This window comes from Papio anubis, unplaced genomic scaffold, assembly GCF_008728515.1.
Source record: "Papio anubis isolate 15944 unplaced genomic scaffold, Panubis1.0 scaffold194, whole genome shotgun sequence".
Taxonomy (NCBI): domain Eukaryota; kingdom Metazoa; phylum Chordata; class Mammalia; order Primates; family Cercopithecidae; genus Papio; species Papio anubis.
The window spans coordinates 37,108-163,246 of record NW_022161955.1 but is presented as its reverse complement, the minus strand read 5'-3'; the positions used below and the strand labels follow the sequence as shown (position 1 = coordinate 163,246).

Here is a 126,139-nt window from a genome sequence, read left to right as displayed (position 1 = left end):
AAAAAACCCGTGCCTCAAAAAAAAAAAAAAAAAAAAAAAATCAAACAAAGAAATACGTGTACTTAGTTTATAAAACCAAACATGCTTATACTGATGTTTCTTCATCTTTCACTGTTAGACATTATCTAGTCACTTGCTACTAAGGAAGGTGAGGATTTAGTTCTCCAACACGCCTCAACATACCTCTGCCACAAACACTTCCCCCCTTAGCTTCTCAATAGAGTGACTTAGCGATCTTTGATTAAACCAACATACATTTACATTATGACTGTTGTTCACAGCTGAGTCAAGTATGATTGAACACATTTCTTTTAACTCTTAGCATTAAGCATTGCCTTTTTTGGGCTATTAGTTTTTTATGCACATACCACTAGTTCATCTATAAACTTTCTGACAGAACTATAACTCCTCTCGCTAACATCAAACATATCAGACAATCTGTTGCTGTTTCTTTCTGCCATTTGCCTGGGAGTGACCTCCCTATAGTGCTCTACTTCTTGGTTTTATTTTATTTTATTTTTTATTTTTTGGGGGACCGAGTCTCACCCTGTCGCCCAGGCTGGAGTGCAGTGGTGTGATCTCGGCTCACTGCAGCCTCCGCCTCCTGGGTTCAAGCGATTCTCCTACTTCAGCCTCCTGAGCAACTGGGATTATAGGTGCATGCCATCAAGCCCAGCTAAGTTTTGTATTTTAGTAGAGACAGGGTTTCTCCACATTGGCTATGCTGACCTTAAACTCCTGACCTCAAGTGATTTGCTTGTCTCAGCCTCCCAAAGTGCTGGGATTATAGGCGTGAGCCATCATGCCTGGCCTCTTTTAGCTATTTTTAAATGTGCAATTAAATTATTATTGACTTGTTGATAGCAAAAGTTACCCTTTTGTGCTATCAAATACTAGGTCTTATTTATTCTTTCTGTTTTTTTATACTCATTAACCGTCCACTGTGCCCCCACAGCCCCCGGTCTCCTTCCCGGCATCTGGTAACTGCCATTCTACCCTCTATCTCCATGAGTCCTTTTTTTTTGTAATTTTTAGCTCCCACACATGAGTGAGAACATGCAAAGTTTATCTATCTGTGCCTGGTTTATTTTACTTAACATAATGACCTGCAGTTCCATCCATGTTGTTGTAAATGACAGGATCTCATTCTTTTTTATGGCTAAATAGTATTCTGTTGTGTATAGATACCATATTTTCTTTATCCATTCATCTGTTGACATACACTTAGGTTGCTTCCAAATTTTTGTTATTGTGAATAGTGCTGTAATAAACATAGGAGTGCAGCTATCTCTTCGATACACTCATTTCCTTTGTTTTGGGTATCTATCTGGCAGTGAAATTGCTGGGTCATATAATAGCTCTATTTTTAGTTTTTTGAAGAACTTCCAAACTGTTTTCCATAGTGGCTGTGCTAATTTACATTTCCACCAACAGTGTACAAGGATTCCCTCTTCTCCACATCTTTGGTAGCATTTGTTATTGCCTATCTTTTGGATAAAAGCCATTTTAACTGGGGTGAGATGATGTCTCACTGTAGTTTTGATTTGCATTTCTCTGATGATCAGTGATGTTGAATACCTTTTCATGCACCTGTTTGCCATTTGCGTATCTTCTTTTGAGAAATGTCTATTGAGATCTTTTGCCCATTTTAAATCGGATTATTAGATACTTTTCCTGTAGAGTTGGTTGCATTCCTTATATATTGTGATTATTAATTCCTTGTCAGATGAGTGTTCTGCTTCATCCAGTCTGCAGTGATTGCTCTCCGTCAGACCTGCTGGACATCACTCTTGGGACTTTCTTTTGTCATAGTCCTGAGAATTCTCTTTGCCATTATTATTATTATTATTATTATTATTATTATTATTATTGAGACAGAGTCTTACTAGGTTGCCCAGGCTGGTCTCGAATTCCTGGGCTCAAGTGATCCTCTGGCCTCAGCCTCCCCAGTAGCTGGGATTATAGGCACCTGCCATGGTTCCTTTGATATTACCTTGGGATGCATCTTCTACTACCTAGAGCCATGTCTACTCCTTTTTTTTTTTTTTTTTTTTTTTTGACATAGTCTTACTCTGTCACCCAGGGTAGAGTGCAGTGGTACAATCTTGGCTCACTGCAACTTCCGTCTCCCAAGTCCAAGCTATTCTCATGCCTCAACCGCCCAACTAGCTGGAATTAGAGGTGCAGGCCACCATGCCCAGCTACATTTTGTATTTTTAGTAGAGATGGGATTTCGCCATGTTAGCCAGGCTGATCTCGAACTCCTGAGCTCATGTGATCTGCCTGCCTCCGCCTTTCAAAGTGCTGGGATTACAGGTGTGAGCCACCACACCCCTCCCATCTACTCCTTTTTTATCTCCTTTCTCATACCTAGAAAATATTTCTCAGTGGATTCCTGAGAAAACAGTGCATATGAGGTACATTGTTGTGAACTGAAGTACATGAAAATATTTTATTCTGCTCTCAGTCTTGATGGATGGTTTAACTGGGTGTAGAATTCTGGAATGGAAATAAGTTTCTCTCAGGATTTTAAAGGTACTCTTCTTTCTTCAACTGCTAATATTGGGAAGACTGATGCTATTTGGATTCCTAATTCTTTATATGTAATGTTTACTGTCTGGAAATTTTTGGATTTTGTTTTTATCTTTGTGTTCTGAAATTTCAAAGTCAGTTTTCTTTGTATGAATCTTTTTTTCATTTACTTTGCCAGGTTTCTGGTAGTTCTGTTCAATCTAGAAACTCATGTCCTTCCATTATAAGAAAATTTCTTCTACAACTTGTGCAACTTTAGGGGTTTTACTCTGAGCACCCTTACTGGTCATCCTGTCCTTCAGTATTGCCTATAAAAAATACCTGTGTTAAATAATTTTTTAAAGCTTTACTTAGAATTGTTCTTCTCTAAACTTAATAAAAGGAAAGCTGATATCTCCTGTGGAAATGTTCCTACATATACCATTATTATCTCCCCTTAGAAAAAGGGTTGACTCTTGCTTGGAAAAACAAGAGTTAAATTGATTATGTTAAAGTTGGTATTAGGCATATTTGGGCTTTAAACTTACAATGAATTAGCAATAACTTTGCATATATCACTGATTGTATTTTAAAAAGTTTTGACTTCTAAGTACTGTAATTAGAAAAATTTTGTCTCCTTGTGTAAAATAAAGTAGTTGAATCAGGATTAATTAGACTTTCACTTTTCTCATTGGATTTGGGATAAAATAAGCCAGGGAAATTTAAGCCCTAATTTCTGATGTAAGAGATGTAGGCAGAAGTCCTAGTTAGGAATAGGTGCTCTCCTGATGCTGAGAACAGGGCAGGCAGGTGGAGAAGAGTCTTAGAGGGTTGAGTCCAGGCCAGGTAGTAGGATTAGGGAGGTACCAGTCTTCTTTGTTCTGGGGATGCTTTGTAATTTTACTTTATCACTGAGAATAAACCAAAACAATAAAAAATAAAAATAAACCCAACAGCTGAAAGAATGGGCCAAATAATTGTCTGGTGGTGGTGATCACGGACTCCTCAGCCGTTGCCAGCCACATTTATCCTCAGAGATTTTCACTGGGAGAAAGAATGACTTCAATCAGCAGGGGGATGGGGAGGATGGGACAGTGATGTCACTTCCACCCTTCCTGTGGCACCAAATACATAGACCTATTTCCCTTTTTTTTTTTGAGACGGAGTCTTGCTCTGTCACCCAGGCTGGAGTGCAGTGGCACAATCTCAGCTCACTGCAACCTCCGCCTCCTGGGTTCAAGCAATTCTCCTGCCTTGGGGTCCTGAGTAGCTGGGATTATAGGCACGTGTCACCACACCTGGCTAATTTTTGTATTTTTAGTAGAGTTGGGGTTTCACTGTATTGGTCAGGCTGGTCTCGAACTCCTGACCTCATGATCCGCCCACCTTGTCCTCCCAAAGTACTGGGATTACAGGCATGAGCCACTGCACCCAGCCTTTTTTTTTTTTTTTTTTTTTTTTGAGACGGAGTCATGTTCTCTCACCCAGGCTGGAGTGCAGTGGCCGGATCTCAGATCACTGCAAGCTCCACCTCCCGGGTTTACGACATTCTCTTGCCTCAGCCTTCCGAGTAGCTGGGACTACAGGCGTCCGCCACCTCGCCCGGCTAGTTTTTTGTATTTTTTAGTAGAGATGGGGTTTCACCGTGTTAGCCAGGATGGTCTCGATCTCCTGACCTCGTGATCCGCCCGTCTCAGCCTCCCAAAGTGCTGTGATTACAGGCTTGAGCCACCGCAACCGGCGTATTTTTTTTTTTTTTTTTTTTTTTTTTTTGAGACAGAGTCTTACTATGTTGCCCAGGCTGGTCTCGAATTCCTGGGCTTAAGTGATCCTCTGGCTTCAACCTCCCCAGTAGCTGGGATTATAGGCACCTGCCATGGTTCCTTTGATATTACCTTGGGGTGCATCTTCCCCAAGGAAACTCAAAGAGAGCTTAAATAACTTGCCCAAGCACGTACAGATAGTTTCCAGCACCTTTAAAGCATGAATTCCCCTTAAGGGAAGAAAGAAAATGTCAATTTTATTATTTGTGTTTTCAGGGGAAGAAAATGTTATTTCCTGAGTCTACAGTGATGAAAACCTACTACATGACTATGTGAATTTCCAGTGCCTGGTAGAGAATCCTGCAACCCATTCACATTGCCTTGGGAAACCTGTTTATGTGCGTGAAAATGATTTAGGTGTATTCAAATATGGGAGGGAAAACAAAGACAATTATACGTATTTATCTCTTAAAAAGCAACGGCATAATATTAGTTTGCTTTACTTTGTTATTTTTCTTTTTTCTTTAATTTTATTTTACTTTAAGTACAGGATGTGTATTGTCTATTAATTAAAATTTTTAAACACTGCATCACTCTGTATGCCTTTTCCTAGCAGGCATGTACTCATAAAGCACTTGCTTCAGTTTCATTAATTAAGAAGATGCTCAAATCCCAAAACATGTTTGGCTCTGTATATTTTAAACTAACAATTGTTTGATTGGATTTATCCGGGTAAGTACACAAACCTTCACTTCCTTTGCTAGTGCAGACCTGAGATGAAGGTGTAAGAAATCAGAGATAATGTTAAAATTAATTTGCTCCTCAAAATAATTTTTATAAGTTACTATTCACATTCTTTGACATGTGCTGGCCTTGGGGAAGACAGGGGAATGAAAACATTTATTTAGTTTTCACTGTGCCATGCACTTTACCTACTGAAGTTTGTAAGGCATTTTTCCTCTTCAGTCTCATTTGGTTTTTATGTGGCAATTTTGCACCTGGTACAAAGCACAGCTATGATATCAGAGGGGCCCAAGTTCAAATTCTAGCTCTAGAACTTAATAGCTTTGGGGCCTCTGACAAGTTACATAATATCTTTAAGCCTAAGTTTATTCATAAGCTGTTACAAGGAAAAAATAAAATACTATAAGTAAGCATTTAGCACAAGGCCTGACATAAACATTGCCTATATGATTGCACCAGGGCCAGGGCCAAGGGGAGGTGAGTGAGGCAAAATTTAAGGTGCAACATTTAAAGCAAACTCAATTATCAAGATAAATAGTATTTTAATGCAATATTTAGAAAATCAAAATTGGACCAGGCGCAGTGACTTACGCCTGTAATCCCAGCACTTTGGAGGCCAAGGTGGGTGGATCATGAGGTCAGGCGTTCAAAACCAGCCTGATCAACATGGTGAAACCCTGACTCTACTAAAAAATGCAAAAATTAGCCGGGCGTGGTGGCACACACCTGTAATCCCAGCTACTCGGGAGGCTAAGGCAGGAGAATTTCTTGAACCCGGGAGGCGGTGGTTGCAGTGAGCCAAGATCGCACCATTGCACTCCAGACTGGGCGACAAGAGCAAAACTCCATCTAAAAAAAAAAAAAAAATCGAAATTGATGCAAAATATCCATGATTAATAAAAAATGAAAATTTTCAATAAGGACAGGGTCGATATTCCTATTTTTCTTTGCCTGGCTTCAATATGACTTGCTATGGCACTGTATACCACAACCTTATGTGAGGGGTATTGTCATTTCTTTTTTGTTGTTGAACAGAAGCTCAAGTTGTTTTTTGTTTTTTGTTTTTTTTTTTTGAGACGGAGTCTTGCTTTTGTTGCCTAGGCTGGGGTAGTGCAATAGCACGATCTCAGCTCACTGCAACCTCCGCCTCCCAAGCAATTCTCCTGCCTCAGCCTACCGAATAGCTGGGATTACAGGCTACCCCCACCACACCTGGCTAATTTTGCATTTTTGGTAGAGATGGGGTTTCTCCGCATTGGTCAGGCTGGTCTTGAACTCCCGACCTCAGGTGCTCTGCCCACCTCGGCCTCCCAAAGTGCTGGGATTATAGGCGTGAGCCACCATGCCTGGCCCAAGTTGTCTTTTAATTCTACCTATGAGAATAACTGTCCAATAATATACTACGTGGCAAAGAAGCCAAAACAAGAGTGTCGGTTTATGTGAAGTTTCGTTGTCTAAACTGTGGTGTCATGACTAGCTAATATAAGATAGCCCATGAATGTTTGCTGAACTAGATTGAACTGAACCAAAGTGGTAAAGACTATCTATGTATGTGTATATATATATTGGCCTATTTCCTAAGAATCGTTAGAAAGAAAAATTGTTTCAAAATCAATGTGCAATAGAATTTTCTATAATGCGTTTCCTGCCTCTGAATTGGGTTTTGGATAAATCAGTTTTATTATGAAGCTATTTTAGGATTTCTGGCCACAAACTGTTTGTAGAGAGACTTCTTTCAGACTTCACTCTTGAAAGTGTTACGTTGAGGGCTCAGCTGTATGCTATATAAATGTACCGAGGCTGAACTTGCCCTGTTATGTACAACCGCAGTTATCTAAGTTAAGACGTAAACATTATTCAAAGGATCTTCTCAATATTTTGTGCTTTCTCTGCTGCTTGTACCTTAGTTGTAGCTACTTTAAAAAAATTATTGTGAAATGGATTAGCCACCAATTAATTCATAAGCAAAACATAGTATTTGAGAGAATGAGCCTATACATGAAAAAAAAGTATTACCAAAAACAACAAAGCCAATTGTAGTTTATTCAAAACATATGAAAAATCTATAATTTCTATAAATAAAAAAGGAAAAAAGGGATTTTCTTCTTTTTTTTTTTTTTGAGACGGAGTCTCGCTCTGTCGCCGAGGCTGGAGTGCAGTGGCCAGATCTCAGCTCACTGCAAGCTCCGCCTCCCGGGTTTACGCCATTCTCCTGCCTCAGTCTCCCGAGTAGCTGGGACTACAGGCGCCCGCCACCTCGCCCGGCTAGTTTTTGTATTTTTTTTTTTAGTAGAGACGGGGTTTCACCGTGTTAGCCAGGATGGTCTCGATCTCCTGACCTCGTGGAAAAAAAGGAATTTTCTTAATTCTATATTACTATTGGCAACAAAAACAGTCATAAAGAATAACATATTGTGTTTATTGGCTATTAACCCAAGTTTTTCGTTGGTTATTCACAGAATAGTGTCCCAAGGTCTGCACCCCACCTTTGTTCAATGTAAGATTTCTCTTATTTGATGAAACATTTTATTTTATTTTTGAGACAGAGTCTTGCTCTGTCGCCCAGGCTGGAGTGCAGTGGCGCGATCTCGGCTCACTGCAACCTCTGCCTCCCAGGTTTGAGCAATGTTCGCGTCTCAGTCTCCTGAGTAGCTGAGATTACAGGTACCTGTCACCACGGCCGGCTAGCTTTTGCATTTTTAGTAGAGACAGGTTTCGCCATGTTGGCCAGGCTGGTCTCGAATTCCTATCCTCAAGCTATCCACCCATCTAGGCCTCCGGAAGTGCTGGGATTACAGGTGTGAGGCACCGTAACCGGCCCGATGAAACATTTTTAAAAAGGAAAATGGATATGGTGATAATGAAAGGAATGGTAAAATTTAGATTGAGTTACTCATTGCAAAACAATCCCTTGTGCTCTCCTTGTCTGCAGACCTACAACTGTATATAAATATGCAGACACTATTTTCCCTTATCTTAAAAACGTCCACTAGGCACTACAGATCTCTTCCCACCTTCTTTACATTGCCGAACTTCTCTAAAGAGTGACCTACACCTTTCTTGCATTTCTACAGCATCCAGTCTTTTCTTTTTTCTTTTCTTTTTTTTTTTTTTTTTTTGAGACAGAGTCTCACTCTGTCACCCAGGCTGGAGTGCAGTGGCGTGATCTTGGCTCGCTGCAAGCTCCGCCTCCCGGGGGTCACGCCATTCTCCTGCCTCAGTCTCCGGAGCAGCTGGGACTATAGGCGCCCACCCCCACGCCCGCCTAAGTTTTTGTATTTTTAGTAGAGATGTGGTTTCACCGTGTTAGCCAGGATGGTCTCGATCTCCTGACCTCATGAGCATCCAGTCCTTTCTTAACCCACAGCAATCTGATAGCTAAAAAACACTCCTGAGGGTCACCAATGACTTTCTATTCACTAAATTTTCTTGGCTTTCTGCAGGGCTTGTCCCCTGGAAACTTTCTGCCCTTGAGCCTTCTCACCTGTGTCTTCTCTGACATTGTCCTCACCCTTACATCTCTGGGTCTTCCTCATTGCTCCCGGTGGGAACCTTCTTCCTCCTCCTGGTCCCTACATATGACTATTCCTCGTGGTCCAATTCTTCAGCATTCTAGTATTGAGAATGAACAATGTGTAACACACCTCCCAGTGGATCTCAACAAACCATGGTTGAGAATTGCTGAGGACTAAACAAAGTGTTAACTCTTTGTCTATCCCAAACTCACCACGGCCTTGGCCTAACTGCTTTCTAGCCTTCTTACAAACACCACGTTGACCTACACAAGCCCTTGACCTCTACCTACCTAGAGGAGCCTGCTTACTAGCCTTACAAATGTCGTGTGTATCTCATGTTCATGACTAATGGCAGTGCAGAAACACAAGTAGAACCAGAGCCCCGCCATGGAATAAATCACTTAAACAATTCCAGCCGGGCGCGGTGACTCATGCCTGTAATCCCAGCACTTTGGGTGTCTGAGGCGGGTGGATCATGAGGTTAAGAGATGGAGACCATCCTGGCCAACATGACAAGACCTCATCTCTACTAAAAATACAAAAATTAGCTGGGCGTGGTGGCGCTCGTGCCTATAGTCCCAGCTGCTCTGGAGGCTGAGGCGGGAGAATCGCTTGAACCCGGGAGGTGGAGGTTGCAGTGAGCCGAGATCACGCCACTACACTCCAGCCTGGCTACAGAGCAAGACTCCGTCTCAAACAAACAAACAAACAAACAGCAACAACAAAAAATAAATAAATAAATTCCCACCCAGTTGGGCTGAGTGTGGCGGCTCACTCCTGTAATCCTAGCACCTGGGGATGACGAGGTGGGCGGATCACCTGAGGTCAGGAGGTCAAGACCAACCTGGCCAACATGGCAAACCCCCTCTCTGCTAAAAATAAAAAAAGTTAGTCGGGCATGGTGGTACATGTCTGTAGTACCAGCTACTCGGGAGGCTGACACAGGAGAATCACCTGAACCTGGGAGGCAGAGGTTGCAGTGAGCCAAGATCGAGCCATTGCACTCCAGCCTGGGTGACAGAGTGAGACAGTGAGACTCTGTCTCAAAAGAAAGAAAAAGAAAAACAAATTTCCATTGTGTCTAGCATAATATACTGCACAAATTATTTGTATTTAAATGACTGCTTTCTAAATAGTATTACAGCCATCGAGTTTATAGAGTTGTTCTCTTTGGTAATTTTTTTGGTAACCTTTGCAGCATAAAATAATTTGTGATAAATCATGGCTTTTTAATTGAAGTAATGCAAGAAAAACTCCATCTCCTGTAATGAGTTACAATCAAAGTGATTCTGGAAAAAATGGATATTTCATTGCAATTTAGCCTACAGAAATAGGGAAAGAGTTGGAAAGAAACTAGTGTAGGCTTAATCATTGTACATTAAAGTTTGTCCCCTTGGGATTCAAAACAAATCACTTGGAAAGAAAAAAGATAGATAAGAAGTGGGAAGTCGTGGGCCTGATTCAAGACCACATTGAAAGCCGTGTTCTTAGGAGAAATTCATGTTTTGAAATAATTATTAATACAATTATTTGTCTTATTTGCTAATTGGTATGATTTTTATAAAGGAAATGAAAGTCAGCCTAAATAGAAGGTACCGACATATGGCAAGAGCCCCTCACCTTCCAGGTCCTCTCCTTCCCTACCTTTGAGAGTGAGGGAGTCTTGCAGCAAATGAAAAATCAAAGTTTGGTTTTGATGACCAGAAGTAAGAAGGCACTTCCTCTGTTTTATAGGTAATCCTTTCTGAGGAATATTAGGATCTACTACCACTCTCCTAGGAAGCCAGGAATGGGTGCCTTGAGGCTCTGGCACCTCCAGTAGTAGAGGGGGTAGGGTCGGTATTGGGGTGGGCGGGGAAAGGGGACAATAATAAGAAGAGGAGGAAACAAGACAGAGGGGATGTCATGTGTCCATCTGAGATGCTCTCCATATGCACTGACAGGCACCCCCATGGAGACAGGCAAGAAACATTTTGAACCTTTTTCTAGACTCTTGGTGATGGACTCTAGGTTTGAATGGGTACTTTCTGCTAACCCATGCACACCTTTCCAGATGTTGTGGCAAGTTACAGCCAGAAAGTCACTGGGACACTGAATGACAGTGTCATCACCACGACATAGGATCCAATTCAATATGTATTTACCTAGTATGCACCATGCACCAGGCAGTGAGAATCTAACCCAGAGAGGAAAGAATAATCATTGAGCTTTTGCAGCACTAAAGAGATGCTGTTAGATCAGATCTACACATCACAAGACTCAAGGCCATTACTCTCCTGGTCACAACGGCAGTGTTACATGTGTCTGTGATTATTTGGTGAATGCTTGTCAGGCTGTAAGCTCTGTTCGAGCAGAAAGTGATGTCTCTTTTTTTCATCTTCACCATTGTGTCTCAGGGCTAAGCATAGTTTCTAGCACTTGGCAGGCATCCAATAGATACTGTTGTCTGAATGAATGTTACAGATGCATTAGCGCTTTGTGAAGGGTATTAGCCCGTTTTACTGGTGAGGAAACAGTCGCAGAATACCCAAGATCACACACAAATAACAGTCTTTAATACTAACAGCCCCTAAACAATAATCCTGTGGGAGCGAGGATTCCAAAAACGCTCAGTTGATTCCACAGTTCGGGCTCTTCTACCATGTCGGGCTCCTTCCCCTGGGTTGGAAGGGCTCAGGCTCGGGGGAGACAGACAGGAGCCCCTGTGCTGGGTAAGCACCAGTGTCTGCGGAGGAGGCACGAACCAGATGAGGCGAGGCGGGCAAAGGTCGTGTACCCCTCAACTCCGCTGAAATCCCGCCCACCGAGAGGAAGAATAATTATGAGTGAATGGGTTTGCGCGTCCTGATGAGAATCCAAAATCGAGAGGAAGGTGGAAAGAGCCAGGACGCGCTGGGAGGGGATGAAGCTGATAGGAGAAGAAAGGACTGGGAAGAGGAGGGGTGTTCGCGGTTCTTTCTTGCGTCGTGTCTGCTGCGATGAGACACGATCCTGGGTCCTAACTGCAGGTGTCAAGGAGATTCAGTAAATGACACTTGGCAGCCCCGGAGGGTTCGTTCACCTGCACAGGTGGGGCGTCACCGTGGCCTAATCAAATAACTTCTCCCCAATTTGAGGTGAGGCGGGGGAGATAACTATTTTTGTGGGAAAGCGGTTTAGTAAATAAGGTATATTGGGGCTCTGGAGAGAATTGCAATGCCACCACCGTGGCTATGATCTCCATCAGGCACCATTTCAACACGTCTCCAAATCAACCATCCCTACAACAGGATTTATTTTCCAATGAGCGAAATCCCCGCCCGCCAACTCCAAGGCTCTTGGATGCGAGCTCTGTGGGAAACAGCAGCGACGAGCAGAGGCTATTTTGGGTGTGGGAACGAGGAGGGAGGAGGGGCGGCGCCGCCAGGCTGGGCGCGGGTGCGCGGGGAAAGCCTCCAGCTCGGGCTGCCACGGCAACCGCGTCCAGGCAACGCGCCCGGAAGCGGCTCGGGCGGGCGCGCGCCGCCCCGGCCCCCCCGGGAGCCGCGAACCCTGCCGGGCCGCGCGCCGGGCCAGGCGGCAGGCGCGCGCTGATTGGACGGCGCTCCCCGCGGCGCGGGCCCGCAGCCGGGCGCCCTGCTCAGCCAGCGCCAGCGGCCGCCGCACCCAACCGCGCCGGTGAGGATATGGGCAGCCGTGGCGCGCCCGCCCCGCGCGCCGGTGAGTGCCGCGCCCCGGGAACCCCGAGCGGGCGGCCTCCGGGGCTGGGCTGCGGGAGCTCCCTGGGACGGCCGGTGACCTTGGGGCAGCCGCTCAGGAGATAGGCGTAGGGGAGAGAGAGCTGCGCGTGGCCCATGTGACATGCCGCGGGCGAGAGGGTTAACTGCATGTGACGCGAAGGGCTGAAGTTGGGCACAGAGCGCAACTGGCGTTGCATTTTCGCGGGGGCTGCATGCTAGCGAACCAACCGACGCCCGAGGGACTGTTTGGGGGAGCTGGGGTGGTGCACGGATTGCCAGGGGTAAAGGCGAGTCAGCCGAGCCACGACTCAGAGTGAGTGACCTTGGGCAGGTTAACCATCTGCTCTTCCGCCTCTTCGCTTTTTCTCGTCTTTCAAAGGAGGGGCTAGGGGGTCTTTGCAGTTCCAGAATGCTGTTGTGCCATCCTACTGCGAGCTGAGAAAGAGCCCTAAAGTACGGTTCTGCAGGTACCGGAGATGCAAAGCTTGACCATGTTTATTCTAGGAGGGGTTTCCATTAATTGGCTCCTAAAGTGGCAAGAAATGTTATCGTTGTCTGGAAGATTATGGAGCAAGCAGTCGGTGGTCCGGAGAACGGCTTCTTAAGATGCACAGGTTAAAACCTCTTAGGTGCCCTAAAGACATGAACAAAATCAGGATTAATGCTCCTAAGTTCTTCTTTCCTGTAGTTAATCTAATAGGAAACTTTGTATTTGAACAGGTAAAATCAAAACCCAATCGTGGCAGGCAGCAGCAAATTAAGTGAGTCATTTCTTCAATGTGCACGAGGTTTATGTGTGTGTGTGCGCGCGTGTGTGTGTGTGCGTGTGTGCGCGTGCGCTCTCGTCCTCAGCTTGAAGTCTGTGTACGGCAGTGTTAGAAATTATTTCATAGGAGTAGCCAGAAATAACGCTAGAATGATTCGAATCCACAAAAGTGCAGCTCTCTCAGAAGCAGGGGCAAACATTTGCAACTTGCTTTTAAAATAAGAGTTAGGTTTGTAGAGAATAAATATTGAGAACCATCCCCAGGTTTGCACACTGTATGTGTCTTGTGTGCCCTGTCACTGAACGTGGGTGTGTGTGTGTTGGGGGGCGGGGGGGATTCCGTGGCACTTATCCTATTTTTAGCATTGACTGGTACTAAAAAAGACACTTAGGCCCCCTTCCATATCCACTGTCTATAAAGTTCCCTCTTCCACGGAGGGGAAGGGAGGAAGTACCCTCTCAGACGTATCCCTGGTTGCCCCTTCTGACTTTCTACTTAGAGGCTGCCCTTGATTTTCATTCGAATCTGATTTCATCTGTATAAGAATGTGGGTTGGGAAGACACAGTTTCCAATGTTAATGAATAAGCTTCTGCAAGCTTGTTTACCTGAGGGCTTAATAACCTTTAATGTGTTACATGTTAGAAATCTGATAGCATATGGACGGAACAATCCTGAGTGCCCAGGGATTCAGCCACGAAGCCCTACCAACCCTTTAATGAACCACACCACAGGGTGCTTGGAACCCTCCTTAGTGCATTATTCAGCCTCCTCTCTCTGCAGGCCACTGGGCTGTGTCACTCCGACCTGGCTTTCAATGTCTTGTTTCTTGTATCCTGCAGCCACACTCTTGCATTTTCATTTTTTCTGTAGCTGAGCCCACCTTCTCTCCTGAGCGCCAGAGCCTGAGTGAACAACTTCCCACAGAAGAGCCTTCTCTAGTGTCCTCTGCCTCTCACCAGAGTAGGGAGGCTCTTCCACTTGCTCCTTAGTGCTGCCTGCAAACCAATGCACCATCACCAACCAAGTCTCTCGGAAGGTAGTGCTGTCTGCTTATGCCCCTACCCTCCTTCTTATCTTCTGGTCCCGACCTCAGGGCTCCTCAGAATCACCTGGGACATTTTGAAAAACTTGGTCTTTGGACTCCCTCAGATATACCAAATTAGAATCATTGGGGGCTGGGGTAGGGTGGGGGAGTAAGACCTAAAAATCCCTATTTTAAAAACAAACAGCAGGAGGAACAGCAGGAGAGGATGAAGAGAAGACAGAACTCTCTGGGCAGTTCTGATGTACACCCAGGTACAGTGGGGATCTCTTCACTTAATGCTACAAAAAAGTGATAAACAAACAAAAAACGTGAGCAGCCAGCTTCATTCTCTTCTCTGCTTTGTCTTTTGCCAGGGACTTTGGGGTTTGTGTTGAAGCTCTCTTAATTCTTTGACCTTGAAGTTCCTCAACATCTATTCCTAGAGCCTCAGTGTCCACTTTGCTTCAGCTAACATCTTGGACTTGTTCAGTCTTGAGCAAGACGGAACCTTCGAGATCTTGAACTTGGACTTCAGCCTATTTAGCTGATACTACCCACATACTGCTCTGGATTTTAACCATCGCCGAGGACCCTGATCCCTTAAGCAGTTGCTGTTCCAATCCTTCAGCCCATCTGTGACTCTGTTTCTCCACTTGGGGCATGTAGGTTGCTAGCCATTTCTGTTCTGTCTGGGATCCCAGAATCCTTTGTTTCAATGTGTTGGGCTTCTCATATTCCAGTCCTCAATCCAAAATCACCCCCCTTACTTGCTTATTCTTCTCCCAGCCTGCCACATTATCCAGGAGGAAGTCACAAAGACTTTTGGACAGGTTCCATTGAAAATTTACGCTGCCTCTAATTTCACCAGATAAATTCCCACTTTACCTTCCTCAAGACCCCCAAGTGTCTTTCTCTTCCTCTCTTTGTCCTTCTTTATTTCCTCTTTCTCAAAGGAAGAAAATGTCTACAAGTCCCTTCCCCAAGATTAATCCACATGCACTCCACACTCTTCATTCTCTGGTCTTGATTCCTTCCTTCTCACCTCTTTTGGGAACTGGCTGCATTAGTTGTTCCTCTTCTCCAGTGTCTTTGGTCCTTCCCTACTCCGCCCCAGCCCTTACTCCACCATATGGGTCATCCTCCCCATAAGAAACTATGGTAGGGTCCTCGCTCTGTCCAATAGAATTTTCTGTGGTAAGAAAAATATTTTATATCTGCACTGTCTCATAGGGTGGTCACTATCCACATGTGGTTCTTCAGCACACGAAATGTGGCTAGTGTGACTGAGAACCAAGTTTTCCGTTTAGTAAATTCTAAACTAATTTAAATCCAATTGACGTAGTCAGATAGGGCCAATGGCTCTTGTATGGGGCAGCAGTGTTCTTGATCCTGCTACTCTGTTGAACTGTCCTCAGGTTGTCTTCTTTGTCCGCTAACCTATTCTGGTTTCACCCTCATCTTTCTGTTGAAACTGCTTCCTTGGAGGGCTCTGGCATAGGTGTCCTGGCTGCAGATCTGAGGCCTTTGCCCTGTCCTTCTTCTCCTTGGTCCCTGCCCTGCGTCTCCTGGCAGCGGTCAGCCCTTTGTGCCTCTCTCTCTCCCTGTCTCCATGACACTGGTTGTCCAGGCCTACTCGAACCTCATTTGTTTCCTTTTTTCTTCCTGGCCTGTAGACACAGGGATGCTGTGAGATCCTGTCCTTGGTCTTTCTTTTCCTTTTCCTCTTCCCTTCTCCCTGCCCCAGCCTCCCCTCTGAGCCCGCAGTAGTATTTAAAGAGCACTGGGCGCTTTCCCCGCGCCTCACTGGGCGCCCTCGCCCACTTGTACTACTTCCTCTAATCCTTACTCCAACTCTGTGAGGGAGAGACTCTGATTACTCCCGTTATGTAGGTGCAGAAATTGAAGTCGAGGGAGATTTGAATAACTTAAAGAAAACACTGCTTTCAAGGAGCAGATCTGGGAAAGAGACTCCACCAGTCTGACCTTAGAGCCGCACTTTTAACCCTGTTTACTCAGGGCCCCCAGGTACCTTCAAATCTATATTTTGGGCGCTGAGCTGTCTCCCACATTTCACTCAGAATGTAATACTCAGAAGCCTGGCTGCTTTGTCCCTACCTTGTCATCCTGGCTTCTGTAATAATTTTTCCCCTTTTTAAACCTTTTACTTTGAATAATTCAAATTTATAGAAAAGTTACAATAATTGGCCAGGTACAGTGGCTCACGCCTGTAATCCCAGCACTTTGGGACGTCAAGGTGGGTGGATCACCTGAGGTCAGGAGTTCCAGACCAGCCTGGCTAACATATAGTGAAACCCCGTCTCTACTGAAAAAATACAAAAATTAGTTGGGCATGGTAGCGAGTGCCTGTAATCCCAGCTACTCAGGAGGCTGAGGCAGGAGAATTGCTTGAACCCAGGAGGTGGAGGTTGCAGTGAGCTGAGATCGTGCCACTGCACTCCAGCCTGGGCGACAGAGCAAGACTCCGTCTCTAAAAAAAAGAAAGAAAGAAAAGTCGTAATAATTAAAATAATTCCCAACATACCTTTCAACCAAATTCTCTAAATGTTAATTTTTAACACGCTTGCTTTACCTTTCTCACTCTGTCATATTCTCTCATTCTCTGTCTCTGTGTCTGTGTGTCTATGTGTTTATGCACACACATATGTATACACACACACACACACACACACACATATGTTGTCATTTTCCCTGAACCATTTTAGAGTAAGTTGTAGACATGGTACACCTTTGTCCTCCTAAATACTTAAGTGTATATTTCCTTTTAAAAAGGACATTTTCTTGTATAAGTGCCAAAATCGGAAAATTAGCATTAAGAGCTATTATCTAATCAACAGGCCTTATTCATGTGTCATCTATTGACCTAATAGTGTCCTTCATAGCAAAAGAGGAGAAAAAAAAGATCTTTATTGTTTTATTTTGTTTTTGAGACAGAGTCTTGCTTGGTTGCCCAGGCTGGAGCGTAATGGCACGATCTCGGCTCACTGCAGCCTCCACCTGCCTGGTTCAAGCAATTCTCCTGCCTCAGCCTCCCGAGTAGCTGGGATTACAGGCACCTGCCATCATGCCTGGCTAACTTTTGTAATTTTGTAGAGATAGGGTTTCACCATGTTGGTCCAGGACCAATCCAGGATCTGTGTTACATTCGTTGTCATGCCTCTTTCATTTCCTCTAATCTGGGACAATTTCCCAGTGATTCTGTCTCTCGTGAACCTTGACACGTTTGAAGTGTGCAGTCCAGTTACGTAGTAGAATGCCCTGTAGCTTGGCCTTGTCTGATGTTTCTCATGAGTAGTGGAGTGTGTCCTTCTCAGTGCATTCCTTGATGACATTAGTGCCATCATCCTCTTCTGTGTAACCAGAGCTTGAACACCTGGGGTTATTCTGACTTTCTGTTCCTTACACTCCCACATCCAGCCGGTCATTGGGTCAAGTTGAGGTGTTCCCTGCACAGTCTCCCTCCAGTCGTGCCTTCCTTTCTTCTCCTACTGTCTCTCTCCTGTTTGGGGCAGTTGTGGAGTGAAGGCCTGTGCACACTGGCCTCAATCGACTGTTCCAGCCTAATGAGCTACTGCTTAGCAACAGGAACCCAAGGGTCCCATAGTCCTCAGCAATCGGTATTTCCTCTGCTTTGCCCCCTCTCCACCCCTTCTCATGCTGCTCTGAATTCACATCATTTACCCCTTTGAATATCAGACTCAAATGCCTGTTCCTCAAATGCTTTTCCTGATGGCCCAGTTCAAACTGATCCTGCCTTCTGCCCAGTGGCACTGGCCAGCCCCTCCGTTCTTGCACAGTGGCTTGCTAATGTTATTTCCCTGCAGAATGGAAGTTCCTGCAGTGCGGGGGCTGTGTCTTGTTCAGCACTGTAGAGGCTCAATGAATATTTGTTGACTGGACTAAATTATTTGATGAAATCATTAAGCAAGTACACAGAACCACCATGGAGCTGTCTGCTAGCACATGGTATGCGATGGTGGATGTGAGACCCATGCCTTACCCGAAGAGTCAGGTGGGTGTTGGCTCAAAATAGGATCTTTTTAGTAAAACGGTGGATAATTTGAGAAGGCATTTTCATGTTGTAAGTGGGAAAAATGATTCTTCCCTGATGACATCTTAACGTCGTGTGTATGTGTCAAGACAAAGAAAGAGCATATTTGATTTTTTTAAAAAAGAGTAGAGAAACTAACGTAGCATATTAAAAATGGCCCATCTAGTTCTTCACACGCCAAATGAGCAGCTGAATGTGAGAGGAGTAGTTTCTCCAGCTCCCTTCCTCCCTGGGAGCCCTGGAGCCACCTGCCTCCTCTGGCTGTCTGGCCTCCTGTGTCTCCTCTGCTGTCCTTCAGCACTGCCTCCCCACCTTACTCACTGTTTCTCTCCTCCCATGTTTCACTCTTTCTGTCTGTTCCTCTCTCTTAATTCTTCTACTGTTCTCCCTCTCCCTATTGACTGTTTTATTTTATTTTTTGACTTATTGGATGTGGTTTTATGTTCCATGAGTTTTTCCATATAAAAGCAGGTGATTTTTGCAAAAAGAGAAAACCCAATTGGTTTTTATGCCTTGGTGGTCTTTTGTTGACTCCCTTCCATGCTCAGTGGTTCTCGTTATTTAAAAAATGTAGTTATCAGTGATAATAAAATGGTTTATCGGAAGGAACATAATTACCTCTTTCTGGTACACCAGGAAAATTACTAGGAATGTGCTGGTTGATAAATATCAAGAAGCCTAAAATTTTCAGTTGCTGCCAAGGGAACATTGGTACTTGAGGTTGAAAATCAGATTTCAGTGTGGTGAAAACTCAGATTTCCGGGTGGCGAGCTGCTGAGCTTACTGGGAACTTCAGTCTTCCTCCTTGAAGGTGTCTGCACTTGCTGACTGGCGGTCACCCCCTGCCCCACTTCAGAACGCGTTTGTGGAGATGACATTCTCTCTGGATGAAGCAACTACAGAAGTGCAGGCAAGAGATTCTGCTGCCGTCGCTGAGTGTGGCTTAAATAAAAAGCATGTTTATGTGGGAGAGAATGTGTGGGGGTTGCTTTCGCATTATGGAATTCTTAAAATTGTTGAACCGGGAAGATGTTATTCAGAAACCCCTGGTGCCTTCAGCTTGTTTTTTTGTTTATTTCAGGTTTCTTTTTTCCCCCATTTTTAATTATCTCTGGAAAAACTCAAGAGTCCTCCCCTGCTCCTAAAATAGTTATAAAATTAATGTGCTGTACTCAGGTCGTTACTCCACGTAAAAGAGTAGAAGACTCCCATGTTAAGCAGAGAAGTCCAGCCTCCTCTCTCCGAGTGTGAGAAAAAGGGCATAGACTGGAGACTGGATCTTTCTTCTGAGCCTAAATTCTTAGCTTTTCAGCCAGCAATTCATAGAGGGTAGAACCAAAAGTCACCACTGGCATTCTGTCTGTACAAGGGTACACAGAATCATGCCTTCCCCTCCTAGTTTAGTAGGTAGAGAGTTTACATGGGCTTTTAATAATATTTTTTCTCTTCTAGCTGTTGCACTTGGCAGATTTCTTTTTTAACATTTGGTTATGTGTCTTTTCTAATGCTAGAAGAAAAGTTGCCAAATATTGCTGTTGATTATAATAAAACAACCTAAAGTAATGACTTCTTTTGGTGTGAGTGTCCAGGCATGCTGCGGGGTGTTATCAGCCTCCCGCCAGAGCTCTGGCCGTGTAGGAGGAGTGTCAGGCACACTGCAGGTGACCTCCAGCCTCCCGACTCTGGCGTGGTGTCCCAGCGGCACACTACCAGGCTGACCTCCAGCCTCCGCCAGGAAGCTCACAGCGTAGTGTCCGGGCACACTGCAAAGGTGACCTCCGGCCTCCGCCGAGCTCACGCGTGGGGTGTAATCGGGGCACACTGGAGGTGACCTCCAGCCTCCCGCCGAACTCTAGCAGCAGTGTCCGGGCACACTGCAAAGTGACCTCCAGCCTCCATAAACTTACAGCTGGAAGGGCACCTTCAGTCAGCAGTCGATATGTCATTTGGGTGAAACAAGCTCAATAGTAATGAAAACAGTGGATCTTCCCAAATTAGAAAAACAAGAAGCGAATGGTGAATATGTATGAGTGTCCCGCGTGAAAAAGGCGGCTGTGCTAGGCTTTGGAGAATTACTAGGTTCTTGTGGGATGTGGTTTCGCTGCCTCACTTAGCTCACCTGGGGAGACATAATCGTGAAAGAGTTCAAATAACAATAGAATTTAAATAGCATTTCAAAATAGCTGTTATTAATAGAGGAGAACAAAAACCAATCTGTTTTTGCACGGTTTCTCCTAAAAATGTTAACATCATTCTAAGCTGTGGAGAGTGGATTGAAGCGACATCAGTGACCAGTCATTGGGTTCTAGGGGTCTGTCTGTAAATCTGTCTGGACCTGCCAGAGGCCGTGTGTGCATTGCAGATTGACCGCCTCCCTTCAATTATGCAGAAATACCTGCACTGGCTGGAAGAGCACTGTCAATGGTTTAAGCATTCTAAAGTTCACCTTTGTGGGTCCGAAACACATCACCCCTCTCCCTTCTACCTCCAACAGAATTCCCTTTATGAATGTGATAGAATGGAAGGGAAAGAGTGCAAGTCTTGCTAAGTGGACTGAAGGTCATTTTCATAAAGGGCATTGAAAGTATCTGCTCTGGGACCCCGTGGAGGGACTTGCACTTTTCCTGGAGCCTCAAGTTTTTGGAATACTGTGCTGGCGTCACTCCAGAACCACTGGACCTGTACAACATGCTGATTCCCTGATGCACAGGCGATCCAGGCTTCAGTCCCAGCTTTGATGAGAGCACCAGCCTCAAGCCTTGTTCTGTGCCCACAAGGAAACGAAAGTAAAAATTGATAGCAAACTTACTTTAACTAAACCCAGAATCAGGGTTGTTTCTGGGCTTTTGCAGCCCAGAATCAGGCTTGTTTCTTGGTTTTGATTGCTGTAAATGAACGATTTATGCTTTTTATTGTTATTGTCGTTCACTGGTTCATTCTTTTCTTCAAGAAGGTTTTATTTACATTTGTGTCATTGTGAAAATAGCGCACTTGTTGAAGTATTTTGAAAATTAGGAAAAGCAGAATAAAAATGTACCCAGTGCCACTATTTACATTTCGATTTATTTCTTTCCACTGTTTTACAAGATATGACTATACTAATACTTCTAGTGCTAGAATCCTTGCCTCACCCTCTCCAAGATGGTTGTAGGATTTCTGGATTGCTGAGATGATGTACAGTTGCAAAAATGTCAAGATGTGTCAGGTAAGCTACATCTGCTGTTGGCCTAAGGACAGATGTTTTGGTGTGAGGATGCCCAGTGTCTTAGAGACCATGTAAGTCCTTGATGACGTACCCAAATTTCCCTAGATCGGCCTCACAGCCATAATGCCATGTGCATTCCTCAATATGCTAGCCCAATATATTTCTCCCAAGGACGGCTCAGCTATTCTAAAAAATTCTGATCAGGAGTGGGGAGAGGTGAGCTGCCTATGAAGAAGACAGAGTGTGCTTATTTGCACTGTTTTCATTTCCTTTGCACATAATTTGGAGGCACTTCCCCAACTGGGACAGTGTGGTTAATTTGTGGAAAGCTCCGGCTACTAGCACTGGTCCTTCCTTTGGCCTTGTCAATCTAGATACATTGGCTTGGGAAATTAGGCATCCTGACCTCAGTTGCACAGCCCTCTTCCTCCTTTTACCAAAGCACATGATTTAGCCAGATACCAACTATCCACACCACAGAGATCATTCCAGCAATTTGGCATGGGGAAAGTTGGTAGGAGGATGAGTGAAGGGAGGGGAGGGAGAAACAGCGTTAAAGGTAGCCTCAAGACCATGGAGGCATCTAGGCATGGAGGGAGGAGGCCTCAGATACAGGAGAGAAGGCAGGCAGATAATTGGTGGCCTGGGCACTCAGCAGGGCAGTGGTTACCTTGTCCTTGACTTTGAGTCTCCTACCTCATCCATCTTTGCTGGCCCATGGTCAAGCAGTCTTCTCACTGTGGGGAGAAAGTGAAGGGGGAGGAGCAAGAGGAGCAGGATATGGTAGTGGTGGCAGTGGTAGTGGAGGTGGATAACTTCAACATTTGCAGGGTTGGCTGGGTGTGGTGGCTCAGGCCTGTAATCCCAGCACTTTGGGAGTCCTAGATGAGTGGATCATGTGAGGTCAGGCGTTTGAGACCAGCATGGACTACATGGTGAAATCCCGTCTCTACTAAAAATACAAAAATTAACTGGGTGTAGTGGTGGGCACCTGTAATCCCAGGTACTCGGGAGGCTGAGGCACAAGAATCACTTGAACCCGGGAGGTGGATGTTGCAGTGGGCGGAGATTGCGCCACTGCACTCCAGCCTGGGCCACAGAGCAAGACTCTGCCTGAAAGAAAAAAAAAAAAATTACAGCGTCCTTTAAACTCATGAGTCAAAATGTTTGCACCATCTAAATTGTGGTGCCTTGGAGCAAAGCTCTGGTTCCCAGGCCCTGGTTATAGTTCTAAATAATGGGTACTATTGTGCATTGTAGGATGTTTTTAGTAAGATAGAGAGAGAGAGAGAGAGAGAGAGAGAGGACTATAAATCCACCTTGGTGGGTTTTGTTTTTTTTCTTTTTTACCTTAGCATTATAGCAAGGACATAAATACATAAATATATTCTTAGCGTTTTTTTGTTTTTTAGTTTTTTTAGAGACAATATCTAGCTAGCTCTGTTACCCAAGCTGGAGTGCAGTGTCACGCAGCCTTGAACTCCTGGGCTCAAGCAATCCTCTTGCCTTAGGCTCCTGAGTATCTTGGACTACAGGTGTTCACCACCATGCCTGGCTAATTTATTTTTTATTGTTGTTTTCTTGTAGAGACAAGGCATTGCTATGTTGCACAGGCTGGTCTTGAACTCCTGGCCTGAAGCCATCATCCTACTTCAGCCTCTCAAAATGTTGGATTACAGGCATGTAATCCACATTCCTGGCCAGCTATTGATATTCTTTTGAGTGGATGTGCTGTGTTCTAACCGCTCTTCTATTGTTGGGCATTTAACCAATAGCCATTTATAGAAATATTATCATCTAGTCAAGATCACATAGTATTAGGTATGGTTAAAATGCTTTAAGAGTAGAGATTTCATGGGGATTAGTTACTTTGCCATGGAATTCCAATTTCATGGTCCTAGAATGTATAGGGCAAGAGTGAGTTCTGTACATCCCCTGGAGTGTCCAACAATTTAACTCCCCTTTGAACTCTTGGTTTACATATTTTTTTAAGTGGGGGCAGGAAGAAGTAATTTCTTTCTTTTAAATTGACACAGTGAAAAATTAAGAAGTAAAAGATACATTTAGTCAAAGCTCCCAGTGTTCTATCTGTTCCTGTCTATTTTTCACTTAGAGAGAAATATGACCCTGACTTGGTATTTGTCATTTCCACATTCATCTTTAGATGTTACAGATTTGGCATATTACTTGGCATAATTTAAACCTTTATAAAATGACATTGTGTAGTGTTCATATCCTTCTTCAGCTTACTTTTTTCACTTAATATATTTGTGAGATTCATTCACATTGGGGCTTGTAATTATAATTCATCGTTTTCTCTTTCTTTCTTTTATTTATTTATTTTTTTGAGACAAAATCTCACTCTGTTGCTCAGGCTGGAATGCAGTGGCGAGATCACTGCTCACTGCAGCCTTGACCTCCCCAATCTCAGGTGATCCTCCCACTTCAGCCCCTTAGTAGCTGGGACAATAGGTGTGTGCCACCACACCCAGCTGATTTTTTTTTTTTTAATGGAGATGGGGTTGCCATGTTGCCCAGGCCCACTCCTGGGCTCAAGCCATCTGCTGCCTCGGCCTCCCAAAGGGCTGAGATTACAGGCCTGAGCCACTGCACCTAGCTGCTAATTCATTTATTTTCAATCCTATTTGTTCTTTCATTGCATGAATATGTCACAGTTTATTTCTCCATTTGCCTAATGATGGGCGTTCATTCCCACCTCCTCATTTTTTTGCTATTAGAAACAATGCTACCTTGAGTATTCTTGCAAATGTCTCCTTAAGAGCACATTTGGAAAGTTTTTTGAGGATTCGTTAGTAGTAGAATTATTAGGTCATTAGGTTTGTGCATCTTCAGCTTTACTAGATATTGAACACTGCTTTCTAAAGTGGTAGTATCAGTTCACACTCCCATCTGGTGTTCCTGTTGTTCCATATGTATTCTTGTCAATACTTGATCTTATCAGACTTGATTTTTTGGCAGGCTGATGTGATGAAATGGTATCTCTGGGGGATTTTATCTCTTATGGCAAATTAGATTTATTTTATAGTTTGCTTCCGTTGGCCAGAACAGAACCAAAGTTACATACATTAAAAACAACAACAACAACAAAACTTGTTCAAGTGCTTATCCTTCAATATTCTTTTAAGATTTGCCAAGCAAGACAGCCATTTGGAAATCTATTTAGACTTAAAACTTAGATTATAAAATAAATATTCTATTTCCAGTGAACAGAATTATACCCTGTGTAATTTGGTATTAGAACCTCAGCTGACTCCAACTGCCCACTGAGTACAGGTGACTGTCAGTTGGCTGGTCTCTGGATGCTGTATTCTCTTGGTTAGAAGCAAGTCACAGGTCCCGCCCACACTCAAAGGGAGAGGACCATGCAAGGTGTGAACACCAAGAGACAAGGATGGTGTTGGTGGGGGGCGCACCTTATGAGTCTGTCCACCACAGCAGGGACCCTTTTTGATCATCATGTTTCAGCATCATGGGTTCCGGTGTCGTGGGTTTAGATCAGCATTGTTAGGGTGATCAGAGACTATCCGGAGGCTGACTTACCCAGCCTGGTTCCCACTGGAAGTGAAATTCCAACATATTAATTCACATCGAGAAAAGTAGCTGGCAGATAGACTTAGGCTTGTGTTTGCCAATTCCTGTGTACTCTTCTTTTATGCACAGCTATACGGAAAGCTAAAAGATGTGGTTGGTGAGTATGGACTCAGGGCAAGGAGTGAATAGGATTATCTTTACGCTAATATCATTGGACCATGAGAGCCTAATGCATCCCCCTGTATTATAGAACTTTTCCTGCTGCCCTGGATTCTTAGGTCCTTGGAAACACCAATAATTTTTTTTTTTTTTTTTTTTTTTTTGTTTCAGTCTCACTCTATCCAGACCAGGCTAGAAGGCAATGGTGTGATCTGGGCTTACTGCAACCTCTGTCTCCTGGATTCAAGTGATTCTTCTGCCTGAGCCTCCCGAGTAGCTGGGATAACAGGTGTGGACCATCATGCTCTGCTAATTTTTGTATTTTCAGTAGAGATACGGTTTCATCCTGTTGGCCAGGCTGGTCTTGAACTCCTGACCTCAAATGATCCATCCACCTCGGCCTCCCAAAGTGCTGGGATTACAGACATGAGCCACCACGTCTGGTCACCAATACATTTTGTCTCTTCAAACTCTGCTTTTAGTAGACATGCTGTGTATACCATCCTCCTTTCTGGTTGCACATTCATTCTTGAGCCAGAATATAATTCAATTGATTATATTCAACAGCATGAAATTAATTCAATTCAGTTATCTCTCCTGGACATTCACACACCCAGCAAACATTTACTGATCAGCTCTGATGTGCCAGGTGCTTGGGATATAGCTGTGGACAATACAGCTCCTCGTGGAGCATGCAGCATAAAGCCAAAGATGGATATTGAACTAGTATGATGAGTGCTTGCTGATTTCAGTAGTGAGTGTCAGCAGTGTCTTGGATCGTTTTTATAAATCAGCTGTTCCCATCTCTTTCTGATTCTTCAGATTTCATTGTCAGAGTCCCATCTTAACTTGGATTTTGCAGTCTTCCCCATTGACTTTCTACACTACCTGCATCATTTTGTAGAGCAAAGGAAAGGAAAATAAGATACCAAAAAGCTGAACTGATCCATGATTATAAATGCTATTTCAGTGAAAATGTCCATCATTAAGAGACTAGCTAACAATTACGGTAGATCCATTCAGTGGACTATCATGCAGGCATTAAAGACGGTGATGTAGGCTGAGCATAGTGGCTCACATCTGTAATTCCAGCACTTTGGGAGGCCAAGGTGGGAGGATTACTTGAGGCTGGGAGTTTGAGGCCAGCCTGGGCAATATAGTAAGACCTCATCTCTGTAAAAAAATTGAAAAATTAGCCAGATATGGTGTTACGGGCCTGTGGTCCCAGCTACCCTGGAGGCTGAGGCAGGAGGATTGCTTGAGCCTAGGAGTTGGAGGCTGCAGTGAGCTATGACCAAGCCACTGTACTCCAGCCTGGGTGACAGAATGAGACCCTGTCTCACAAAAATAAATTTAATGGTGATGTATATCTTTATATATTGACATGGAATCATGCTTATGATGTAGTGTCAATTCGTAAATGCAGCATACACATAGTCTATGAAGTATTATATTATATTATATTATATATTTATTTATTTTGAAACCGGGTCTCACTGTGGCACCCGAGCTGGAGTGCAGTGGCATGATCTCAGGTCACTGCAGCTTCCAACTTACCAGGCTCAGGTGGTCCTCCTACCTTAGCCTCCTAAGTAGCTGGGACCGCAGGCATACACCAACATGCCTGCCTAATTTTTGCATTTTTTATAGAGATAGGGTTTTGCCATGTTGCCCAGGCTAGTCTTGAACTCCTGGGCTCAAGTGATCCTCTTCCCTTGGCCTCCCAAAGTGCTGGGATCATAGGCATGAGCCACCGCTCCTGGCTGAGAGTTTTATTTTAAAAATCATATAGGTATTCTATCAGATGTGCATAAAGGGACATTAGCCAGGGAAGGGAAAGGAACCAACCCTTACTGGAAGCTTATCCAGTGCCCTAAGGCCAGACACTGTTTTGGATACTCCATAGCCTTCTGTGGCTAATGCCTGGTGATGCAGAGGCTGAGGTCCTAGGTTCAAATCTCTGCTCTACTTCTCCTTAGACACGTGATGTTGGGCCAGTTGCTGAACATTTCATAGTCTCAGTTTCCTTTGGTTCAATGTTGATAATAAGAGTAATCCTTTACAAACAATTGTGATGATGAATTAAACTAATGCACATAAATGTGCTTCGTGAGTACCTGACCTTCACGAGTAAGCAGTTACTCCTTACATTATGTGTGAGCAGCTGTTAGTTATGTGACCCCCAACCCAGCCAACTCAGGTGGACCCGCTGAGATTGTACAGATAGTGGGGAAGCCAGGATTCAAGCAAGAGCCTTTCTGATCCTACCAGCATGTTTTCTGTGAGAGAAAATTATGTTGGACTGTAGTTATATAAAGGGAGAGTGAGAGAAAGAGGGATGAGAGAGACAGTAGAAGAAGGAAAACAGGCAGGAAAAATGGGAAGTGAAGAGAAAGGGCAAAGGAAAATGAAGAGGAATCAATGGCAGGGAAAGCAAAAAAAAAAAAAAAAAAAATTGTAAGAGAGGAGGCAGGGAGAAGGTAAGGGAGAAGAGCTGGAAGAGGGTAGGGAGGGAGGCAAGAGGAGAGAGAGGAATGAGAAGCCCTAGGTGAATCTGCATGCCTTTCCTGCTACTCCAGCCAGATCCCATCTCTGGGCTGCCTGAATTCCCAGTCTAGTCACCAGGGCCTTGGGCCTGCATGCACCACTGTGCCTCCCCATCTCCTCCGACTCCTGCTTGCCTGGGAGGCCCTTGCCTTCCACCATCCCACACAATTTCCTATCACTCCTCAGGGCCTGCCGATCAAGTCCAGAGGCCTGAGGGTGCTGTTGGAGGTGAGTTAGAGAACGACTCCCAGCTGTCTTTCCAGACAAACCTTCCACTGTTCCCGTGCTCTATCCTTTCACTCTGTTTTTAGCTATAAGGAAATAGGGTTTTCTTTCACCATCATGTTACAACCGCTTTATTCATAAATGCTTTGCCTATTTTCTATTCCGATGGTTGGGCCTAATGTATCAATCCTATATTTTAATAGTGAAATGAAAAATTAACTGTTTTTACATGATTGATATTCAACTCATTAGTAAAAATTGTTGTTTTAATTTATTAAATTCATTTACCATTTTACATTAAAATGGTATGGCAGGTTTTTCTACTCAGTGTCACGTTACTTATAAAACCATAATAATTGGCATTAATGTCTTCTTTTTCATTAAAATATTAAAATACTCATCTCTATGTATATCTACTTCCTTTTTTGTTTCTCCCTTTATAGAATCCTCATAATCACAAATAATGATTTTGATTTAGATAATAGCAGTTCACTTTAGTCTTCTGTGAACTCCTGAATTCTATTTATATATTGCATATTTGGGGCATTTGGATTGTTTTTCTTTTTTCCTTTTTTGAGACAAGGTCTTACTGTGTCACCCAGGCTAGAGTGCAGTGGTGCATTCGTGGCTCACTGCAGCCTTGATCTCCCAGGCTCAGGTGATTTTCCCACGTTAGCCTCTCAGGTAGCTGGGACTACAGGTGCATAACACCACGCCCAGCTAATTTTTTTTTTTTTTTTTTTTTTTTTTTTTTGTAGAGACGGGGTTTTGCTATGTTGCCCAGGCTGGTCTCAAACTCCTGGGCTCAAGAAATCCTCCAACCTTAGCCTCCCAGGTGGGACTACAGGTGTGTGCCACCATACCTGGCTTATTTTTTTTTTTTTTTTGTAGAGATGGGATTTTGCCATGTTACCCAGGCTGGTCCCAAACTCCTGGGCTCACCCTAGCCTCCCAGGTAGCTGGGACTACGGGTGTGTGCCACCACACCTGGCTAACTTTTTTTTTTTTTTTTGTAGAGACGGTGTTTCACCATGTTGCCCAGGCTGGTCTCAAACTCCTGAGCTCAAGCGATCCACCCACCTTAACCTCCCAAAGTGCTGGGATTACAGGCCACAGTGCCTGGCCCCGGATTTTATTTTTTGTTATTTTTTCCCATTCTTTTCTTCTTGCTTTACCTACCTGTCCCTTCCCCCAACTTCTCCCAATTTTAAAACCGTGTAAAGTGGAGATTGTTTAATATAGTGGAATCACAGCACAATCAAAACAGCATGAAACCCAGACCCGTGTGATAAGGTTGTAGACAGACCTGTGGTATCAGTGATCAGATTTACAAACGTACAGGAGATGATAACCTCAGGCAGGTAAGCCAGAATTAACAACGGGAAGATCTGCAAACGATGCTTGGGAGGTTATTTAATCCTGTGACTTATTCATTATCAATCTTTATTCATCTGCAATATAGATCCCACGTTCTGGCAAAGATTCGTGATGCTAACAAACCAAGCGACCTGCCAGATATGCAGATCCTCACCAGATTCATAAAGGGCACCCATTCTGAATAATGTGTCTTGTGAGCTCATACCTTATGAAATTTCTTGTCATAGAGCTGCATAGCACTTAGGAGGGTTTGCTTCTGAAAAGCCATCTCCGATAATCAGTGGTGTGGCTTGACTTTTGTGGCTCTGTTCAGGTAGATGAGATGACCTTCAGAGAAGGGGATGCCAAAGTCTCCATTCTTTCAGATACTTATTGAGTGTGTAATATTTGGGATTCAGTCTTGGTAAATAATTATACTTTTTAACTAAACTGTATTGTCTTATATCTTTATTGCTGCAATTTCTGATCTGGAGAAGTGCTGGTCATTCACTCAGTCATTAACAAACACTTATGGATACTTCTAGGTCAGCCCTGTGTCTATTAAGATTTGAAACATGCCCATAAATAGCGTGTTGTTTAGTAGGGGAGCTTGACTATTAAACAACTAAAAAGAATAGAGCATAATAAATAGTATATAAACAGATCAAGAGCTGGAGAAATGCAAAAGAGAGAACCATTTTATAGACTGGAGGGGCTGGTGAGGCCTTAAAGAGTGCATGAGTTTTCTAGGCTGGCAGGGGCGGGAAGGGCATTTCCCATAGAGCGCATGCAGAGGCGTGATGGCAGGAGAGTGCAGGACATATCCAAGGACGGTGGTGGATGGGTGGCAGGGGGAGGGTTCTGGGTGACTGGAGCAGGTGATTGTGGTAAGGAGTGGCCAAATATGAGGCTGGAAGAACAGGTTAGGCAGGCCAGAGCATGTTCAGAAGAAAGGAAGTAGAGGTTGGAGTGTTGGAGAGAAGGTGTGGAACAATCTCTCCATCCCCTATTTTGGGAAAGCCGACTCATTCTCATCAGTTCTTCCTGACCTAGCTGCTACCCAGGAAAAATCGACCTCTCTCCTGTTTTCCCTCCCCATGTGTTTTTGTTCATAGGGTTAGCCACTTAACCCATTGTTTTTGTTTGTTTGTATTTGAGACAGAGTCTCCTCTGTTGCCCAGGCTGGAGTGCAGTGGCGCTATCATGGCTCACTGTAGCCTCAACCTCCCTGGGCTCAGGTGATCCTCCTGAGTAGCCTCCAGAGTAGCTGGGACTACAGGTGTGCATCAGTATGCCTGGCTAATTTTTGTATTTTTTGTAGAGATAGGGTTTCGCCATGTTGCCCAGCTGGCCTCGAACTCCTGGGCTTGAACTCCTGGGCTCAAGCAATCCTCCCACTTCGGTCTCCCAAAGTGCTGGGATTACAGGCATGAGCCACGACCCATTGTTTTCTGGTTGGTTTAGATGACTTCTCCTGAGGGAAGGGATTTTTGTTTTTCCTAGTTAGGTTCCTTAATTAGCTAATAGATGCCAAATACATGTTTCTTAAGTTAGGCTACTCTGTAGATTAATATCTCAACTGAGATGTCTTACAACTTTAAAACTGTAAAGATTCTGTGATCCTAAATAACAGCATTTCCCACACTGGCCTAATTTTATTTATGGTAGTCCCCCCTTATCAATGGTTTCACTTTCCACATTATCCAAGGCCAACCATCGTCAAAAATGTTAAATAAAAAATTCTAGAAGTAAACAATTCATAAGTTTTAAATTGTGTGCTGTTCTGAATAGTGTGATGAAATCTTGTGTGATCCTGCTCCCTCCTGCCCAGAACAGGAAGCATCCTCTTGTCCAGCATGTCCACACCATGTATACCCGGCCCTGTGAGTCACTTAATAGCCTTCTCTGTTATCAGATTGATGGTTGGGGTATTGCAGTGCTTGTGACCAAGTAACCCTTATTTTACTTCATAATGGCCCCAAAGTGCAAGAGTACTGTGCCTAATTTATGCATTAAACTTAATCATGGGTATGTATGTGTAGGAAAAAGTAGTAAATATAGGCTTCGGTTTCAGGCATCCTCTGGGGGTCTTGGAATGTATCCCCTGCAGATAAGGGAGGGCTACTGTAGTCTATATGGCAGAAATTCTTCTCTTTGACACTGAAGAACTCTTTGGGCACCATAGCTTGTTTGGCATGAATGACTTTTTTTTCCTTAAATGTAATTTGTTTCAAGTTCTTTGTCTAAGAAAGTGAAATGTTCACATTTTGAAACTCCAAAAATAAAACACTAGAGAGATGATGCCAAAACAGTGATTTCAATCAGAAATGCTTTCTGAATCCAGCATCTAAATGAGAATTAATTATGGAATCTGATCATGGTTAGTAGGCACTCATTGTTTTAAGGCAATTGATGGCAGTATTGAGGAACCTAAAAAAGTATTTTAAACGTTCTCTAGTGTTTTTCATATTTCTAATGAGTTGCGATGGCCAAATGTTGCTTATATGCAAGATGAAATATGAATGATTGTATCTTATTATAACGTTTTCAAGTTCTAATGAAGAATATCATTCTCGTTCCCTTGGTAGATAGATATCTTCCCACAAATCAGATCACATTGATCATGTGCTATTTTATTTGAGATTAATTTAGAAATAAGTGCTCTTCATTTACGATGGAACAAGTAGTAAAAATTTTCTGAGATCAAATTTACTGAGGTAGTTTCCTGCAAATTTCTACAGAGAAGTATGATTGAATAAGCCTATTAAAGATACTCTAGTTTCTGTTAAAGTGGTTTCTCAAGCTTGAGATGCAGATTTGAAGTGAGGAAACTTCAGGAAACTCCATTGCACAGTCCCTGTTGATCTGTCTTGCAAGGCTTAGCTGTATTAATTTCAGAAGAGCTTTGATTTTGCTTGATTGCTTTTCTTCTTATTTGGAAACATATGCTGTTTATTTCATGTATATGATACAAAGCATTTAATAATATAACTGATCAGTGTTTCAACATAATTTATGATCCACTTAGCAGCTTAATAATAAGCTTTTGAGGTTAAGTTCTAGATATAAACTGTTAAATAATTTAGTGCTTATTTTTTCAACAGATGTGAATTATTAAAAAGAAAATGGCCCAACGGAGCACTGTACTTCCTTCTCGTGTCACCAAGGAAAGGTATAATTTATGGAAAATATGCATCTAAGGTATACTTTTCCTTTCCACTCATCCCATGGGGGCTGCTAGTGGGTGTGATAGTTATAAATGAAAGCTTGGGCTGTCACATTATCCAAGAATGGTTTTGTTCAAGGGCAAGAGAAACACTGTTGTGTCCTCTAGCTTTCAATTTATAGGATACTGTGGACCACTCAGTGACCCCAAGAAATAGAGATTTCACAGTAGTCCTGCAGTAGGTAGTCCTGTCTCGACAGTAGTCCTGTCGAGAGTGAAATATAACTCTGGGGACTTGAGGCTAACATCCCTGTTAAGCTTTTTAAATCAGAAGTTGCAGATTAGGGGCCTATCGGCCAAAATTGGCTCACGAAGTACATTGCTTGGCCTGCATGCTCTTGAATACGCTTTTTGGAGACAGAGTCTCACTCTGTTGCCCAGGCTAGAGTGCAGTAGCACAGTCACAGCTCACAGCAGCCTGGACCTCCTGGGCTTAGGTGATCTCCCACCTAGCCTTCTGAGTAGCTGGGACTATAGGTATGTGCCACCATGCCCAGCTAATTTTTAAATAGTTTTTTATAGAGATAGGGTCTCCTTGTGTTGCCCAGGCTGATCTTGAACTCCTGGGCTCAAGCAATCCTGCCACCTCAGCCACCCAAAGTGTTGCAATTACAGGTGTGAGCCACTGCGCTGGCCTTAAATACTTTTAAAATGAATCGTTAACATTTTAAAATCAAGTGATTTCACAATCAAGTCTGAATTTGCTAGCTCTTCTTGAAATATCAGATGATCTGGAAAAAGGGACCTGAAGTCCCTGATGGTTACTGATGGGTGCAGCAGAACCGTGGCTCCCTTTAGCTGGGAAATACCCTTTCCAGTTCTCCAAAGTCCCTAACACTCCCTATTGCCTCATATGTAGTATGCTTCACTAATTTATGTCACCTGCCTGACCCATGTAGGCATTGAGTTTGTAACCACTGTTTCAGAAAGGGAGGAGGAGGAGAGCATGTTAGGAGACTTTGTTTGAACTTGATCTTGATAACATAGATTATATTGGGGAGACATCTCGGTGTACCAAAGTCTGCCAGCCTCTTGCTCTTGGAAGCCATGGAGACCACTTCTAGCACACTTAAATCTGTGGGCATGATTATTTAAAGATCTTTCCCGGCTCATGAAGAAAACTCTTTTAGGCAGAAATCCTGCCTCAAACCCTATTTAGCATGTGGTTATAGATAATTTGTATTTCCAAACCTCTCTGGGAAGTTTTGAATCTGGCTTTAAAAATTCTCTTTTCCCAATGAACAGCCCTCATGATTCCCTTCTGCAGGCGAGTGAGAACCATGCCCCGACACAGCCAGTCCCTGACCATGGCACCGTACTCATCTGTAAGCCTCGTGGAGCAACTGGAAGACAGGATCCTCTGCCACGAGAAAACCACCGCCGCCCTTGTAGAGCACGCCTTTCGGATTAAAGATGACATTGTCAACAGTTTGCAGAAAATGCAAAACAAAGGGGGAGGTGACCGCTTGGCCAGGCTTTTCTTGGAGGAGCATATCAGAAACATAACTGCCATAGTGAAGCAACTTAATCGGGATATCGAGGTAAGGTTTGTGAAAGTCAGGTGGCCTATGTCCCTTGCCACAGAATTGCCCCATGTCAGGAGGTCACCCAAGTCTAATTCCTACCTCCCAGGCAGTAATGCATTTAGAACAAAGCTGTCTGTCTTGTCTATTCTTAATTATCGCCAAGGAGACAGCTTGTGGAAATATCCTAATTAAATTTATTCCAGTATTTGATAACAGTGACTGTCAGTGTTATCTTTAATCTAAATTTACCTTGCTGATTATTAAATGACTTTATTTTGTTTGACTCTTAATGAAGAGAGGGAAGAACTAGTCAAATAGTTTCTCTCTGTAATCTTTCACATCTTTGAAGACAGCTATTAAGTCAGTTACTAAGGTCGGACTTTGTTGCTTCAGGTTAAATGTTTCTAGTTCATAATGATTATATGTAATACAGTTTATAACTCAAACAATTTAGGCATTCGAATTGCTCCTCAGACTCCCCTTTTTATTGCTGTAGTTTTCTTTGGAGTGAGACCAATAAAAGGCCAATATTGTCTATTTTTAGAATTGGTAGATTTACTGCTATTTATTGAACAATCACAGGGACCACACAGTTTAGTTCAGAAAGCTTCAGATCATTTAGGGCTTGGGTTTCCCTCACTACTCAATGTTCATATCTTTCACATGTAATGATTGAATATATGAATAATAGATATATGGCTAGATTAAGGAAAACTTTTGTTTCCTATGATGGAGATTATATCTGAATTATGCTTCCTAAAATTAAACCTCATTTCTTTTTTTTTCATTGTCAGATTTGTATTTATTTATTTATTTTAATGGCTTTATTGAGATATAATATAAATGTCACAAAAAGTATAAAATTAAATGATTTTTAGTAAATTTATAAAATTGTGCAACCTCAACACAATTCAATTTTAGGACACTACCATCATCTTCCCAAAATTCGCATAAGCCTGTTTGCAGTCAAGTCCTACTTCTACCCCAGTCCCAGGCAACCACTCATCTACTTTCTGTCTCTAGAAATTGGTCTTTTCCAGACAGTTCATATAAATGGAAACCTTACAATATGAGGTCTTTCGCTTCTGGCTTCTTTCTTTCCTTTTCTTTCTTTCTTTTTTTTATTTGTTTGTTTTGTTTGTTTGTTTGTTTTTGTTTTGAATGCAGTCGTGCAATCGTGGCTCACTGAAGCCTTGACCTCCCAGGCTCAACCAATCCTCCTATGTCGGCCTCCCAAGTAGCTGGGACTACAGGTGTGCACTATCACGCTCAGCTAATTTTTGTATTTTTAATATTACAAGGTCCATCCATAATATAGTATTTTTTTTAGAGACATAGTCTCACTGTGTTGCCCAGGCAGGGCTTGAACTCCTGGGCTCAAGTGATCTGTCTGCCTCAGCCTCCCAAAGTGCTGGGATTACACATGTGAGCCACTGTACAGCCTGTCCTCTCTCATTTAGCATAATCTTTCTGCGGTTCAGACATATCCTAGCATGTATCATATTCCTTTTTATGTCTGAGTAATTTCTATTTTCTGGATATACCACATTGTATTTATCTATTCAAGAACTGATGGACATTTGGATTGTTTCCAGTTCTTAGCTTTTATGAGTAAAGCTGCTATGAACACTTGTGACAGGTCTTTGATGTAAAAATATGTCTTTATTTCTCTTGAGTAAATTACTAGGAGTAGAATTTCTGGGTCTTATAGTAAGCTTATGTTTAACTTTTTAAAACATAGTCAAATAATTTTCCAAAGTGGCTATAACATTTTACAATCCCACAAGCAATATATGAAGGTTCCAGTTTCTCTAGCCCTCAGCAATACTTGGCATTTTCTTTTTTTATTGTAGTCATTCTAATGGATGTGTAGTGGTATCTCATTATGGTTTAAATTTGTATTTTCCTAGTAACTAATGATCTTGAACGCCTTTTTGTATGCTTATTGATCATTTGTATGTCTTTGTTGGTGAAATGTCTAAGTCTTCTACCCATTTTTTAAAATTTAAGATTTTCTTCATTGTGGGAAAAAAGCTACCATTTTAACCATTTTAAGTGTACAATCTAATGACATTAAGTACATTCACAATGTTGGGCAATCATTATTACTGTCTATTTCCAAAAGGTTTCCATCATCCCAAACTGAGACTTTGTTCCCATTAAAAAGTAACCCCCCACTCCACTTTCCCCTCAGCCCCTGGTGACATCTATTCTATTTTCTGTTCTTATGAATTTACTTATTCTAGCTACTTCATATAAGTGGAATCAGACAATAATTTGTCCTTTTGTGTCTGACTTTTCTCACTTAGCATAATGATTTCAAGGTCCATCCATAATGTAACAGGTATCAGAATTCATTTTTACATTGGGTTATTTGTCATATTATTGATAACTTATGCAAGTTTTTATGTAGTTTGGATACAATTCCCTTATCAGATATGTGATTTACAAATATTTTCTCCCATTCTGTGGCTTATATTTTCATTTTTGTAATAGTGTGTCTTTTGAAGTATGAGCATTTTTAGTTTTAATGAAGTCTAATATCAATTTTTTTCTTTAATGGTTTATTCTTTTGGTGTTGTGTCTTTACAACTATTTGCTTATTAACTCAAGGTCACAAAGATTTTCTCCTATGTTTAATTCAAGATTCTTAGTTTATGCACTTAGGTCTGTGAACTATTTTGAGGTAATTTTTGTATATGGTGTGAGGTAAGGGTCTAAGTTAATTTTTTTTCATCTTGCTATCCTAGGAAAATCTATACTTCTCCCATTTGTCCTTTTGTTGAAAATCAATTGACCAAAAAATATAAGGGTTTATTTCTGGATTCCACTGATCTGTATGATTTTCTTAATGTCAATACCACATTGTCTTGATTTCTAGTTTTAGAGTATATTTTTGAAATAAGGTAATATAAGTTATCCAACTATGTTCTTTTTAAAAGGTATTTTTGGGCTAGTCTATGTCCTTTGCATTTTCAATTAAATTTTAGGATTAGCTTATCAGTTTATATTAAAAAGGTGACTTTCATAGACATTGCTTTGCATGTATAGATTTTAAAAAGGCTGGGTGCAGTGGATCACACTTGTAATCCCAGCACTTTGGGAGAGAGAAGTAGGAGAATCACTTGATCCCAGGAATTTGAGACCAGCCTGAGCAACATAGTGAGACCCTATCTTTCTCTAAAATAATAATAACAATAATAATAAAAACAAATAATGTATAGATCCATTTGGGGAGAGTTGCCATCTTAATACTGTGCCTGATTGTTCAAGGAACCAACTTTTGGTTTTATTAATTTTGTCAGATTTTTTTGTTTTTGTTACTAATTTTAAAATTTTAAAATTGACAGACAATAATTATATATATTATTGGGGTACATAGTGATGTTTCAATACATCTAATATGCAGTGACCAGATCAAGGTAATTTTGTGTCCTTTAACAAATTGCTGTATCTCCTTCCCTTCCCCCTACCCATCCCATCCTCTAGTATTCTCCATTCTAATTTTTACTTCTTTGAGATCAACTTTTTTTAGCTTTCACATATGAGTAAGAACATGCAGTGTTTAACTTTCTGTTCCTGGCTTATTTCACATAACATAATGTCCTGCTGTTCTATCTGTGTTGCTGCAAAAGACAGAATTTTGTTCTTTTTTATGGCTGATAGTATTCCATTGTGTATATATATATACTACATTGTCTTTATCCATTCATCCATTGTTGGACACCTAGGTTTGACTCCATATCTTGGCTATTACGAATAGTGCTGCAATAAACATGGGGGTGCAGATGTCTCTTCAATATACTGATTTCCTTTCCTTTGGATAAATTCCCAGTAGTGGGATTGCTGGATCATATGGTAGTTCTATTTGTAGTTTTTTGAGGAACCTCCATACTTTTCTCCATAGTGGCTGTACTAGTTTACATTCCCGCCAACAGTGTATAAGAGCTCCCTTTTCTCTGCATACTTGCCAGCATGTGTTACTTTTTGTGTTTTGGTAATAGCCGTTATAACTGGAGTGAGATGATACTTCATTGTGATTTTGATTTGTATTTCCCTGATAGTGATATTGGGCCTTTTTCCATATATTTGTTTGCCATTTGTATGTCTTCTTTTGATAAATATTTGTTGAAATCATTTACTCATTTAAAAAATTGGATATTTTTTGCTGTTGAGATGTTTGAGTTCCTTCTGTATTCTGGATACTAATCTTATTGGATGAATAGTTTGCAGGTATTTTTCTCCCATCCTGTAGGTTGTATTTTCACTGTGTTGATTGTTTCCTTTACTGTGCAGAAGCGTTTTTGTTTGATATAATCCATTTGTTTATTTTTACTCTTGTTGCCTGTGCTTTTGAGGTCTTCTTAATAAAATCTTCTCCTAGACCAGTGTCCTGAAGTGTTTCCCCTATGTTTTCTTCTATTAGTTTTATCATGTCGGGCCTTACATTTAGGTCTTTTGCCCATTTGGAGTTTGTTTTTGTCCAGGGTGGGTGGGGGGGCCCTAGTTTAATTCTTCTGCATATGGATGTCCAGTTTTCCAAGCACCGTTTGTTGAAGATTTGTCTTTTCCTCAATGAGTGTTTTTGGCACCTTTGTCCAAAATCAGATGGCTGTAGATACGTGGATTAATTTCTAGGTTCTCTTTTCTGTTCTATTGTTCTATGTGTCTGTTTTTATGCCAGTACAATGCTGTTTTGGTTACTACAACTATGTAGTGTATTTTGAGGTCTGGTAGTGTGATGCTTCTGGCTTTGTTCTTATTTATTTATTTATTTATTTATTTATTTATTTAATTATTGAGATAGAGTCTCACTCTTTTGCCCAGGCTAGAGTGCAGTGGCATGATATTGGCTCACTGCAACCTCAGCCTCCCAGGTTCAAGTGTTTCTCCTGCCTCAGCTTCCCAAGTAGTTGAGATTATAGGCACATGTCATCACGCCAGGCTAATTGTCATATTTTTAGTAGAGACAGGGTTTCATCATGTTGACTAGGCTGGTCTCCAACTCCTGACCTCAGGTGATCCACCCATCTTGGCCTCCCAAAGTGCTGGGATTACAGGTGTGAGCCACTGCGCCCAGCCCTAGCTTTGTTCTTTTTGTTCAGGGTTGCTTTGGCTATTTGGGGTCTTTTGTGGTTCCATAGAAATTTTAGGGGTTATGGTTGGGCGCAGAGAACATCGTTTTTTTTTCCTTTTCTTTTTTTTTTTAAAATTATACTTTAAGTTCTAGGGTACATGTGCACAATATGCAGGTTTGATACACAGGTATACATGTGCCATGTTGGTTTGATGCACCCATCAACTCATCATTTACATTAGGTATTTCTCCTAATGCTATTCCTCCCACAGCCCTCCACCCACTGACAGACCCCGGCGTGTGATGTTCCCCTCCCTGTGTCCAAGTGATCTCATTGTTCAGTTCCCACCTATGATTGAGAACATGCAGTGTTTGATTTTCTGCCCTTGTGATAGTTTGCTGAGAATGATGGTTTCCAGTCTCATCCATGTCCCTGCAAAGGACATGAACTCATCCTTTTTTATGGCTGCATAGTGCCCCATGGTGTATATGTGCCACATTTTCTTAATCCAGTTTATCATTGATGGGACATTTGGGTTGGTTCCAAGTCTTTGCTCTTGTGAATAGTGCTGCAATAAACATATATGTGCATGATTTATCGTAGCATGATTTGTAATTCTTTGGGTATATACCCAGTAATGGGATTGCTGGGTCAAATGGTAATTCTAGTCCTAGATCCTTGAGGAATCGCCACACTGTCTTCCACAATGGTTGAACTAATTTACACTCCCACCAACAGTGTAAAAGTGTTCCTATTTCTCCACATCCTTACCAGCATCTGTTGTTTCCTGACTTTTTAATGATTGCCATTCTAACTGGTGTGAGATGGTATCTCATTGTGGTTTTGATTTGCATTTTTCTGATGACCAGTGATGATAAGCATTTTTTCATGTGTCTGTTGGCTGCATAAATGTCTTCTTTTGAGAAGTGTCTGTTCATTTCCTTTGCCCACTTTTTGATGGGGTTGTTTTTTTCTTGTAAATTTGTTTGAGTTCTTTGTAGATTCTGGATATTAGCCCTTTGTCAGATGGGTAGATTACAAAAATTTTCTCCTATTCTGTAGGTTGCCTCTCCACTCTGATGGTAGTTTCTTTTGCCGTGCAGAAGCTCTTTAGTTTAATTAGATCCCATTTGTCTATTTTGGCTTTTGTTGCCATTGCTTTTGGTGTTTTAGTCATGAAGTCCTTGCCCATGCCTATGTCCTGAATGGTATTGCCTAGGTTTTCTTCTAGGGTTTTTAGGGTTTTAGGTCTAACATTTAAGTCTTTAATCCATCTTGAATTAATTTTTGTATAAGGTGTAAGGAAGGGATCCAGTTTCAGCTTTCTACATATGGCTAGCCAGTTTTCCCAGCACCATTTATTAAATAGGGAATCCTTTCCCTGTTTCTTGTTTTTGTCAGGTTTGTCAAAGATCAGATGGTTGTAGATGTGTGGTGTTATTTCTGAGGCCTCTGTTGTGTTCTATTGGTCTATATCTCTGTTTTGGTACCAGTACCATGCCGTTTTGGTTACTGAAGCCTTGTAGTATAGTTTGAAGTCGGGTAGCGTGATGCCCCCAGCTTCGTTCTTTTTGCTTAGGATTATCTTGGCAATGCAGGCTGTTTTTTGGTTCCATATGAACTTTAAAGTAGTTTTTTCCAGTTCTGTGAAGAAAGCCATTGGTAGCTTGATGGGGATGGCATTGAATCTGTAAATTACCTTGGGCAGTATGGCCATTTTCATGATATTGATTCTTTCTATCCATGAGCATGGAATATTCTTCCATTTGTTTGTATCCTCTTTTATTTCATTGAGCAGTGGTTGTAGTTCTTCCTTGAAGAGGTCCTTCACATCCCTTGTAAGTTGGATTCCTAGGTATTTTATTCTCTTTGTAGCAATTGTGAATGGGAGTTCACTCATGATTTGGCTCTCTGTTTGTCTGTTAATAGTGTATAGGAATGCTTGTGATTTTTGCACATTGATTTTGTATCCTGAGACTTTGCTGAAGTTGTTTATCAGCTTAAGGAGATTTTGGGCTGAGACAATGGGGTTTTCTAAATATACAATCATGTCATCTGCAAACAGGGACAATTTGACTTCCTCATTTCCTAACTGAACACCCTTTCTTTCTTTCTTTTGCCTGATTGCCCTAGCCAGAACTTCCAACACTATGTTGAATAGGAGTGGTAAGAGAGGGCATCCTTGTCTTGTGCCAGTTTTCAAAGGAAATGCTTCCAGTTTTTGCTCATTCAGTATGATATTGGCTGTGGGTTTGTCATAAATAGCTCTAATTATTTTGAGATACATTCCATCAGTACCTAGTTTATTGAGAGTTTTTAGCATGATGGGCTGTTGAATTTTGTCAAAGGCCTTTTCTGCGTCTATTGTGATAATCAGGTGGGTTTTTGTCATTGGTTCTGTTTGTGTGATGGATTAAGTTTATTGATTTGCGTATGTTGAACCAGCCTTGCATGAACCAGCCTTGCATCCTAGGGATGAAGCCAAGTTGATCGTAGTGGATAAGCTTTTTGATGTGCTGCTGGATTCAGTTTGCCAGTATTTTATTGAGGATTTTCACACTGATGTTCATCAGGGATATTGGCCTAAAATTCTCTTTTTTTGTTGTGTCTCTGCCAGGCTTTGGTATCAGGATGACATTGGCCTCATAAAATGAGTTAGGGAGGATTCCCTTTTTTTCTATTGATTGGAATAGTTTCAGAAGGAATGGTACCAGCTGCTTTTTGTACCTCTGGTAGAATTCAGCTGTGAATCAGTCTGGTCGTGGACTTGTTTTGGTTGGTAGCCTATTAATTATTGCCTCAATTTCAGAGCCTATTATTGGTCTATTCAGAGATTCAACTTCTTCCTGGTTTAGTCTTGGGAGGGTGTATGTGTCCAGGAATTTATCCATTTCTTCTAGATTTTCTATTTTATTTGTGTAGAGGTGTTTATAGTATTCTCTGGTGGTAGTTTGTATTTCTGTGGGATAGGTGGTGATATCCCCTTTATCATCTTTTATTGCGTCTATTTGATTCTTCTCTCTTCTTTATTAGTCTTGCTAGCAGTCTATCAATTTTGTTGATTTTTTTTTTAAAAAAAAAACAGCTCCTGGATTCATTGATTTTTTTAAAGGGCTTTTTGTGTCTCTATGTCTTTCAGTTCTGCTCTGATCTTAGTTACTTTTTGCCTTCTGCTACCTTTTGAATTTGTTTGCTCTTGCTTCTCTAGTTATTTTCACTGTGATGTTAGGGTGTCAATTTTAGATCTTTTCTGCTTTCTCTTGTGGGCATTTAGTGCTATAAGTTTCTGTCTAGACACTGCTTTAAATGTGTCCCAGAGATTCTGGTACATTGTATGTTTGTTCTCATTGGTTTCAAAGAACATCTTTATTTCTGCCTTCAGTTTGTTATTTACCCAGTAGTCATTCAGGAGGAAGTTGTTCAGTTTCCATGTAGTTGTGCAGTTTTGAGTGAGTTTCTTAATCTTGAGTTCTAATTTGATTGCACTGTTGTCTGAGAGACAGTTTGTTGTGATTTCTGTTCTTTTACATTTTCTGAGAAGTGCTTTACTTCCAATTATGTGGTCAATTTTAGAATAAGTGCGATGTGGTGCTGAGAAGAATGTATATTCTGTTGATTTGGGGTGGAGAGTTCTGTCAATGTCTATTAGGTCTGCCTGTTGCAGAGCTGAATTCAGGTCCTGGATATCCTTGTTAACCTTCTGTCTCATTGATCTGTCTAATATTTACAGTGGGGTGTTAAAGTCTCCCATTATTATTGTGTGGGAGTCTAAGTCTCTTTGTAGGTCTCTAAGGACTTGCTTTATGAATCTGGGTGCTCCTGTATTGGGTGCATGTATATTTATGATAGTTAGCTCTGCTTGTTGAATTGATCCCTTTACCGTTACATAATGGCCTTCTTTGTCTGTTTTGATCTTTATTGGTTTAAAGTCTGTTTTATCAGAGACTAGGATTGTAACCCCTGCTTTTTTTTGCTTTCCATTTGCTTGGTAGATCTTCCTCCATCCCTTTATTTTGAGCCTATGTGCATCTTTGCACATGAGATGGGTCTCCTGAATACAGCACACTGATGGGTCTTGACTGTTTATCCAATTTGCCAGTCTATGTCTTTTAATTGGGGCATTTAGCCCACTTACATTTAAGGTTAATATTTTATTATGTGTCAGTTTGATCCTGTCATCATGATGTTCGCTGGTTATTTTGCCTGTTAAATGATGCAGTTTCTTCACAGCATCAATGTTCTTTACATTTTGGCATGTTTTTGCAGTGGCTTGTACCGGTTGTTTCTTTCCATGTTTAGTGCTTCCTTCAGGAGCTCTTGTAAGGCAGGCCTGGTGGTGACAAAATCTCTCAGCATTTGCTTGTCTGTAAAGGATGTTATTTCTCCTTCACTTGTGAAGCTTAGTTTGGCTGGATATGAAATTCTGGGTTGAAAATTATTTTCTTTAAGAATGTTGATTATTGGCCCCCACTCTCTTGTGGCTTGTGGGATTTCTGCTGAGAGATCCACTGTTAGTCTGATGGACTTCCCTTTGTGGGTAACTCGACCGTTCTCTCTGACTGCCCTTAACACTTTTTCCTTCATTTCAACCTTGGTGAATCTGACAATTATATGTCTTGGGGTTGCTCTTCTTAAGGAGTATCTTTGTGGTGTTCTCTGTATTTCCTGAATTTAAATGTTGGCCTGCCTTGCTAGGCTGGGGAAGTTCTCCTGGATAATATCCTGCAGAGTGTTTTCCAACTTGGTTCCATTCTCCCCATCACTTTCAGATACAACAATCAAATGTAGGTTTGGTCTTTTCACATAGTCCCATATTTCTTGGAGGCTTTATTCATTTCTTTTTACTTTTTTCTCTAACCTTGTTTTCTCCCTTTATTTCATTTATTTTATCTTAAATCACTGATACCCTTTCTTCTGCTTGGTTGAATCGGCTGTTGAAGCTTGTGCATGCGTCACAAAGTTCTCGTGCCATAGTTTTCAGCTCCATCAGGTCACTTAAGGTCTTCTCTACACTGTTTATTCCAGTTAGCCATTCGTCTGATCTTTTTTCAAGATTTTTAGCTTCCTTGTGATGAGTTGGAACATCTTCCTTTAGCTCAGAGAACTTTGTTATTACCGACTTTCTGAAGCCTACTCTGTCAAAGTCATTCTCCGTCCAGCTTTGTTCCATTGCTGGCGAGGAGCTGCAATCCTTTGGAGGAGAAGAGGTGCTCTGAGTTTTAGAATTTTCAACTTTTCTGCTCTGGTTTCTGCCCATCTTTGTGGTTTTATCTACCTTTGGTCTTTGATGTTGGTGACCTACAGATGGGGTTTTGGTGTAGATGACCTTTTTGTTGATGTTGATGCTATTCCTTTCTGTTTGTTAGTTTTCCTTCTAACAGTCAAGTCCCTCAGCTGCAGGTCTGTTGGAATTTGCTGGAGTTCCACTCCAGACCCTGTTTGCCTGGGTATCACCTGCAGAGGCTGCAGAACAGCAAATACTGCAGAACAGCAAATATTGCTACCTGATCCTTCCTCTGGAAACTTCATCCTACAGGGGCAGCCGCCTATATATGGTGTCTGTCAGCCCCTACTGGGAGATGTCTCCCAGTTAGGCTACATGGGGGTCAGGGACCCACTTGAGGAGGCAGTCTGTCTGTTCTCAGAGCTCAAATGCCATGCTGGGAGAACCACTGCTCTCTTCAGAGCTGTCAGACAGGGGCGTTTAAGTCTGCAGAAGTTGTCTGCTGCCTTCTGTACCGCTATGCCCTGCCAACAGAGGTGGAGTCTATAGAGGCAGTAGGACTTGCTGAGCTGAGGTGGGTTCTGCCCAGTTGGAGCTTCCCAGCCACTTTGTTTACCTACTTGAGCCTCAGCAATGGTGGACGCCCTTCCCCCAGCCAGGTTGCTGTCTTGCAGATTGATCTCAGACTGCTGTGCTAGCAGTGAGGAAGGCTCCATGGGTGTGGGACCCGCTGAGCCAGGCATGGGAGAGAATCACCTTGTCTGCCAGTTGCTAAGACCTTGGGAAAAGCACAGTATTTGGGTGGGAGTGCCCTGTTTTTTTGGGTAGTCTGTCATGGCTTCCCTTGTCTAGGAAAGGGAAATCCTCTGACCCTTTGTGCTTCCCGGGTGAGGCAACACCCCATCCTGCTTCAGCTCACCCTCCATGCACTGCACCCACTGTCCAACCAGTCCCAATCAGATGAACCAGGTACCTCAGCTGGAAATACAGAAATCACCCGTCTTCTGCTTCAATCATGCTGGAAGCTGCAGACTGGAGCTGTTCCTATTCAACCATCTTGGAACACCCCTCTTTTTTTTCTTTTTTTGAGACAGGGTCTCAGTCTGTCACCTAGGCTGGTATAATGCAGTGGCCCTATTACAGCCTACTGCAACCTCAACCTCCTGGGCTCAGGTGATTCTTCCACCTCAGCCTCCTGAGTAGCTGGAACTACAGGTGCATGCCACCACACCCAGCTAATTTTTTGTAGAGACAGGGTTTTGCCATGTTGCCCAGGCTGGTCTTGAACTTCTGGGCTCAAGTGATCCTCCTGCCTCAGCTTCCCAAAGTGGTAGGATTACAGATACGAGTCACCACACCTGGCTGAGAACATACTTTGTATATTTTTAATCTCTTTACATTTTTTGAGACTTGTTTGATGGCCGCCTTATTCTTACTGATTTTCTTTCTTGTTTTATTAGTTATTGAAATATCCAACTCTCATTGCTGAATTGTCTGTTTCTTCTTCCAGTTCTATTGGTTTTTGCTTAATGTATTTGGGCACTGTTGTTAGGCTCATATAAGTTTATAATTGCATATATCTGCCTGATGCATTGACCCTTTAGCTGTAAAAAGTCTCTCTGTGTCTCTTGTAATATTTCTTAAAGTCTGTTTTGTCTGATATCAGTATAGGTATTCCAGCTCCTTTATGGCTACTGTTTGCATAATTCATGTTTTTTTTTTAGAGAGACCAAATCTCTGTCACCCAGGCTGGAGTGCAGTGGTGCAATCATAACTCACTGCAGACTCAAACTCCTGGGCTCAAGTGATTCTCCCACTTCAGCTTCTGAGTAGCTGAGACTACAGACATGTGCTACCATGCCCTGCTAATTTTTCTTATTTTTATTTTTTGTAGAGATGAGGTCTTGCTGTGTTGCCCAGGGTGGTCTTGAACTCCTGCCTCTGCCTCCCAAAGTGCTGGGATTATAGGCATGAGGCACTGTACCTGGTCTCTTTTTTTTGATAATTCTCACCAAGCTTGTGCCTCTTGGCTCTGGCCTATGTATATAGTTATCAGATTTCACTGTTCTTTGAGATTCTCGCATATGTTTACTAAGGACAAGGATTCACTCGTAATTATATCCTAATTGAAGTGCATTTGTCTTCAGGGTTCTAAGAGTTCTAGTGTATACTTCTTATGATGTTTAAAGAAAACGACTGTGTATTTGTTAGTAAGACAGTGCAATGGATCTTTGTGGCTTTGGTGACTTATGGTATCCATTCCGATTTCTTTTGGTCACAGCAATTTGATTTCTCTTGGGATTTATCTTTCTTTCATTGAGTACAGACTGGGATGGCTAATAATCAGATTGCCTTTCCCCCTTTTTAGCTAAAGGGGTTGGGGCCCATAACTCAGGCCAGAGCACTGAGACCCTCCCTTCCTGGAATTTAAAACCTGAGCAGGCTGGGCTGGGCACAGTGGCTCATACCTGTAATCCCAGCACTTTGGGAGGCCAAGGTGGGAGGATTTGTTGAACCTGGGAGGTTGAGGCTGCAGTGAGCCATGGTCATGCCAGTGTACTCCAGCATGCGTGACAGAGGGAGATGCTACATTGAAAACTAAAACCAAACCAAGCCAAACCAAAACAAAAACCTGAGCAGGCTGATTCCAAGACTGGAAATGGCCATAGTACCTTCCTTGCAGCCACTTTGCCTGTGGGATACTGGCTAGTAGTTCCTGCTGCTTGGACCTCAGGAAATACTCTTTGTATCTTCTTCCCAACCTGCATAACCCAGCTTCCCTGTTGATTGTGTGCTCCTTTCCCCATTCCTTTTCTTTTTCTTTTCTTTTTTTTTTTTTTTTTTTTTAATGTTTTCTGGAGACAGGGTCTGGCTGTCATCCAGGCTCAAGTGCAGTGGTATGATCATAGGTCACTGACGCCTCTTAACTCCTGGGTTCAATTGATCCTCCCACCTCAGCCTCCTGAGGAGCTGAGACTACAGGCACAGGCCACCATGCCCAGCTACTTATTTTATTTTTTGTAGAGACAGGAGTCATGCTGCATTGTCCAATAATTTCCATTTGCCCCCTTAAGTTAGTCAGGTCCAATTACCTGCAACTAAAGAAGTATAATGACCTCAGAGGAACGTAGAAAGTTTACAAAATTGCTGTAAATAATGTACTTGTCTTTGGTCGCTGGTATCTATATTAAGAAGGATCTTTTCAGTTTTATTTTTGGGTGCTGAGTCAGTTTTATCCCAGAGGCTAAAAACTAAGCAACCCTGGGTTGACAACTGTACAAAATTGAAGAACCCCAACTTGAACATTTCAATTGTGAAAGGGATTCCAGATTCATCAAGAGACTGATAGCTCTGCTGCACCTAAATCTAATGACAGGTAAAATCTAAGTGATGGGGATCAATAAGAATTCTCAGGTTCCCATTCCCTCAACCACTGGCAAAGAAGTACAGTAGGCCCCCTTATATGTGGCCTCACTTTCCGCAATTTCAGTTACCTGTGGCCAACCATGATCTGGAAATATTAAAGGAAAATTCCATAAATAAACAATTGATAAGTTTTAAATTGTGTACCATTCTGAGTAGCATGATGAAATTTCTCACTCCCCAACCTGTGTGGGATGTGAATCCCTCCTTAGTTCACACTGTATATGCTACCTGCCTGTTGGTCACTTAGTGGATATCTTGATGATCAGATCAAAGAAACGTAGTGTATGTAGGGTTTGGTACTATCTGCAGTGTCAGGCATCCACAGGAAGTCTTGGAACGTGTCCCCTGCAGATAAGAGGGGGCTAAGGTATGTTACGAAAAATACAAACTTCCACCATGCTTCATATTAGAAAATAGTGTTACTTCCCCATTCTTAGAATACCCAGCACTTTCCTGTGGGAACTCAGCTCTGTTCCCTTTGCTTATGGGGGTAGGGGAAGACTAGAGATGAGAGTCAATCTATTCTGACATTACCGTCCCCTCCATGTAAAAGCACAGTATAACTCTACCCTTAGGAAATCCTCGTCTTAATTTTTTCTGTCAACATAAGAGGTGATGGTGTTTTAGCTGCAACTGCCAGATCCAGGGAATAATTTCCTGTTTGGTAGCTGCCATGTACTACTCCAATGGCCGGAACCACTTTGTTTTATTTTATTTTTTAAAGACAAGGTCTTGCTATGTTGTCCAGGCTGGTCTTGAACTCCTGGGCCCAAGCAATCCTCTCACCTTGGGCTCCCAAAGTGTTGGGATTATAAGCATGAGCCATAGTGCCCAGCCAGAGCCATTTTAAATACATAATTTCCAACTTCAGCTAGGCCACTGACGCTATTTAACAGTTCTTTCATTCTAGGAAGCCCTCCTTGCCAGTTCCTCTCATGCTCCCAGTTTCCTTTCCCTCAGTGTATCCTGAACACCTAACTCATGCCACTGTTACTATAGCATTTATTGAATAGGACTAACATTGTTTCTTTACAAGCCTCTCAAAAAGAGAGGAACCTTGTCTTACTCATCTTTGCATTGTCTACTACAATATTTGGAGTAAAATGCTATGAATGCTGTCATAGTATATTTGTGTTGCTATAACAAAATACCTGAGATTGAGTAATTTATGAAGAACAGAAATTTATTTCTCACAGTTCTGGAGCTGGGAAGTCCAAGCCCAAGGCACTGGCATTTGGCATCTGGTAAGGTCTTCTTGCTGCATCCTCACGTGGCAGGTGGAAGGGCAAGAATGACGAGTCCTGTGTCCTCACATTGCAAAAAGATTGAACAGAGTGGACCCCCTCCCACAAACCCTTTTTATAAGGGCCCCAGTCCGTTCAGGGTAGAGCCCTCATGACTTAATCACCTCCCAAAATACCAAGCCTCTTAATACCACCGCAATGGAGATTAAGTTCAACATGATTTTTGGAAGGGGCACCATCATTCAAACCTCAGCAAATACTTATTAAGTGAATAAATGCCCAATACAGAGTGAAGCCAGTTGTAGATATGCTGGTAGCAAAAAGGACTAGAAGAGACTGAAGTTATCAATGCAAAGAGCATCCTTTTCAGATAGGCTGAGTGAAGTGGCCTGAGGTATGAAGGCCAGTTAGCGGCAGTGCTGAGAATAAACCCATGTGGCAAAACTCCAAAAATAAGCTCTTTTCTACTTTACCTTTTGGAAGCTCTTCTAGAACCTGATCTTCTATAATCGACTCTCAGATGTGACAGGCTGTGCTGTTCAGCCATTCTTTGCTTTCTGAGTTTCAAGGATAACTTGCTTACGAAACTAGATAATTCTAGCTTTATTTCTCACTGAGTTCTCCCCTGACCCATCCTTGCTTTGACGAGAGTTCACTTGAATTGCTTTGATAATCCGGTTTATCAAAAAAACTACCTAAGGAATCTAAAGTCATCAATTGTTTAGACTTCTGCTAATTAATTTTTCCCCAATTTTTTTTTTTTTTTTTTTTTTTTTTTTGAGACAAGGTCTCACTCCCTCACCCAGGCTGGAGTGCAGTTGTGTGATCGATCTCAGCTCACTGCAACCTCCACCTCCTGGGTTTAAGCGATTCTCATGCCTCAGCCTCCTGAGTAGCTGGAATTTCAGGCACACAACCACACCTGCCCAATTTTTGTATTTTTAGCAGAGACAGGGTTTCACTGTGTTGGCCAGGCTGGTCTTGAGCTCCTGACCTCAAGTGACCCACCAGTCTTGGCCTCCCAAAGTGCTGGAATTATAGGCATGAACCATCACCATCACGGCTGGCCTCAACATGTTTCTTTAAGATGATTTTTGAAAAATTTATAATGCAGTGAGAAAGTAATTTCAATTTTGCTGTTTTCCTAACATCCAGAAACACATTTTATGTAATGGTTATTCTTGCCTTAACCAGACAGCACTCTTTTATATTTACATATATTTTTGGAGTGTGCAATTTTGCAAGTGATGATTTCCATGATAGACAGGGAAAACTGAGTAAAATCTAAATTTGGCAAAAAATTTAGTTTGTATTTGAGTGTTTACTTTTTTTATAACTGGTAGTAACTATATATAATGACAAAGTAACAACCAGGAAGTTTAGAAATTTAAGACTCCAATGTGAAACACTAATTATATTGATTTATATGTATTATGAACCTAAGCGTGTCTACCTAAACATATTAGGATGCTTGATGACAGATCAGAATTGCTGTCTTATAGCCAAAGTTCATTAAAATAAAATCATGATTGTCTTAGTTTAGGCTGCTATGACAAATTACCATAGACTGGGTAGCTTAAACAACAGAAATTTCTTTCTCATGATTCTGGAGACTGGGAAGTCCAAGATCAAAATGTTGGTAGATCCAGTGTCTGGTGAGACCCCCTGCTTCCTGAATTGTAGATGGTTGTCTTTTTGTATCCTTACATGGCAGAGAGCAGAGAGCAGAAGCAAGACCTTCTTTTAAGGTACTAATCCCATCCATGAGGGTTCTACCCTCATGACCTCATCACCTTTTACAGGCCCCACCTCCTAATACCATCACATTAAGGGTTAGGAGTTTAACATACAATTTTCTTTTTTTTTTTTTTTAGACTGAGTCTTGTGCTGTCATTCAGGCTGGAATGCAGTGGTATGGTTACGGTTCACTGCAGCCTTAACCTTCTGGGCTCAAATAGTCCTCCTGCCTTGGTCTCCCAAAGTGCTGGGATTACAGACATGAGCCACCACGCTTGGTCAACATGTGAATTTTTGGAGGACACAAACATTCAGTCCATAACAATGATGTAGAGTAAAAATTAAAAAGTACTAAAAGGAAGTCTTCGTTTATAAGTATTATAAAAATCGGCACCAGGCACAGTGGCTCACGCCTGTAATCCCAGCACTTTGGGAGGCCGAGGTGGGTGGATCACTTAAAGTCAGGAGTTCAAGACCAGCCTGGCCAACATGGTGAAACCCCATCTCTCCTAAAAAATATATATATAAGAATTGTTGGGCCTGATGGCGTGTGCCTGTAATCCCAGCTAATTGGGAGACTGAGACAGGACAGTTGTTTGAACCTGGGAGGTGGAGGTTGCAGTGAGCCAGGATCATGCCACTGCACTCCAGTCTAGGTGACAGAACAAGACTCCATTTCTAAATAAAAAAAAAAATAAATAGGGAGAGTGGGCATAATATAAAACTGATACTTGGCCTGGTGCGGTGGCTCACGCCTATAATCCCAGCACTTTGGGAGGCCAAGGTGGGCAGATCACAAGGTCAGGAGTTCGAGACCAGTCTGGTCAACATGGTGAAACCCCATCTCTACTAAAAATACAAAATTAGCTGGGCGTGGTGGTGAGCACCTGTAATCCCTGCTACTCGGGAGGCTGAGGCAGGAGAATCATTTGAACCTGGGAGGCGGAGGTTACAGTCAGCTGATTTCATGCCACTGCCCTCTAGCCTAGGTGACAGAGTGAGACTCTAACCCCACAAACAAAACAAAACAAAACAAAAGCAAAAACAACAAAACAAAGAACAAAATAACCTGATACTTGTATCAGTTTTAAAGCAGAGGTGTGAAGATATTTAAATTGTATTTCAATGATGTAGAAGGTGTATTTTTTATTTATAGATTCTTGATGAATATCTTCTGTAAATTGCCTGGGTTTTTATTATTATTATTATTGCTGGTTTATAGCTGTTTTTCAGTTCACGCAGTAAAATCTTACTAGATTATTTGATTTTTTAGAGTCATCCCTCAGGTGATTTTGTATTACAAAAGTAAAGTTGAAGCCATTCTTAAGATGTGGAACTTACTCCTAGATCCTGATAGAACTAGTCAAATTGAGATATATTAACACTGTATCTTGGCAAATTTGCCTAGATAAGTCTTTATGATTTTCTATCATGTGACTCTGAAAAGTTATACACTGGAAAAATAGTAAAATATATTATCAAACCATTACCCTATGTGATCCTCAAGAGCTAGAACAGAGTCTTAATGTTTCTATTTGTAACACCTACCAATGTCTAAGACATAGTAGGAGCTCCATAAATGTTTCATAATCAAAGGCTCTGGGTCTCCTTGCCCCTTCCAGAACCCTATAATTATTGTTCATATTCTTTCAGCAGATTCCAATGTCAAAACAGATGACTCTTGTATACTAGCACACAGTAAGTGCTTGATAAATGTTAAATGGAAAAATTTGTTTTAGTACGTCTCCATCCACAATCTCTGTTAGCAGTGTGCCTTGTGATATGGAGAAGCTTATCAATTATTTATTCCTCAGAAACTTTCCACAAATGATCATCGTAATTATAAATTTAGAGGAAGTAATATAGTCAACTATGAATTATACATGTCTGAGTTATCCATACTGCCTTTGGCTTAAGCCATTATCAATCCCTGGAAGCCAAGCCCTGTTGAGCAGTCCATGGTCCTTTTATTGGTGGTAAGCTTTCCCTTCCAAGCCAGTTTGATGGCTGGGGGAAGTAGTTTGGACCCCCATGTCTTTTTATGGCTTTAGCTGTGTCTCTGGCCTTTGGGAACCAGGCAGTGGGGTCTGCCACCTGGCTGGTTAGAATCTGCAGACCTACTTTAGTTCCCATGTGCTCAACTTCATGATGTCCTTCTGGCTTGGAATGTTGGCTTTAACCTAGTTGGGTTATGGGAAACTGTATCAAGCCCTCATCTAATTGAATATATCATACATCGTTTACTAGTTTAATAATTTGCAAATGGACTACTGGAGTTTCTGAACTTGAGCGATGAGTGCAGCATTGGGCTTTATTAACATGGCAAAGCAGAGGCGTAGACGGTGATGTTAATATGTAGTTGGACGGACATACAGGACCTTGGTTCAGTGTGCTTCCAGTACTGCCAATGAGGGAAGAGTTTTGGCTACTGGACTTCACGCATTTTACTTAAAAAGAGAATTTCAGCCTGCAGCTCTGTGATTTGGTTCTATTGAAACAGGTATATCAGCAGAGGGGTTTTGGTGATTATCATCCAGATTCATTTTGTTTTCATTCTACCCACTAGATTTGGCTTGTTGTGTGACTTGACTCCGGGGGAGAAGACAGTAAATTGAATGGAATTCGAATATTTGTTCAGTTCTGTTGACAGAGATTTTTCAATGTAAATTAATAAATTCGTGTTCTGGTGTCTGCTCTGTCTCCAGTATATTTTAGCTTGTCTGAGTCCTCTTTGAGGACCTGATCATGTCTGGGTACCAGAGATTGATAACAGCTCAAATCAAAGGGATTGATAACAGGTTAAACCAAAGACAGGATGGACAGCTAGAGATAGTCTCTAAGCCTTCAACTCGGAAGATCAGATCCTAGAACATGGAGCTAAATTAATTGATAAATCACTCGCGAACCTACTAACAGCCAGGCATTATTAAAGGTGCTGGGGCTGCAGTAATGGCCCAAGCACACAGGCTTCTGGTCTTCTCCCTACTGCACACTTTAGTGGAGTGTACAGGCAGTCAATGCTAAGTAACCAAGGTGATGTTAGCCAATGTCAAGTGCTCTGATGAAAGGATGTGATGGAGAGTGACTGTGTGGCTGTCTTAGAAAGGATGGTGGCCAGGCACAGTGGCTCATGCCTGTAATCTCAGCACTTTAGGAGGCTGAGGCGGGTAGATCACACGGTCAGGAGTTCAAGACCAGCCTGACCAATATGGTGAAACCCTGTCTCTACTAAAAATACAAAAATTAACCAGGTGTGGTTGCGCGTGCCTGTAGTCCCAGCTACTTGGGAGGCTGAGGCAGGAGAATCGCTTGAACCTGGGAGGCGGAGGTTGCAGTGAGCTGAGATCACGCCACTGCACTCCAGCCTGAGCAACAGAGTGAGACTCCATCTCAAAAAAAAAAAAAAAAGGATGGTAAGGGAGTAAGGTGACGTGTGAACTGAGAATGGAATGACATATAGGGCCAGCCAAGCCAAGGTGGTAGTGTTGAGGGAGGAGACACGAAGGGAGACCACTCCAGAGTGAGGAAGTGCAGGTTCCAAGGCCATAAACAGGAAGAGGCGGGGCATGTTTAAGGAGCAGAAAGGGGACCAGTGGATGGAGTGTTGTGAGCTGGGGGAAGGGCAGCTCATGAAACTTGAAGGTTGTGATAAGAAGTTTAGAGTCTGGAAATGGGAAGCCATTATTTAGTGTTCAGCCAAGGAATTTAAATAATCCCCTCACACTCTTGGTGCTGGGGCTACATTAGTGAATAAAACACAGATTTATGTTTGGAAAAGTTCATGCTGGCTGCTTTGTGGAGAAGGATTTTAGGGGAGCAAGAATTGAAGCAGGGAGACAAGTTAGGGGGCTACTTCAGAGTTCAGGGAGAGGCATGGCATGGTGGAGATGGAGAGAAGAGGATGAATTCTGGAGCAATTTTGGAGATGGAGCTGACAGGACTTCCTGCCTATTGGAGGGAGAGACTTCCATCAAATGATAGAAATGCCAAGAAGGCAATTTGATATATGAGGCTGGAACTGTGGTAAAAAGCCCTGTAGGGGAATACTACCTTATAATTCCCTGCTCTGCTGTAGTTGGGCCTTTCTCTAGGTGATTTGAAATTATACTTCCTCATTTCCAAATCCTTCTCAATCTAGGAAGAGTTGGAGAAGGAGGAACATGGAGAGCTGTTTCTTTCCTGGTTCCTGGCAACACTGGCCTGTCTGGGGGGGCTTAGATGTCCCAGGGGATTGGTCGCCTTCACCTTTGCAAAAACAGCATTATACAGCACATTGAGGCTCCCACAGAAGTCCTTATTCCAAGCTGTCTTGGGAAGGGAGATTTTTTAAAGATAGGCCATGTCCTTGAAAAAATAAATGAGGACTTGGGACATCACTTTTTCAAGGTGGCTAGCTTCTGCTCCATGCTTGTGTAAAGCACGTTTATTGTGTGGAACTGGACAATGCACTTTCCACCCTTTGGTTTTTCTTGCTGCAACTGAGCTCCCTGAAGGTATGCCTGATGCTCAGTACACAGTAGGTGTGCAAAAAACAAGTTTCTTAAATTGAATTGAAAATAACGGAGAATTAATGCCATATATAATGATGTAATCTTTTTTAAAATAAATGCATCATGATGATATATTGTTCCAAAATGACAAATACAGGAACATTATTGACTTTACAGAGGAATTACTTTTCTAAGTTTTCATTCTAGAATTTATTTAAATAATAAGCCATCTAACACCTTCTGTTTTCATATTACTTCCTAGTAACATGAATACTTTGTTAATGTCAGGTAGAATTCTTTCCTGTATTCTTCAAAGCACTTCTTTCTTACATTTTTATTCATTTATTTTTTGAGACAGGGTCTTGCTCTGTTGCTCAGGCTGGAGTGCACTGGTGGGAACATGGCTCACTGCAGCCTCTGCTTCCCAGGGTCAAGCAATCCTCTTGCCTCAGCCTCCCGAATACCTAGGACCAGGGGTGTGCACCACAACTCGTGGCTAATTAAAAAAAAAAAAAAAGTGTGTAGAGACAGGGTTTCACCATGTTTCCCAGGCTAGTCACAAACTCCTGGGCTCAGGCAATCCTCTTGCCTTGGCCTCCCAAAGTGCTGGGATTACAGGAGTCAGCCACCACACCTGGCCCCAGATCACTTCTAATGCAATACCTTATTCATCTGCATAAGAATTTGGAGAGTTAAACGGGCTTTTTTATTTCTAAGCATTTTGTTACAGCACATTTTTTTTTTCTGGCTATAAAAGTAATGTATGTCCACTGTGGGAAATACAAAAAAAAAAAAAAGAATAAACCATAATCCCACCCTAGAGATAAGTAAAACTTTCACATTCTAGTATTTTATATGCATCTTAATACACAGCTGGAATCATGTTCCATTATTTATTTTCTATGCTTTCTTTTTGCTTAATATGAAATTGTACACACTTTCCCTTGTTGGCTAAAAGCCCTTTGTGAACCTCTGAGTGTTTGTGTAATAATGTACCTTGTAAAATACTTAACGTGTGTATCACACTATGAAGACATTTTTATGCGTACATTTTTCTTATTATTTCATTTAATATTAATTCCAAGAACTAGATTTACTGGGTCAAAAGTTATGAACATTATGAATATATATTTTTTGGCATTGGTCTCCAGAAAAGTTGTATTGGGAAGGGCCAGCTGTGCCTTTTTTTTATTTTATTTTTTATTTGAGACGAAGTCTTGCTCTGTCGCCCAGACTGGAGTGCAGTGGCACAATCTCGGCTCACTGCAAGCTCCGCCTCCCAGGTTCACGCCATTCTCCTGCCTCAGCCTCCCGAGTAGCTGGGACTACAGGCACCCGCCACCACGCCCGGCTAATGTTTTTGTATTTTTAGTAGAGACGGGATTTCACCGTGTTAGCCAGGATGGTCTCGATCTCCTGACCTTGTGATCCGCCTGCCTTGGACTCCCAAAGTGCTGGGACTACAGGCGTGAGCCACCGCGCCTGGCAGCTGTGCCTTTTTTATTTCTGTTTTTTAGGCAAGCAAAAGATACTGAAACCTTTTTTGATTTTTGATATATTTTTAGCATTATAGATTTAAAATATTTGCTTCTTTAATAAGTGAAAATGCTATTTCTGAGGTTTTAAAAAATAGACTTTATTTTTTAGAGCATTTTTTTGGTTCACAGCAAAATTGAGCATATACTCTCTGCCCCCACACATGCGTAGCCTCTCCCACTATCAACATCCCACACCAGAGTTATATGTTATAATAGTATGATTTGTACTTCTTGTTTCTTTGCTTACTAGAAAAGTTGAACCTTTTTTAAAATGTGTTTTTTAAAGCCCCTTTTTTGTGAATTGCTTTCCATTTTCATTGCTTGGTGATTGAAAAACAACTCAAATGAAATAAGATTGGTTATAGCCTTTGTCATTTCTATAATGTCTGTTTTGTTCTGTTATTTGAGATGGAGTTTTGCTCTTGTCATCCAGGCTGGAGTGCAATGGTGTGATCTCAGCTCACTACAATCTCCACCTTCTGGGTTTAAGCAATTCTCCTGCCTCAGCCTCCTGAGTAGCTGGGATTACAGGCACCTGTCACCATGCCTGGCTAATTTTTGTATTTTTAGTAGAGATGGGATTTTACCATGTTGGCCAGGCTGGTCTCGAACTCCTGACGTCAGGTGATCCACCTGCCTCAGCCTCCCAAAGTGCTGGGATTATGGGCGTGAGCCACCACGCCCAGCTCTATAGTGTCTAATACAGTGTATTAGGCACTGGGCTCGTTCTCTAGCTTTGGTTTTCTGGGAATGGGGTCCAAGAATTTGCGTGCATAACAAGCCATCTGGGTGAGACTTACGTACCCCAAAGATGTTTGAGAACCACTGGTCTTATGCCTTACTATAGGCAAAGGTTTGCACCACTACATGGAAAAAGAATAAGTGTTACTTTCTATTGACTCTAACTAATAGGTGTTACTTCCTATTAAGAGAGAGTGCATGAGAGCTTGCCAGCGCCTCAGTGGAAGAGTGCCAGAACCACATTAGTCAGATGTGAAGTTGCCTTGCAAGAATGTATTCAGATGACTCACATTTTGTCATTCACAGGTGATTGTAACTAGTTTGTATTCCTCTTCATAGAGCAGGTTCATTGAGAAAAAGCTGGAAGCTACAGAAATTCATAGATAGGTCTTGAAATTCTAAATTCTTTCTGGTGAAATTTTTTTTTTTTTTTTTTTGACGGAGTCTTGCTCTGTTGCCTAGGCTGGAGTGCAGTGGCACGATCTTGGCTCACTGCAACCTTCGCCTCCTGGGTTCAAGTAATTCTTGTGCCTCAGCCTCCTGAGTAGCTGGGACTACAGGTGTGTGCTATCATGCCCGGCTAATTTTTGTATTTTTAGTAGAGACGGGGTTTCACCATGTTGGTCAGGCTGGTCTCGAACTCCTGATCTTGTGATCCACTCGCTTCGGCCTCTCAAAGTGCTGGGATTACAGGTGTGAGCTACTGCGGCCGCCCAGTGAAATTTTCCTTTTTACTGTCAATGCCGCAAGCAGGTTTCCACTAAGGGAAACACAGAATATGTACATTCCTAATTTCTTTTTCTTTTTTACTAAGAAGTTTGAAAATCTGGAAAAAAATACACAAGTATTTTCGTTATGTATGTTATACTTCAAAAAAAGAAAAGAAAATATAGTTAAGAAGAGGGAGCACAAAAACAAATTATGTAAGCATAATTACATCTCTACTTGGGCTTTTCCTATTCATTTCCTGCAAATTGTTAGTACATCAGAAACCATCAAAATTCCTAGAAATAAATAGTAACAAGCAGATACCCAGGAATATAATCTCAAGAAACCCTTGAATTGACACAGAAGGCAAGAGAAGGTGGTGGTTTAGTGTGCCTGTCTCCATTCTGTTCCCAATCCAGGTGCCACCTTCCTGAACAGTTGGGATAGGCAGGCAGGAAGGCCTGGGGAGCCAGCAGGATCCCATGGTTAGGAGTCTCAGGAGGAGGGTCCAGGCTCACACCTGTGAGTGAGCTTGCCCCATGGAGGGGTGGAGGGGTTGTAGGGTGGGCTTGTTCCCCACTGTCTCTGGGCTGGGAGAGCTGAGGGAATAGGATGTAAAGAGGCATCCTCCTGGTATCTCACCTGGAGACAGGCCCTGTGCTTCCCACTGGCTGCACCACCAGCCCATAAGCCCCTTCCACTACTATCAAGACTACCTACTTAAGGCACTCCAGTAACTAGAGAGAGGAAAGTCACATCACATCTAATGGGGCCCTGCAGCCACAAGGAGGAAGAATAAGCACTGCCCTTAACACAGGTGCAGATGAAATAGAAAACAGGTAGGCCTTGAATAAAAAAATAATTCCTACATTTAAGGAGATCCAAGTGTCACATAACATTTCTTCTTGAACTTAAATTTCTAAAAGTCAGTAGATGGACAGGAGGGCAGAGGAAGATGGCAGAATAGAAGCCTCCACCAATTGTCCTCCCCACATGAACATCAAATTTAACAACTATCTACAAAATAAAGCACCTTCCTAAGAACCAGAAAGCAGGTGAGCGATCACAATACCTGATTTTAACATCATGTCACAGAAAGAGGCACTGAAGAGGTAGGAAGGACAGTCTTGAATCACTGACACCACCCCTCCCCCGTCCCCCGTCAGCAGACCACGTGGCTCAGAGAGAGTCTGTGTGCTTTGGGGAGGGAGAGTGCAGTGTTTATGGGACACTGTTTTGGAATGCAGGGCGGCCAACCAGCGGTGATAACCAAGTAGTGTGCCATGGGCCTTGGGCAAGAGTCTGAGACATTCTGGCTTTAGGGGTGCCTCTACACATTCACAGCTGTAGTGGCTGTCAGGAGAGACTCCTTCTGCTTGAGAAAAGCAGAGGGAAAAGTAAAGGGGACTTTGTCTTTGGCTTAGGTACCAGCTCGGCCACAGTGGAGAAGAGCACCAAGCAGGCTTTTGGGGTCCCTGACTCCACGCCTTGGCTCTTGGACTCTTGGATCTCTAGATGTACCCTGGGCTAAATGCGGGCCCCACTGCTCTGAAGGGTGAGTCCCAGGCCTGACAGGATTCACTACAAGCTGAATGAAGAGCCCTTGGGCCTTAAGTGAACAATGGCAGTAGCCTGACTTTATTCCCTGTGGGCATGTGGTGGACACAGGGAGACTCCTCACCCTGGGGGAAGGGGAGGGAAGAGTGGGAAGGACTTTGGTGGTTTCAGCACTAGCTCAGCCGCAGTAGAATAGAGTACCAGGTAGATTTCTAAGGTTTCTGATTCTAGGCCGGGGCACCTGGACAGCGTCCCTGGACCTGCCTGGAGCCTGGGGGAACTCATTGCCTTTAGGGGAAGGACAGAAGCCTGGCTGGCTTCACCACTTGCTGATTGTAGAGCCCTAGGGCCTTGAGTGAACATAGGGGTGGCCATGTAGTGATTATAGCAGGCCTTGAGCAAGATTCGGTGCTGTGCTGGCTTTAGGTCAGACCCATCACAGTCCCGGTGGTGGTGGCTACAGAGGTGCTTGTGTACCCCTTCCCAGCTCCAGGTAGCTCAGCACAAAGAAAGAAAGACTTTTCTTGTTTGGGAGAAAATAAGGGAAGAGAATGAGAGTCTCTACCTGGTAATCCAGAGAAATCTTCTGGATCTTTTCCAAGACCGCAAAGGTAGTACTTCTACAAGTATGCAAGAACTACAGTGTTATTGTGCTTGGGGTACCCCCTAATGCAGATATGGTTGTAGTGACCGAAAACTTAGATTACTTAACACCCAAGTCCCTTTGAATATCTGGAAAGCCTTCCCAAGAAGGATGGGTACAAACATTGACTAACATCCACAAGCATCAAGACCGTGTAGGAAAACATTACCTCACCAAATTAACTAAATAAGACACCAGAAGTCAATCCCAGAGAGACAAAGATATGTGACCTTTTCGATAGATAATTCAAAATAGCTGTTTTGAGGAAACTCAAAGAAATTCAAGATAACACAGAGAAGGAATTCAGAATCCTATCAGATAAATTTAACAAAGAAATTGAAATAATTGGCCAGGAGCAGTGGCTCACACCTGTAATCCCAGCACTTTGGGAGGCCAAGGCAGGTGGATCACCTGAGGTCAGAAGTTCGAGACCAGCCTGGCCAACATGGTGAAACCCCATCTCTACTAAAAATACAAAAATTAGCTGGGTGTGGTGGCGGGTGCCTGTAATCCCAGCTACTCAGGAGGCTGAGGCAGGAGAATCGCTTGAACCCAGGAGGCAGATGTTGCAGTAAACCAAGATTGTGCCACTGCACTCCATCCTTCTGGAAAGAAAGAAAGAGAAAGAGAGAGAGAAAGAAAGGAGGGAGGGAGGGAGGGAAGGAAGGAGAGAGAGAGAGGGAGAGAGAAAGGAAAAGAAAGAAATAGAAAAAAAGAAAAAGAAAGAAGGGAGGGAGGGAAGGAAGAAGGAAGGAAGGAAGGAAAGAGAGAGAGAAAGAGGAGCTGGGATGAGCTGTGCTCCTGGAGGAAGCAAGGGAGCCCAGCTGGAGCCATAGCCAGTACAGTGGTAGCAGTTGGACTGACCATTGCTGCTGCAGGATTTGCAGGCTGTTATGTTTTGCAAGCCATGAAGCATATGGAGCCTCAAGTAAAACAAGTTTTTCAAAGCCTACCAAAATCTGCCTTCAGTGGTGGCTATTATAGAGGTGGGTTTGAACCCAAAATGACAAAATGGGAAGTAGCATTAATACTAGGTGTAAGCCCTACTGCCAATAAAGGGAAAATAAGAGATGCTTATCAATGAATTATACTTTTAAATAATCCTGACAAAGGAGGATCTCCTTATATAACAGCCAAAATCAGTGAAGCTAAAGATTTACTAGAAGATCAAGCTAAAAAATGAAGTAAATGTATGATGAATTTTAAGTTCATATTAGTTTATGTATATGAGTACTAAGTTTTTGTAATAAAATGCCTCAGAGCTACAATAGAAAGATGAAAGAAAGAAAGAGAAAGAAAAAGAAAGAAAGAAAGAGAAAGAAAGGAGAGAGGGAGGGAGGAAGGAAAGAAGGAAGGAAGGGAAGATAGAGGGAAAGACAGAAAGAAAGAGAAAATTAAAAAGAAGCAGAAATTCTGGAGCAGAAAAATGCTAGTGACATACTGAAGAATGCATCAGTCTGTTAGCAGAATTGATCAAACAGAAGAAAGAATTAGTGAGCTTGAAGCCAGGCTATTTGAAAATACACAGTCAGAGGAGACAAAAGAAAAAAAAGAATGAAAAAAGAATGATGCACAAGATCTACAAGATCTAGAAAGTAGCTTCAAAAGGATAAATCTAAAAGTACTGGTTTTTAAGGGGAGGTAGAGCGAGAGATAGTGGTAGAAAGTTTATCGAAAGGGATAACAGAGAACTTCCCAAACAAAAGATATCAAAATTCAAGTACAAGAAATCAAAATTCAAGCACAAGAAGGTTATAGAATACCAAGTAGATTTAACTCAAAGAAGACTACCTCAAGGCATTTAATAACCAAACTCCCAAAGGTCAAGGATAAAGAAGGGATCCTAAAGGCAGCAAGACAAAAGAAACAACATACAATGGAGCTCCAATATGTTTGGCAGCAGACTTGTGGCATGACATATTTAAAGTGCTAAAGGATAAAAACACTTAGCATAAAACCTACCATAGTGTATCTGGTGAAAATATCCTTCAAACATGAAGGAGAAATAAAGACTTTCCCAGACAAACAAAAGCTGAGGGATTTATCAACACCAGGCCTGTCCTACAAGAAATGCTAAAAGGAGTTCTTCAACATGCAAGAAAAGAATGTTAATGAGCAATGAGAAATCATCTGAAGGTACAAAACTCACTGGTAATAGTAAGTACACAGAAAAACCCAGAATATTATAATACTCCAATTGTGGTATGTAAACTATTCATTATCTTAAATAGCAAGATGAAAAGATGAACCAACCAAAAATAATAACAACTTTTCCAGACATAGACAGTACAATAAGATATGAATAGAAACAATGAAAAGTTAAAAAGTGTGGAGATGATGTTAAAGTATAGATTTAGCAGCACTTCTGAATATATATGTAATATATATATGTGAAAATAAAGTATAGAGCTTTTACTACTTTTCTTTTTGCTTGTTTGTTAGTTTGTTTGTAAGTGCCTACATCAAAAAAGAAGAAAATCTTCAAATAAACAATCTAAGGATATGTCTTAAAGAATCAGAAAATCAAGAGCAAACCAAACTCAGTGGAATAAAGGAAATAATGAAGATCAGATCAGAAATAAGTGAAATGAGAACAATACAAAAAAATCAAAGAAACAAAAAGTTGGGTTTTTGAAAAGATAAGCAAATTGACAAACTTTAGCTAGACTAAGAACAAAACAGAAAAGACCCAACTAAATAAAATCAGAGATGAAAAAGAAGACATTACAACCGGTATCACAGAAATTCAAAGGATCATTAGAGGCTACTATGAGCAACTATATGCCAAAAAATTAGAAAACCTAGAATAAATGGATAAATTCTTAGATACATACAACCTACCACAATTGAATAATGAAGAAATCCAAAACCTGAATAGACCAGTAACAAGTAATGAGATTGAAGCCATAATAAAAAAAGCCTCCTAGCAAAGAAAAGCCCAGGACCCAATGGCTTCACTGGTAAATTTTACCAAACATTTAAAGAGAATTAATAGCAATCATACTGTAACTATTCTGAAAAGTAGAAGAGGAGGAAATATTTCCAAACTCGTTCTACAAGGCCAGTATTACCTTGGTACCGAAATTAAACAAAGAAGCAAAAAAAAAAAAAAAAACAAACAAACAAAAAAAAAACCCCAAAAAACAATAAAAAACCTACAGGCCAATATCCCTATTGAATATTGATGCAGAAACCCTCAACAAAATACTAGGAAACGGAATTCAGCAACACGTTAAAAAGATCATTCATAATTACCAAGGGGGATTTATTCCAGGGATGCAAAAATGGTTCAACATACGCAACCAGTCAGTGTGATACATCATATCAACAGAATGAAAGACAAAAAACATATGATCATTTCAACTGATGCTGAAAAAGCATTTGATAAAATTCAACATCCCTTCATGAGAAAAGCCCTCAAAAAACTAGGTATACAAGGAACACATCTCAACATAATAAAAGCCATATATGACAGACCCACAGTTAGTATCATACTAAATGGGGAAGAATGGAAAGTCTTTATCTAAGATCTGGAACACGAAAAGGATGCCCACTTTTACTACTGTTATTCCACATAGTACTAGATGTCCTAGCTAAAGCAATCAGACGAAAGAAATAAAGGGCATCCAAATTGGAAAGGAAAAAGTCAAATTATTCTTGTTTGCAGATGATACGATCTTATATTTGGAAAAGCCTAAAGACTCCACCAAAAAACTCTTAGTACTGATAAACAAATTCAGTAAAATTTCAGGATACAAAATCAACATACAGAAATCAGTAGCATTTCTATATGCCAATGGGGAACAATCTGAAGAAGAAGTCAAGAAAGTAATCTCATTTACAATTGCTATAAATAAAATTAAATACTGGCCAGGTGCTGTGGCTCACGCCTGTAATCCCAGCACTTTGGGAGGCCAAGGTGGGCAGATTACTTGAGCTCAGGAATTTGAGACCAGCCTGGGTAACATGGCGAAACCCCATCTCTACCAAAAAAATAGCTGAGCATGGTGGTGCATGCCTGTGGTCCCAGCTACTTGGGAGGCTGACCTGGGAAGATTGCTTGTGCCTTGGGGGCAGAGGTTGCAATGAGCCAAGATAGCGCCACTGCTCTCCAGCCTGGGTGACAGCACAAGACCCTGTCTCAGTAATTAAATAAATAAATATAGGCCAGGCACAGGGGCTCATGCCTGTAGACCCAGTACTTTGGGAGGCCGAGGCGGGTGGATCAGTAGATTGAGACCATCCTGGCTAACACGGTGAAACCCTGTCTCTACTGAAAATACAAAAAAAAAAAAAATTAGTCAGACGTGGTGGCAGGCACCTGTAGTCCCAGCTACTTAGGAGGCTGAGGCAGGAGACCGGCGTGAACCCGGGAGGCAGAGGTTGTAGTTAGCTGAGATCGTGCCACTGCACTCTAACCTGGGCAACAGAGCGAGACTCCATCTCAAAAATAAAAAATAAAAGTAAATAAATATATACATATATACACATACATACCTATGAATTAACCGAAGAAGTGAAAGATCTCTGCAATGAAAACTATAAAACATTGATGCGAGAAATTGAAGAAGACTCATAAAAATGGAAAGATATTCCATGGTCATGGAATGGAATACATAATATTGTTAAAATGTCTGTACTACCCAAATCAATCTACAGATTCAATGCAATCCCTATCAAAATACCAATGGCATTCTTCACAGAAATAGAAAAAAAAAATCATAAATTTCATATGGAACCACAAAATACCAAAAAAGTCAAAACTATCCTGAGCAAAAGAACAAAACTGGAGAAGTCACATTACCTGACTTCCAATTATACTACAGAGCTACATTAACCAAAACAGCATGGCACTGGCATAAAAATAGATACATAGAGCAATGGAACAGAATAGAGAACCCAGAAACAAATCTATACATCTACAGCAAAATCCTTTTTGAAAAGGTGCCATGATCATGCAATGGGGAAAGGACAGTCTGTTCAATAAGTGGTGCTGGGAAAACTGAATATCCATATGCAGAAGCATGAAACTAGACCCCTATTTCATACCGTATACAAAAAATCAAATCAAAACGGATTAAAGATTAGAGAGAAGCAGAAAAAATAACTATTGGGTACTGGGCTTAATGTACAGAATCTGTACAATAACACATTAAACTCAGTACCCAATAGTTGTGTTTAATTATCTTACAGAAATAATCTGTACAACAAACATCCATGGCATGAGTTTACCTATGTAAAAAACCTTCACATATACCCCCGAACCAAAAATAAAAGTTGAAAAAAAAAAAAAAGACTTAAATCTAAGACCTCAAACTATGAAACAACTAAAATAAAACATTGGATAAACTCTCTAGGACATTGGAGTGGGCAAAGATTTCTTGAGATATACCCTACAAGCACAGGCAACCAAAGCAAAAATGGACAAATGGAATCAAATTAAGTTAAAAAGCTGCTGCATATCAAAAGAAACAACAAAGCGAAGGGAGAACATAGTTGCAAACTATCCATCTGACAAGGGATTAATCACCAGAATACATAAGGAGCGCAAACAACTCTATACGAAAAAATCTAATAATCTATGTTAAAAATGGGCAAAAGATCTGAATAAACATTTGTCAAAAGAAGACATACAAATGGCAAACACAGGTATATGAAAAGGTGCTCAACATCATTGATCATTAGAGAAATGCAAATCAAAACTATAATGAGATATTGGCTGAGCGCAGTGGCTCACACCTGTAATCCCAGCACTTTGGGAGGCTGAGGTGGGTGAATTACTTGAAGCCAGGGGTTTGAGACGAGCCTGGCCAACACGGCGAAACTCCATCTCTACTAAAAATACAAAAAAAAATTAGCCTGGCATGGTGATGCATACCTGTAATCCCATCTACTTGGAAGGCTGAGGCATGAGAATCACTTGAACCCAGGAGGTGGAGGTTGCAGTGAGCCGGTATCATGCCACTACACTCCAGCTTGGGTGACAGTGAGACTCAGTCTCAAAAAGCAAACAAACAAACAAACAAAACTACAGTGAGATATCATCTCACCTGAGTTAAAATGGCTTTTATCCAAAAGACAGGCAATATCAAATGCTGGCAAGGATATGGAGAAAAGGGAACACTCCTACAGTGTTGGTGGGAATGTAAATTAGTACAACCACTGTGGAGAACACTTTGGAGGTACCTCACAAAACTAAAAACAGAGCTACCGTATGATTCAGCAATCCCACTGCTAGGTATATACCTACAAGAAAGGAAATCAGTATATGGAAGAGATATCTGCACTCCCATGTTTATTGCAGCACTATCCACAATAGCCAAGGTTTGGAAGCAAGCCAAGTGTCCATCAACAGGCAAATGGATCAAGAAGTGTGGTGCAGATACACAATGGAGTGTATTCAGCCATAAGAAAGAATGAGGTTCTGTCATTTGCAAAAACATGGATAGAACCAGAGGTCATTATGTTAAGTGAAATGAAATAAGCCAGGCACAGCAAGATAAGCTTCGCATGTTCTCACTCACTTGTGGGAGCTAAAAATTAAAACAATTGAACTCACGGAGATAGAGAGTAGAATGATGGTTACCAGAGGCTGAGAAGAATAGTGGGAGGTAGGGTGGAAATGTGAATGATTAATGGGTATTAAAAATAGTTAGAATTAATAAGATCTAGAATTTGATAGCACAACAGGGTGACCTTAGTCAATAATAATTTAATTGTACATGTAAAAATAACTAAAAGTATAATTGGGTTGTTTGTAATAGAAACAATAAATACTTGAGGTGATGGATACATCATTCACCCTGATGTGATTATTACACATTGTATGTCTGTATCAAAATAGCCCATGGCTGGGCATGGTGGCTCAACCCTGTAATCCCAGCACTTTGGGAGGCCGAGGTGGGTGGATCACCTGAGGTCAGGAGTTCAACACCAGCCTGGCCAACATGGCAAAATCCCATCTCTACTAAAACATACAAAAAATAGCCGGGCGTGGTAGTGGGCACCTGTAATCACAGCTACTCGAGAGACTGAGGCAGGGAGAATTGGTTGAACCTGAGAGGCGGAGGTTGCAGTGAGCCGAGATTATGCCACTGCACTCCAGCCTTGGTGACAGGGCAAGACTCCATCTCAAAAAAAAAAAAAAAAAAAAAAAATCCCATATACCCCATAAATATATACATCTACTATGTATCCACAAAAATTAAAAATTAAAACAAAGTCAGTAGATGAATGAGAGGCAATCAGTTGCCCCCAAGACAAAGTAGAAGAAATCCCTGAGACATTACAACCAAAGGTAAACAGAGAGGAACCACAAAGGAAAGGTTAAAAGCCTTGGTGGACAGATCCAGGACACCCAGCATGTCCGTAATAGGAGTTCCAGAGGAGAAAAAGAAACAGATGGAGAAGAAATACTAGTTACACAGGAGAAGAAATTTTACCTGAGTTGAAGACATTTTTTTGTAGAGATGTAGTCTTGCTTTATTATGTAGGCTGGACTCGAACTTCTGGCCTCAAGCCATCCTTTCACCTCAGCCTTCCAAAGTGCTAAGATTACAGGCATGAGCCACTGTGCTAGGAATATTTTTATAAAATCACAAGTCAATACAATTAGAAATAAATAATACAAATGACTAAAAAAAACCTTAACTGCTTGAAAATGAAAAAAACCCACAATTCTAAGTAATACTTAGATTCCTAAGATATCTTTAGATCAAAGAGGAATTCTAAACTGCCATTAAAATATTGAAAAAAGAAAACCCTCTATATCCAATCTATGGACCCAGCAAATACTGTATTATAAAGAAAATGCCGGCTGGCGCCATGGCTCACGCCTATAATCCCAGCACTCTGGGAGGTTGAGGCGGGCGGATCGCCTGAGATCAGGAGTTCAAGACCAGCCTGGCCAACGTGGTGAAACTCTGTCTCTACTAAAAAGACAAAACTTAGCCAGATGTGATGACACATGCCTGTAATCCCAGCTACTCGGGAAGCTGAGGCAGGGGAATTGCTTGAACCTGGGAGGCAGAAGTTGCACTGAGATTGTGCCACTGCACTCCAGCCTGGGCAACAGAGCAAGACTCCATCTCAAAGAAAAAGAAAATGGCTTCATTACTAAGGAAGAAATACTAAAACTAAAGGAACTTAGTTTTTTTGTTTTTTGTTTTTTGTTTTTTGTTTTGAGACGGAGTCTCGCTCTGTTGCCCAAGCTGGAGTTCAGTGGTGCCATCTCCGCTCACTGCAAGCTCCGCCTCCCGGGTTCACGCCATTCTCCTGCCTCAGCCTCCCGGGGTAGCTGGGACTATAGGCGCCCACCACTGCGTCCGGCTAATTTTTGTATTTTTAGTAGAGATGGGTTTTCACCGTGTTGGCCAGGATGGTCTCCATCTCCTGACTTTGTGATCTGCCTGCCTCGGCCTTCCAAAGTGCTGGGATTACAGGCGTCAGCCACCGCGCCCGGCCGGAACTTGGTTTTTAATGGTAAATAAAGGGACTTGCTCTGGGAGGAGCCTCTAAGGTCTCTGCCTATCTAGGCCCCCTAGTTCTCTGTTTAAGTGTGCATCAGGTGACCGTTGAAAAGGAGTCTCTTATGAAAGACTGAGTTAAACATTCTAATTTTTGCCAAAAGTAGAAAATGCTTTTGTGGAAGCATGTGAATTCTTAGATGACTCCCTTAGTGTTTTTTATGTTGCCCAGGTACTCCAGGAGCAGATTCGTGCCCGGGACAACATTAGCTATGGAACTAATTCTGCCTTAAAGACCCTGGAGATGCGCCAGCTCTCCGGTTTGGGAGATCTTCGAGGAAGAGTGGCAAGGTAGGTGTTCAAATGTTGGGGTCTCTGTTCATCAAAAACCGTTTTCTATAAACTCCATTATAGTGGGGAATGTATTAAGGAAGCCCCAAAGCAAATGCCTTGCATTCCTTTAGTACATTCCCTCCCTGCTTTGGCCATAAAATCCAGTGGTAGGAGTTAAACCTGGTTGTGAGGGCGCCATGGGTTTCTTTTGTTACGAAATTGGTGTTGTCTTCATGGGAAGAAATGATGGGAGAACTCCCTCAACTGACCTTGTAACTTGATAGGGTAGTACTATGTTTATTGAATCCGATAATATAAAGTTGACATAGTTCGTATGTCGTTTTGGAAATTTAATTTTTCCTGTTATTCATTTTTATTTTATTTTCTGAAAGTATTGGTCTGGGAAAGATTGGAAACTTAGAAAAAAGATCTTTCTCCTCAGTATGAAAAGTGCTATTTTCTCAAAGTGTGCTGCGTGGACCAGCAACCTCAACATCACCGGGGAGCTTGTTAGAAATGTACTGTCGCCAGCCCACCCTGCAACTACTGAGTTAGAATCTGCATTTTAACAAGGGCCCTGAATTCATATGCATGGGAAAGTCTGGGAAGCACTGCACCGGGACCGTGTCTAGGGCTATTTTTATCTGACTGGGACAAATTTGTCCGAAGTATTTATGGGCCTCTTCTGCCCTCTGCTGGGGCTAAGAGCCAAGTACATTAATACGTATCAGCACCGGAGCTGAGGAGCAAATGGCACTTCCCGTCAGCCTGAGGTGGCAATGAGGGTGGTCTGCAAGGAGACGGGCGGAAGAAAGAACAAGGACCTTTAGCATGCAAGGCCTCTGGAGCAGGGAGGAGTAGTGTTAGGGTGTGTTTGTGCAGACAACATGTCGAGGGCCTTGAACGCTGGGCATGTGTGTTTGGGTCCGCTGGGTAAAGATCAGTCTAATAGCAGAGGGCTGCATGGATTGGATGGGGGACAGGTTGATCACTCTCCTTCTGTGATTTTCTGTCCTCATCAGGATGAACTTCAGTATCCTTAGTGTGATCCTTGGTGATGACACCCTGTTGACTCCCTCTCCTCTCTCTCCCCTTGCACTGTACCTTTCAGCAGTGATCAACTCTTTGTTAGTCCCTGAATAAGCCATGCTCGTCTATTGCTACACTTTTGTATGTGCTGTTCTCGTACCTAGCATTCCTTTTCCTCCTCTTTTTCTTTTCTTTTTATTTTTGAGACAAGCCTCACTCTGTCGCCCAGGCTGGAGTGCAGTGGCACAATCTCGACTTACTGCAACCTCCACCTCCTGGATTCAAGCAATTCTGTCTCAGCCTCCCGAGTAGCTGGGACTACAGGCACCTGCCACCACACCCAGCTAAGTTTTGTATTTTTAGTAGAGATGAGGTTTTAACCATGTGGGCCAGGTTGGCTTCTAACTCCTGACCTCAGGTGATCCGCCCACCTTGGCCTCCCAGAGCGCTGGGATTACAGGTGTGAGCCACCGTGCCCAGCCTCCTCCTCCTTTTCTAACTTCTTTTCAGTCTTTAAAGTTCAGCTGAAGTGTCACCCCCTCTGGGAGTCTTCCCTGACACCCCCACTCCATAGAGCTCTCCTAGCACTCACTGCTCTATTGAGTCTCTCTGTTGTCTTCCTCACTCTGCTGCCTTTACTGTGTTGGAGGGGGGTTCCAGATGTGTTATCTCTCTATAGCTGAGTGCCTGGAATAGTCTCTGGAAAACAGTAGGTACTCAACATGCATCATCCATTTTGATGAAGAAATGACCTTGGAAACTCACTGTAAGAGGGCTGGAAAACCTTAACTCTTTATTTGTGGAGTTCAGCTTAAAAGAAATACCAGCTCTGTGATACCTCTCAGAACAGCAGGGAGTTAGAAGAACTGGAGAGCTACAGGACAGAGTAGGGACTCTAGGAGGACTTTGAGGATTTTCATAGCCGCTTGAGTTGCAGATGAAGATCAAGTGATGGAATACATGTGAGAGGCTTGGTGCCCTGCATGCGATGAACAGGGCCTGCAACCACTGGTAGCTGTATCATCTCAGGGGCAAGAGCAGTGACATTGTCCTTATGATGCTGGTTCTAATACAAAGTAGAATAATTATTTTAAAATACTTTCAGGAATCTTATACTCTTCAGTTTCTTATCAACTTCTCTATCCAACTTGTTCCTTTCCTGTAACAAAAACTTTCACTCTAAAGGCATAAAAAATGTTTGTTATGAGTACTGGATATTTTTGATTTGTTTTTTAGCTCTATTAGTCTTTTGCCTGGAATGCTGATGAGACTTGATTGTTGAAATGAATTCATGTGAAATAAAAATTCTTTGGAAAAGCTTCTTGTCTTTCTTGTATTGATTATGAATTGTATTGGAGGGCTATGAACATTTTAAGTGGTATTCTTAAGTTACTAGATTGCTATATTATTTCATATTTAATTTTATAGTTTTTATGGGTCCATTGGTGATGTAATTAGTAGCAAAAGGGCCTTGATTTTTTTCGCTGTAAATCCAGCTCAGAAGGGCAAAGGCAAGTTCTCTATGGAGGTGAGATACACATTTAGCTCACGTGGCATACCATGTTCTAAACAGGACTTGATCAGACCTGAAGGCCCGATAGATGGCCCCCTTTCTCTCTCTCTCCTCTCTCTCTCTCTCTCTCTGTCTCTGAACAGCTTTAGTGAGAGCTAATTCAGGTACTATATAAGTCAACTACTTAAAGCACACAATTCAATGGTTTTTAGTATATTCACATAGTCGTGTAGTCATCATCACAATTGATTTCAGAACATTTTTATCATCCAAAAGGAAACCCCATACCCGTTAGCCGTCACTCCCCATTTTTCCCCAGCCTCCCCAGTTCCCCAGTCCATGGTAGGCCTACATTCTCTCTCTAATGGATTTCCCTCTTCTGAGCATTTCGAGTGAATGTGTTCCCTTGAGACTGGCTTCTGACACTTAGCATCATGTTTTCTGGGTTCATCCGTGTTGTAGCATGTATCAGTACTACATTCCTCCTTATGGCTGCCTAGTACCTCATTGTGTACTGCATTTAAAAAACCCATTCATCAGTTGAAAGTTTGGGTTGTTTCCACTTTTGACTATTTTAAATAATGCTGCTGTGAACATTTGTCTGTTTGTTTTTGTGTGCTCATAGGTTTTTATTTCCCTTGGATATGTACCTCGAATGAAAATGCTGAGTGACATGATAACTCTATATTTAACTTTTGAAGAACAGCGCAGCTAGACTGTTTGCGGAAATGGCCGCCATTTTACATTGCCCCCAGCAGTGTCTGAGAGCTCCGATTTCTTCACATCCTCACTAACAGTTGTTTCCTATCTTTTTGATTATAGCCATCCCAGTGGGTTTGAAGGGGTATCTCATTGTGGTTTTGATTGCATCCCCCTGAAGACTAATGGTGTTGAACATCGTTTAATGTGCTTACTGGTCATTGCCGTATCTTCTTTAGGGAAGTATTCAGATTCCTTGCCCATTTTTAAATTGGGTAATTGTCTTTTTATTATTGAAGCTGTAAGAGTTTAAAAATTATATATTCTAGATATAATTCCCTTATCAGATATCTGATTTGAAAAATTACTGTCCCATTCTAAGGGATGTCTTTTCATTCTCTTGTGTCTTTTGAAACTTAAAAATTTTTAATCTTTTCTTCAGTTGCTAGTGTTCGGGGTGTCATAGTTAAGAAACTGTTGCATAATCCAGGTCACAAATATTTATGCATATATTTTCTTTTTTAAGTTTTAAAGTTTCAGCTCTTACATTTAGGCCTTTGATCGATTTTTAGTTAATTTTTTCGTGTATGGTATAAGGTAGGGTTCCACATTTATTATTTTCCTTGTAGATATCTATTTATACCAGCAAAATATGTTGAAAAGTCTATTCTTTCCCCATCAAATTGTCTTAGCGCCCTAGTTGAAAATCACTTGGCGGCTGTGAACAGTGGCCACGTCTGTAATCCCAGCGCATTGGGAGGCCGAGGCAGACAGATCAGGAGGTCAGGAGTTCAAGACCAGCCTGACCAATATGGTGAAACCCCCGTCTCTACTAAAAATACAAAAATTAGCCAGGTATGGCGGCCTGCACCTGTAGTCTCAGCTACTCAGGAGGCTGAAGCAGGAGAATCGCTTGAACCTGGGAGGCAGGGGTTGCAGTGAGTCAAGATCTCGCCACTGCATGCCAGCCTGGGCAACAGAGCAAGACTCTATCTCAGGAAGGAAGGAAGGAAGGAAGGAAGGAGAGAGAGAGGAGAGAGAGAAAGAGAAAGAAAGAAAGAAGGAACGAAAGAAAGAAAGAAAGAAAGAAGGAAAGAAAGAAAGAAAGAAAAGAAAGAGAAAGAAAAGAAAGAAAGAAAGAGAAAGAAAGAAAGAAAATAAATCACTTGGCAATAGGTGTATAAATTTATTTGTGGATTCTCAATTCTATTGCATTGATTCCCAATTCTTTTCTTATGCTGGTGCCACACTGTCTTGATTACTATAGCTTTGTGGTAAATTTCGAAATTGAGAAGTGTGAGTCCTCCAACTTCATCCTGTTTTTTCAAGATTGTGTTAGCTGTTTTAGGTCCATTGTATTTTCTTATGAAATTTAGGATCAGTCCAGGTGCAGTGGCTTATGTTTATAATCCCAGCACTTTGGGAGGCCAAGGCAGGTGAATCACCTGAGGTCAGGAATTTGAGACGAGCCTGGCCAACATGGTGAAATCCCATCTCTACTAAAAAGACAAAAATTAGCTGGGTGTAGTAGCGCACACTTGTAATCTCCGCTCCTGGAGAGGCTGAGGCAGGAGAATCGCTTGAACCTAGAGGTTGCAGTGAGCCAAGATCATGCCACTGCACTCCAGCCTGGGTGACAGAGCAAAACTTTGTCTCAAATTTAAAAAAAGAAGAAGAAGAAGAAATTTAGGATCAGGCTGGACATGGTGGCTCACGCCTGTAATCCCAGCACTTTGGGATGCCGAGGTGGGCAGATCACGAGATAAGGAGTTTGAGACCAGCCTGGCCAATATGGTGAAACCTCTCTCTACTAAAAATACAAAAATTAAGCCAGGCGTGGTAGCGGCCACCTGTAATCACAGCTACTAGGGAGGCTGAGGCAGGATAATCTCTTGAACCTGAGAGACAGAGGTTGCGGTGAGCCGAGGTCCCGCCACTGCACTCCAGCCTGGGCAACAGAGAGAGACTCTGTCTCAAAAAAAAAAAAAAATTAGGATCAGTTTGTCAATTTCTGCAAAGAAACCAGTTGGAATATTGATAGGGACTGTGTTGAATCTGTAGATCTGTTTGGGGAATATTGCCATTTAAAAATATTGAGTCTTTCAGTGGGTTCAGTGTCTCATGGCTGTAATCCCAGGGATTTGGGAGGCCAAGGTAGGATGATTGCTTGAGGCCAGGAGTTTGAGACCAGCTTTGGCAACATAGCAAAACTCTATATCTATGAAAAAATGAATATGTTAGTTGGGCATGGTGGCACATGGCTGTAGTTGCAGGGAGCTATGATCATATCACTGCACTTCAACCAGGGTGACAGAGAGAGCAAGACCTTTTCTCAAAAAAAAAACCAAAAAACAAAAAACAAGCCTTTCTTTAAAAAAAATTTTTTTTAGAAACATCATCTTCCTCTGTCGCCCACATTGGAGTGCAGTGGCGTGATCACAACTCCCTGCAGCTTGAACTCCTGGGCTCAAGCAATCCTCCCACCTTAGCTTCCTGAGTAGCTGGGACTACAGGCATGTGCCACCACATCTCACTAATTTTTTTCATTTTTTGTAGAGACAGGGTCTCTCCCAGGCTGGTCTTGAACTCCTGGTTTCAAGTGATCTTCTCACCTTGGCCTCCCAAAGTGTTGGGATTACAGGTGTTAGTCACCATGCCTGGCCCCAAAATTAAGTATTTGGATCCACGAATGTGGGTGTCTTTCCATTTATTTTGGTCATCTTTAATATGTTTCAACAATATTTTGGAGTTTTAAAAGTATAAGTTTCATACTTCTTTAAATTTATTCCTAAGTATTTTATTCTTTTTTGATGCTACTGTAAATAGCAAATCTTTTTGTTTTTTTATTGCCACTGTAGACAAGTACAGTAGATTTTGTGTGTTGGTCTTGTATCCTGCAACCTTCCTGAACTCATTAATTACTTCTAATAATTTCTAGTGGATTTTTAAAAAAGATTTTCTACATGCAAGATCATGCCATCTGCAAATAGAGTTTTACTTTCTACTTTCCAATCTGGATTTCATTTCATTTTCTTGCCTAATTGCCCTGACTAGAACCTCCAGTATGATGTTGAATAAATGTGGTGAGAGCAGATACCCTTGTCTTATTTTTGATTTTAGGTGAAAGTATCCATACTCTCATTATTCAGTAGAATGTTAGGTGTGGATTTTTTTTTTTTTTCCCCTTTGGAGACAGAGTCTTTCTCTGTCACCTGGAGTGAAGTGGTGCGATCTTGGCTCACTGCAACCTCCGCCCCCCAGGTTCAAGTGATTCTCCTGCCTCAGTCTTCCGAGTAGCTGGGATTACAGGTGCCTGCCACCACGCCCAGCTAATTTTTGTATATCTATCAGAGATGGGGTTTCGCCATATTGGCCAGGCTGGTCTTGAACTCCTGACCTCAAGTGATCCACCTGCCTCTGCCTCCCGAAGTATTAGGATTACAGGCGTGAGCCACCGCGCCCAGCCCAAGTGTGGATTTTCTTGTGTATGCTCTTTACTAGGTTGAGAAAGATTTTCTTTTCCTAGTTTCCTAGTTTGTTGACTGTTTTTATCATGAAGGGTACTGGATTTTGTCAAATGCTTTTTCTCCACCTATTGAGATGATCGTGTGGGGTTTGTCCTTTTTTCAGCTGATAAGGTTTATTACACATTAATTGCTTTTCTGATGTTAATGCAAACTTGCATTCTTGAAATAAATCTCACTTGATCATGATATATAATCCTTTTTGTATATTGCAGGATCAGTTTGCTAGCATCTGTTGAAATGACACCATCTGCTGTCATTTTGTTACCCCCAATACAGCTTTGCTCCATCCACCTCCTTTGTGCTATTATCAAGTATGTTAAATTTGTAACGTAATGTACATTGTTCTATGTATGTAACAATAAAATTGTATGCATATTATTTTAAACAATTGCTTTTTAAATCAATTATGACAGGAGAGAAAATATTCATTTATATTGCTCTTTATAATTACATAATTACCTTTACCCATGCTCTGTGTTTTTTCATGAGAATTCAAATTACTATCTGGGGCACTTGTTTTTAGCCTGACAAACTTTGGTATTTCTTCTAGGGTGGGTCTTCTAACAATGAATTCTCTCATTTTTTGTTTTTCTGGGATGTCTCTATTTTGCCTTATTTTTTTGAAAAGTAATTTTGCTGGATGTAAGATTCCTGGTTGACAGTTTATTTTCTTTTAGCACCTTGAATATGTCATCCACTGCCTTGTGGTCTCAATTATTTCTGATGAAAAATTAGCTATTAATATTATTCTAGTTCCCTTGTATGTGAGGAATTGTTTTTTCTTGCTGCTTTCAAATATTTCTCTTTGTCTATGTCTTTTTCTTTTTCTTTTTTTGAGACATATTCACCCTGTCACCCACGCTGGAGTGCAGTGGCATGATCTCAGCTCATTATGACCTCTGCCTCCCAGGTTCAAGTGGGTCTCATGCCTCAGCCCCCTGAGCAGCCTGGATTACAGGCGTGCACCACCACACCTGGCTAATTTATGTATTTTTGGTCGAGACGGGGTTTCACGGTGTTGGCCAGGCTGGTCTCAAACTCCTGGCCTCAAGTGATCTGGCTGCCTCAGCCTCCCAAAGTGCTGAGATTACAGGCATGAGCCACCGTGCCCGGCCATAATGTATCTGGTATGGATCTCTTGGTATTTGCCCTACCTGGAGTTTGTTGAACTACTTGTTTGTATCAATTAATGTTTTTCATAACATTTTGGAAATGTTTTTCATAACATTTCAGCCATTATTTTTTGAATATTTTTTATGCTCTTTTCTCTTCTCTTTCTCCCTCTTTCCTTTGAGTTGGAGTGTTACTCTTCTCCCAGGCTAGAGTGAAGTGGCAAGATAATGGCTCATTGTAACCTCAAACTACTGGGCTCAAGTGATCCCCCCACTTCAGTCTCCTGAGTAGCTGGGACTATAGGTATGCATCACCATGCCCAGCTAAGTATTTTTATTTTTATTTTTAGAGACAGGGTCTCACTATGTTGCACTGGCTGGTCTTAAAGTCCTGGCCTCAAGCAGTTCTCCTGCCTCAGCCTCCCAAGTTGCTGCGATTGCAGCTGTAAGCCACCATGCCTCGTGTCTTCTCTCCTATTATTCTCATTATGCATATGTTGGTGCATTTGATGGTGCCTTATTTTTTTTTTTGGAGACTCTCTTCATTTTTTTTTCTTTCTTTTTTTAGTCGCTGTTCATCAGACTGCATAATCTCTATCCACCTATTTTCAAGTTTGCCAGTCTTTGTTCTACCTATTCACATTTTCTGTTGAGCCCCTCTGTCGATTTTTTATTCCAGTGTTTCCATTAGGTTCTCCTTCTTTTTCTTTTATAACTTCTATAGCTTTATTAATATTTTATATTTGAAGAAACACTGTTATTATACATTCCTTTACTTTTTAAAGTATCCTATGCTTGTTCATTCTATATTTATATTAGCTATTTGAAGTTTTCTTTTTTAAAATCTGACATCTGGGTCCCCTTACAGGCAGTTGGTTTGCCTGTTCTTTTCCCCCTGAGTGTAGTTCACATTTTCCTGGCCATTTTATTTGTATCCAGAGTTATATTGTAGCAACTCTGGATACAAGCCCCCTAAGCTTGTTTTTGAGGTTGTTTGCATGTTCATTTGTTTAGCGACTTGAATGGACTCTTTTAGTGATGTCTGTTTACCCTGCAATATGAAGCCTCTGATGTCACTTCCTCAGTACAGTTTGGGAAACGGGTGCAATCATTTGCAATGACAGTGGTTTTGGAAGGGCTCTCTTTCACTGGTATTTCCCTGATATTTTATTAGGCTGTCTTCCTCTGTTGATTTCACACCCAAATCTTAGGCTCCACTAATTACTAGAATATTGGTCTACTATTTTTGACAATACCCTGGGACATAAAGTGTCCTATAGTTTTATGGTACTATAATTAAAGAACTGCCAGCTATAAAGGGCTTAATGATACATATATACAATAATTATGTCTGTATACAAAAATTACAATAATATGGAAAATGAGCGACCAGACTGATGTTTTAAATGTCATTGTGTTTGATATGCTATGCCAGTATGTCATATGCAGACGGAGAAGTTCTGCATCAGCGTGTGGCCCAAGTCATACCCGTTAGATGTTTGGGACTCTCTAGATGGACTTCTGACCACCAGTGATTAGGAAAGCCTAGCAATAGAGTCACTCTGCCACCTGATGGCCACAACCTGAAATTGTACCTAGGAGATAGCTGTCCAAAGACCCAAAGAGGGAAAATTTGAAATGAGTACATTATTGTTCATCATGATGTAAAACATTAAGGATGAGTAGGAAAACTGGTTAGATTCATTGCAAATTCTTGTTTAACTAAAGCTGCTGAGCGATACACACAGCTATATTAAAGCCCTGAGACTGTCTTTTATGAGTTCTTTTTAAGACAGGAATGATGGTGTCTTTGATTTAATGCTAGATGAAATAGCAATATTGCTTTCCTCCTTTTATCTTAAATATATTTTTATTTTGAAATAATTTTAAATTTATAAAAAATTACAAAATTCACCAATTGTTAACAATATGTCATTTACTGTATTATTTTTTCATGTATGGAATTTTTTTCTGAAACATTTGAGAGTAAGAACATTATTTTAAATATAAGAAAATCAGAATTGACTTCACTGTGTGTGTGTTTTTTGAGACAGAGTCTTGCTCTGTCGCCGAGGCTGGAGTGCAATGGCGCGATCTCAGCTCACTGCAACCTCTGCCTCCTGGGTTCAAGCGATTCTCCTGCTTCAGCCTCCTGAGTAGCTGGGATTACAGGCACCTGCCACCACGCCCAGCTAATTTTTGTATTTTTTATTTTTTGGTAGAGACAGGTACACCCAGTAGTAGTACACCCAGGTAGTTTTTGTATTTTTAGTAGAGACGGGTTTTTACCATGTAGGCCAGGCTGGTCTCAAATTCCTGACCTCAGGTGATCCGCCCACCTCGCCTTCCAAAGTCCTGGGATTACAGGTGTGAGCCACCATGCCCAGCTGTGTTTTCTGATGGGAGTCTTTGGTATCCTACCTTGTGGTCTTCTCTGTGTCCCCTACCCAGCCTGCTTCTTTATTTACAAAAGTACACAGGGGATGGGTAATGATAGGAAAGAATCAGAAACGCAATTAAATATACAAAATAAAAATGAAGCCTGGCCAGGAGTGGTGGCAGCACTTTGAGAGGCTGAGGTGGGTGGATTACCGGAGGTCAGGAGATCGAGACCATCCTGGACAACATGGTGAAAACCCCGTCTCTACTAAAAATACAAAAATTACCTGGGTGTGGTAGTGGGCACCTGTAATCCCAGCCACTCAGGAGGCTGAGGCAGGATAGTTGCTTGAGCCTGGGAGGTTGCAGTGAGCTGAGATCGCACCACTGCACTCCAGCCTGGGTAACAGAGTGAGACTCTGTCAACAACAACAAAAAAAAAAAGTGCAGGCTGAAGTGCAATGGTGCAATCTCGGCTCACTGCAACCTCTGCCTCCCAGGCTTAAGCGATTCTTGTGCCTCAGCCTCCTGAGTAGCTGGGATTACATGCGTGCACCACCACACCCAGCTAATTTTGGTATTTTTAGTAGAGATGGGGTTTTGCCATGTTGGCCAAGCTGGTCTCAAACTCCTTACCTCAAGTGATCCACCTGCCTCAGCCTCCTGAAGTGCCGGATTACAGGTGTGAGCCACCGTGCCCAGCCCAAGCCACTGTTGTATTAATAGAAATTTATGTTATAGTACTTTTGTTTCCAAGTGAGACACAGCAGTGAAGCCAAATGATAGCTAGTGAAGTCTTTAGAATAATTTTGAGACCTTTTCAAACTACATTTTAAAACACAGTCTGTCCCTCAAACAGCTTTGTAAAGGTGAAACTGGTCTGATGTAGTGATACCTGATCATGTTTATCTGGAAAGCTTATGTTTGGACTGGAAAATAATATCTTTTTAAAAAACTATAATATTTTTTATTTCATAGTATTTTAAAAACCTCAGCTTTCCCCAAATATGATTTAAATAATATTTTGCTAAAAAATTATGAACTCAAAATAAAAAATCATGGTCTATATTTGGCATTATGTTTAATGGTCATTTATGACATGGGAATGATTTGTGAGGATTAATGAAATAACATATGTCAAGTATCTAGTACAGTACCTAGTACATAGTAAATATTTCCTTATATTCATTCATTCACAAATATTTATTAAGCCTCTACCATATGCAAGGCAGTATGCTAGGTACTAGGGTTTTAGTGACGAAAAAGGCATATATAATGTCTCCTTGCATGCAGTTTACATTCTAGAACAGTTGTTGCAAAGTGAGTCTATAAGAATGTTGGAATAATTGAGCTGGTAGCTTACTATCTTTAGAGTCAATAACAAATTAAATTTACCACAATTTTATCCATTTACTCACCATTGTTTCTTGCACCCTACTCCTTCTTTGTGGATGCTCTTTTCTCCTTACTGAAGTATATTCATTAGTAACTTTCTCAGTATTGGCTTGTGGGTGATACATTTCTTAATCTTTGCATGTTAGAAACAGTCTTTATTTTGTACTTATTCTTGGATGATAGGTTATTTACCCTCAATACTTACAAGATATTTCTCCATTATCTTCTGATATCTATTGTCTCCTATATCTATTGTGGGCTGTCAGTCTTATTTTCAGGTTTTGGTAGTTTTTGGTAGGTTACTTCTCTTTAGTCTGTAGCTTTTAAGGTTTTATATTTATCATTGGTTATCTGAATTTCCCCATGCTTTATTTATTTTTACTTATCCCAGTTTGTATTCATTGAACATCTTAAAATTCATGCCTTTCTTCAGTTTTAGAAAATTGTTGGCATTCACACCTCAAATATTGCTTCGCTGCCATTGTCTCTATTTCCTTCTATTGGAACTCCTCCTTGACTCATGTTAGCATCCCTCTATTTGACTTCCATGTTTCTTAACTATTTTTTCATGTTTTTGATCTCTGTCCACTACATTCTGAGTGAGTTCCTTGCTACTATCATTGAATCCACTGATTCTATCTTCAATTATGTCCAGTCTAGAATTATTAAGACAAGGGCCAGGCACGGTGGCACACATCTCTAATCCCAGCACTTTGGGAGGCTGAGACAGGTGGATCACCAGAGGTCAGGAGTTTGAGACCAGCCTGGCCAACATGGTAAAACCCCGTGTTTACTAAAAATACAAAAATTAGCCAGGTGTGGTAACGTGTACCTGTAATCCCAGCTACTCAGGAGGCTGAGGCAGGAGAATGGCTTGAACCCAGGAGGCAGAGGTTGCAGTAAGCCGAGATCACGCCACTGCACTCCAGGCTGGGCCACAGAGTTAAACTCTGACTCAAAAAAAAAAAAAAAAAAAAAAAAAAATCACAGAAAGGAGTCATTGATCATCTTAGCTGCCTATAGCATGGGAGTAAGTGATTTGCTGGATGGCGTGTGCCTGAAAGTGGATGTATACCTCACATCTGCAGTTCGCCCCTGTGTCTGCCCACTACTGACAGGAGAGAATAAAGGGTTCTTCTCTTCTACCTTCTGAGTCTTGTATAAATGCCTCTCACTGTCAGAATCTAACTCAGAAGCCTTCTGGCAAGGACGTCTGGAAAGTATAGTTTGGGGCTTCAGTCCCTACGATACAAAGAGCATTTACAAGGAGCAAAAATGTTTTGTCACTTAAGAATGATCCATGTATATAAACTCTTTTCCTTGTCACTAATCCTCCAGTTTTTTTCCTTAGTCTCTAACGCTTAGCCACTTTCCTTGAATGTCTGGCCATCTCTTATTCCAGGCAAAATGAATCTCCCAATATATTGTATGAAATTCTGCCTTCCTGACAGTCTTTAGGGCGACTCCTGAGTAGACCTGAAAGCATCAGCGGTCTTACTCCAGAAGGTGTCAGCATACTGGGTGTGACCATCTGTAGCCAGGCCTGACTTTCTCCCTCAGTCCACCGGGTCATCAAGACATCAAGAACTCTTCTAGAAGCCACAGGTTTTTTTTTTGTTTGTTTGTTTGTTTTGTTTTTTTTTTTTGCGTGTGTCATCATTTTATCTTTTTGTATACACAGGGTCTTGCTGTGTTACCCAGGCTGGCTTTGAACTCCTGGGCTTAAGCAATTCTCCTGCCTCAACCTCAGCCTCCCAAGCAGCAGGAGGGAGAAGATGAAGAAGTCATAGGCATGGTATTCATGATGGATTGCTCCGATTGCAGACTCACCTAATGTCCCACTCTTAGGCATTCTGTGTCTGCTAGAGCCCAGGAGCCAGCCAGCAGCTTCTCCTCAACAGAGGAATGTTGTCTCAGAACAGAGCATTACTTAGCTCTAAACTCTTATGGGTCCATTTGTGACTCTCCTGTTAGGACTTCACAGAAGCCCCACACAGCTCATCTGCCACACATACTTTGAGTACCACTGGATCTGCCAAGTTACAAGGCCCACAGGACAGCAGCTTTTACTACAGCTTGAACTGGCTGCAAAGCCTTCCCCTGCTCTAGACCCCCACTCATACTATACAGCCTTACAAGTGATTTGGTCAAAGTTTAGAAGAAGTATTTTCCAACATGGTAGAAGTTGCCTCCTAAATCCAAGGAGGCCCCCAACTTTGAAAGGCAGGGGTGGTATTGAAGAGTGACAGACCACATCCAGCACACTAGCTATGCTCTTTGTATTGTCCTCTTGCTGCACATACAGTGTTGTACTCGTGATCGTTGTAAAGACTTTATTTCTTTGGTGGTTGCATCTCTAGCCTTATTAAGCAACATCCCTGTGGTTTAGCTTAAAAACCGTAATGAGGCCAGTTCTCTGAATTCATTCGAGCCTCTGTTCAAAAGAATGATTGATAGTGCAGTTTCTTTGAGTGGGTTTTGCATTTCAGAGTGTGTAAGGAAGCGTTTGCGCATGTTTTTAAACTTTAATAAGAATCAGCTTTGTTCTTTGTCTGGACAGATGTGATGCCAGCATAGCCAGACTTTCTGCAGAGCACAAAACGACCTATGAGGGGCTCCAGCACTTGAACAAAGAACAGCAGGCTGCCAAACTTATCCTGGAAACGAAAATCAAAGACGCAGAGGGACAGGTATGACCTGTTTCAGGTAGCTTTTAGAAGCGAGTAATTTGTTCTTAGCTAAGAATAACATGGTGTTGATTATTTCTCACAGGAGAAACCAGCTGGGGCACCTAGCATGGGTTTATGCCAATCATAAGCATCTTTTCTTGGCTTCTTCCGTTCCTATTTCACTAGAGTGGCCCTTCATATGTCTGGCAACCAAACCACCAACATTGTTTGGTATAGTCCTAATTCTTCCCCCCACCACCACATTCCTAGAACAACTAATACATTCCAGAAATTCTAAATGACACCTTGAAAGTTATTTCTTTCACAAGTAAGTGATCAAGCATTCCTTTACACGCCACTCGTCCCAATTTTTGATTCAGGAAATAATGTATTCCCTGGGACTCACTGTATGTGCTCCCTCATCACATAGTCTGTATGTGGGACAAAATTAGGCAAAGCTAGAGTGAAGGCAGGCTAATGAATATGAGAGTATTTGACCTCAAACATCACAGATTAATTTCACAAAGCAAAACTTTTGGTATTTCAGTTTGTTTTTTGGCCACTTAAAAGTTTCCGTTTGCTATCATAGGGCCTGTCTTCTAGGATTTTTTCAACAGTATCTGCCTTATTTGCTACTGTTCGTTTAAAGAGACTATTCCAGTAAAACAGGAGCATCTGGTTAACTTATTGGATTAAATACATTTATACCTTAATTATCTCTAATAAGAATATAAAGCTACTTATGTGAAAAATACAGATATTATAAAACTATGAAAAAGAATAAAAAGACAATCCAATAATAATTTCTTTTTTGAAGAATGAGTGAGGATGGAATTATTATACCAGAGAAGAGATGCTAAGGAAATCATAAGCTTTTTTATAACCGAGCCAAGTAAAATATGTACAGATATCCATCAAAAGAGACCTGCTTTCTCTTTCTTCTGGATCTGACAAATACCATGAATCTTTAAGTAAGGAACATGGAACATTCTAATTTTTGCTGAAAAGACAGAAATTTCGCACAGGACTAGCTTTTGTTAAATTCCAGTATTACAAGGGGCATGGGTAGGTGGTGTGAGAAAGGAACAGGAGGGAGATAGTCTACAAGTTATATTGACTGGTGACCTGACTTGTTGTGGAAGTAAATCTGAGACCTTGATGGATTTTGTAAACAATAAAAATTCTATTTTCTATGACTAGCCATTACACTGATGGTAGAAATTCCAAAGTAAGGTTGACTGTATTTCATGACAACTGGTAGAAGTTGTGGTCTTGGGCAGGAATTGGGCTTGCTCATCAGAGAACTATATGTCAAATTAAGTGTTTAGTGCATGATGAATATTTTGGCAGTGCTACTGGTCTTGATTTTTCAATGGGTATATAAGGAAGAAAATGGAGGTGGGAAGATGAGGTAGACTCATAAATGAATTTATCAAATTAGATCGAATCTTAATGCCATTGACTAGAATATGGCTTACTAAATGTTTTCTGAAGTTGCATCCGAAGATGTTAGATGTGATATTTATAAGCAAGGTTTCTTTTCCAGATTTCTCAGCTTTTGAACAGAGTGGACTTGTCAATATCAGAGCAGAGCACCAAACTGAAGATGTCCCACAGAGACAGTAACCACCAGCTTCAGCTTTTGGACACTAAGTAAGCAATCAATTTATTTTAAAAAAACCTTAAAGTTCTGTATGAGTTTATGCATTACTACAATCTTTTTCCTCTTGGTTTTTATTTATTGCACAAATTGAAAACAATAATGGAAGTTAAAAAGAAAAGTTTCCATGTAGCATGTTGCCACTTTTCCTTCATAATTATTGTTTTTTATGTTTGGATAATTATCCACCTATTCATTCAACAAGTATGTATTGCGTATTCATTGTTGGCTTAGGGGCTGAGGACCTGGTAATGAACACAAACCAGACTCTGTTCTTATCCTTATGGAGTTTAGTCTAGGGAGCTGATGACTATTCATCAATGATGTAAATGAGCATCTACTATATTATTATTAATAGTGGTAAGTACTTTGAAGGTTTGGTTCGTGGTTGTGGTAGGCTGAATAATGGTCCTGTAAATATCTTCGTGTCCTAATCCCTGGAAGTTGTGAATATACTGCCTTATACGGCAAAAGGGGACTTTGCAGATGTGATTAAGTTATGGATTTTAAAATGGGTTTTCTCTGATAAGCCTGATGTGATCACTAGAGTCCTTATAAGAGGGAGGCAGTAGGAGTCAAGAGAGAAAGGGAGGCAGTAGGAGTCAAGAGAGAAGGCCATGCGATAATGGAAGCGAGACTGGAGTGATGCACTTTGAGGACAGGGCAAAGGGTTCCAAGCCGAGCAACACAGGAGGCCACTAGAAGCTGCAAAAGGCAAGGAAACAATTCTCCCCTCAGAGCCTCCAGAAGAACCCGCCCTACAGACACCTGACTTCATGAGTGAAACCTATTTTAGCCTTTCAGTTTCCAGAACTGCAAGAGAATAAATCTGTATTGTTTTCTGGCACCAGGTTTGTGGTAATTAGTTAGAGCAGCCACAGGAAACTAATTCAGCGGTGCTGTGAGAATGAGTGAGAGGCCTGGTTATGGGGCCTTCCTGAGGAAGGGATGCTGGAGGTGAGAGCTGGAGAGTGAATGGAGCTTTGCTATGTAAAGAGTAGGATGAGAATATACGAGGTTGAACAGCCCGTCGTGGGCGGAATGTGGCATGCAAGAAACTGAAAGATGACGAGGGTGACTGGAACGGGGAGTGGGGGTGAAGCAGTGGGGCATGAGGCTGCAGGGGAGGCAGGCCAGCTCGCAGGGGTCTTTTGTGACAGCAATAGACACAAATAGAAGAAGATAGAGTGAGAAGGCCCAACCTATGCCTAATCAGAATCCTATGAGAGATAATAGAGGGAATAGGGGAGAAGCAGTATCAAAAGAGAGAACGGCAGACAAGCATACAGAATTGATGAAAGAGAAATCTCAAAGTTAGAAAACCAAATACAGCATGGGTGCAGTGGCTCATGCCTATAATCTCAGCACTCTGGGAGGCCGAGGTGGATGGATCATCTGAGGGCAGAGTTTCAGAACAACCTGACTAACATGGTGAAACCCTGTCTCTACTAAAAATACAAAAATTAGCCAGGCGTGGTGGCACGGGCCTGTAATCCCAGGTACTCGGGAGGCTGAGACATGAGAATTGCTTGAGCCCAGGGGGCAGAGGTTGCAGCAGTGAGCTGAGATCGCACCACTGCACTCCAGCCTGGGCAACAGAACGAGACTCTGTCTCAAAAGAAAAAAAAAAGAAAAAGAAAGAAAGAAAAAAAAAAGAAAAAGAAAGCCAAATACGTTCCAGTAGAATAAGTAAAAAGCCAAGTCTAGACATATCAGTTTGGTGCTCTAAAACTACAGAACACCAAATACAGAAGGGTCTTAAAACAGAGAGAGAAATTAGACCAACGCTGATTCCTCAGCCATATTAATGGTGAGAAGGTGGTCTGGTACTTTCAGATACTGAGAGGCTGATTGATTGTCAGCCAGTGGAAAAATAAAGATCTTTCAGACAAATAAGAACTCAAAGTTAGCTGGGTGTGGTGGTGCATGCCTATAGTCCCAGCTGCTCAGGAGACTGAGGCAAGAGAATTGTTTGAGTCCAGGAGGTTGAGGCTGCAGTGAGCTATGATTGAGCCACTGCACTCCAGCCAAGGTGACAGAATGAGACACTGTCTCAAAAAACAAAACAACAACAACAACAACAAACAACTCAAAGTGTACTAACAAACTACACTAGTGGAATTTTAAAAAGACAGCCTTCATGGCTGGATGTAGTGGTAATCCCAGCACTTTGGAAGGCTGAGGCAGGCAGATCACCTGAGGTCAGGAGTTCAAGACCAGCATGGCCAACATGGTGAAACCCTGTCTCTACTAAAAATACAAAAGATTAGCCAGGTGTGGTGGTGTGTGCCTGTAGTCCCAGCTACTAGGGAGGCTGAGGCAGGAGAATCACTTCAACCTGGGAGGTGGAGGTTACAGTAAGCCAAGACTGCACCACTGCACTCTAGCCTGGACAATACAGCAAGACTCTGTCTGAAAAACAAATTAAATAAATAAATAAATAAATAAATAAATAAATAAATAAAAAGACAGCTTTCAGGGAAAGGGAAAAGAGACTGGGCACCATGTCTCACGGCTGTAATTCTAATACTTTGGGACACCTAGGCGGGTGGATCACTTGAGGTAAGGAGTTCAAGACCAGCCTGGCCAGCATGGTGAAACCCTGTCTCTACTAAAAATACGAAAGTAGCTGGAAATCACCTGAACCCAGGAGGCAGAGGTTGCAGTGAGCCGAAATCATGCCACTGCACTCCAGCCTGGGCAACAGAGTGAGACTCCATCTCAAAAAAAAAAAAAGAAAGAAAAAACAAGAAAAAGAAAAACAATAATAGTACAAAAAGAAGGTCCAAAATATAAGAAGAAAGGATGAGCAAAGACTATGATGAACATTGGGCAAATCTAAACAAACGGTAATCTTAAAGTTGAATTTGCAGAGGATCAAAACACAACTAAAATATAAGTCAATGACAACATCTAAATGAGGAGGAAGATTTCTGAAATTATTCTTAGGAGTTTTTCAGAATCAAATTAGAGACATTGAATAACTTTAGACTTTGATAAATTAAATGTATATATTAAAATTTCTATTCTAAAAGAATAAAATTGAGTGTATAATTTCCAAATGTGAGAAAAGATCCAAAGGACACAAATTCACATCAAATATGTGAAAGTGTTAGCAGGGATGTGGAGAACCGGACCTCTTTATAGTGCTCAGTAAAATGTGAAGTAGTACAACCACTCTAGAAAACAGTCTGGTGTTTTCTGGAAAAGTTGGACATGTTCAGACCCTAGAGAAACTCTTCCAAATGTGAACCAGGAGCTATGTATCAGTATTTTCATAACAGCATTATTATTATTTATTTATTTATTTTGAGACGGAGTCTCGCTCTGTTGCCAGGCTGGAGTGCAGTGTGCTCAGTCTTGGCTCACTGCAATTGCACTCCAGCTCTCGGGTTCAACAGTTCTCCTGCCTCAGCCTCCTGAGTAGCTGGGACTACAGTCACATGCCACCACGCCCAGCTAATTTTTGTATTTTTAGTAGAGATGGGGTTTCACTGTGTAAGCCAGGATGGTCTCAATCTCCTGACCTCATGATCTGCCCACCTTGGCTTCCCAAAGTGCTGGGATTACAGGCGTGAGCCACTGTGCCCGGCCCATAACAGCATTATTTTTAATAGCAAAGATGGATAAAAACAAACCAAAACAAATGTCCATTAACAGAAGACTGGATAAGCTGTGGTATATTCACAAAATTGAATATTATTCAACAATGAAAATGAGTTCACTACAGCTACAAATCAGCGTGAATGAATCTCACAAACATATGCTGAGTGAAAAAAGAAGTAGAAAACTCATATTGTAGTACTGTTCCATTTATATAAAATTAAAAAAAATGCAATGCTGGCCAGGCAAGGGGGCTCATGCTTGTAATCCCAGCACTGTGGGAGCCCAAGGCAGGCAGATCACTTGTGGTCAGGAGACCAGCCTGGCCAACATGGTGAAACCCTGTCTCTAAAAAAACACAAAAATTAGCTGGGCGTGGTGGTGCATGCCTGTAGTCCCAGCTATTCAGGAGCCTGAGGGAGGAGAGTCACTTGAACCTGAGAGGCAGAGGTTGCAGTGAGCCGAAATCACACCACTGTACTCTGTACTCCAGTCTGGGCGACAGAGCGAGACTCCGTCTCAAAAAAAAAAAAAAAAAAAAAATGCAATGCTGAAAAATATGCTGTTTTAGGATCCAAACCAATAGAATAAAATGATAAAGGACAATAAGTTCCAGTTAATGGTTACTTCTTGGGTTGTGGGGTGATTGCAGAGTACACTGGGGTCTTCTAAGGTCCTGGCCATGTTCCATGTCTTAACCTGGTGGGGGTTCACGGTTGTGTACTTAGGGTACAGGCTAGCTTCCATGCTGGCTCTCACATAACAGTGCAGAGATCAGTGGTCCGGAGGAGGCAGGCAGCACTCACAACTCAGTGTGGTTTTTCCAAGGTTCCAGTCCTTGTCGCTTCCCAGTAACCTGGGACAGGGAGAGAGTCCAGGGCAGAAGCTTTGTTTTTGAAGATATGACTGGAAAGCCATGCTTATGACTTTTATGCATCCGGAGGCTCCACCTCGCTGCAAGGGAGCCTGGAAAATGTGGTCTCTGGCTAGGCAGCTATGTACCCAGTTGACATTTGAGGGCTTCTTAATAAGGAAGAAGAAGAGAACATATTGCAGGACAAGTGGTGGCTCTACTACAATGGGTGTTCATGTTATCGTTATTTAAATCACTTGTCTACGTCGCATACATTCTTCTGTATTTTATTACATATTATAATAAAAACTAGAAAGAAGTAATTAAGAGGGAGATAGCATGTATGGACAGTTATAAGGAATTTGGGAAGGGAGAGGAATGGAAGGATGGGAGGGTTTTATTTTTTCTTTCAATTTTTCTTTTGATTTACATTAGGAAGTATCCATAGAGGGCAAGGGCAATTTGGGGAACTTTAGAGAGAAAGGGAGCCAGGTTCTAGTCCCAAGAGATAAAAGGGACTAGAAGGAAGAGCCTGGGGAAGAAGGGGACCTTAGAAGAGGAGATGAGAGACACTGTGTTCTCTGAGCCAGGAGTGTCGTGGACACTCAGAACTGCAGGGGTCTGCAGCTGGCCCAGCTCTGTGCCGCTGTGTCACCTCAGTGCCTGTGCCACCCACTCCTCGTGAGTAGGAAGCACCATCAAATGGTTTATCTGTTGTATTCCCCTGCCTTGCCGGCTTCCCAAGTTAGTGCTAAGTGCAATTCTAAGAAAAGGTAAACATGCAATTCTGATTGAGCCGAGTTTAATGCTGGCATATATACCAGAAATGCGATAGTTGGAAATTGATGTTGTATGATGTCATTAAAAAAAATTGTTAGAACCAGAAATAGCATTTGACCCAGCAATCCCATTACTGGGCATATACCCAAAGGAATATATATCATTCAGTTATAAAGATACATGCATACATATGTTTACTGAAGCACTATTCACAATAGCAAAGACATGGAATCAACCCAAATGTCCATCAATGATAGACTAGATAAAGAAAAGATGGTACTTATATACCACGGAATACTATGCAACCATAAAAAGGAATGAGATCATGCCCTTTGCAGGGACATGGATGGAGTTGGAAGCCATTATCCTCAGCAAAGTAACGCAGGAACAGAAAACCAAACACCGCATGTTCTTACTTGTAAGTGGGAGCTGAACAATGAGAACATGTGGACACAGAGAGGGGATCAACACATACTGGGGTCTGGGGACATGGGTGGGGCAAGGGAGAGCATCAGGAAAAATAGCTAATAGACGCAGGGCTTAATACCTAGGTGATGGGTTGACAGATGCAGCAAACCACCATGGCACATGTTTATCTGTGTAACAAACCTGCATATCCTGCACATGTACCCTGGAACTTAAAACAAAAAAATAAAAATAAAAAAAAAACTGTTTTACATCTAACTTGCAATTTATTTTTATTTTTATTTTTTTAGATTTAAAGGTACAGTTGAGGAACTCAGTAACCAGATATTATCTGCACGGAGTTGGTTGCAACAGGAACAAGAACGGATAGAAAAAGAGCTTTTACAGAAAATTGATCAGCTTTCCTTGATTGTGAAGGAAAACAGTGTAGGTATTGATGATTAGCAATCATTTAGTAAAGTTATTCAATGGGGGCCTACACTGTTTGAATGATAATACCTAGTAATTTATCACTGATTTATTTGGCACCACCTAAAGCTGTTCAATTGTTTCTTGCCTTAAAATCCATTGCCATAGTTCATATTGATTGTTTGTATTCTTCATAAAGAGATAGAACACTCTGAATTCTTTTGGTTAACAAAGACTAAGTAGAAAATTTCAGTACTTTCAGTTAAGATGAACTTAAGCTAAAACCTTAAGATCCAAATTGTTCATCTGTGTTTCTACATAAAACTAAGAATTACCAACTTTGTCCTTGTTTGTTTTAATTTCTTGATCTGGTTTTGCTTTTTTTTGCCTGGTGTTGAATAGATTTCTGTCTCCAGATCACGCCATTCTACTGTAGCTACATGTGAAATACCGCAGTGCAACATGTAAACAGAATCCACCATTTTTTCCCCCATTTTCCTTATCCTTCATCCCAGTCTCCTACAGAGCTAATGTTTGTAGAACTGCTCAAAAACGATATCAAGAAAGTCTTGTGCTGGGCACTGTGGCTCACACCTGTAATCTCTGCACTTTGGGAGGCCAACGCAGTTGGAGCACCTGAGATCAGGAGTTTGAGACCAGCCTGGGCAACATGGTGAAACGCCATCTCTATAAAAAACACAAAAATTAGCTGAGCATGGTGACACACGCTTGCAGTCCCAGCTACTTGGGAGGCTGAGCCCTAATCAAGCTTGAGCCCAGGAAGGTCAAGACTGCAGTGAGCTATGACTGCACCACTGCACTCCAGCCTGGGCGACAGAGTGAGACTCTATCTCAAAAAAAAAAAAAAAAAGAAAGGCTTGCATATGTAGTATTCAAAATTGTTATGCTCCCAAACCAGTACCTGGCAAGCAAATTTTCATTGGTTTTAATTGTTTAGCATGACATCTCCGTCTCCCTTTCCTTTTCTTGCACTGTTTCCGCTTGTTGGATATTGACGATTGAGCTGAAATTACTGGTGCAGTACATCTCTAACTCTCCTCTCTCCAGATGTGGAGCTGTTGAATTGCAGACTCCGCATTGAGCACCATCAAGAGAGGAGTATCATGCCATAACCCACTTACAGCTTGGAGTTTGCAGTCTTGGCCTCCAAGCTCACTGGCAGACACAGATTCCCATAAAAACCAAGCATGTGGAAAGGAAAAAGGAAAAAAGGAAAGATTTAATTTTTGTATATGATTTTATATCTATTTAAGATACTAGATATGTTCTTTTAAGTATTTCCCTGTATTTCCATCACATCTACTGATTGACTTACTTGGATTTATACTAATAATACATTAGTACTAATTTGTACTAATACATTTGTACTAATAATTAATAATTGAAATAGAAACTTATTTTTTATTTCTCCTAACAGAAGTCTGGGTGTAGGTAATGCAGGACTGACGTGATAGCTTGTCAGTCCTCAGTGACCAAGGATCCTTCTAGTTTAACTTTTTGCCAATCCTAGAGTGATCCATATCTTCATAATTCAGTATAGCTGCTAGAGCTCCAGCCATTCTGGCTGAATTCCAGAAAGGGAAGGAAGAAGGAAGGAGTAAGGATATACATCAGCTGTCTTTTAACTTTTCCTGGAAACTGCCGGATACACTTGTACTTACATCTCATTGAATGTAGTACTTTTTTTTTTTTTTTTTGAGACAGAGTCTCACTCTGTTACCCAGGCTGGAGTGCAATGGCGAGATCTTGGCTCACTGCAACCTCGCCTCCCGGGTTCAAGTGATTCTCCTGCCTCAGCCTCCCATGTAGCTGGGATTACAGCACCCACCACCATCCCTGGCTAACTTTTGTATTTTTAGTAGAGACAGGGTTTCACCATGTTGGCCAGGCTTGTCTCTAACTCCTGACCTCAAGTAATCTGCCTGCCTTGGCCTCCCAAAGTGCTGGAATTACAGGTGTGAGCCACCACACCTGGCCTGAAAATGTAGTCTTTATTTTGAATGACCTTGTACCCAGCTGAAAATCATGGATCTGTTAAGGAAGAAAGGGAGAATGGATAGTATGTTGGGCAACAAGCAGGTGTTGCAAATCTGTTTCTTGCAGATTGTTGTTAAATGATATTATGGCTGATGTGAATGCAATGCGGATTTCTTTTTGGAGTGATTAAGTGCAGTTCTTATCATGGATCTCAGGGAGCCAGTGAAAGGGATATGGAGAAGAAGCTCAGCCAGATGTCAGCCAGACTTGACAAAATAGAAGAAGGTCAAAAGAAGACTTTCGATGGTCAGAGAACAAGGCAAGAAGAGGAGAAGATGCACGGGCGAATCACCAAGCTGGAGTTACAGATGAACCAGAACATCAAGGAAATGAAAGCGGAAGTTAATGCTGGTAGGCCAAAACCAAAACAACTCACATGCATTATTTTCTGTTTGATCTAAAATCTATTAATTAGTATCCCCTGCAACTACCTATGAACCTGGCCAATGGTAATAACTGTGAAATATCCTTAGTTGATTTTCTGAGTAGCTGTGCTGTGTTGTCTAAGTAGCTACAATGCTGTATGAATTTCAGCTGTATAAAGAGCCCCCATGAGAGACAGGCAAACAAAACTGAAATTGCTTAGCCAGCAACTGAGGTACATTTTCTTTAGCATCATCTGCCAAGTCTTTTCTGTTCATAGCCAAGGTTAACATGTCTCAGAAGGAAGCACATATCTTTGAGGGGGTTTCGAGGGCTTATTTTATAGTGCTAGCAGTACAGTACCACACTGGCAATGAATGAGTTTCCTCTACTGGCAGGTCAGCACGGCCCGTCAGTTCACACTTGCTTAGAGGAGAACATTAGCGCTGATTTCAAGTTCTGAGTGCCGTCATATACAGGAGGGATTAGATTTATACTCTGAACTCAGGAATACAGAACTGTGACCACTAAGTGGAAGGTACCCGAAGACAGCTTTTAACTCAGTATGAGGCAGAAGTACCTTAAAGTTCCTGAGTCCTAAAAGATTGATGGCTTTGGGAGCTTGAGAGCTCTTTGTTATGGTAAATATTCAAGTAGAGGCTGATTGATTGTGGTCAGGAAGAAGATGTTCCTCTAGTGTGAGAAGTGGAATTAAATTCTCTCCCAGCTTCTTCCAATTGTATGATCCCATGAATTTTCTTCTGTGACATTGTTCTGTTTTGGCCACATGGAAATAAAAGTGCTAGTTATCCCAAGAATAATTTTGTTATTACCACCAAATGTTTATTATTTTATTTGTAGGAGCTATAATTAAATATATAAATTGGAGAACTTGTAAAGATAAAAATGAATTTTCTTTCTTAGTCTTTGGACTTTTAAAATATGGTATTTGAATATTTCATCGATGTTTAACTTTGCATCATTCCCTGAATGAATGTATTGTTATCTATTTAACATACCATTGAGGATGTTAATATTTAGCACCTAATATGAAAAGCCTCTGAGCCTTAAGATAAAGCCATTGTCTTTATTACAAAGACAATATATTTCTTCTTTCTTTTTTTGTTTTGGAGATAGAATCTTGCTCTGTTGCCAGCCTGGAGTGCAGTGGCGTGATCTCGGCTCACTGCAACCTCTGCCTCCAGGGTTCAAGCGCTTCTCCTGCCTCAGCCTCCTGAGTAGCTGGGATTACAGGCACCCGCCATCATGCCCAGCTAATTTTTTTTTTTTTTTTTGCTATTTTTAATAGAGACTAGGTTTCACCACGTTGGCCAGGCTGGTCTTGAACTCCCAACCTCAAATGATCCTCCCGCCTCGGCCTGCTGAAGTGCTGGGATTACAGGCAAGAGCCACCAGGCCTAGCCTCATGATGCTTTTTTACCCTTTATTATTTCCATATTTTTTGGAAATTAAAAAAAAAATGACAGAATGAGACAGGGGCTCACTCTGTTGCCTAGGCTGCAGTGAAGTGGTGTGATCGTAGCTAACTGCAACCTCTTGGGCTCAAGTGAACCCTCTGCCTCGACCTACTGAGCAGCTAGGACTTTGGGCATGTGCCACCATGCCCAGCTCATTTTTTTATTTAAAAAAAAAATTTTATTTAAGAGATGGGGCCTCAGTATGTTGCCCAGACTGGTCTGGAACTCCTGGCCTCAAGCAGTCCTCTTGCCTTGACCTGCCAAAGTGCTGGAATTACAGGTGTGAGCCACTGCGTGGTCGCCCTTTTATTATTTCAGTGTATATATCCTAAGAACAAGGATATTCCCTTATAAATAACTTCAATACAATGTATCATCAATGAAATTTTTTTAATATTCAATTTTCAATGTGCCATTGTTTCCTTTATAGCAACCCTTTTCTAGTCCAGTGTCTTTTTTTTCTAATTGCATGTTTTTTAAATAAAAAATTATTGTATATATTTAAGATATATAACAAGATGTTTATATTTTGATATACATATACGTAGTGAAATAGTTACCGTATTCAAGCAGGTTAACATATGTATCGTCTCACAGGTATTTGTGTGTGTGTGTGTGTGTGTGTGTGTGTGTGTATGGCAACAACACCCGAAAATGTACTCTTTTAGCAAAAATCCCAAATACAATACAGTATTATTGACTGTAGTCCTCATGCTATACATTAGATGTCTGGTTTTGTTCATTCTGCATATCAGCAATTTGTATCTTTTGACCTGCATCTCCCCATTTCCTCCTCTTCCTCCCTGAACCTTTGGCAACCACCATTTTATTCTCTATTCTATTTTTTTTTTTTTTCTTTGAGACAGAGTCCTGCTCTGTCACCCAGGCTGGAGTGCAGTGGCGCGATCTCGGGTCACTGTGACCTATTCTTCCCTGGTGCAAGTGATTCTCATGCCTCAGCCTCGTGGATAGCTGGGATTGTAGATGTGCACCACCATGCCTGGCTAATCTTTGTATTTTTAGTAGAGATGGGGTTTCATGGTGTTGGCCAGGCTGGTCTCGAACTCCTGACCTCAAGTAATCCACCCACCTTGGCTGGCCGGCCTGCCTTCCTGCCTGCCTGCCTGCCTTCCTTCCTTCCTTCCTTCCTTCCTTCCTTCCTTCCTTCCTTCCTTCCTTCCTTCCTTCCTTCTTTCCTTCCTTCTCTCCTTCCTCCCTCTCTCTCCTTCCTTCCTTCCTTCCTTTCTTTTTCTCTTTCTTTCCTTCCTTCCTTCTCTTTCTTTTTTTAGATTCCACATATGAGATCATGCAGTATTTTTCTTTCTGTATGTGTCTTATTTCACTTAGCATAATGTCCTCCATTTTTATCCATTTGTGACAAATGGCAGGCTCTCTTTTTTTTTTGTAGGAATGAATAATATTCATCATATGCATATATACACAACTTCTTTATTCACTAATTTTTTGGACACACTTCATTTGTTTCCGTATCTTGGCTATTGTAAATAATGGTGCAATGAACAAGGGAGTGCAGATATCTTTATGAGGTAGTAATTTAATTTCCTTTGGGAATATACCCAGTAGTGAGATTGCTGGGTCGTATGGTAGTTCTATTTTAAATTTCTTTAGTAACTTCTATACCAAGCTTGTCCAACCCACATCCTGCAGGCCACATGTGACCCAGGATGACTTTGAATGAAGCCCAACCCAAATTTGTAAACTTTCTTAAAACATTATGAGAATTTTTTGCGATTTTTTTTGTTTGTTTAGCTCATCAGCTATCATTAGTGTTAGTGTGTTTGTATTGCCCACGACAATTATTCCAGTGTGGTCCAGGAAAGCCGAAAGATTGGACAGCCCTGCCCTATACTGTTTTCCACAATGGCTGCCCCATTCTGCATTCCCACCAGCAGTGTACAAGTGTTCCCCTTTCTTCACACCCTCGCCAACACTTGTACTCTTTTGTCTTTTTGATAGTAGCCATCCTAACGGGTGTGAGGTAATAACTCATTGTGGTTTTAATTTGTATTGCCCTTATGATTAGTGATGTTGGCCCTTCGGGTTCTAATCCACAATTACGCATCGTATTTAGTTGTCATGTTTCTTTATTTAGTCTCTGTTATCTGGATCAGTTTCTCAGTGATCTTGACAGTTTTAAAGAGTACCAGCCAGCCAGCATTTTGTAGACTATCCCTCCTCAGTTTAGATTGGTTTGCTTCGTTTTTTTTTTTTTGAGATGGAGTCTTGCTCTGTCCCCCAGGCTGGAGTGCAGTAGTACAATCTTGGCTCACTGCAACCTCCGCTTCCTGGGTTCAAGCAATTCTCCTGCCTCAGCCTCCTAAGTAGCTGGGACTACAGGCATGCACCACCATACTCAGCTAATCTTTGTATTTTTAGTAGAGACGAGGTGTCGCCATGTTGGCCAGGCTGGTCTTGAACTCCTGACCTCAGGTGATCCACCCGCATTGGCCTCCCAAAGTGCTGGGATTACTGGTATGAGACACCGTACTAGGCCTGTTTGCTTCATCTTGATATGATTTAGGTTGTGCATTTGGTATTCTTTAAAAATGTCAAGAAGTGATGTCATGCTCTGCTCGGGGTATCTTTTCAGGAGTTACATGATGTTGGTTTCTCCCAGTATTGGTGACATGAGCTTTGATCACTTGGTTAAAGTGGTATGTGACAGTCTTCTCCATTGTAATAGTTACTTTTTCCTTTTTGTAAATTAAAAAGTAGTCTCTAGGGAGAAACTAGAAACTCACCTGTTCCCCATCAAACTTTTACCCCAAGGGTTTTAGCATCTATTAATAATTTTTGCCTGAATCAACCATCACTAGATGCTATAGAATTTGATATAGAATTTTTAAAAAATATTAACTCTTGTGAAATTTACCTCTCCCTCAAGGGTTTACAGCTGTCTATGAAAGCATAGGATCCCTCAGGCAAGTTCTCGAGGCCAAGATGAAGCTGGACAGGGACCAGCTACAGAAGCAAATCCAGCTGATGCAGAAACCAGAAACCCCCATGTGAAGGGAGCTGGGACAAAGTCCTAAAAGACAGTTTTGCCAGTGGGGCTAGGAGCCGGATACCTCTGTAGCCAGGCCGTCGCCACATTCGGGATTGTTCCATCCATGGCGTGCATGTGCCAAGAAATGTGTTTAATGGGTCTAAATGTTTACCTTGAGTCTTGAAAATACTCTTTCTTTAAAAGTATGAAATACAGTTTTTACCAGTTGATTTCACTTCTCTAAATTCAATGGAAATCCCCCGCCCTGGATTTTGAAAGGCTTTTATCTTCTTCATTTTACGAATGGAAAAATGACAATTTTTCTTCAATGCTTGATGCACTAATGAAGACTGTTTACTATTTTGAAAAATGTCACGGCTATTTTTTTTTTAATTAAGAAACTAATGAATCATCACAGGAATGTGTTGTTCCTCACCCTAAATTAAGAGAATGTCCCAGTAGATTAGACTTCAACCTTTGAGTCCAATTTGGATTTTCTTATTGTTGTCTATGCATTTCTTATATTGGTTATCTTCTTGTAAATCTTCTGTCTTTTGTAAGGGGAAAGGATTTAACATTTAGAATAAATTCCACCATTTATGTAATGGAAATAGTTTAAAAATTGCTAACTGCCATATGGATTGCAAATTAAATGGAGACTTATTTAGATAAAGTAAGGCTCAATATTGGCATCGACCACCTAGATATTACAGGTTTTAATATTTAAAACTATTTTTGAATTATCCACAGCCTGTATAGTGATAGCCATATATTTAATAATGGAATGGTGGTTAACAGTCTATTTACTGCACAATTAATTGTTCACTAATCAAATAGAATGTGATAATTTTTCAGACTTTATGATCTCTCTCTTTCCAAAATTGGCACAAAGTGCTAGGGTTTATATACACTTATTGTAACTGTATTTTTGTGCCTTGGTTTTATCATGTCAATGCACTGTACTCTGTAAAAGTTTTGCAGACAAAATAGAAAGTATGATAATCCGTCAGCAGTATGATGTAAAACTGGAATCCTCTGTATTTTTTAAATGTTCTAAAAATTTTATCACTGTTAAGGTATTAATCATTCAGTATTACTAATGGAATAGAAATTCATACTTTTGTATGGACAACAATTCAAATTGATATTGCATTTATAGCACTGTCAAGAAACTTTCATCTTGAGCAACTTTATAGATGATGGGTGTTTTATTTTCAATCGCCATATGTGATCAGTCATTGGAAATTGGCCCCAGTGCTGTTTGTTCATCTCTGTATGTAAAAACTGACAGTGAGACACACTGATCTGAACTGTGAGGGTGCCCCAGGAAAAAGAAAAATAGGAATACTTTAACAATTAAAAAGAAAAAAAAATGTTTTTTGTTTGCCAAGGACTCAGGAAAATAAAAAGCATTTTCTATTTTTAGGATAAATCACAAATGCAGTATCTAACTGGCTATTACTGTTTACCCATATAAAATATGCTGCTAAAGTACATATTTTGCTCTCAATGGCTTGACAATTTTTTTTCAAATTTGGACGTGAGAGGTTATATAGGGACTCTATTATCCAACACATATTTTCTTATTTTGCCACAAATTTCCACTTAACAAAGGAAAAAAAGAGGCGATTGCTGTTTTGCAATCAGAAAGTGAATTTCTTCTGTGGTAGCGTACACATGTTTCATGTGGTTCTCCACGTTTAAGCACAAACCACAGCACAGGAAGCCACAGCCCCTCCAGCATCTCTGTGCTCTGGGGTCTTTGAGAAGAAGGAATCAGAACATCGACACCTGGGAAGAGGGAGGCGGGAGCACCAGCTGGACTCTGGCCAAGGGGTGACGTAAGCAGGTGACACTGGGCTGTCAGCTGAGCTTCTCAGGTGCTTCTGACATTGCCAGCCCCTTGAGATGAGCCACCGCAGGCGTGCTCCACCTCGGCTACACGTTGGAATCATCTGGAGGAGTTGGGAAACCTACTGATGTCCCCCTGTGCTTCCTAGACCGATTAAGTCAGAACCTCTGGGAGGTGGGTCGCAAGCATCAGTGCGTGCCTGAGGCCTCCGCGTGTTTGGGTGTGCGACCGAGGTGGTGAGCTGCCGAGCCACAGTGCAGTACTCTTCTCACCAAAGCTCAAATGAGAATCAGCTTCCATGTTCTTTCCTTTACCAGAAATTTGCAATAAAAAGAAAAAACTTTCAAATAAATGTGGTATATGATTTTTAAATGGAAAAGTCTTTTAGTGTTGAGCTGAAGACTTAATTAGGTAAAATGCCATAGGAAATATTTGTGTTTGCTCTCTGTGGAAACGCTTTGATGGTTGAAGTAAGGTGCTCAAGTCCTGGCAGCCCCTCTGAGGACTGGAATGTCGTTGGGAGCTGCTGGTCTGTGGGCTTTGAGGCTGTGGGGACTTCTCTGCAGCCTTCTTGTCTCTGGCAGTTCTCGGGTGTGTGCTGTATCCCTTGTGTGTGTCAACTCTTTTCATTTTAACTAGTTGAGTTCAATACCATTTCCCCATTTTATAGATGAGAAAACAGAGTCACCTAAAGGTTAAGCAACTTGCCGCAAATCCTACAGCTAATAAGTGGGAGTCATGATTCAAACCAGGCCGCCTACTTCCACACTCTGGGAGCGTTACCAGCACACTGCACTACTTCCGAAGACACATTTTGGCTTCCCACATAAGTGACTTGCTAGGCCACCGACACCAGTCATATCTCTATATATGCTTCGCCTCCTGCCATCTGAGAACCCTTGCTTTTTAATGCCCCAATTCTGAATAGCTAATGAGGCACTCTAATTAGCTTGTCAAATGTCTTCCCCTGGCTATATCGATGGAGGCACCAGAGGTGGGGGGAGTTGGTGCCACAGGACTTGTAGGATCACAGGCATTTCACCCCTGCCCTTGGGCTGTCTGAGGTTGTGGGCCCTGGCTTTACACATTGGGAGATGGATTGTGTTGGGGGAGTGTAGAGCAGAACAGAGAAGATGGCTCCATTCAAGTTGTAATTATCTCACTAGGCTTTCAGGGGGAAAAAGAATCACAAAACATCATGACATCAGTCCCTTGCCCTGCCACACAGCCCTCCTGACAGGTTGTTTACAACACAGCAGCGTGCTTCCACCAGCACGAGTGAGAGAGGGTGAACGGGAAGGAAGCTAGTCTTTTGTAACCTAATCTCAGAAGTGACAAGCCACCACTTCCACTATTCTCTTCATGAAAAGCAAGTCCAGCGCATACACAGCGGGAGGGGATCACACAAGGGGCCGAACACCTGGGGATGGGGTCACTGGGAGACATTGTACCGACTTCTTGCTCCAGCCAGAATCTGGACTCTGAGAGCTAGGTAGGCCTGCAGTGCAGTGTCTACTGTAAAAGGATACCTGCAGAGGTCCTTTAGCTCTGGATTTGTAAGGATGACAAAATAACTTTATGAGATGAACTGAACCAAAAAATGGGTCAAGATGAATTGACAATTTCCAATAGTCATGTGAGGGAACTTAGAAGTGGATCTCCCCACCCAAAAGAACTGAAAGTGGGGACTCAGTATGTGTACACCTGGGCACAGTGGCTCACGTCTGCAATCCCAGCACCTTGGGAGGCCGAGGTGGGCAGATCACCTGAGGTCAGAAGTTTGACGCCAGCCTGGCCACTGTGGTGAAACCCTGTCTCTACTAAAAATGCAAAAACGAGCTGGGCCTGGTGGCACACGCCTGTAATCCCAGCTACTCCGTAGGCTGAAGCAGAGTTGCCTGAACCCGGGAGGCAGAGGTTGCAGTGAGCCGAGATCGTGCTATTACACTCCAGCCTGGGCAACAGAGTGAGAGTCCGTCTCAAAAAAAAAAAAAAAATGTGAAAACTCTCAGGCCCCACCCAGACCCCCTGAATCAGAGGCTCTGAGATGGGCTCACCAAATTGCTTCAAGTCCTGCAGGTGATGCTAATATAAAATCTGAGGCCTGCTGCACTAATAAGTAGCCACTAATTACGTGGATTTTTTTTTTTTAACAGTCAAGAGGTCCTTAATTGTTTTTGGCACCTATTATGCCATAAATTCACAGGGAAGAGGTTCCAGCAGCTCAGGCTCCCTTCTGTTGGTTCACAAAGTATGCTCCTCTGGGGAGAGCAGGCTGGTGCTTCAGTGGAACTTAGGTACGTTTCTCTTTGGGTTCCTTCTTTTTCTGATCATTTTCCTTCAGCGTTTAGGAAACTATCTTGGCTCTTTAAGTACCTCATATGCTGAACATATACAGTAATTCTCTTGGCTAGAAATCTTGTTTATTTACAGAAATGCCAACAGCATGCTGGGTAGCACTGTAGACTTCCAGCTTTGCCTGGTAACATTTGTGGGGTATTCCTTTTTGAACAGTACCCACTCCCTTGATGTCTGTAACATCTCCCTTCTTATAGATTCGTATGTGTGTGTCCAAAGGAACAACTCTATAAATTCTAAAAGACCCAGGGGACAGAGGGCAGGTGCTTCTCCTCTTTCCCTTTTTTTTCATCATTTAGGCAAATGATTAGAAGATGGTTGTTCCAGCCAAAAGAAAATATGTGGTCATTCAAATGTAAATATAAATTCATCAGAATTAGATATATCTTAACATTTAGTTTCTCAGTTGCACTAGCCACATTTAAAGTGCTCAGTAGTCTCCCATGGTCAGTGCCTACTGTATTGCCTGTGCGAATGCGGACGAGTTCTCTAACTGCAGGAATTTCCACTGGATAGTCCTCAAAGTGTCCCCAGAGCAGCAGCATCTAGAGCATTACCTCACTCTTCCATCTTACAGCCTGATATGGTTTGGCTGTGTCCCCACCCAAATCTCATCTCAAACTGTAGCTCCCATAATTCCTATGTGTCTTGGGAGGGACCTGGTGGGAGGCAATTGAATTGTGGGGGCCAGATTTTCCCCCTGCTGTTCTCGTGATAGGGAATAAGGCTCATGAGATCTGATGGTTTTATAAAGAGGAGTTCCCCTGCACACGCTCTCTTGGCTGATGCCATGTAAGACGTGACTTTGCTCCTCATTCGCCTTATGCCATGATTGTGAGGCCTCCCCAGCCATGTGGAATTGTGAGTTCATTAAATCTCTTTCCATTATAAATTACCCAGTCTCGGGTATGTATTTATTAGCAGCATGAGAGCAGACAAATACACAGCCCTGTCTACAGCTCTGCACCATCATCTGTCAGGCTAAAATGAGCTTTGGAGCTGGAAATGCTCTCCAGTCTCATTCCTACAATATTATGTCAGTTGTCCCCGTTAGAATAATTTCCTAGTTCTTTACAAGATTTTATCTTTAAGCAAGATTAGTAAACTCTAGAGATCTGGCTGGGCATGGTGGCTCATGCCTGTAATCCCAGCGCTTTGGGAGGCCAAGTCAGGTAGATCACCTGAGGTCAGGAGTTTGAGACCAGCCTGGCCACCATGGTGAAACCCTGACTCTACTAAAAATATAAAAATTAGCCAAGCGTGATGACATGCACCTGTAATCCCAGGTACTCGGGAGGCTGAGGCAGGAGAATCACTTGAACCTGGGAGGCAGAGGTTGCAGTGAGCTGAGATGGCGCCATTGCACTCCAGCCCGAGCGAGAGAGCGAGACTCTATCTCAAAAAAACAAAACAAAACAAACAAACAAACAAAAACAACTCGAGATCTGCTGTATAACATTGCACCTATAGTCAACAGCTACGTGTTGTACACTTAAAACTTCATTAAGAGGGTAGATCTCATGTTGCATGTCCTTACCACAATAAATTTTTTAAAAAAGATTTTTGGCCGGGCGCGGTGGCTCAAGCCTGTAATCCCAGCACTTTGGGAGGCCGAGGCGGGTGGATCATGAGGTCAGGAGATCGAGACCATCCTGGCTAACATGGTGAAACCCCGTCTCTACTAAAAATACAAAAAATTAGCCGGGCGTGGTGGCGGGCGCCTGTAGTCCCAGCTACTCGGAGGCTGAGGCAGGAGAATGGCGTGAACCTGGGAGGCGGAGCTTGCAGTGAGCCGAGATCGCGCCACTGCACTCCAGCCTGGGTGACACAGCACGAGACTCCGTCTCAAAAAAAAAAAAAAAAAAAAAAAAAAAAAAAGATTTTTATCTCATCTGTCAGTTCTGATTGGTAGATAGAGGTGCCTGGAGCACTGTGTTGGGAAGGATTTGGTAGCTGGCACCAGATGCAGGGGGAAGAGCCAGCCCAACGCTGACGGGGTGGTGTCTTGTGAACTGTGTGTCTGCCAGGCTTGCCCCAGGACATCCTGGGCATGTGGGATGCCTGGCAAAGGCTTGTTGGCCAGGGGAGTCCAGTGATTCTGATGCTCCCTAGTGAGGGGGTCCCTTGCAGGTCTCGAAGGAAGGTGAGTGACAGTGAGGCATTCACCTTGGTAAACTTAGAGGGGCACCAAACACTCTAAGATTATAATATTTTAATGCAATATTTTAAAAGATCAGCATTAATACTAAAAAATTCCAGATGAACAGGGCTGGGAGCGGTGGCTCATACCTATAATCCCAGCACTTTGGGAGGCTGAGGTGAGAAGATCACAAGGTCAGGAGATCGAGACCATCCCGGTTAACACGGTGAAACCCTGTCTCTACTAAAAAATACAAACAATTAGCCAGGGGTGCTGGCGGGCGCCTATAGTCCTAGCTACTCAGGAGGCTGAGGCAGGAGAATGGCGCGAACCTGGGAGGCAGAGCTTGCGGTGAGCCGAGATCGAGTCACTGCACTCTAGCCTGGGCGACAGAGTGAAACTCTGTCTCAAACAAACAAACAAACAAAAATTCCAGATGAACAAAATATCAAATCTTAACTAAAAACCAGATCTACTGAACAACGAGATCACTTGGACTCAGGAAGGGGAACATCACACACCGGGGCCTAACATGGGGAGGGGGGAGGGGGGAGGGATTGCATTGGGAGTTATACCTGATGTAAATGACGAGTTGATGGGTGCAGCAGACTAACATGGCACAAGTATACATATGTAACAAACCTGCATGTTATGCACATGTACCCTACAACTTAAAGTATAATAATAATAAATAAATTTTAAAAAAAAAAAAGAAAAAAAAAAGAAAAAAAAAAAAAAAAAAAAAACCAGATCTGACTGTGCTATGTTGTATCATTTTGGAATTGAGGCAAAAGAAAAAGTATTTCCCTCTATATACATGTTTTTATGCAAAAATTGGACATACTGTTTTTTGTGAGGGTTTTTGATTTTTGGAAATATTACATGTAATATTATTTACTTGGTTATTGAGATTTTGGTCTGTCCCTCTCCTTATCACTTTTTTTTTTTTTTTTTTAAAGACAGGGTCTCCCTCTGTCACCCAGGCTGGAAGCTGTGGTGTGATCATAGCTCATAGCTCATTACAGCCTCAGTCTCCTGAGTAGCTAGGATTACAGGTGTGCACCACCATGCCTGGCTAATTAAAATTTAAAAAAAAATTGTAGATGTGGGGTCGTACTATGTTGCCCAAGGTGGTCTTAACTCCTGGCCTCCAGGAATCCTCCCGACTCAGCCTCCCAAAATGCTGGGATTACTGGTGTGAGTAACTACACTCGGTGTCTCTTTACCTTTTGCATTTGAGTCTGCTTTACCCTAATCCTGACCCTGCCCTGATATCTAGAAATTTGGAGCTAAATTCAGTGCTTAGTTTTTATAATTAGCTTATCTTGGGCTTATCTGATTGCTTTAGATGGTCTCTGGTGTGTTTTTATTTCTAATTACCATACTTTGTTTAATTTTTAAATTTGTAGTTTAATTATTCTTGAAACCGACTTGGGCCACAGGTAAAGCAAAGATCTGACTCTGAGCAGGTGTGATTCCTCTGAGACATGGAGGAAGACAGGGAGGGGAGCGAAGATGTTTGCAGATTTCCAGCACTTGCTGCCAGCCACCAGAGAAGTGCGAGGAGCTCTCCACAGCACTACAAGGCCCGCCCATGGGATTCACTGTCCTTTGTTGCCCCCACCTGGAGAGAATGAAAACTCCTAGGGAATCTGTTTCAATAGGGAGAACCCAGAACCAAGAAATGCCTCAGGAAAAGAGCCCCTTGAGATCATGAAACCGCTAATGCAAAATTGTAGCTGAGACAGCAAAAGAGATCTGACCTAGCCAACTCCATCTTGCTTCTAAGCTCCAAGCTGTTTTTATTCTTTCCTGGGCATAGGCTGAACTAAGTTTGGGAGAAACTTACTTTATAAAAACGAAGGTGATTAACAGCCCTTTCCCCTTCTTGCCTGTATTTAATGATAAAAATACATTAAATACATTAAAAACAAACCCCCTTCTTGCCTGTATTTAATGATAAAATACAAGTTAAAGAATTTTTTTTTTTTTTTTGAGACAGAGTCTCACTCTGTCACCCAGGCTGGAGTGCAGCAGTACAATCCGAGCTCACTGTAGCCTCCACCTCTCAGGTTCAAGTTATTCTCCTATCTCAGCCTCCCCAATAGCTGGGACTACAGGTGTGAGCCACCACGCCTGGCTAATTTTTGTATTTTTAGCAGAGAGGGGATTTTGCCGTGTTGGCCAGGCTGGTCTGGAACTCCTGACCTCAAGTGATCTGCCTGCTTTAGCCTCTCAAAGTGCTGGGATTGCAGGTGTAAGCCATTGTGCCCGGCCAAAGATACATTTTTTTTTTTTTTTTGAGACGGAGTCTCGCTCTGTCGCCCAGCATTTTTAAGCAAAAATTATTTAAAGCTGATTTTAATTTTTAAAATGTACCTACATCTTGGCCTGGTGCTGTGGCTCACACCTGTAATCCCAGCACTTTGGGAGGCTGAGGCAGGCAGATCACTTGAACTCAGGAGTTCAAGACCAGCCTGGGCAACAAGGTGAAATTTAGTACTAGCTACTTTGGGGGCTGAGGTGGGAGGGTCCCTGAGCTCAGGAGGTCGAGGCTGCAGTGAGCCGAGATTACCCCAATGCACTCCAGCCTGGGTGGCAAAGTGAGACCCAGTTTCAAAAAATAAATAAATAAAAATAAAAGTTTACCTACATCTTATTAAACATGTTTGTTTTTTTTGTTTTGTTTTTTTTTTTTTTTTTTTTTTTGAGACGGAGTCTGGCTCTGTTGCCAGGCTGAAGTGCAGTGGTGTGATCTTGGCTCACTGCAACCTCCGACTCCCCGGTTCAAGCGATTCTCCTGTCTCAGTCTCCTGAGTAGCTGGGATTACAGGCACATGCTACCATGCCCAGCTAATTTTTGTATTTTTAGTAGAGACAGGGTTTCACCATGTTGGCTAGGATGATCTTAATCTCCTGACCTTGTCATCCGCCCACCTTGGCCTCTCAAAGTGCTGGGATTACAGGCATAAGCCACCTTGCCTGGCCATCTTATTATTATTATTATTTTGAGACCGAGTCTCTCTCTGTCGCCCAGGCTGGAATGCAGTGGCGTGATCTTAGCTCACTGCAACCTCCGCCTCCTGGGTTCAAGCGATTCTCCTGCCTCAGCCTCCTGAGTAGCTGGGACTACGGGCGCCTGTCACCACGCCTGGCTAATTTTTGTATTTTTAGGAGAGACAGGGTTTCACCATGTTGGTCAGGCTGGTCTCAAACTCCTGACCTCGTGATCCCCCTGCCTCGGCCTCCCAAAGTGCTGGGATTATAGGCATGAGCCACCGCGCCTGGCCATCTTATTAAATATTTTTATAAAAATAAACCTATTTACGATTCAGGCATTCAATGTCCATCTAGTTGCCAATGTGTTGTCCTTCCAACCACATGGCTAATAGGGGTTTCCTGCTCTTATAATCTCTGGATGACTCATTATCTCCTGGTTGGCTTCTCAGTGTCCGTAATGTGGGTGACCAATTCCCTTTATTAAATTCTCTGTGTTTGGAATACCTAGGGAGGATTCTGCTTTCTTGAATGGACCCTAACTGATGCAATGCTTAAGGGGAGTAATTTGCGTCTGTAGCTATCATACTGTTTCTGCATACCATGTATCTGCTTTTCCTTTGGCGCTGTGTGGCTCTTGTGTTCTAATAAACTAATATCCTCTAGGGCTAGCTAAGGCTTTTTGAGTACCCGACATTGTGCTAGGTGCTCATTCCTGTGTCCGTGAACAAGTCCTGGCCAGAGCTGACCCTTGTCCTTGACGCAGGCACCTGCTGGTCCCTCACTTCCTCTGGCCTCACCCAGGAACCCTCTGGCCTAGAATTTACCTGTCTAGCAGCTGCTGTGCTGCTGCCCAAACCATGTTGGGCAGGACCAAATGCCAAGTGTCTTTAGTAAGTCTTCACCTTCCCTATTCCTCCTACAAGGTTCTCAGCTACCTCCAGCCTACCTGGGCATTTTTACCAGTTTGTCCCCAGCAGAGTTTCACCCCAAGAGGAAGAAAAGGGAGAACATGTTTGTCAACGTTCCTTTCTCCTCCCCACACTCCACTTGTGTAAAAAAGAGAACCGGGTTTTCTGTTTTTGCTTCCTCTCTAGGGTGGCCTTCCACACTGTCATTTCCTCCTTTCTAGGGGGATGAGGGAGACTTAAGCCCCTTAATGGTAGCAGGAGTATTCCTTCTGCACTATGGAAGTGAGTTTGTGATCTGACTTAGGCTTAGAGTTAGTGCTCCTGACACAGTACTAGGAGCCAAAGGAACTTAGACAATTCTTTTTTTCATGACAAAGCCTGGCTTTTAAGACTATCATCTCTCTGTGCTGTCCAGGTATCTATTCTGAGTTTCAAAACTGAATGTGGACTGCATCCTCTTTGAATTCCTGTTGTAACAGTCCTAGCTCCCTCTTGGGCAAATGGATGCCTCTGCAGAAAACGGGGCGAGTTGGGGGGAGGACAAGGAAATGCAAGGGACACCAGTAAATTAGTAAATTTCAAAACTATTGTTTCCATTAACTACACATGGGTGTCTTCTCCCTAAACTGTGACCTACGTGAAGGCAGGATCACATTTTCCCTAATATTTAAAAAATGTCTATGAGAAGTCAGGTGCTAATTGTGAAAGGACTTGCAGGTTGACTAAGGTCTCAGGTGTCCTTACGTTGTCTCACATTATGACAGCTCGTGATAGTGCATCCACACCCATCAGAGCACTTAACAATAGTTCCAGATGGGCTAAAGTCTTTGATTAATGAGAAATAGAGGCTGGGTGTGGTGGCTTATGCCTGTAATCCCAGCACTTTGGGAGGGCGGATCACTTGAGGTCAGGAGTTCACAACCAACCTGGCCAACAGGGTGAAACCCCATCTCTACTAAAAATACAAAAATTAGCTGGGGGTGGCGGAGGACGCTGGTAATCCTAGCTACTTGGCAGGCTGAGGCAGGAAAATTGTTTGAACCTGAGAGGTAGAGGGTGCAGTGAGCCGAGATCGTGCCACTGCACTCTAGCCTGCGTGACAGAGAGAGACTCTGTTTCAAAAAAAAAGAAATAGAATAAATTGATTAATCGATTAATGCATTGTTATTAACTAATCTTTGTAAAACGTCTACGTTTGGGGGTAAAACACCAAAAAAATAAAGGGGGGAGCGGGGGCAGGGTGTAGTGGCTCATGCCTGTAATCCCAGCACTTTGGGAGGCTGAGGTGGGAGGATTGCTTGAGGTAGGAGACCAGGCTGGGCAACACAGTGAGACCCTGTCTCTAAAAAAAGAAAGAAAGAACAAAACTCTGAAAAAGAGAAACAAAGAAACAAAAGAAAGGTAAAAATATGAGGATCACTGAATTAATCATTTACTGAGAATGTCTCCATGCACATTTTTCTTCCACATATCGTTTCTGGGCAATGTGAAAGATAAATTTTGTTGCAGACCTCTTTTTAAACAGGTGTTTCGAAAGCTAGAAGGTCTAGATATGCCTGACTTCATAAAACTCAGGAAGCAGACATCATTTCTGTTTCACTTCATTTCGGCTTTTTCTAAAACTAATCCAAAACTATAGTCTATCACTAGATGGCGCACTAAGCTAAATTTTTGAGAACCTACTCCCCAGCACCCTCTCTGCCAACCTCCCATGTCTTAAATAATGATGACTTGATACACGTACAGGACTTTGTAATTGATAAACCACTTTACCTCCCTTATAATAACCCTGTGTTATCATTATTATTCTCATTCTCAGATGAAGAAACTGAAGTTATGAATTTTAATTGAATATCTTTTATGTGTCAGATACTTTCCTACCCACTGAGTAGGAAATTACTGTTTCTTAGCAGCCATCTTAGACCTTAGGGAAACAAAAAGAAATTAAAGAAGAAAAGAAAAATTACGGTTTCCATTTTACAAATAGGAAAATGAAATATCAAGAAAGTTTGGTCAAGGTCACATAGCCAGTGAAACAAGGCTGAGCACCCAGCTCCTTTGGCTCCAGGTCTGGTGAGTTTCCTAGCACAGTCTCACTCTAGTCCTAACATTTCTGGGAAGGAAGTCCTGTGTCAAACCTTTGCTTTCTTTGTACAATTCTCTTAGGTCTTCATTTCATAGACCTTTAGAGCTGCAAAGAAGAAAGACAGTAAGAAGAGAATGGGAGTTAATATTATTGCATTTGTGTGTAAAGTCATTCATCTCAGATCGGGCCCAGTGGCTCACATCTGTAATCCCAGCACTTTAGGAGGCTGATGCAGGTGGATCACTTGAGGTCAGAAATTCAAGATAGGCCTGGCCAACATGGTGAAGCCCCATCTCTACTAAAAATACAAAAATTAACTGGACATGGTGGTGTGCACCTGTAATCCCAGCTACTCAGTAGGCTGAGGCAGGAGAATCACTTGAACCCAGGAGGCAGAGGTTGCAGGGAGCTGAGATCGGGCTACTGCACTCCAACCTGCACAACAGAGCAAGACTCTGTCTCAAAACAACAAAATAAAAAAACAACAAAAAAAAGTCATTCATTTCAGCCTGAAAATCCCTCCTCCCTTTCATCACCCCTCCTGCCTTGTTTCTAAGGTGTCTTTGTGACACTTTTTTCTAGTAAATCCCCACTGCCCACTGCCCATTGTAGTTGGAGGTAGCTTGGCCCTTTGGATCAAGACTCCTCATTATTTTCAGATTTTCCTCATTGAAAATGCTTGGTGGTGGTAAGAAGTTCCCTCTTTACAATGTGATTTCCCCCACTCTGGGTCCTTAATCCTTCTTGGAATATAAACTGTATTCTAATATCTAGAAAGAAACCAATAGTTAATAGGAAATTAATAAATATTGTTGAAAAAATATTATTACTGAAAATGTATTGAAACACAGGAGTAGGTGATATTGTTTCTATTTGAGGTATTGTTTCTATTGTTTCTCTCTGTGTCTTTCTTTCTTTTTTTTGAGGCAGAGTTTTGCTCTTGTTGCCCAGGCTGAAGTGAATGGCGCGATCTTGGCTCACTGCAACCTCCGCCTCCTGGGGTCATGTGATTCTTCTGCCTCAGCCTCCCGAGTAGCTGGATTACAGGCGTGTGTCACCATGCCCAGCTAATTTTGTATTTTTAGTAGAGACGGGGGTTTCACCATGTTGGTCAGGCTGGTCTTGAACTCCTGACCTCAGGTGATCTGCCTGCCTGGGCTTCCCAAAAGGCTGGGATTACAGGCGTGAGCTATGGTGCCCGGCTGAGGGTGTTGTTTCAACTTGAAGCATCAGTGAGTCTGCAAATGATATTAAACTATATGGAATGCTAGTTATTATAATAAAATGTACTTTCAGCAGTCTTCTGGGACTTCACCACCTTGGGGAGTGTACTATAAATGTTAGGGATGGTGACTGCTCTGCCCACCACTCTCAATGAAACTGCTCCCCCCACAGTCTCTGTTGCCCAGGTAGCCTATGTCCCTGGTCACAACCGAATGGACCAAGGCAGATGTGTTATCAAGGACAGCCAATCACAAGTGAGCAGTAATCTCCAATATGCTTTGGTTTGGTGCAAAAAGCTGAGGTGAGTCAACAGTTACTTAAATTCGTGCGCAGTCACTTCCATTTGCTGGGGGATGGACTGGTGGGGGAAGATTGACATAAATTACCTCATGTCTGGTTTAGCTGGATATTTGTCCTACAGTTGCTTAAAATACATTTGAGGATTCTTTGGTTTGAAGCATGCGTTTTGGAAAGGACAGGGAGAGGAAATTTAAGAGGTGGAGAGAAATCCAAGGACCCTTCACCTTCCAGAAAAAGTGACGGGGCTTTCTGGTGTCAAGCAGGTGACAGGCTCTGCATGGCTTTGCCCCTGAGGGTTCGACAGACAAAAGCAAGGCAGCTGTCGCAAAGGGGAAGGAACACAAGGCAAAGAGTTTGAGTCTTCACTCTGCCGATTAAGAGATGTCTGCCATTGGACAAAAATGTGTGTGTGTGTGTGTGTGTGTTTGTGTGTTTTAATTTGTGGAGATGGGGTCTCACTGTGTTGGCTAGGCTGGTCTCAAACTCCTGGCCTCAGTCAAGTGATCTTCCTGCTTCAGCCTCCCAAAGCATGGGTATTACAGGTGTAAGCCGCTGCACCTGGCCAAAAATATAAGTTTTCAAAGAGCTGTCTAAATATCTTTGTCAATTAGCAATAAATTGATAATACTAGGTTGGCGCAAAAGTAATGGCAAAAACTGCAACTACTTTGTACCAACCTAATAATACCTCTAGGCGTCTGTTTTTTATGTTTTATTGTACAGAATAATTCTTAAGGAGCTTGTTCCAAATGTAGGTTTTGTTTAGAATCTACCGCATGAAGATTCTGCTTCAGTGGTTCTGGACATTCACCTAGTCCTGGGGTGAGCCTGACTCAGGTGGTCCTTGGACCACATCTTGAAAAATTCTGCTCCGGATGAAGAAACTAGAAACAGGAGACAAACTCCATCCCAATTAATGAGCTGCTTTCTGGCTGCTCAGCTGGACCATGGCCACGCTGTGGGATGCTAGAAGGTCTGCAGATTTGGGAGTCCTAGTCGCTTAAAGAAGCAAATGCCAGAGTGGGTCTTCTCCAAGATGGCAGGATCATCCTCCTTTAAGGCAAGAACTGGGCAGTATCTTCTCACCTGCTCGTTCTTAGGTGTGAGAGCATGAACCTAGGAAGGAGGACGTCAATCAAGCAGGAGTGATGTTGGGTATTTCTTGAGAAAGCAGACATGGTTTCTTCTACATGGATGTGTTCTGGAGGCTAGTTTGGGGACTAAGCTGGCAAATGTGAGAAAGAGATTCAGGTGGCTGAAAGAGCAGCTGCTTAAAGTGCAAAGTGGCTGGTTGAACCAGTCCCTGGGCAGATGCTGATTAGAGAAAGCCCTGTAATGAAAGTGGGATTAGGGGCTAGGCACGGTGACTCACGCCTGTAATCTCAGCACTTTGGGAGGCTGAGACGGGTGGGTCACAAAGTCAGGAGTTCAAGAGCAGCCTGGCCCAAGATGCTGAAACCGCATCCCTACTGAAAATACAAAAATTAGACCTGGCGTGGTGGTACATGCCTATAATCCCAGCTATTCAGGAGACTGAGGCAGGAAAATCGCTTGAATCTGGGAGGCGGAGGTTGCAGTGAACTGAGATCACGCCACTGTACTCCAGCCTGGGTGACAGAGCAAGATTCTGTCTCAAAAAAGAAAAAAAAAAGAAAAAGAAAAGAAAGAGGGATTAGGTTAGAGCTATGAAGAGAAGACTCCATTCTGTGTGTGTGTGTGTGTGTGTGTGTGTGTGTGTGTTTTAAGACAGAATCTCACTCTGTCACCGAGGCAGGAGTGTAGTGGCACGAACATGGCTCACTGCTGCCTTGACCTCCTGGGCTCAAGAGATCCTCCAACCTCAGCCTCCCAAGTAGCTGGACTCACAAGCGTGTGCTACCTTGCCCAACTAATTTTTAATTTTTTTGTAGACACAGGGTCTCTCTATGTTGCCCAGGCTGGTCTCTAACTTCTGGGCTCAGGAGATCCTCCTGCCTCAGCCTCCCCAGCTGGGACCACAGGTGCATGGCACCACACCCAGTTAATTAAAAAAAATTTTTTTGTAGAGACAGGGTCTCACTGTGTTGCCCAGGCTGGCCTCAAACTCTTGGCCTTCAGCAATCCTTCCACCTCTGCCTCCCAAAATGCTGGAATTACAGACATGAGCCACTGTGCCTGGCCAATAACAAGTTTTGATGAACATGTGAAGAAATTTGGAAACCTCATATATTGCCAGTGAAAATGCAAACTGGTGCAGCCCCTTCAGTTTCATTTACTTATTTTTGAGATAAGGTCTCACTTTGTTGCTCAGGTTACAGTGCAATGATATAGCTCACTGTAGCCTCAACCTCCTGGGCTCAAGTGGTCCTACCCACTCGGACTCCCAAGTAGCTAGGAGTACAAGTGCATGCCACCACACCCAGCTATATATGTGTGTGTGTGTGTGTGTGTGTGTGTGTGTATATATATATATATATTTTTTTTTTCCTTAGTAGAGGCAGAGTCTTACTATGTTGCTCACGCTGATCTTGAACTCCTGACCTCAAGTGATCCTCCTGCCTTGGTCTCCCAAGGTGCTGGGATTACAGACATGAGCCACTGTGCCACACCCTGAAAAAGAGTGTGGTAAACAGGTAGTTCCTGAAAATGTTACGTATAGAGTTACCATATGACCCAGTAGTTTTACCGCTAAGTTTATACGCCAAAGAATTGAAAACCTAGGTCCACATAAAGACAAGAATATTCATAACACGGCAAAAAGGAATTTGAGGAAATCTAAAAAAAAAAAAAGAATATTCATAGTTTTCGCAGTAACATTTTCATAGTAGATAAAAGGTAGAAACAACACAAATATTCATCAACTGATGAATGGATAAATAAAATGTGGCACATAAATACAATGTAATATTATTCAGCCATAAAAAGGAATGGGATTGTGATCCATGCTACCTCATGGATGACCCTTTGAAACATTATTCTTTTTTTTTTTTTAATAATTATTTTTTGAGACAGTATCTCACTCTGTTGCCCAGGCTGGAGTGCAAGGGCCTGATCACAGCTCACTACAGCCTTGATTTCCTCAGGTTCAGGTGATCCTCCTGCCTCAGCCCCCAAAAAACTGGGAATACAGGTGCTCACCACCATGCCTGACTAATTTTTGTATTTTTATTAGAGATGGGGTTTCGCCATGTTGCCCAGGCTGGTCTCGAACTCCTGGGCTCAAACGATAGATCCCAAAGTGCTGTGATTACAGGCGTGAGTCACCGCGACCAGTCTGGAAATGTATTTAAAGTAAAAGAAGCCAGTCACAAAAGACCACGTATGGTATAATTTCATGCACTATAAAATGTTCAGAACAGGCCAATCTATAAACACAGGAAGTAGCTTGGTGATTTCCAGAAACTGGGGTGAAGGTGGACTGATGAGTGACTGCTAATGGGAACAAAGTTTCTTTTGGGAGTGATAAAAATATTAAAACACTCTCTACCAGTAACTTGGAGGAAAATAAACACTCAAAGTCCATTTAAAAATGTAATAAAGATAAAGATGTGGTCGTGTCTTTGGGTTCATAATGTAACTGGGTTGAAGTGGATGTCTCCTGTTGCCTGGCCAGCCTGTGCCTTCTTTTACTCAGGTGACAGCCTCTGGCTTCTCTTGAAGAACAAGTCCCCGTTCTGTGTGGTCGTGCTGGAAATGTTATTGAAAGGGCTCCTTACCTCCCACTAAGGGGCAAATACTTTGGCTGGGAAATTTGAACTGAATTAAATGGCCCAAGGAAACTGTTGAGACAGAATCATTCTCAGGATAGCACTTGAAATTTTCCTTCCTTCGTTTTTCTTTTTCTTTTTCTTTTTTTCTTTTTTTAAACAGAGTTTCACTCTTGTCCAGGCTGGAGTGCAATAGTGCAATCTTGGCACTCTGCAACCTCCACCTCCTGAGTTCAAGTGATTCTCCTGCCTCAGCCTCCCAAGTAGATGGGATTACAGGTGCACGCCACCATGCCCAGCTAATTTTTGTATTTTTAGTAGAGATGGGGTTCTGACATGTTGGCCAGTCTGGTCTTGAACTCCTGACCTCCCTCTCCTGATGCCTGAAAGCTCCTGGAGCTTGTTAGAAGCCCTAGCCCAGACCACCTGTATCAGATTCTGTAGTTCAACAAGATCCACAGATGCACCGTATACTCTTTAACGTTTGAAAAATTAGAGCAGAGGTTGGCAACCACGGCCGCACATTAGAATCACCTGGGAAACTGGAACCCATCCCAATGCTCGCCCACACCCCAGGCCAATTACATCAGCAAGTGTGGTCTAGGCATCGGCAGCCTTGTAAAGCTCTCCGGGTGATTCCAGTGTGCAACCAGGGCTGAGAGTGCCTGGGGATCCAGCCGCCTCGGCCTCCCAAAGTGCTGGGATTACAGGCGTGAGCCACCGTGCCCAGTCACACTTGCAATTTTCTAGCTGAAATACTTGGAGCTGGCGTCATCCCTGTCCTTAGGTTTAGACACAGTCATGTAATACACTTCTGCTCTGCCTCGGTTAGCCAGAATTGGTTAAACATGAGCCACTTGCAAAGGAAACCTTAACTGATACAAAGAGCCGATGTGGCTTAGCAGCAGCACAGATAGAGCACACACAGGCACAGGAGTTTTAATATCCATATAAATAAACAGCAACTGGCCGGGTGCGGTGGCTCACGCCTGTAATCCCAGCACTTTGGGAGGCTGAGGCAGGTGGATCACCTGAGGTCAGGGGTTCAAGACCAGCCTGGCTAGCATGGCAAAACCCCGTCTCTATTAAAAATACAAAATTTAGCCAGGCGTGGTGGTGCATGCCTGTAGTCCCAGTTACTCGGGAGGCTGAAGCAGCAGAATCATTTGAACCCAGGTGGCGGAGGTTTTAGTGAGCCGAGATTGTGTCACTACACTCTGGCCTGGGAGACAGATTCTATCTCAAAGTAATGACAGTTAAAAAAAAAAACAACAGCCACTAACCATCACTAAGCACTGTGCAGACAGGGCTGCAGCACTGTTCTACACACTGTATATGCTTTTCCTAATTTAATTCAACCCTTTCAGTAACTTTAAGAGATACTACTGCATCCTTCCTCCATTTTCCACATGACGGAACTGAGGCACAGAGAAATGCGGTAAATTTTCTGAGGTGACACGGTTAATAAATGCTAGAATTAAGATTCAGATCCAGGTCTAACTCCAGAATAGAACTCCTAACTGCTATTCTGTAATGCCTCAAGCTGATAATGTGGATGGCTGCCCAGAGTGGTTAGGACTTAAGCCTATGACTGGAGAAGCTTGAAGGAATAGACCATGTCCTGTCTTTCTAAGACCATGGTTTCAAAGGTAGAGCCTGCATGTGAAGGCTCTGCCGCAGCGCTCTCAGCCCTGGTTGCACACTGGAATCACCCGGAGAGCTTTACAAGGCTGCTGACGCCTAGACCACACTTGCTGATGTAATTGGCCTGGGGTGCTGGTGGGCCTTGGGATGGTTTCCAGCTTTCCAGGTGATTCTAATGTGCGGCCATGGTTGCCAACCTCTGCTCTAATTTTTCAAACATTAAAGAGTATACGGTGCATCTGTGGATCTTGTTGAACTGCAGAATCTCATGCAGGTGGTCTGGGCTAGGGCTTCTAACAAGCTCCAGGAGATTCCAAGTAAGAGGGCGATCCGAAGTGGAAGCTTTGCTACTCAGTGGCAGCAGACCTGCAGCATCGGCCTCACCTGGGAGCTGTCAGAAACTCAGACTGCCAGGCCCCACCCCAGACCTGAGGAATCCAAAAGTGAGTACTGATGAGAGCCCAGGTGATTTGAAGGCATGCTAAAGCCCGAGGAGCAGTGTGAGCCCAGCACATGATTAGAGAGGCGTGAGTAAGATAGTGAGGGGATTGAATACGGATGTGTCTGAGCAGAGGTGAGAGGAACTGGACATGGTTAGTCTGGAGGAGACAGGAAACAACACAGGAGCTACGCCCAAGTGCCTTAACCCTGGAAGGGCTGTGCCGAGGAAGAGGCAGGGGACTGACTACGGTTCCAAGGGCAGGACAGGAAGGTAAGGAGGACTCATTTCGGTGCCCAGGAGCTGTGGTGGGGTCTCCCCGGGCTGCAGGAGCTTTACCTCCTTTCTAGTCAGAAAGGACAGACTCCACTAATGGCGGCAAAGGGGATTCAAGCGTTGTGAGGATTCAGTGACACGTATGCTCCCTCATGACTCTGAAATTCTGAGGGTATAAGGCTGCAGGGACAGGATGATGGGGCCACTGGGGACACCGTCAATGGCTATGGAGCTGAGTAAGATGAAATGCAGCTGAACTTGGGTTTGAGGTCAGGAAACATGCAGTGTCTAGAGTTGAAACTGATAAAAACTGAATGTCGAGGAGACGCCCATAGAGGAGAGTCAAGTACTTTTCACAAACGTGCGTGGGAGGAGACTTTGGATACGCTGAAGTTCGGCATATGTGACCCAAAAGACCCCTCAGCCATTGTGCTGTTATCTGATATCTACGGTAATGACTGAGCAGAACACTTTTGGGGCATAATGAGTGTGAAAAGAGAAGCCAGGAGGCCAAGAACGGGGTGGGGTATTCATCCTGCACAGGCAGAGGAGGTCAGGTGGCCTGGTGTTGGTCCTTCAGACGGAAACTGGAAATGAGAGGGTGAACTCACCCAGGGCTTCCTTGGGTGGAAGGACTAGAGTCAAGTTATTTCAAGCAATGCAGGATCATTATGAGGGAACCTTGAAGAGAGGTCTGGGCCCCAGGTGCCTCCACTGATGTCAGCGTCCTGACTTAAACATTTTTCTTTTCTTTTCTTTTCTTTTTTTTTTAAATACAGACAAGGTCTTGCTCTGTTGCCCAGGCTGATCTCAAATTCCTGGCCTCAAGTATCCTCCCTCCTCGGTCTCCCAAAGTGCTGGGATAACAGGCATGAGCCACTGTGCCTGGACAACAGCCTGACTTTCTAGATCCTTCTTGGCTTTGTCTTTCGTGTGACTCAGTTTCTCTTTGTGGCTCTCTGATCTCTGTCAGTTGGTTCCCCAGCCTCTTTCCAACTTCCACAGCCCTGGGAGGTGGCTGGGAGAGAGTGGGGGAATCAGCAAAGGACCCCCACAGCAGTGTGTCAAAATCCTCTTTGTACCGGGAAAGTGACCTATTCCCACCTCTCCCAAACTAGATGGAGACCTTGGGCAAGTCACATTCTTTAAACCCAGAGGAATTGCCTGCATATGAAACACCCAGGACAACTGTTCTCTTCCACAGAGGAATTTCCTCTCTATTTTTCTTGAAACATGAAGCACTCTTGGGAAACCACGCACTTTCTTTATTTGGTGGAGAGAGAAATTGAGAGAACTTTTACTAAGTTTCCAGGCACCTGTGTCCTCATGAGAGCTCAGCCAGGCCTGGGCCTCTTTCTGGAGCTTTCTCTGCCCTCCTGCCATGGAGGCTTCTCCGGGCTTTCTTCTTGGTCGGGGGTGTATTTGGGCAAGGGCCGGGCACTGAGGGACGTCGGGGGCACGGATGCAGCTGACTTTCCTTAGAAATAAGTGAATGGAGCCGTGGAGTAGGTTTCACTGGCCTTGTTCATGGACAGAGGCGTTTTGGACTTCCTCAGGCAGTACCTTTGGACTGACAGGCAAGTCAGAAAGCACAGCAGTCAAGTGTGCTGGAGAGACGGCAGGCTGCCCCTGGTCAACTCGTATGGAGCAGGGCAAAGGACAACATGAATTGAGTCCCCATTATAAACTGGGCTGTGTTCCTCACTTCATAATTTCATTGACTCCTCTTAAAATCCTCAACTGAAGGCCAGGCATGGTGGCTCATGCCTGTAATCCCAGCCTTTGGGTGGCCAAGGCGGGTGGATCACCTGAGGTCAGGAGTTTGAGACCACGCTGGCCAACATGGTGAAACCCCGTCTCTACTAAAAATACAAAAAATTAGCTGGGTGTGGTGGCACGCACCTGTAATCCCAGCTATTTGGGAGGCTGAAGCAAGAGAATTGCTTGAACCTGGGAGGTGGAGGTTGCAGTGAGGTTGTCTCTCGTGCCATTGCACTCTAGCCTGGGCAACAAAGCGAGACTCTATCTCCAAAGCAAAGTAAAACCCTCAGTTGAGAGATGAGTAACTGTGACTCCTAGAGGAATGACTTGCCCTGGGTTACCCACCCAGTGGGTGGCAGCGCTGGGGTGACTGGGGCCCTCTTCCATTCTATACCAGTCCTTCTTAGAGACTTGGGCCACCTGTTGAGGGCACTGCCTGTGCAGGTGCCCTAACTGCTGGGACGAGTGGAAACACTTTCGGGCCAGAAAAAAGGGCTATTGTTCTCCAGGGTCCCCTGGCTCTTAACCATTTTTTCAGTGGATTATGATAATCACAGGAATTGGTTTAGTTACTTTCCGGTCACTTCTGGAACTAGCCTTGCAGCTAATTTATCTTGGAGGGCTTACGAGGAAGTGGTTGCGCTCAGAGCTGTGTGTTCGGTGCACAGCTAAAAAGGAATGGGATGACAGTTCTATACCTGCTGCTTGCATGTCTTCCGGCCAACAGTTGCTGTAGCCCTGCTCAGGGAATGCCCTGTTCAGGTTTTATGTATTTTTCTTATGTTCACTGCAACACTCTTCATGCCTTTGTTTATGTTTTAGAGAGGGCTAGGGGAGGGGTGACTGTGTCCTCAGGCACCGGTCCTGGCGCCTTCCTGAGCAGAAGTAAGTTGTAAAAGATTCCAAACAGGCATGCTTTTGACATGCCCTCCTGGTGGTTGAAAGTTCCAGGGCAACTCTTAGAGGGTGGAAGTTCGGAGGCCATCCCCACAAGGTGAAAGTTCTGAGGCCTCGTCCTGGAGTCGAAAGTTCCGTGGCAGGTCTGCCTTGGTGGTCTGCCCATGGACTATCAGCTCTCAAGGAGAGATCTGTCTTGGAGCACAAGGTTAGAATAACTTGCTGCTTAGGGAATCTTTGGTGAGGCTAGAGGTGAAAGTTTATATTTGCATTTCTGAAGGGCTTAGGTGGGAGACAGGGAGCCAGGGAAGCAAAAGAGAGAGAAGAATAAACCACCTCTTAGATAAATTGGGGTACTCGGTTACAGTTCCCCAACCCCAAGTTCCCTCCCATTTCTATGGGATCTGGATGCCATATTCATTCTGGCTGCTTTCTGCTGAAAGGAGGGTGTAGTCATTGGACATCAGAATGGAACTGATCTACTTGGAGTTGGGAATATTCACAAGTACATGAACTTACAGATGATACTGTTAGGAGCATTATGGTGTGAGGTCTAGAACAGCGGTCCTCAGCCCTTGGGTCACAGACCAGTACCAGTCTGTGGGCTGTTAGAAACCAGGCCGCACAGCAGGAGGTGAGTGGTGGGCTAGCGAGCATCACCATCTGAGCTCTGCTTTCTGTCAGAGCAGCTGCAACATTAGATTCTCGCAGGAGCACAAACCCTACTGTGAGCTGCGCATCCGAGGGATCTAGGCTGTCTGTTCCTTGTGATAATCTAATGCCTGATCTGAGGTGGAACATTTTCAACTCAAAACCATCCTCCCCTCCCCTTCACCCCATCCTATGGAAAAATTGTCTTTCATGAAACCGGTCCCTGGTTCCAAAAAGGTTGGGGACTGCTGGTCTAGAAGGTCTCTGAAAGAGCTTGCCTTGTTTTCCCATATAGAGGATGCAACAGCAGTAAGCTCCACAATGGAGGGATATGCCGATCCCTGCAATTGGGGCCACTGTTACAAGTAGCTTTACCACCAGAATGGTCCTGTCCTGAGTCAGGATGCTAATCCTTGGTCTAGCGCCAATGTGGGGTCAGACATAACTTTAATTTGTTTGTACATGTCTTTCAGGGCTGTCGGAGGCATTTCCCAAATTCCTAGTTGTCAGGTATGTTCCCCACTGCCAATCATAACCAGATACGACAGGTTGGCTAAGTATATATGTTTAACAGGCTACAGAAGGAGCTATGAGTACTCATGAAGGTGGTCACAGCCCTGTCCAGTTTTTGAGAATGGATCAGCTTAAACAGTAATAGCTGTGTCTCATTCAGGAGGTGGCATTGCAGATGGGCTAGACTTTTGCCTGTGATAAGCCTCAGCACCCCAGGTCTAGTGGGATGGGTTCCTCTCACCTCTGCAAGTTGCCAAACTGAATTGTTTCCAGCCAGAGGGAGCAAGGGGTGCCTGCTGCCCAGAGGAGTAACACTGTAAGTGACTGATAGTGTAAGTAAAGCTGATAATGTGAAAGGAAAGTATCTTGGGCCCCTTCAAGCTGGGAACTGCTCCAGGCAAATCTGTCCTCCATTCTATTCGAAGTCATCCCTCTGCTCGCTGAGATTGTTGCATATTCTGATTGCCTTCTTTGGAAAGGCTTATCAGAAACTCAAAAAATGCAGCCGTTTGTCACAAGGACCCGAGACCTGGAAGCCCCCTCCCTGCCTTTCTGGATGGAACCAATGTACTTCTTAAATATATTGATTGATGCCTCACGTCTCCCTAAAATGTATAAAACCAAGCTGTGCCCCGACATGTTGTCAGGACTTCCTGAGGCTGTGTCATGGGCCTGTGTCCTAAACTTTGGCAAATAAATCTCCTAAAATGATTGAGACTTGTCTCATTTTTCTTGAATGACAGTAATTAGAAGGGTGAAGTTGAAGATAGAAAAGAAAAGAAATCGGGGCCCATACACAAAGCCATACATTCACACAAACAAATGGTGCACTTCAAAACAAAATCCCTGGCTGGGTGAGAGCCTGAATCCTCCAGTCCATTTCCAAAATGGCTCCATGGACATCTGAGTCCCATCTGAGCAGAGCTTCTATGGTGCTACATAATAGAGCAGGAGCGTCACCATCTTGGACAAACACTGCCATTTTAAGTTCCCCTCGATTAAAAACCACCTAAATCCAGCCCCCAAAAATCAACCTAATGGCTCATGCTGGCAAGATCATAAACCACAGATGATACCTCTGACCAGAAACATTCTAAACCCGAAATAAACCCCCCTAAAACTGGAAATATGCCAACCCTGCAATAAAACTTTCTTCCACCCAGAAACATTCTGAACCTGTGACAAGCTCTCCCTCACTAAACCCTTAAATACCCTTAGTCTGTAAGAGAACGCCCTGACCTACATTGGCCAGAAGCCCCTCTCAGGTTTATTCTCCATGATAAACCTGTCTTTGACTGTTGAGCCACTTTTTGTCTCCTTTCTTTAACCCTTACTCTGTATATGCAAACAAAAATGTTCAAATGGTATCACTAGCAGCCAGGTCCTAAGCATGTCAGGGTTTCAGTGACATCCCAAAAGAGGCAGAGGGTGGTCGGGGGCACTCCTGACCGACTTAGTTCTGAAGTTTACCAGCTTTTTGTTTTTCTTTTTTGGAGTTCACTTGCTTTGTATCAGCAAAGTGTTGAAGGCAGCAAATATCATGCAGGGAGGCAATAGGGAGGTACCCCCAAAACAAAAGCATTTTTGGTAGGTGCTGGGAAATTCCCTAATGTTCCCATCTTGGGGTTCACTAGCCACCAGCAGCTGGTACTCCCAGGTAACCTCATACCTTGCCCAGTAGCTCAGGAACAGGCCGACCTGTAGTGCACAGTGCTTCCCTGTACAGGCTACCAACATCATAACTAAAAGGTGGGTTAGTTGTTGACATGCAGAGTCCAGTTAACAAGAACGAGGCCTGATACAAAACAAATGAATTTATTCTGAAGCTACTATAGCTTGGGGGAAACGTACAGATGTCCTGCTCTGTGGCTTCACTTGTGGAGCAGAAAGCAGGCATTTTTAAAAGGTAAGGAAAGAAATGAGCAAGGGCGGGGTTTCCCTGCTAGCTTGGTGTTTTAGCCGTGGGGCAGTTGAGTTGGCGCTTTCCTAGGCAGAAGTAAGTTGTAAAAGTGGCCACAGCAGATACGCTTTCAAATGCCTGCTTGGAGGGTGGAAGTTCCCTGGTGAGCATGTTTTGGTTTGCAAATCTGTCAGCTCTCCAGGAGAGATCTGTCTTGGAACATAAAGTTGGAAGAACTTGCCCTGTAGGAAATGTCTGGTGGGATAGGAGGTGAAAGGTTATATTTGTACTTCTGAAGTACTAATTAGGAAACAGGGAGCCAGAGAAAGGGTGGGGGAGGGGAAGTAATGAAAGCTTTGTGAACCATTGTGAAGTCAATGAGACAGATCTCAATTTAGCAAGTTTACTTTGTCAAGGTTAAAGACGTACTGTGACAGCCTCAGGAGATTCTGATGACAGGTGCCCAAGGTGGTCAGAGTACAGTTTGCTTTTACACATTTTAGGGAGACATAATACATCAGTCAATATGTGTAAGATCTACGCTGGCTGGATCTGAAAGGGTCATAGGTAGATTGGTAGTTGGTTGAAAGAGTTATCAGTAGAAAGGAATGTCTGGGTTCCTATGAGGGATTGTGAAGACCTAGGTTTTATGCAGATGAGCCTCCGAGTATCAGGCTTAGTGAGAATAGACTGTAAATGTTTCTTGTCAGACTTAGGGTCCATGTTGGTGTTAATGCTGGAGGGATATAATGAGGCATATCCTGCCCCCTCTTCCATCATGGCCTGAACTAGATTTCCAGGTTAACTCTAGAATGCCTTTGGCTGAGAGGAAGGGTCCATTCAAATGTTTGGAGGGGGGCAGCCTTAGAATTTGTTTTTGGTTTATACTCTAGAAAAACGGGGGTACTTGGAGACAGGGCACAGTGACTAATGCCTATAATCCCAGCACTCTGGGAGGATCACCTGAGGTCAGGAGTTCAAAACCAGCCTGGCCAACATGGTAAAACCCTGTCTCTACTAACAATACAAAAATTAGCCGGGCATGGTGGCGTGTGCCTATAATCCCAACGACTTGGGAGGCTGAGGCAGGAGAATCGCTTGAACCCAGGAGGCGGAGGTTGCAGTGAGCCAAGATTGTGCCATTGCACTGTAGCCTGGGCAACAGGAGCAAAACTCTGTCTCAAAAAAAAAAAAAAAAAACAAAGTGGGGGTGCTTGGTCACACTCTGAAGTACCTACAGTGACCCTATAGGGTCCATGTGATTTGTTTTGCCCGTCTACCATTTCCTCTTTCTCTTAGCACTTCTCCACTCCTCCTTGCTGTTTTGCTCTGGGCATGTTAACTCCTGTGCTGTTCTTCCAGCAAGGCAAACCACTCCTTACGCCAGCGCCTCTGCTCTTGCTGTTTCTTCAGATAGCTACAGTTCCCTGACCTTTCAGGTCATTACTCATATGTGACCTCAGTGAGGACTTCACTGGCTCCATAAAAATTCCTTCCTCTAGCACTCTTTTGCCTTTTCTTGCTTTATTTTCTGTAATACTTACCGATCTGATATACCATATAATTTTACTTATCTATTGCCAGTTTCATTCCCCTAGAATTTAAGCTCCTGAAGTAGGATGTGTTGTTTGTTTATGTAGAAGAGTGCAATAAAAGGTGCTCAAAAATATCCATTGAATAAATAGATGAATGTCTGGGGTCTCCAGGGCAATGCCTTTAGGACCCAGTTATGTAACATTAATGTAGGAAGCCACAGTATTAAAAACAATAGAGGAGGAGGAATGGAGGCATGCTGACCCCTCCTAAGTGTATTGACTTTAAAATAACAGCAGTGGCAAAATCACAAACACAGTCCCGGCTAAACAAACCTTGCCTATGAGTTACAAGTTTGCATAGGATATGCCAGAGCAGCAGATGTCTGGGGCCTGGACTTCCATAGAATTGCTGATGATAAATGGCTCTGGCATGTGGTGCCTCATGCCTGTAATCGTAGCACTTTGGGAGGCCGAGGTGGGAAGATCACTTGAGCCGAGGAGTTCAAGCCCAGCCTGGGCAATAAAGTGAGACCGTATCTCTATAGAAAATAAAAAATTAGCCAGGCCTGGTGGCATGTGCCTGAAGACCCAGCTCTCCAGAGGCTGAGGCAGGAGGATCGTTTGAGGCCAGAAAGTTGAAGCTGCAGTGAGTTATGATCATCATGCCACTGTACTCCTGCCTGGGCAACAGAGCAAGACTCTGTCTCAAAATAAAAGGCTCTATGGAGATAAGCCTATGGTTTTCCTTGAGGAATCTTCGAAGTTCTGTGACACCTGTCACTTTACCCATTCTAAAGACATTGTTAATTGTTGAGATATTGTTCATTTTATCTAAAAAAAAATCTATCTTGGGTTGGCATCAGGTCACGTATGTGTTTCTCAGTTTTTTTAAATCAGACCCTGAGATTTATGTTTTCA

The 126,139-nt window shown here is 42.5% G+C and overlaps 1 protein-coding gene and 1 pseudogene across 8 annotated transcripts; both read left to right on the top strand.

Annotated features, from left to right (window-relative positions):
- The first annotated feature begins 12,110 nt into the window (after positions 1-12,110).
- LOC103875500 (protein FAM81A) lies at positions 12,111-100,276 on the top strand. Of its 8 annotated transcripts, none has more exons than XM_021940616.2 (10): positions 12,111-12,232; positions 12,973-13,013; positions 32,262-32,329; positions 33,651-33,924; positions 68,993-69,111; positions 83,308-83,437; positions 84,963-85,069; positions 91,029-91,164; positions 93,360-93,555; positions 97,951-100,276. In XM_021940616.2, the coding sequence occupies exons 3-10, from the start codon at positions 32,283-32,285 to the stop codon at positions 98,073-98,075; spliced, it is 1,134 nt and encodes a 377-aa protein (XP_021796308.1). In that variant the 5' UTR covers positions 12,111-12,232; positions 12,973-13,013; positions 32,262-32,282; the 3' UTR covers positions 98,076-100,276. The 8 variants fall into 8 exon arrangements, with proteins under 8 accessions (XP_021796308.1, XP_021796307.1, XP_021796314.1 ...); XM_021940620.2 differs by having other exon boundaries at positions 12,114-12,232; positions 32,262-32,358; XM_021940615.2 differs by lacking the exon at positions 12,973-13,013 and having other exon boundaries at positions 12,112-12,232.
- Positions 61,021-61,637, top strand: LOC100998397 (annotated as a pseudogene).
- Positions 100,277-126,139: the final 25,863 nt, after the last annotated feature.

Bases quoted from the DNA above. Each gene is read 5' to 3' on its own strand.
- LOC103875500 (XM_021940616.2), top strand. From the start codon at position 32,283: ATGGCCCAACGGAGCACTGTACTTCCTTCTCGTGTCACCAAGGAAAG. The intron at 85,070-91,028 runs GTAAGCAATCAA...TTATTTTTTTAG, and splicing joins CTTCAGCTTTTGGACACTAA to ATTTAAAGGTACAGTTGAGG. The intron at 91,165-93,359 runs GTAGGTATTGAT...CATGGATCTCAG, and splicing joins TGATTGTGAAGGAAAACAGT to GGAGCCAGTGAAAGGGATAT.